The sequence below is a fragment of the Colossoma macropomum genome, unplaced genomic scaffold (assembly GCF_904425465.1).
Source record: "Colossoma macropomum unplaced genomic scaffold, Colossoma_macropomum, whole genome shotgun sequence".
In the NCBI taxonomy this organism is placed as follows: domain Eukaryota; kingdom Metazoa; phylum Chordata; class Actinopteri; order Characiformes; family Serrasalmidae; genus Colossoma; species Colossoma macropomum.
Window position 1 is genome coordinate 21767823 of NW_023494804.1, and position 121896 is coordinate 21889718.

General features: G+C 38.8%; 3 protein-coding genes across 9 annotated transcripts; 2 read left to right on the forward strand and 1 right to left on the reverse strand.

The window, feature by feature from the left end:
• Window positions 1-467: 467 nt before the first annotated feature.
• Window positions 468-98191, reverse strand: ptbp3 (polypyrimidine tract binding protein 3). Of its 7 annotated transcripts, none has more exons than XM_036595072.1 (15): window positions 97988-98191; window positions 63896-63970; window positions 56867-56942; window positions 39181-39350; window positions 33390-33536; window positions 32067-32228; window positions 30209-30319; window positions 25651-25825; window positions 19753-19830; window positions 17665-17804; window positions 14518-14551; window positions 13359-13451; window positions 12626-12842; window positions 11767-11844; window positions 468-8908 (listed from the first exon to the last, which is right to left on the reverse strand). In XM_036595072.1, the coding sequence occupies exons 3-15, from the start codon at window positions 56889-56891 to the stop codon at window positions 8776-8778; spliced, it is 1563 nt and encodes a 520-aa protein (XP_036450965.1). In that variant the 5' UTR covers window positions 56892-56942; window positions 63896-63970; window positions 97988-98191; the 3' UTR covers window positions 468-8775. The 7 variants fall into 7 exon arrangements, with proteins under 7 accessions (XP_036450965.1, XP_036450967.1, XP_036450966.1 ...); XM_036595074.1 differs by lacking the exon at window positions 97988-98191 and adding an exon at window positions 94548-96305; XM_036595073.1 differs by lacking the exon at window positions 97988-98191 and adding an exon at window positions 71761-71913.
• Window positions 98192-100268: 2077 nt separating this feature from the next.
• Window positions 100269-107476, forward strand: LOC118824305 (hydroxysteroid dehydrogenase-like protein 2). The gene is given in 12 exon segments (XM_036594358.1): window positions 100269-100440; window positions 101496-101659; window positions 101768-101853; window positions 101855-101867; window positions 103257-103371; window positions 104009-104112; window positions 104200-104298; window positions 104409-104603; window positions 104801-104872; window positions 105268-105414; window positions 105533-105661; window positions 106736-107476. Coding segments are annotated over 12 exon segments (1257 nt in total). The 5' UTR covers window positions 100269-100423; the 3' UTR covers window positions 106852-107476.
• A 4819-nt stretch (window positions 107477-112295) lies between these two features.
• On the forward strand, window positions 112296-121042 carry LOC118824306 (hydroxysteroid dehydrogenase-like protein 2). Its single transcript, XM_036594359.1, has 11 exons — window positions 112296-112438; window positions 113571-113734; window positions 113843-113941; window positions 115104-115218; window positions 115997-116100; window positions 116190-116288; window positions 116399-116593; window positions 116696-116767; window positions 117782-117928; window positions 118024-118152; window positions 120378-121042. Exons 1-11 carry the CDS (start codon window positions 112422-112424, stop codon window positions 120491-120493), a joined length of 1257 nt encoding a protein of 418 aa, XP_036450252.1. The 5' UTR covers window positions 112296-112421; the 3' UTR covers window positions 120494-121042.
• Window positions 121043-121896: the final 854 nt, after the last annotated feature.

Below are 121896 nucleotides of genomic sequence, written 5' to 3' on the forward strand. Positions count from 1 at the left end.
TTAGCCTCATAGCTCCAGCTCTAAACTAAAGAAATAAACCTCAGACACCAAACATGTCCTGGTTGATTCACTACATTTAGGGTAAGTAAAGAGAAAACTGTAAGGAAGCTATCACTTTAACCTCATCAAAGATGTAACTGTTAGATGGATATGTGCACCAGGTACGATAAAGCAGGGAAAACGCTGACCTGTTGCAGCCCTCCAGGCCTAAGACTGGCCACTGCTGCGAGTTAGAGGCTGTAGCAGTTAGAGAAAAAGCAAGAGAAAGACAGCGTTACAGTTAGAGCCTGGACTCCACTCCAGTACACTGCTCTTTGAACACACTGGATGGATGAAAATGACTCAGCTTAGAGTGCTTTCACTGACCCAGTCAGTTCCAGGACCAGCTGTGCAGTGCTGGACGTGGGTCCAGGCCTACGGCATCTGACACAAACCCAAAGGGAAAGAGACGAAGAGACAGGACTGAGGAAAGTACAGATGTCATGACATTTATTCAAGGCATGCTACAATTAAAGTTTGATTAGGAAAAAAGTCAGCAGAGACTCTGGCTTGGTAATAATAAGAATAATAATAATGATAATAATAGTTGTAACTCTAATAATGATTATGCATAATAGTAATAAGCATAAAAACAAACGCCTCCTACAAAATACGAAACAAAACAAAAAACTTCCAATCAACCATGCACTGCAAAAATTAGAAAATATGTTTCTTTAATAGTTATCTTCTATTTGCATTTTATTACATCAAACTCATAAACTGAATCCGCTCGTCCTTTCTCCCCGTTTCCCCGCAACGTCACATAAACGGCTTTACAAATGAAAGCTGGTACTGGTATGATATCAAAATACAGAAGACAAATTGTGTTTTTTTCTGTTGATGTTCATAAATATAAAAACCAGTTCATTATCTGTGTTTGTAATCTTGTTCCCGGAAAACCTTTTTTTTTCTTTTCTCTTTTTTTTTTGGCCAGGTTAAATAAAAACAAAACAAAGGGAACACATTATTTACAGCACTTGTTTCCTTTTGGTAGTGGAACATTCATACAAGCTATAAATTAGGTATATCAAGGCATGTCAAGCATTCTGAGGTCCATGCAGGCACTTCTGTATGTGTGCTGTGCCTGAGCTCCACCTCAATCGGCTCACTGAGTTTAGTCCCTCCCTTTATGCAAATTCATTCAATTACGTAATTGTAGCCCAGATCGTTTAGACGAGAAAAGGAGAAAATAGAAAAGTCAAGATGGCTGAAATTCTGAAGTTAAGAAACATTACTTTAACGCCAAGGTTTAAAGTATGAGTGCAACGGAAGTTATTTTGCATGTGATTTGTTTAGTTAAATAGTTCAGCCAATGGAATTCCTGGTTCAAGCTGTTACTAAAGTAACTTGATCTAGGTTAGTGTTACGTTAGATATGTTACAAATGTAACTTGATGTAGCTCACCACCACGCTAGCTGTGTTACTAACATAACCTGATCTAGGTTAGAGTTAGGTTAGTTATGTTACTAATGTAACTCGATCTAGCGTAACGCAACACGCGTTACCTTATGTTATTGATGGGACTTACATTATGTTACTAACATAAATTGTAACTAACATAAGTTGTTACTAACGTAACTTGATCTAAGTTAGAATTAGGTTTGTTACACTGCGTAACTTGCGCTATGTTACTAATGTAAGTTGATCTAGGTTAGCATTACATTAGCCAGTCATGTTACTAATGTGACTTGATCTAGGGTTAGTTAGATCAAGTCACACTCGTTGCCTACAGTCCATAAGTCATCTGCTTAGTCAAATAACATATAAAATGCATATTCATTTCTTATGACTGGAAGGCAAATCAAGCATATACTGTGTCTAATCTTTTACTGCCAGTCATCTTTACTAGCCAGTCTGTCACTGAGCGATCTGCATTTGTTTCACTAAAAATCTTATACAGTATTGCAGCAGGTGACTTCACTATTAGCATCCCACCCACAAACTAGGATAAAACTGCAAAGAGCACAAAACAGCCATTGCACCCGTACTTTAATTAAAAGGTTCGACTTCTCTGCTTTAAAGCAATTTTTCAGCTCAACAGTGCCCCACTAGTCTAATTTTCGTCAAATTCCTTTGGTTTTTCATTAATAAATTAATCATTACATCTTGCACATTTGAAATAAAGCTTTCTTAACTGAATTTGTATTAAGATGAGATGATGATCTAATCGGTCATGGTCCTTTTCATTCCGAATTACTAACCTAACCCTAGCAACCAAGGCTATAGGTCGAGTGAGCCGTCAATGAAATACACAGCGTAGCTTTCATGCAGGTTTGTTCAATCAGATCAACAAGGGCAAAAAGGAAAAAAAACATTCAATATCATAATAGTAGCCAGTTAGTGGGGCAGATATGGCTTGACCTTCTGTTTTAGGGGAAACAAACCGATAACATAAGACACATTCGCTTCAGTGGAAACCAGACTTTGTAACAACAATGCAAAAAGAAACAACACGAAAGAAAAAGAAGGTTCTGATATACATCCAGAAAGAAAAAGATACAAATAAGCTAGATGAAAGGCACATAAACTTTGGTCCTGCGTTATTTGTGAGTTTCTCAGTATAAAACCCATAAAAAAAAACCTTGAAAGTAAGATGTTTCAAACCGTTTTTGAGTGACAGGCTGATACCAACAGGAAATTGTCTTACATCATGGCGGGACAATGTTGCCTGAGTCAAGACAGGATCGAGAATGATTTAGTCGAGGAAAACAGTAAAATAAAGTAAAAAGAAAGAAAAATACAGCCTCGAGATGCAGTCTGACGGTATGAACAAACGTTTTCAGAGTGAACTGCTTTAGTGCCGTGTGTTTATGAAGTCTGGCTTTTTCTCCTGTTTGTAAATGAAAAGCTTTAGAGCCAAAGCAGACAATGGTACCCGCACCCAGCCAGCAGAGGAGCGAGAGCGTATCACTCCGCCACTTTAACAGCATTCAACACACACACTGATACACACACTCACCAGCACTGGTGTTTAGTGATCAGAACAAAGCTCTTGCTCTCAGTCTCTCACTCACTCACCCTCTCTCTGTCTCTCGCTCTTTAACGCTGGAGGAGAACAGCTGCCCTTACAGAAAAAACACATTTACTTCACATGTGAATAATCGTATTTGTTTTTTAGACGCCTAGCATGTTATTTTTCACACGTATGTGGAAAAACATGTGATCACTTAGAAAAACGTGATTAAAAATGGAAAAAAAAAACTGATCAAATGTGAAAGATTCATGTGAAAACTGGGTAATCACGTGAAAAAAGTGATTATGTAAAAAAAAGTCTGATCACACGCGGAAGAACGCGATAACGTGAAAAACATGATAACATAAAGGAGAAAAGGTGTTATCACATGCAAAAACGTGTGATCATGAGCTGTTTCAGAACATCACATTTTATCACATTTTATTCACGAAATTACGTGTGTTTACTTGCGGTCACATGGTTTTTAGACGCTTCACATGTAAAATACATACGACTTTTCTGAAAGGGTGACTCTGCCCATGCAGACAGACAGACTGACCACCACCTAGCCAGTTTTCACATCCTTACAAAATAAGAAAAACAAGAACAAAAAATATCACTACAGAGCACAAAACAGGCCAAACCCCCTAAAATGAATTCATTATAAGATACAGTAAATAAGATAAAATTCCAAAAACCACACAGACACACAATCACACATACACACACACACATAGGGGAGGTCTCAGACAGCTATGCTCAAAAACAGCACTACTGAAGGCAAACCTGAAAAGCTGCACTGGATGCTGTGGGTTTCTCTTTTTGAGCGTAGGATGACAACATCTCATCAACCGTTTAGGCTTTTCTGGACAGGGTTCAGGTTGGTCAATTTAGCCTGATCAGTTAGGCCTTAGAAATCAAAGCTAGTGCTGGGGATACCAAAAGCATGCAGTAATTTAATATGAACAGTGGGGGCGATGTTGTGGTAATACTCTCATTTCTTTAAGTTTTGGTTTTAAACAGAGTTAAAATCCCAGAACAGCCAATGAAATATTGTGCAATCACTGTTTTCTCAGTGGGGTCTAGGTATATACAGCAAGATGAGCTCCCATTAGTTAGGACTGAGGGCGTTGCATGTTAGATTAGCTACTAATGTAATTAGGAAGTGACAAAGGAATCAACCAATCAGGTTTTGATTTACAGTAGGTGTGAGAAAAACATCAGTCTAGGTCTAAGTGGTAGATACATCACTGACTCTGAATACCATCAGTATTCTACCAGATTTCAGTCAGAAATCTCCAGGACTCTTTACTAAAAGAGTCACACAAGATAAAATATATGTTAATGTTTGTTGCAAATGTCTATGTTTAACCTACAATGGCCAAAAAAAAGTTAATGTACATGACCATTAGCTTAGTGCTAACATTGTATTAGAAATCCCATAGAGGGGTATTACCAGATATTACCATTACTGTAAAGGTGGGTTTTGATATTCATGGCCCAATCTGATGGCCTGTACTAGTCATGGTTCTCACTTGTAGATGATTGAACAAGTGAAGAAGTTCTGTTGATCCACAGAGGTGTTTGTAAGAACATCAGGATATGTTTTATTATGATTTGAATTTGATGAAAAGTCACTATTATGTGTAAGGTCTTGTTTTAGTGGGAAAAATGAACATTTACATAAATCTTTACAATTTTGTTTTCGTCATCATTTCATCTAAACTGTCAATACACGGTGTGAAGAGAACGTTAACATAAGTCATTACAAAACTAATAAATTATGTTATTACACAATTACACTTAAATAGCACAGTGAGACACTAGTAACAGCTCTGGGCTTTTGAGGGTTAAGCCATATGTTTTATAATTTACATATACAGCACATAATAAACTGATTCATAATGCAGTAGCGCTTGTGCATGACATTCATGTTCAAGCTTTGTAATAATAACAGGCTTTAGAGTATCAGGAACTAATCTCATAGCCAGTCCAATTGGAGCTCATATAAAAGGCAGCCTTATGCGACTGTAATCAAGTGACACGTTAATAATTTCTGCACAAGCAATTATTTCCACATGAACATGCATTTATGATGCAAACCCGTGAGAATAAATCATTACTGAGTCACTTAATGGGCTGCTGCTCATTTGAAAATAATCACCAATATAATCATGCTGATGTGAATCTGAATGCTGGGGAAACATTAAGGCTGCCGTAACTACAGCAGATAAAGGGCCGAATGTTAAAAATTAAGAAAGGTATTTAAAAGTCTGATCAATAAAATAGACAGTTCTCTTTGAAAAGACCGTTTTAGATGCTCGCGGCATTGCTGTGTTCATTTCATGCCATTTCGTCATGTCAAGCCAGCGGTCCACAACGTCCAACACAACCTCCTAAGGCTAGCACTTTGTTCTGGAGACAGAATAAAGGTTTAAAAGCCTCTGAAATTCATCTTAAACTACGCAAGACCCTTCTTTTTCTCAGCATTCACACAAGTGAGGAGACCCACAGCACACAGAGCTTTTCAGATGTAACCTTTCATTTCTCCAACGTGCATTCAAAGCACCAAACGTTAACTTAAGATTCGAATAAAGACCACACAGTAACTGAGTCCCCACAAAAATACACATCTAAAAAAAACCCTACGAGAAAATAAAAGATCAAATAAAATCAACCCTCTCACCAACCCACAAAATAGTACTTAAGATATCTTAGGTAATATTTCTAAAACCTATTTGATTATAAACACATTATAAGGCACATAATAAGAAAAATTAAGTAAATACACAGTAAATATGATTTTTTTTTTTCACCATGATTTTTTTTGAATGATTATAGTGGTACAAAAACCCAATGAGGTTTCAAATTTGTTTTTTTTTCTGTTTCTCTCCATAAAAAAGAACAAATTACCAAAAATAAGTAACTTCTTTTTTTTCCAAAAAATCTTGACAATCCTTAAGATATATAGACCTGAATAGTTTTGCTTTAAGACTGTAAACTTCAAAAAAATTCTTTCAATTTCTTTTGAGAAGTGTTAGCGAAGTGTGGAATCGCTTCAGGTAAAATTAGCAGAAGGAAAAAAAAGAAGGAAAATAAAGACACTGTCCCTTGCCTTGCATTTCTGTATCTTCGTTGTATGTTGAGCTGATCTTGCTTGTGAGATCTTTTCTAATACAGGACTCAAACAGGCACAACATTGAGTCAGGAACAGGAGCAGCGCCCTCTAGTGGGTCTGCAGTGACCCTCCTTGGAATGTTAAGGCTAGACCTTGGCAGCACGACACAGCACCTTGCCTGTTTGCACAAAGTTATGCACTAGAGAGCCGGAGTGGTCAACCTGCTGCTGGACGTCTATCAGCCTGCACTTTAGTCTCAACCTCTTTTGAGCTGGATTAGTTTGACCAGAGGAGGTTCTGTGATTTATGGGATTACTGAGGAGACCTGTGATTTTAATGAAGTATGAATCTACAGTGTGCACAGATTTTACCTGAACCGCAATCGGGTTCAGAATTGTTTTATGCATATACATATATCTGAAAATTTCAGAGCTTCTTTGCCCAATTTTATTCTTTACTTTGGGTTCACATCCATGATTCTGTCCTGTTTTTTATGACCTATCAGCTATAATGTTTCAATCCAACTATATGTGATAATTTTAGGGAACTACACAGATACTTTAGCTCGTATGAATCAGCCAGTCAAATCCCATTCCAGAACCTCCTGTGGTAAAGCCGAACCAGTTCAAATAGTGCTCAATACTCCTGGCCCAGTCCATCTTCAGGAGCAGGTGTAGTAGATCAGGGTTAAGTCTCAAATCTGGAGGCTGTTAGTTCTCTGGCAGCAGGATTTCGCACCCCTGTCCTATGGTCCTGATGTTTTACAGATTTCAGCCACTTGTTTGAACAGCACTATGCGCGCGCACACACACTCACACACACACACACACACACACACACACACACACACACACACACAATGAGAGCTAAGCATCCCTACTGAAGTCGTGTCACAATATAATGCGTTATAACAGCGTTACAGCACATTTCAATGTATTATGAGCACTTCTGTAACGCAGTGGTAGTTTCAGCAGGGACAGCTCCCAGTTCCACAAGGACACACCTTCTCTCTCTCGATCTCTCTCTCTCCCTTGCTAATTTTCTGGGTTTTTTGGTTTCATTCAGATGTGGAGGCATTTAGTGTGGGACAGCAAGGCAAAAGAGAGTGGCTGCTGTACAGTGACAGAATAAGAGCCATTACTGCTGCAGGATCCCTTTAAGAAGAAGACCAGGCCTCACAGCCAAGGAGGGAGAGGAAACCATAGAAACAGAATCAGCAGAACGGAGTCTCCAAACAGGTCTGTTCTACTCAGTCTAGCTCTATGGAAAGAGACCCGGCAAGACTCGCTCCTAGAGATTACTTGCCATCGTGTCACAAGACAGAAAAGAGAGAGAGAAAAAAAAGGAAATGCGTTTGGTTCTGAGAATCGAATTAGGCTAAAAGGGGGGAACCGAATGGAGCATTAATCAATTCCCAACAAGAAAGCATCGTCAGGGGGCTACATCATTCACATTCAAAATTCCACTGAAGAGGAGGGCGGGGCCTCCTGACAGCTGGGCACTGCTGATTGGAGTGTTCCAGTAAGATTGACAACAGCTGGCCATGCTTTCCTGGAATGGTCGTGCATGTTTTTTTTTTCTTCGTTTGCTTGTTTTGTGTTTTTCTTTCTGTTTTGTAAAAACGGTTCTCTCCGGCTCAGCCGCTGACAGTCATGGTCAGCATCCCACGCAGTCAGTCGTGCGTGAATGCATCAAGACAGCCGTCCAGGTGAGGTGGGCCCATAACAGCCTTGTCCGTTTGTGAAAAGAAAACAAACAAACAAACAAAAAACAAACAAAAAATATATCCCCCCAATTCACAGGCGAAATCAAAAGCATTACCACTCACCATTCACCATCTATTCACAGATCCGTACTGTCTGGGCAGTAAACACATACGAAGGTCAAAAACTCTCCTCACGTTGCCTGTCTTCAGTTCAAAGACCGAGCAGGAGGTAAGCTGAACCAGCTGAGTCTTGAAAGGGAGCCTGTCATTTTGTCCATCACACCCATATTTTACTGCTACTCAAAATTTTAGGGTCAGCCCGTTGGTAAGAAATGTCGCTACAGGGCTTCTTATCCAGCAGCACCTTGTGATGACATCAGAGACATTCAAAGAAGCGTGCCTGGATGATGTCGCACCCACTTGGTTGAAACCGCCAACAGTTATGGTAGATAGTGCCAGTGGTCAAATGCAACAAGGCTATTGGGCTACAGGAGTGTCCATCTCCGACTTTCTCAGCGAAAGTCAGTCGGTGCAGCAGAAATCATTTTCAGCACTTTAACTGTTCAGAAAACGTCCTTCCTGTGCAAGTCTGCTGCGACAGGTCACCGTTCAAACGTGTGTGCTGTGATGGCTGTTAAGAACAGAGGAATCAGCTTCCTTGCTACGGAAGCTCCCGCATCTCCAGCCCTGAATTCAGGACAAGTCTTAAAAAATAAAAAGAAAAACACCTTCAGTCTCTACCTGAAGGCTATACAGTAGTCTCTAGCTTCTTTAAACTTTTTTCATCCCTAAAAGTCTCTAAACCTACCCGATTATGTTTATTTTTTTTATTTAATTTTTTTTATTTTGCTTTTTTTTCCTTGTCTTTAGGTTCATAGTTCATTGGTCAGGTGTCACTCATAATTAACCAGTCCGGCCGCCGCTGTAAGTAGGAAGTGAGCAGGGCAGAGAGGAAGGGCGTTAGATGGTGGATTTGGAGAAGGACACTCGTAGGTGGTGGTTCTCGCCCAGGTCGTGGTTGTGGAGTTCGATTAGCGCTTGGATGGCCTCCTCTACCGAACCCAGCTGGATCAAAGCCATCTTACGGTCCTTCCTGTTGTCAGGGAACACAATGAGAGAATTTCTCCAAACTGAACAACAGAGGTAACATCACTTGTCATTAGCTATGCATGAAAACCTCATCTCTGTAACTGTATTCTTAACATTCATTAATGTTACAAACTTAATGTAGAAAACTTAAATATGACACATTTCTACACATTTTAAGCCACAATTTAACATACAATCTAAACACTTTTTGTCTGTAAATTTCACTGTCGTTAAGAATGCAAAACATCCAGATAAATATCTAGTCAAGCCAGAAACAAGTGCTATGATCTGATGAAACTCTTTGGCTAAAATCACCAAAGATATGTTTAGAGAAAAAAAAAGAAGCAGCATTTGATGAAAAGAACACCTTGCCACTTGTTAAGCTTGGTGTGAATCTATTATGCTTCGGGGTTGTGAGGCAGACACACATGCTTTGGGATTGTGTGTCATAGGAAATGTTATGGGAATAGAGGGATTGAGGGAAGAAAAGATTCTACTAAATATCAACAAATCCTGGAAGCTCATGTCTTAGAGTCAGTGAACAACGTGAAGAAGAGGTTGGATATTACAAGATAACTTTACTTTTCATTCGTAAATGTTTACATGCCCAAGCTCCAGTGTATTTGCAGGTTCTTTTCCTCAGATTCATGCAACAGTTTCACTGAGGGCTGGGTCCTCAAACCTGCTGGTAGCTCCACGCTCAAAGTTACACTACATGGGTGACCATGAGTTTAGTGTATTGTGTCCATGATTATGGAATGAGCTTCCTGGATCTTTCTCTCTTTTTAAAATAAATCTTAAAACCTTTCTTTTTAGATGTGTTTTCTGAATTTAGTTTTATTTTGAAGAAGAATCTTAAGATGAATCTTTTTCATCTTTTAGATGTTTTTTTCTGAAATAATTTTTTGTGGGAAGTGCCTTGAGTCGATGCTGTCATGAAAGTGTGCTATATAAATTATATTCATTATTATTATTACAATGCAAGCATGTAAAACGTACATAAAATTAACCTTGATCTTCAAGAAACAAAAGATTAAGGTCTTAAATTCAGACTTGAATATTGCAAAAAACTATGGGTAGATCTGCATGATGGTCTTGCTAGATGACTTTTGAATATTTATGAACTAGAAGCCATCTGCAAGGAAAAGTAGAAAAAAAATCAAATCAAGAAAATCAAGAATAGCAAGGATGTTAGCTGGAAAAAATGTTTGGAGGCTGTGATTTCAGCCAAAGGCGGAATTACTATGTAGTAACAGAAAAGGTGGCCAAATGTTTCCACATTGTTATCCCTCACTATGTTAAATTCAGTAAATAAGTAATAATTGTGTATTAAAATTTGCAGAAATGTGTCATTGTATAATACTGGGTCCATATGCACAGACACAGTAAGAATCGTGGTCCTGAAGCAGTTATTATCAACCCAGTCTAAGAACACCCTGACATTCGCCTAAAATAAGGTTTTCTTTTCCAGTGTAGTCTTATTCAGGTCATGATTCAGGTTAGGTCAGGTCATGAGGGGTAGGGGTTCTTCAAAATCACAACTGAGAAACACTGCCTTACTGCAACTGCTAACTTCAGTCTCTAACAGAGAAACGGTAGCAGTAGGTCTGTAAACAAAGGCTCGAACCTGGAACAGGTGCTACTATATATGCAATATGAGCCTGAATATTAAGCATTAAGAAATGTAATAATTACTGGTAACTATCACTGTTGATCACTCAGCTGCAGTAATCACAGTAAGAGGTGTGCGCCTGGTAGGGTGCTTTTAATGTCAGGCTTAAAGACCCACAGTACTACACAGTTAAGGGTTCAGCTTAATCTAACACACCTGATTCAGGGGGTCGACAATTAGCTGATGTGTTACATTTTGATGTATTTAAACTGGGAAAAAATACTAATCATTCTAGTTTCTGATACATCACCAGGACTAGAAACTACTAGCCGAGCAAAAGTCCTTCATTTGACCAAACATTAAGCAACACGACAGTCTGTATATACAAAGTGTCCCCCCTGTGATCAAAGTCTATTACCGCCATCTAATTGTGCTGTAAGTGTACTACATCTTGACTGGTTTGAACCTTGCTTGGCTTGTCCGTTATACTTAACACATTCATGTTTAACAAGGAAACAATAAGGAAACAATGAGGGAAAACAGCACACAACTTGTTCCGATCGGTCTAAAGTGATTTATAGTTACTACACAGTCGCATGCAAAAGTTTGAACATTAAAATTACATATTAAGTTGACTTTCTAAGTGAAAACAAGTTCTCTACAGAGAAGACACTTAAATATAGCATTTATCTGCAAATTGTAGTGCAACTTGTTTGGTCTGAGTTTAACATATATAAAAAAAAAACAAGAAAATGTGCCATAGCTTTTGATCAGGCAAATCAAAGCAATTTAAGAATAAAGAATATATTTAAGAATACATTTGAATTTTCTCTTGTTTTGATAAAATTCAGGAAAATTCAAGAAATTCAGTGTTTGTACTGATTTGAAAATGCGTGCCAAGGGAAGCTCACAGAACACATGAACAAACTAGAATTTTAAATATCACATATTAACATTCATGGGTTAATCAGAAAGTTGGGTTAATCAGAAATGTGTACACAAAGCTATCACAAAGCTAAGTACTTTGCCTCAGAGGCCATAACAGAATATGCAAAACAGCTATGAGTATATAAACTACTGACTAAATTAAATATATGCACTGCTGATTTTGGCTCCATAAGCAGAGACCCTCAGCAGATCTGGTGCATATACCTCTGTTTATGTAAGTCTGTGTGTTTGTGTGTAAAGCTTCACTGTCTTGTTAAACATGAGTCACCAGTGACAAACAGCTGGTGCTAAAGAGAACTTACTGGAAAAATTTGAATGCTTTGACTTTGTATCCCGCACTCGAGAACAGGTCCTTCAGCATGTCATCCGCAATAGAGGGCCTGAGCATGAGAGCAGAGAGAAAAAGAAAAAGAGAGTTTACAAAACTGTAAACAGTGGAACCACAGCAAAACAACCACTTTAAATAAAAGAAGATTATGACTGTGATAAGTGCTACAAAACACACGAACAAGATTATCATGTATTAGAATAATTAGAATACATTTACTTCAATATTATTTTAACTGCTGCTTTAGCTGCTAATTATTGCATACAACATTTTCTGAATTATAGCCATGATAAATTAAATTAATTTGAGATAATTCAGAAAACTGTTGATGATATACACACACACACACACACACACACACACATATCTATATACACACATTTGTTAATACGACATATGGTTATCTAACATATTACATGTACATTCTTAACTATCAAATTAAGTAAAGGTAACAAGATTTTAATCATTTATTATTTATTAAGTAATTATGGACAGTTTCTATTGATCTATTTATTTTCACATGGCAGCTAGCATTTTAAATTGTTTTAAAATTGTGTTAAAAAAAAATAAAACACTATATATATAGTGTTTTAGTTTTTATATAAAAACACGCCAAATGCCAGCTGTCTCTTATATATAATTTATTATTAATTAATACTCTTAGTTGTGTGTAGATATATATTTATACAACATATGGGACATATGATTGACTAATTGACCCCACATCCCAACAAGGTATAAACATAAACATAAATATAATGTGTGTGTGTGTGTGTGTGTGTGTGTGTGTGTGTGTGTGTGTGTGTGCGTGTGTGAGTGTAAGAAAAACTCACGGGATGTTGGAGAGGTGCAGGGTGGCTGAGGGTGGGAAGATGTTCTGGAAGTTTTTGGAGCCTGGTTTTTTGAAGCGGTGTAATGGGCTGCCACTGAAATCCTTGGTCAAACCCTGATCCTCCTGACCCTCTCGTGGCAGCTGGACTGTCTGGTGCTTGGAGATGGTCACCCGGATCACCCTGCCGTGCAGCCGCTGACCATTCAGATGGCTCATAGCTGATAAAAAATAATAATTTGATCACTCCACTGTTTGAATACAGAGCTGCATAATGTAGAATTCATTCACTGTTTTTGCCATTTGCAATACTGATTCAGAATGTAAATGAGCCCTGTGTGCTGTGAGCATCCTAACCAACCAGAGTTCCAGTTAAGTCTTTCTTTGGGCATCTGGATAAATCAAAAATTTTCATGTGGTCATTATATAAATTTTTATGTATGGCCATCGGCTGATACATAAAAATATCAGATATGGGGATTTACCCACAATTCCCACATCGGTGAATCCCTAAGGCTTATAGCCCTGATGTTAAAAACATAGTAGACCACTGTTTACTTTTAGAAAGCCTTTCGTACACAAAAGCACATGCTGCTGTGCGCAATGTTAACAGACAGTCAGACAGTTGCTTCATTAGGCATGAAAACATACCCCCCTAAAAAAACAGATCGATAGTGGAAGCTGATCAAAAGGACTCAGCAAATGTAGCACATTCAGTTAAAAAGCATCCCACATACCGAGCTGGGCCTGTGTGGCATCCGCCATCTGTACTAAGGCATTCTCTTTCTTGTTGAACAGAATCTTAACTCTTTGGACGTCCCCATAAACTCCTACAGAGAGAGAGAGAGAGAGAGAGAGGGAGGGGCACACAGAGACAGAGAGAGAGAGAGACAAAGGAAAGAGAGGGGCGAGAGAGTGGAAGAAGAAAGAAAGGAAAAAAGAAAGAGAGGAGAGAGGAAGAGAAGAAAGAAAGAAAGAAAAATGAAGAGAGCAAGAGAGACATTGAAAAATACAGAGAGGGTGAATACACAAAAATAAGGAGAAAGCGAAAGAGAAAAATGGAGAAAAAGTAAGAGAGAAAAGAGAGAAAGAAGGAGAAAGAGAAACAAAGGAAGAAAGAAAGAGAAGGGCGAGAGAGTGGAAGAAGAAAGAAAGAAAGAAAGGAAAAAAAGAATGTGAGAGAAAGAGAAGAAAGAAAGAAAGAAAGAAAGAAGAGCAAGACAGACATTGAAAAATACAGAGAGGGTGAATACACAAAAATAGGGAGAAAGCGAAAGAGAAAAATGGAGAAAGAGTAAGAGAGAAAAGAGAGAGAAAGAAGAGGAAAGAGAAAGAAAGAGAAAATAGAGAGAGCAGACAGAGAGCAAACACAAACATGTAATGCTATATTTATAAGGACTTAAACTGACTCCACTTATACTGTAACTAAATAACTGCAAGTTAATCACAATGAGAAAATGAACTTCACAAGTCCTTTTTTTGCATGTTACTATACTTGGGAGGACATCTGGTACACAAACACCAACAAACAAACGCGCTTTGTCTCGTGTGTTTTATTGCGTTCACAGGTTGGCACCAACAGCAAGGAAAATAAAGCCTTTTTCTGTCTATCAGGAACATCATTCAAACTAAGGTCTGGCTAGTTCAGCTACTGACAGTTATTAAATTGTGAGGACAATAACAGCGGCACACAACTGTGGGTGTGTGTGCGAGAGCGAGCGTGTGTTTGTGTACCAGTATGTAACTCTGATATGATGGAAGGTGCCATTCTGTATCTGTAAGTAATCTCCTGACTGTGTTTGTGAGGAAATAGCCCCATCTCTTCTCCCAGCCCTGCACTGCCTTCATAAAAACAACCTTCCACAAATCTAATTTAGGAGAGTAATAAAACCTTACCAAACAGGATGAACAGGCCGTGTGGTGATATACTCTGCATAAAGGAGAGAATTATACTTATTATCTACCACAGAGACAACTGATCAACATTTCGAGAGTAGGGGTGAGGGGTTTGTTAGAATACAGACAGAACAACAGCATGCAGAGTTTTATTGATCTGCTGTGAAATATGCATTCATTCTTACACACACATTGAAAACTACCCAGAACTACAGACGGGTGACAAATAAAAAAAAAAACAGACAATACATAACAGTCCTACCCTGCGCTCACACAGTCAGCGTCGTGGCAAAGCGGCTGGAGGCGACGCAAAGTGGGCGGAGTCGGCAACACGACAAAGTTGAGCAAAGTTTAACTTTATGCAAATAAGAAGCGATGCGACGTGGTGACTGCCAATAAGAATTGAGCATTCAGCCAGAGAACTTGTAGAGAGGAGAATTACCACTCTGTAATGTCTTTCAGGCTTCTCCAACGCTCCCGAGCGAGTCCAAAATGAATGTGTTGGTCATGAGCATTTGAGCAAAATCATAGTTTATAAATGCTTAAACATTTTTAATATAAAAGAATACATTCATTTCCCGAACACTGAACAGCGTAAAACATTTTAACACTGCTGTTATATTTTAACTCGAGTTACAGGAGTTTTTAACAGCGCCTCATGTACGTTCATGACGTCAGTGAGTGCGAACAGCCAATGAGCTGCTCCGGACATCAACCAATCAGCACTCAGTAGTAGTAATGTTAGCGTCCTGTTGCCCAAAACCCGCTTAATGTAGAAAAAAAAAACATACAATTGAGTTTTCTTTGCTTTTCTAGTGAAATACATCCTTCTACTTTCTAGGAAATTCAAGGAAAGTTCTGGGCAAGTGATTAGAAACTATTTTGACTTTTCGTTTTCAGCCGTTGAGCTCCATTTACTCCCATTCATTGATGTCTCACTCGCAGGCGCCCTCTGGCGTTTTGCAGTCATATTTTTGATATAATGGGGGAAACAGGAAGTGGCCAAGCTCCTCAGAAACTGGCCCTGATTCAGCAGCCAGTATGTGCTTTATCTCCACCACTGTGAAACAGTACACTCCGTTTTTGGTTCCTAGATAACTGTTCCTACTAGAGATTGAATAACGGCAGCGGTGCTCTTGCCGCAAATAGACAGCAATTGCAAAGACCAAATACTGTTTTCCTCACATACTGACTACACAGACACAAGATTAAATAAAAATAAGCACACAAGCGATTTCTCACCAGGATTTTAGCGGGAACGCATCTGATTTGTGCTTGGCGTCAGTCAAACCATGCCAACCAACGGTCAGCTGGAGTTCAGAAACGCCCACAGGCGATCATCGATTTAGGTGACAAGAGGCGAAAATTCGCTGCCGGTGTGAACGCAGGGTCAGTAAGGTGTTGGGCCACCACGAGATGCCAGAACAACTTGGTACTGATTCTACTACTCTCTGGAACTGCACTGGAGGGATGGAACACCAATCCTCCAAAAGATATTCCCTCAAACTTTGCAGGGACCCTTCGCTCAAAAAGGACAAGTAGACCCGGGAAAATGCCCCTCAAAGCATAACAGCCACTTGCCCCCTTCACTCTAGGGGTCCAGCAACCAGGCCTGTACTGTTATCTTGGTGTATGCTGCACATGCACTCACCCGCTTGAGGAGAACACTGTGAAGGACATATTACTTGTCTTCCACATCTCTGTAGACCAGTATTGATGGTTTTTACACCACTGAACTCTCACATGATCATTCATTTTTGCATTGAGGAGTTTATGTACTGCAGCCCTACTATACCATCCCTCTCTATGTAGATGTGAAACAGTCTGATCATGTCCTGCTTTGCGTCTCTGTCCCCTGAGGAACAGTTGCTCTTCTGTTTTTTCTTGCATATCACACTAATGCATGAGCATCACATTTACTAAACATGTGCTTTTCAACACAGTTTACTGATGACTTTCCCATCTAAATGCAGATGTCACCTTAGTCACGATCACTACTGAAAAACTAGACAGTTTTAATTGTAACTAAATCACCTGCCTTCCATGCCCCAATAATGAACCCTTTCAAAGTAATCATCTCCTCTTACCAGCTTGAGCCAAAATTGAGGTCAGCTGGGCTTGATTAGCATTTTATACCCACAACACAGACAAATGGCATGATAGGACATTAACATCTTAATTATATCATACAGTGCACCTGTTATGTTTCTCCTCTCAATTATTCAGGTTTTTCTTTAATTTGTCACCCCTCTGTTTGTGTATGTATACGCTACATGGACAAAAGTATTGGGACACCTACATATTACACCTACAGCAGCTTTTATGACATTCCCTTCTAAATCAACAGGCATTAATATGGAGTTGGTCCCACATCTGCAGCTATAACAATTTGAAACTCTTTAGTGAGTGATTTAACAGAGGATAGGCACTGTGTGCTTCAGCACTCTGTGGCCCCGCTCTGTGAGTTTGCGTGGTGTACAGTTTCGTGGCTAAGCTGTTGTTGCTCCTAGACACTTCCATTTCACAATAACAGCACTTACAGCTGACAGGGGCAGATCCAGCAGCACAGAAATTTCACAGCCTTACTTGTGGCAGAGGTGGCATCCTATGCCACATTTAAAGTCACTCATCAGTCCGACCCATTCTACTGTCAGCGTTTGTCTATCGAGACTGCTGGCTATGTGCTTAATTTTATCCACCAGTTAGCAATGAGTGTGGCCAAAACACCTGAACTCAATAATTTGGATGGGTGTCCCAATACTTTTGTCCATATATATATATAGATGACTGATGACTGATAATTAAAGACTGATAATTAAAGGAGTATTTTATTGTTTTTACACAAAAATGCTAATGTGGCTAACATGAGCGATTTGGGAGATTTACAAGGTTAGTCGTATGAATTACTTAAGAATGTATCAGTGAATTTCAAAGAGAGGTTGAATTTTGGCTCATAACTGAACTACTCGTAACTGAACTAGAGAAAACAAGAAGAAACGTCCTGCCAATTAGCTTACCAGAATCATTATTAGCCTCTTTAGCATTAGCAACAATGGCATTTTTGGGATGAAAAATGCCTTTAAAAGGGCAAGATGGGTTCAGTAGGGTGTGTGGTTAGAGAGAGGATTGGGGAGGGGGGGCACTCACGTCAGGATTGAGGTTGGAGACGAGGAGAACAGAGTGGAGGGCAGTGGGGGCCATGCCATGGATGGCCATCCGTCCGGCTACAGCCGAGGTGGGGATAGTGAGGGGTCCCAGAGCGCCGGGCATGGCCTGCATGGAGAGACCTGAGCCCACCAGGAGAGGGGCAACAACATCAGAAAGAGGAAAGAGAACGTAGAAAGAAGTTCCTCCGTTTTCACTAGAGATTTCTCAGCTTTGTAATTATGGTTGGGTGGCATGACGTGCTATTTGGTTTTTCTAAGCCTATAAAAGCTTTGAATACAGTCCTTTGTGAAACTTAAAGGGAAATTCCACTGATTTTCCAAAATTTTCCAGAATTCAGCTGTTGAGATATAAACAAAGTCATTCTATGTGATTTACTGTGAAATGCTGTGGAAATGTACCTTTGCAAAGTGTGTTTACAGTGGTGGTGATAGGAACCAGCGGTTCCAATGTCTACAATTGAAATATAGTCATTTTAAAACTATTTACTATTGATAATTTCTTTGAGTACTGTCTTGCCTTAGAACACCTTACATATACCTCTCTGCTATTTTAAAAAACATCTTAGGCTAAAGCAAAAACGATCAAAAGACTATCACAAAACAATGTCACAGGCATCAGGCAGCTTTTTTCATACTAATTGCATATAATAACTTCATGTGAGGGAGCTTTTAGAGCATTACACTCTCCAGACGTCTGATTCCTATCACCACCACTGTGAACAACTCTGACTCACACCAAACCACTGTGAACGACTTGTATTAATGATGTAATTATGTAAGAATTCCCGTTCAAGGACCTTTACAGGCTCTCAATAACGCTCCAAGATCCATGAAGTTCTTCAGTGATCTATAAGTGCTCACCATACCCATAATACACTCAGAAAAGCATACTGTGACATAATTTATTAACATATTGTCACATTGCTCACCCTGTTTGTGAAACTGCAATGTTAAAAAAAAACGTGCTTCAGTCTTAAATAGTGCCATTTTGCTGATTCAGTATCATGAGTTTCAGCTGCTGCTTTTCAGATGCTGACTGTTGCATTTCAAACCTGTGTAGGTTCGGATACATGAGGGAAATGAGAGAGAGGGAGGGTTGAAAGGCAACACAGCCCGACTCAGTCGCAGTGAAAACGGAGCTTGTTTTGAAGGGAAAGATTACGAGAGGATGAGAAAGAAAAGGAGGAAGGTCTCTGAGGACCAACTGCAGGTTTCCAACATTTTACTGCAGAGAAATGCATCATAGAGAAATCATACCAAACATTTATTACTGTTCTGATTTACAGTGATATATTTTGCTGAAAGACGTGATGCACTGAATTTACTTCATTCAAATGGACATCATTTCCACATGAACAAAATATTACATCAATGCAGTTATTGTCTCACTAAAATAGGTAAACTGTAAGCTATACTGTCTTGATTTAATGTGTTCTATTTATGTGGAAATGATGCACATATCTGAACCAAGTACACTCAATGCTGGGGATCAGAATCAACCAAAACTGAAATGGGCAGATTTGTGCTCCAAACATGCAATCTGTAACTGTCCAGTTTTTTATGTTGATTTTGGCTGTGTTGCAATTTTATGATGTAAATTATGCGAGGCAGGGAAGTGCACACTTTATTCAAAGCATCATTTTTTTCCAGTGTATAAGACACTCAGGAGCACTTCTGGCAGCACTGCAGAGATAAAGAGCAAAACAGCAGAAGAGTGAACACTGATATGTGCAGGCATATTGCTTGGTTACTAATCAATAGCTAATTTTTTTACAGTAATGGATTTATGCCTGTTCTGCTGTTTGTTGTTATGGAAAGCGCACTCAGCTTTGGCCGATATGGACAATCTCATTTTGTTTCATTTGCGGAGCAACACTTAACATGAAGGCATGTCATGCAAGTAGCTCTGGACATTACAGGATAATCTCTCCAATCATTAATCCTAAATAGAGGCATGAGTCATGGGCCATAGTCTTCATTACCATGCTTTGGCTGTTTGTGTGCTTGTGTGTGTGTGAGAGAGAAACAGATATGCCAGTTTTTTTTATATGTGGGTAAGCAATCTTACCTGCAGCCTGAGGGAAACCAACAGCGGGAGCGAAACCAGCCGCTCCAGCGTATGGAGAAGAGATGATTCCAGGAGCGCCTGCACGCAAACACAGACACACCAACGTTGGGATGCCATAGCGTACAAATCATACATGAAACCTGGTGAACGAAGTAGGCCTATAAATATGTTAGCAAAATACTTCAATACAGATAAATGTGATGATAATTAAGAGAAAAATGACGGACTATTAATAACTGTTATGGCAAAATCAACAAATATTCATAGTTCAGTAAAAACACGTTGGAAACAATTTATTTGCAACACAAAGGGTCAGTTAGTGCTTATTTATCCCTGCTGCGTTAATGTAAATGACTTGCATTAACAACCCTTACAATCATGTCATTCTGATATAATCACATTGTACTGAAATTAATAATAGGTAGTGAAGTCAGATGGTGGGCTAAGCACTGCTGGAGACTGTTTTGGTACAGCTCAGTGTGTGCATAGCACCTCTTCACTCAATGAAACACAATACAATGATGGTGTAACATGATTGGTGTGGGATGTCTTTTAGAACGCACATTGTCAAAAAATTTTCTATTAATAATACAAACAATATATTTTTTGACAACCATCCTACGACCCCTCAAAGTTCTTATGTAATTCCGAAAAAAATAGGGGGAACCCCCGTCCCCTCTTGAAATTGCACCAGCCCTTACAAGATATCAACAATGTTTTTAAAAACAAGAAATTTTCATTATTTTGTAATGTATTTATGGTTATTTGCATTTCTTCTAATGATATATTGATATACAGCCTTTAATTATTGCCAAGAGCAGTGGTGTTAAATAATGTGCTTAGGTGCCCAAGACCTGTTTATGTGAAGAAGAGAGACTCAAATAAATTAAACAATACCAAAGACATTACTGCACTTATCTGAGTCACAAAAGCTTGGGTGTGTAGTTGATATATACTCTACAGAGAACACATTTATGCACATTTCAATGTACAATCACTGTTTATTTGCTGAATTTTGAAAAAATACATATTGAAAAAAAAACTGTGCAAAAGTTATGGCAGATTTAATGTTTTATATTTTATTTTTTTCCAATATGTTTAACTGTTCCCTGTAGAGGAAGTGTCTACTTTCATTTTAAAAAATAGACAGAAATTGACCACTGGTGTTCAAACTTTGTATAAGCGTGCAGCAGCATTTCAGCTGTTACTAAACGAACACTATGCTCATAAAGATGGTTTAGAGTATTTTGAGCCTAACTGCCAAAAGACCAAAAGATCCCTCACAGTGACAACCACTCCACTCTACAGGAAATGAAAAAGCCCAGACCTAAGTAAACAAAGCTCTTGTGGCTCTACACTGAACATATCAGGCATACCATAAAGCAGCAGATTTAGGGGAAGTGTAGAGCATCTCACCCCGCCTGATTACACAGCGCACCCACAATTACAGACCAACACTGGCATCCTCTTCTCACGCCCAGCCACCAGCGTCGGTTTCACCAGCCGATTTCAACAGTGATGCTGACTTCCACACTGAGATACACTTCTACACACATGTACATGTTCTGAACAATTCATTCTGTGCACAAAGTCTTGAAACTCATGAGAACATGCAGGTGCACTAGTTAAACGCCGAAAGTTTCTAAGTGAAAGTAAATACACATCCTCTACGGAGAACAAACTAAATTATGGTATTTTCTGCAAATTGCAGTGCACAATATCTATTTATTTTCAACACAGAAAATATAAAATGTGCCGTGACTTTTGCACCACCCACCATATTCCCCACCATATTAAATTCAGCAAATAAACAATAATTGTGCATCAAAATGTGCAGAAGCGTGTTTTCTGTAGAGGATGTATTCACTTATTTTCACTCAGAAAAACATAGAATTTGACCAGCGGTGCCCAAACTTTCTCACTGATCAAATGGCTATTCATACTTATGTAGAATTTAAATTTCATAGTTTGTTTTGACAGGACATTATTATGAATATTTACATTTTTTCCATGTAATAACTTCAATAACTTTATACTATAAATCATGAACAGTTTATGTTTTGACGTCTACAAAAAAAGATGGTGCTTCAAGGGTTCTTCAGTAAAGAAAATGGTTCTATATAGAACTATGAACACTCAAAGAACCCTTTGCATGATTAAAGGGTTCTTTACATCATGAAAGCTTTCTTCAGATTGATGCAGAATGTGCTATAGATGATTCTATAGAGAACCTTCTTGAAAATGGTTCTATACAGCACCCAAAGGGTTTTTCTATTGTTATGGTGCCAAGCTTGCAACAATAGAAAAACCTTTTTCGGTTCTATATAAAACCCTTTTCAAAAAGGTCCTATATAGAACCATCTACAGCACACTCATGCAAATTTTAATTCAATCTAAAGAACCATTCCATGATGCAAAGAACCCTTTAATCATGCAGAGGGTTCATCGAGAGTTCATGGTTTCATACAGAACCATTTTCTTTACTAAAGAACCCTCGAAGAACCTTTTTTAAAACAATGTAGGTAATAACATATCAGTCCTCACTGTAAAAGTTAGTTGTTAATAATTATTATTTATTAATAATTACTAATATTGCAAGCGTTTTTATTTTTTATTTTCCCCCTTTTCTTTTCCTTAATTTTTCCATTACAAGACTCCACACTTTTGAATGGCAGTGTTCTCCAATAAAACCGGATTCTGGTTCTGAACTCAGCTCACGAAGGTCTTGCTAATTAACTGAAAAGTTGAGTCAGGTGTGTATAATGAGGCAGAGAGCAAAACTCTGCAGAGCTGAGGCCTGAAAGGAAGGGAGTCTGCTGGTTTAGAGAGAATCTGAGTGGGAAATGGAGTGGGCTCCACCAGGCTGAGAGAAAATGGCGGCTATAATAAAAAACGCCATCCTTACACCATTTATTGGGTTTGCTGCAGTCAGACGTCACACACAGCCCTGACGCTCCTGACTACACACACGTCAGCCAATTTAGCCCAGATTTACACACTAACACACACACACACACACACACACACACACACACAGCTTATCAGTAGCCACAGCAGCGCTCCCCCTAGACAACAGCCCTGATTTACAGAGCCGAGGACAACAACAGGCCGGCCGAGGTATCTACCATAAAACACAAATACACAGTAAATCCACTCCTCAGATGCCGTCGTCCAGCCCACTTACACATTCATACGATTGTATGTGTGTGAGAGAGATAAAGCCTACTCTCTGCTCTTTTATAGTGTCTATGTGTGTGTAACAAACTGATAACATTAAAATCAAAGACATTCAGACGTGCACGTGTAAAGATTCGTCCAGAAGCCAATAAGAGAGAGAAATTTTCTAACGCTGCTACATGGAGATGCACACAGAAGACTTTATATTACCAGTAATAAAGCGACAACAACTTTTCACAGCAAAACTGAACAAAACTGATCTATATAAACAGTGGGGGACCCTCAGGGCTTCTAGGCCTTCAGATAAGGCCTATGATTTCTGTGAAATCCAAAAAATTTTTAGCTTAACACAGTTTGAACACGTCTGGTCAAATGACGTTTTGTTGTTTTTCTAAATGAAATAAGCAACATAAGTAATGTGGCTTAAATTAAAAGTTTGTGGCTTAAATTAAAAGTTTGACCGATTTGTGAGAAAACAACAATCTTTAAGCCTTCTGGAAGTCCTAGATATGTCACTGACTGCGAATCTAAGAGGTAGCCTCACCGATGTGTTGCAGTCAGATGTGAGAAACGGAAAATAGCGACAGGCAGTCAGTAATCTATCCCTGCTTGTGGGACATTGCTTAATTCCACTGAATACTAATATATGGTCGAGGTGACAATACAGCTCTTTATTATCTTGATTGATATCCTTAGACATTTGTTTCCAAAAGCTGAAAATAGACACACTCACGTGCCACTTGCGCATCATTTTTAAAACAGCCCATATCCCACATTTTTCTGTTACTTCTTGTATTTTTTCTCTTGGATTCCTTTTTTAGTAATTATTTGTTTTTTATGTTTGTGTCAGTCATAATTCATTTCAACCTTTTTGCTCACAGGTGCAAAAGCACATGCAATGTACATTTCCTCTCTCTCTCTACTAAACACACACACACATGCATGCAGGGCAGAATGTGTCTTCCTTGTCAAAACACACAAGTACTGGTTCTCAGTCTTTCATGTTCTTTTGTGCTTTTACAAGTGCTGTAAGCTTCACGCTGCTCCTAAACCAGCATAAAAATGCCTTCCAGCTGGTTTAACAAGTCCAGTTCACCTCCCCACTGAATCAGAGGTAGTCTTACAATCATCATATGATATGCAACAATCATGAGATTCACAATGATTTAATATGGAGTAGTTATAAAGCATCATGCTTACTGCATTTATTTTAAGAGCCCATATCAAGGAATCTTCTTCACTTTCCTGAAATAAGATGCAGTATCATGAGATTTATGAGCCATTTTCCAGCCTTTCTTTATCCCGTAGAATTAAGCAGTTGTTTAAACTTGTTAATGCGTCTGTAAGACACAATAGGAAGCGTCCAGATATATGTGAATGAGCTCTGCTCTGATTGGCCGGCTTGTACTCTGCCTTATTCACAATGCAGTCTGGGCTGAAACACTCTTCATGACTTAAGCATTAATGGGCGGAGCTAAACTTATGCAGGCTGAAAAAGTGGGAAAATGGAAATGAGTGTTTTTGTTGGAATCACAAAAACAACAAATTCAAAACAGGCTGTTTTCGTAGCCCGGTTTCCTTATATGGACTGTGTGGACAGGGGAGTGAACAGCACATTTTAAAAATTTCACGGTATTTACATACTACATCTCATTTCAAAAAAGTGAAGAAAATCTGGGCTCTTAAAATAAACACGAGAAACATGATGCTTTATAACTGCTCCCTATTAAATCACTGTGAATCTCATGATTGTTCTGAATCATATGATTCTGTATTGTAGGACTACCTTTGAGACAGTGGGGAGGTGAACTGGACTTGTTAAATCATCTGGAGGGCATTTTTATGCCGGTTTAGGAGCAGCGTGACCTGTGCAAAAGAACATGAAAGACTCAGTACTTGTGTGTGTCTGACACAGAAGACACATTCTACTCTGCGTGTGTGTGTCTATTAGAGGGAGAGACAGAGAAAATGTACACTGCATGTGTTTAAACACCTGTGAGCAAGGGTGTGAGGGAAAGCAATAGACAATATACAGTACTGTGCACAAGTCAGACACCACACTTAAATTTATTTCATTTCCAGTTAAAATAGCCATTAAGTAGAAGTTATTCATTTTTCAGTATCAAGAAAAAAAACTTTATTACAGCTTCCACTTCCATTATTTTTAGTTTTTCAAAGAAATCTGCGGGGATATTTCTCACCCCTCCAAAGTTCAGTCTTAGAAGTTGTGTTTTGTGCTTCTCACCATTTCATTTTCTCAGTAAGAGCTTCTTGACAGCTACACATCATTTCAGACTCATAGCACTGAGTTGTCTTTTCAAAGTGGAAGGAACGGCAGAAACACCTCTGGATGTTTCCAGATCTGAAGCAGTTTGATTTTCTCCTCTCTCTCAAATATGAAAGCTTTAAGTGCTGCTTGTCTGATGGGGACAGTTTGTTACCAGGCTACCAGGTATTGCAGGTGGTTGTTAGGAGTCCCATTTTCTCTGTACTTTTTTATCATTTTTTGAACTCCAGTTTCTGAAACTCCTTTTTTTCACATTTTGTTTCGTATTGTATTTTGACTTTCTCCTTAATTATGCAAGTGGATCATCTTATTTCTAATCTCAACAGAAATATCTGAAAAATGAATACTTGATCACTGGAATTTAAATAAAAGTGTTCTCTGACTTTTGCACAGTGCTGTACATGAGTGCGAGGTTAAGTGTGTGTGTTTGTTACCGAAGGCACCGGTCATGGCCGGGTCCAGCGTGGGCTGGCCGTCTCCTGAGGGCAGGTCTAGCCGGGTGAAATCTCGGCTTTTGTCGTTGTTGTATTTCACATTCAGGCTGGTCAGTTTAGAGAATTCAATACGCAGTGTACAGCAGGCATTGTAGATGTTCTGACCGTCCAAAGTCTGATTGAGGGGACAGAACACAGGGGTCATTCAAACCTACATCACCAACACCAGAAGTTACAGCACATTAAATACGTTATTAAAAACTATTTCAAGGATCTGGATCAGTTCTGGATCAGTTTCAGTTGGAAACTACATCTACTATAAATCCCTGTGCATTGTTACAGCCCATACTTCAGTGAAATGGCTATGCTGACAAGAATCATTGCTCAAATCACATTTTTCGCTCAGATCTGATCTTTCCTTAAGTTACATGCCACTGCCACTTGAACACAGTGCAGTGGAAATAATATAGAAACTGCAATCTGACCCAACTTCTTGCATGGCCACAAACTGGACATCGGGTAGATTTCAAATGATTAGAGTCAGAAAAAATTAGATCTGTGTCACATTAAGGAAATAGAATAATTAATTAATTAATTAATAAGATTTGTGCCACTTCACCTTGGCGATGTGAACATAGCCTAATGGCACTGGCCATGAGAGTGGACTGCACCAGCTAACTTTCCTTCGGTGACAGAGATACTGAAACATTTAAACTTGTTCTTCTTTTTTCTTTTATTCTTCTCTCTGAAGTCCACTCGTAGCCCGCTTATTTGTGTGGGTTCTATATACAAAACAGTTGACATTCATCTTTACAACACCATTTTCCAACCTCTCTTTATCCCTTATAATTAAACAGGCTATTTTTGTTACTGTGTCTTTTAGATTACATATGAAGAATTTGGCTGAAAAACACATAAGAGAAAACTTTAAAAGATTATTTTAAAAATAAAAGGCTGTTTTGAATCTTGTGATGTCACTGCAATCTATACACATATATCTGCCTATTCAGCCTACAGAAGTTTAGCTTCACCCATTGCCACTGACGTTATGAGGAGTGTTTCAATCTGGACCGCTTAAAAAAAAAATACCAGCCAGTCAATCAGAATATAGCTTATTAACATACATTAGTAGTAAAAACAGCTTGCTTAACTCTGAGGCATAAACAGAGGTTGGAAAATCATCATGTAAAAAAGAAGTATGACTATATTTGACACAGATGTTATGTCATTTATACACTAAAATAGAAATGAATCAAAACCAAAATCACTAAATCAAGTCACATGACCTTTTACGCCAGCTGCATGCAAAAAAAATAACTGTTAAAAAATCTCATGCATTTGTTTTTTATTGTATACAATATCAATGATTTTCTAGGTGAGAAATTTGAATACTATTTGTTGGATTTGTTGAATTTATTTGTTGAAATATTTGTTGAATTTGGATATTATAGCAAATCTCAACCTGACAAAACCTGAGGTTAGATTTTTTTTTTTGATGGAGAATGGCTTCTTATCAGTGGCGCAAATGCACACAAGTACACATTTCCAGCTGCCAGTTGAGCAGCAGAAGTCATTACTGTAGAACAAATGGCTTTCCCTAGTTAGCTTTTCCTCCTAATCCCCATTTAAGTGAGGCCTGTGTTGTGCATGGGAATGAAATATGACCCAATAATTACTGCATACAGTGAACCACTTTGCTGCAAGATGGAAGAAACCAAGGCCCATATTTATCATGACGAATGCTACCTCCTGATCAGACCTGACGTTTTCCCCTGGATGGGTTAATGGTGGAAGTGGGCTACAGATTGGCACAGGCTGTGGGGGGAGAGCATAAATCGCCACAAGGGGCCTGTTCATTAGAATAAGCCCTGATGACAAACTTTCGTCAAACTTAATCTCAGGGGCACAAACTGAGCTCCAAATTCACAGGAGAATAAGAAAAAAGAGGACAAGGAAACAAATCAGGTGGATTTTATGTTTGTTGTCTTAACAGAGGAAGAGTCTTCCTCCCCCTTCTAGCTTTTTTGTTTCCACTAAGACACAGAGAAAATAGCGAGAGAGATTTGTCTTAGATTGTTTTTCTTTTCTCCTGTCTCTCCCCAGCAATTTAGGGAAGGAGGTTTGGGGAAGGGGGGGCACCCAGACCCACCTCCTCCTCCAACACTAACAAATGCTTCCTTTGTGAAGGGAGGCGATGCAACATGGCAGCAGCACAATAGATAACACCCGCAGACCAGGGGAGTAATTACTCGCTGGCTTTTTTTCTCTCACAGCTTCAATGGTGTTCATTAGATATCCTTGACAATGACAAATTAATCACGGGGGGGTGCGTGATTTGTGCAGGCTGGTTTTCAGTCGGAAAAGGGGAAGAAACGGATGTCGCCACTGACAAGTTCTCCACCCCGAAAACAACCGATCGCCCTACGAGCTCGGAGAACGATGACAGGGGGCACGGCAAAATGGGTGCTTCTGATAGGAACGTGACGGGATGTCGAGCGGGGCTGCCATGATTAATCAACAAAGCCGATTAGCTGTCAATGACACTGATTGCAGAAAAAAGGCGTTGCGTCATTTACTCAAAAATGAAAGTTCTTAGGCTCCCAAGTGCCACAACCATCTAATTGTCAGCCCTACCATCAGGAGATCTTGAGATCCTCAGCAACGCCACAACCACCTGTGACCAGGAGTCTAAGACAGCATAACTGTCCTCGCTCTCTCTGAGTGGGTAGGATGCCCCCTCTCCCCTATCACTCATGCGCAGAGCTAGCCAATACAGGTTTGTTAACGGACACAACAGAATTAGCAGTTAGTGTTCTCCTCCAAGTGTGCTGAGCTGTCCTGTGACACTGCATTAGCAACAATTCAATAAGATATACTGGAGCTTAATTTGTCTTGGTAGCCTTTACTTTACCCTCCCAGCTTGGTAGCAACATGTGATGGGGGAGATCTAGTCAGAATTGGCAATGACCCAAAAAAAAAAAAAAAGTTGTCATTCTGACAGATTGCAATAAGCTACAGGAAATGTAGGGGGCGATACAGCTTCTATTGTTCTTTGCACAATAAACGAACCAAAAATCATGTCACACAGAGGATATGTTGGGTTGGTTACATATAAATAAGTAACTCAATCCAATTACATGGGCTGAACTTTTAGGGCCAAATACATAATTGTGATTTTTTTTTTTTTACCAATATTGCAATTGCGATTTAAGCTCAATGCCCGTTTTTTAGGTAAGAAGACCAGAACATATGTTTTTGGCTTAATGCTTTAACACCTAACATAATGTGCCAGAAGGCCAGTTAGCTGTGGTTGTGATGTCAGAGCAGATGGGTGTTCTGATTGGTCTAACTCATTCACCGGCAGTTCACATGCTCCATGATATTAAGTGAAATGTCCCCTTAAAATTAAGGCAAGGTTGTGGGTAACACAGGCTATAATAAAAAAAAACTGCAAATTTAAAAACTTCATTCTTTCAAAATGCTGTTTTGACATAAAAACAATTACTCTTTCAGCTCTATTTCTCTTAAACTGATGGGATTACTTTACTTATTGCTTCATTACTTTACTCAGTTAATTAAGTTAATTTATAAAATCCAAACAAATCTGTTCCGACTGAAAAGTACAAGGGAAAACCCAATATTCCTTTTTCAGTACTTCTTTTATAAAAATATAGCCAATTTATCATTTAATCATTTTAATCATTTAAAAGGCAGGTCGATGCCTCTGCTCTGAACAAGACCGACAGTTATGCCTGAGCTAAATGAATGGCTGAGGCTGTATGAAAACCCAGAAACTAGCCAGTATTCAGTTATTAACAGCTGCCACAAAGTGAAATCTCAGCACAGCATTTCTTTTACCCTAAAGTTTCATATCAGCATGACTAGGCATGACTTTGTCAGACTGCTTGTGTAGTACACAGCAGTGGAAAACTGATTAAAAGTGATTTTTTTAGACCTGTGTGAACACAATAAATTAGATTTGTTTTTTTTTCCAAATCAGACTTCTTTCATTTGTGGTCTGAGATCAAATACGTATCTGTAAAGGTGGCTATTCGACTGTAATGAGAATGGTCAAATCACTGCACTCATCATCCAGTGTGGCCAGCAGGCCATCAGTGGCTTTAACTTGATTATAAAATGTGTGCATGTGGGAGCTTTCAAGGCAGGTGTGTTCACACTAATAACAGGTACGGGTCACTAACAAACCCGAAAGTGAATATTTAAGGCAGGAAGATCAGATCTGAGCAAATAAAACTCTCTATTTTTTGTAACATCTTGTAATGACTGTAGCCATAGAGATGATGGTGCTTTGATCAAAGGCAGGGTCAGGAGAGACAAAAGCAGGGTGTGGGCTGTGAAATGACCACAGCTGAAGCAGCACATCAACCCACAGACAGCCTGCAGCAAATGTCCAGATGCTTCCAGCCTGAGAAAAGCCAACTATCTTCCCATTAGGACTTATCTACAGCATATGGGTTTACCACTATCAGTCAACTGCACAGTGACAAGAAAATAAGAGGAGTATTCTGAGGCTGAGTGCGCTATATTCAGGACTGACCACTTTGGCGTGATGTGCATTCATGGGATCTGCATATTGTAGCAAGGCCTGGAACTGGTTATTCTTGGTGAACGTAATGATCTTCAGGACTGTTCCGAACTTGGAGAAGATCTGGAGTGGGTGACAGACAGGAAAAAAAAATAATAATAATTTTAAAATTGTCATAGAGTCAGAGTCAGAGTTAACATAGAGATACTCACAAAAAAAGCCCACATAATCTGTTTCTAGTTTAGAATATGCTAACAACATGTAACAATATGCACTATATGTCCAGACGTTTGTAGACACCTGCTCATCCAGCACTTGTTCTGAAATCAAGAGTATTTATAGGCAGTTTGTTCTTTCTTTGCTGCAGTAACAGCCTCTATTCTTCTGAGAATGGAGGGCTTTATACCCCTCTTGCCAAAGCTTGGCATTGACATGATGACCATAGGCTCATGTGAGGCTGCTCTAGAGTGTCCCATTCTACTGCCAATGCTTTTCTATGGAGATTATACAAGCTTTATGGGTGCAGCTGAATGCCAGTGTCAGGCATTAATACACCTTAAATCACAAATTATAAGGGGTGTCTGAATACTTTTGGACATACAGTGCATTTCATTTTCCTAAGGGCTCATATTAAAAAGGTTCTTCAGGACTGTACAGCTGAACTAAGGCCTATTTGTGTTAATACTCAAACACACTAGCACGCCAATGTTCTCCAACAAATAAATAATGTTGATGGTGGTAGTGAACAGGTGCACCATGTTTAGTCTACATTCAAATTCATGTGAGGAACACTACCTATGAAGATGAATATATATGAGGGTCATGCAGGCTACAGAAATCAAAAATCAAGATGCAAAAAGAATTTATAATCACATCTTGGCACCTTGAATCAAGGTGAGCTACCTACACTGCAAAATGACATCTTGGCAAGTGAAAACATCCTAAATCTAGTCAATACACAGTACTGTGTAAAGTCTAAAGGCACCTAAGCAAACAGTTTAAAACCTTCTAGCAGGTAAGATTGTTCTAGTTTGTCAAAACACCAAAACAGTTTCAAAATAAATAATGCAGTTTGCGAACAAACATCAACGCAGTAAAACGAAACAAGATTTTTTGTGAACTGGTTAGAAGAGCACAAGTTAGGTTCCAGTTTTCTCCTCAAAACCTCAGACTATTGCAGGAATTCCATCATCAGTACACTTGATATAATGAAGTACTGATTAGCCATAACAGGCATTGGAGGATAACAAGAAATGCTGGGCTGCCTCAATGAGAGGTTTGGAAATGGTTCAATAAAAACACTGACATGCATAAAATCAGTATGTATATTTATTGTGATACATTTAAATACATTTTTCTCAGGTGCCTAAAACCTTTGCACAGTACTGTTACATTAAACATTAAACGCTGATGGTAAAAAGGTGATGGCACCAAAAAGGGCTTCTTCTATTGTAACCATGTCAAACTTGTAACAACAGAAGAACCCTTTTTGGTGCTATATAGAATCCTTTTCAAACACATTCTATATACAACCAGGTACAGCACATTCTCATTCAGTCTGAAGAACCCTGTCACGATGCAGAGAACCTTTTAATCATGCAAAAGGTTCTTTGAGTGTTCATGGTTCTATATAGAACTATTTTCTTTATTAAAGAACCCTTGAAGAACCATCATTTTTACGTATGAAATGTAAGGTTTTCACTTGACAAGGTATATTTTTGCCGTATCAAGTAACTCACTCCTAGTGTGCAATGAGTTTAAAACCATTTTATTATCAGATCCTTTTAGAAATGCATGCCCACATCCTTGTGGAACTGATTCACATTAACAGACACTTCAGAGAAAAGAATTCTGGGAAACCTCATCCTACCTGGTGAAGCACTTCCAGAGAAACAGGATAGAAGAGGTTTTCCACAATAATGCGCAGCACAGGACTCTGCCCGGGCATCATGCTGCTGTCGCTGGCCGACGCCGAATGCGTCATGTTCCCAGAATGCACTGCGTTCACAGCCTGCAGGGCTGCCTGTGTTCTCTGCGGGACATTTCACTACACTGTAATTTTTAGCAGATTTTCCTGAAGCTTCACATTCACTCTCTCTCTTTCTCTCGCACACAAATATTTCACACCAAGTACTTGCCCGGAGGCGCAACTGTTGCTGAGCAGGGTACCAGTTTAAGGCTGTAACATGGAAAAATGATTCCAACAGGGATAAGGAAGGGACAGGTATGAAGTAAAAACAAACAAACAAAATAAACAAGCACTGGCAAAATGAGGTTCTGCTAGGTCAGTCACTGTCACTGGGCCTCATTCACCAACCGCTTCTAAGAAGAAATTTCTTCCTAAAACTCACACAGTTTTCACAAAGATTCTGACCCTCACCAGTGTTTTCTTAATTGTGATTTAAGAACAGAATCTACACACTCAAGAGCACTAAGGTGTGAACAAGGTGTGTGTTGGTTAAAATAAGGGCTTAAGAACAAGTCACTGATCTGATGTAGACTTTTTCTTAGGACCAAAGACAATAACAAATGTAAGAAAAAACTTAGGAGGTTATTGATGAACAAGCCCCACTGTTATTAGTAATCAGTTAATTAGGGACTACACAATAATATCAGAATCATACTGGTATCATCAGCTATTTAAAAATACATCAGCATCACACAGATCAAACCAATATTTGATGATGTATTTATTGCACTCTGAAAGAGCAGATCGTTTAGCTTTAATGTTTGGATAAGTGTCTCTTATTTGCTTACTGTAAGAGATTTTAAAATGTAAAATATGCATTATCACGCACACTAATCACTGGTGACTCATCAGTATCATGTTTTTGTATTTTCTTTTTACTTTTTTTTCTGAGTAATCAAACTGAATTAAGTAATAGTGATGACAACCCTGCCCCCAATCACACTGCCTGAAAATTCTGCCACTATTATGTGGCTTTAACATTCTCAGACTAAAGCAGTCATATTTCAGCAGCTGCAGACAGTGCACTCGATCAATTCAACCCCATTGTTGGTGGGTCACAAATAGATTTATGCAAATGTAGTCAGTATCATGTCAGCACATTGAATCCTCTAATTGCCCAACAGAATGGAATCAAAAGGAGAGGTTCAATGTAACCATAGTTACTAGAAGATCTTGATCTGCAGAGGTTAAAGGTAAAGCTAGCATACGGATAGATGTCCTCACCCCTTGGTTGGGCAGGTTGTCGGTCTTCAGCTCGCGGTGGTTAGAATACTGGATGTAGACGGGCTGGTTGCGAACGTGGGGAGTGGCAGTGGTGTAGTAGTTCACCATGGTGATGGCTGCTTCTTCTGAAGCCATTTCTATAAACGCCTGAAGTGAAGAAAAGAGACAAAAGCAGCCAAAGTCATCACAAATGAACCATCAGTGTGGACACCTATATGAAGCTGAAAACATGCATAATAGATGACGGTCATGTCAAAAAAGTCAAAACCTCAATCTTTCACTTTTTTATTTTTACACCTTTTGAAAACACCAGCTGCTTTTTACATTCTGTGAACAACTCATGATGAATGGACCAATAGAAATGATCCCAAATTACTTACTAATAAAATCTCCTTATATTAATGTACATCTAAGTGCTCATATCATGAAAATATTTCCTTTGCTTTGTTGAAATAAAATAGTTTAATGTGGCATAAAAATGTACTATAAACTGTATAACTCCATCCCATAGGTACATACTGTCTCTATACAGAAAGTCTGTTTTGGAGTCATTGTTTTTCTGATGTTACAAAAAATAGCACATTAACATAATATCCACCTCTTCAGTCTAAGTTATAAGGAGAGTTTCAGTCTGGACTGCTTTCCGAACAATTCATTTACATACATCAATCTTAAAGGCAAATAGAGTTTAAAAAATGGTTCTACAAAATTGCTTATGACTGTTTTTGTTACACAAAAATACACAAATGTAATCAGTGAACCACAGTGAATAAAAAAATGAAACATAAGAAAAATGTAAGTCACAAGCCGTTTCAAATTATACACCTATATACATGTACATCTACATTCACTCACCGAGCGCTTCATTAGGAACACTACTAATACTGGGTAGGGCCTCTCTTTGCTTTCAAAAAAGCCTTCAATTCTTTGTGGCATGGATTTCAAAAGATGTTGGAAACATTTCTTTGAGATTCTGATCCATGCTGACATGACTGCATGCTGCAATTCCTGCAGCTTTTCAGGTGCACTTTCATGTTGTGAATCTTCTGTTATGCCACATCCCAAAGGTGTTCTATTAGATTCAGCCACTGAAGAACACTGAGCTCATTGTCATGTTCATGAAACCACTTTGAGACGACTTCTGCTTTGCGACATGGTGCATTATCATGCTCTTACTACGCATTAGAGAATGGGTAAATTGTGGCCATGAAGGGATGCACATGGTTAGCAATAACAGTCAAACAGGCTGCCCTTAAAGTGATGACTGATTGGTATTAACAGGCCCAAAGTGTGCCGAGAAAACATTCCCCCACGCTATTACACCACCTTCCCCAGCCTGGACTGCTGACACAAGGCAGGTTGGATTCATGGATTCAAAAACACTATGTTCACATTTTACCCCTATTCTGACTGTTGGAAGTGAACATTACATGAACCTGCTGCCCGATATCTGCACAGTGCACTGCATTGCCGGCACATGATTGGCTGATGAGAATAAACAGCTGTACAGGTGTTCCTAATAAAGTGCTTGGTGAGTGTGTATATGTATAAGCACTTTACATATACACAAACACACACACACATATATACACTGAGCACTTCACATATACATACACACATGCACACACATACATATCTATGTCTATCTATGAGCTGTGCATCTCTAACACACACAGGCAGAAATAAATCCGGTTCTGCTCAAAATAAAAGGCCCTAAATTTCATCTCTGCAAATAAAAGACGATCATCTGAGCACAGCGAGGGGGATTTAAATTTGCCTATCACAGAAAAATCTCTCTGTACCCATCTCCACGCCTGCACAAAGGGGAATTATTCCAACTTGCTCAAGCAAGGTGCGAGAGAGTGACGGATGCAGAGGCCGACAATAAACGGGCTCTTTTGAAGCCCAATCAAACCATGGAGCATGACCAAATTTATGCATCAGCAGCGGCAATAAGGGAAAACCTGTCCGTCTTTTCAGGTCTAAATAAGCCCGCCTCCATTTGAATATGAAGGGCCACTCCAGTTCTTGCTAGGCTCCTTATGAGGGTCTCTTTTTTTTAAACAAGCCTTGATGTGTTTCAAAGAATGCACCCTTCACTCCCTCCCTGGCATCACTAATGAAGCGCAAATAGGTGGCCGAAAACCAAGCATCCAAAAATGCAAGCAGTAGACCATACCGTGTGTTTTTTGTGCTGTTTACTGACCAAAAAACATTAGAAATTATTATTAAAATGTTATGAATTATATTTACTTCATAATAGAACTACATCTGAAGTTGAGTAGCAATAGAATACATTAAATGGGAGTACATAATCAGGACACAAAAAATGGTCACAGAAAAAAGGCTGTACTAGTACATTATCATAATAGGGAGATTACTTGCAGGATTACATTAAAATATGTTTTTTTCTTTCATGTGTTCACCTCTACAAGGTAAATGTGCCTGTTCAATGCAGATTTTGTTAAGCTTTTGAGGCTGTGGCAAATAGAGAGATCTCTCGAGTGCATTACTGTGCATCACGGCTGTAAAGTACAATTGCAGGATAACACTGTGAGCGTTGAATTTGAGGGGGGGGGCGCTGTAGCTAATGTAATACTAACCTAACATATATCTTTCTGTTCCTGTAGTCAAAGTGAACTAAAATAATTAATCTCTTCTAACAGGATCCTGTAACAGGTGGCCAATGCAAGTAGACATGAAGCTACTCTTCAAACAACGGTGCAATAAACCTTCATAATAAGCACAAATTAAGGAAAGTGTAAACTACCTACTGCTCAAAGTTACATATTGCTAACTCTAACTGGTATTTTGGCAATCAGAATACCAATCAGAGAGAGCCTATGGCAAATTTAGTCCTAGTCAACTCAAATCGAACTACAGAAAATGGCAGAAAGAAACTAAATTCAACAATTTTTTAACAGAAAAGATCAACATCACTCTCTCTTAGACAGTTCTTTACAAATTCATCGCAACTATAGATAACAGCTGGAAGAAAGTCATAAAAATGAGTAGACAGGGGTTTAAAAACGACATTTTCACGTTGACCTACACCCTTAATGGCTCTTCAGTAAAGAAAACTGTTTAGAACCATGAACATTCAAAAAAAACATTTCCATGATTAAAAGGTTTTCTGCATCGTAAAAGGGTTCTTCTGATTGATAAAGAATGTGCTGTTGATGGTTCTGTATAGAACCTTTTTGAAAAGGGTTGTATATAACACCCAAAAGGGTTCTGCTATGGTTACAATGTCAAGCTTTTAACAACAGAAGAACTCATTCTCCATCAATCTGAAGAACGCTTACACGATGTAAAGAACCCTTTAATCAGGCATGTGATCATCAAGTGTTCATGGTTCCATATAGAACCATTTTCTGTCCTAAAGAACCTTTGAAGAAGAATCTTTTTTTTAAGAGTGTGGCTACAAACAGGAAATCTTAACCAATTTTAACCTTCTATTGCCACGATGTCAGTGGTGCTATAAAGAACGCTTTTCAAAGATGTTCTATATAGAACCATACACAACAAATTCTACATCAATCTTAAAAACACTTTCACAATGCAAACCTTTAATCATGCTAAGGGTTCTTTGAGTGTTCATGGTTCTATACAGAACCATTTTCTTTACTAAAGAACCCTAAAAGAACCATTATTTTTAAGTGTGCACTACAGCTATGTTTATAGTGCAGGAGTGTGACAGATCAGCATGTATGTAATCATGAATACACTCACGCTTTTGATCTGTTCGAATAAAAATTGTGTTGATCTTATAGAGTCTCTCTGATCTTCTTCTCATCCATAAAATCTCTTTAATCTAGAAACACATCTACTTTACTGCTGTGGAAACATGATTGGATTTGCAGGAGAGCACCGACAAATACCAAACAAAGGCAACTACAGAACAGAAAGACATCTGATTGGACACAAAGGATAGAGTTTTATGCATTTCTTTAAATGTGCTTCTTTAAATCTTCTTGGATCTCTTCCTCACATCTTGGCTCCTCCTTCCGAGGAGGATGCGAGGTATAAGGTAAGATGTGAGGGTGAAAACACCACTGCATATGCACATACAGTGAACTCCATAAGTATTTGGACAGTGACATTATTTTTGTAATTTTGCCTCTGTATACCGTCACAACGGATTTGAAATGAAGCAATCAAGATGTGACTGAATTGTAGACTTTCAAATTTAATTTAAAGGGTGTTAATCAAAATATTGTATTATCTGTTCAGTAATTACAGCCATTTTTACAAAGTCCCTCCATTTTCACAGGCTCAAAAGTAACTGAACAAACTAGCAATTATAAATACAAGGATTATTTTTAATATTTGGATGCAAATACTTTGCAGTCAATGACAGTCTGGAACCCATGGACATCACCAAATGCAGAGTTTCCTCCCTTGAGATACTCTAATGCAGCTGCCTTCAGTTGCTGCTTGTTTGTGGGTCTGCCTTCAGTTTTGTCTTCAGTAAGTGGAAAGCATGCTCAATTAGGTTGAGGTCAGGTGACTGACTCAGTCATTTAAGAACATTCTGTTTCTTTGCCTTAAGAAGCTCTTGGGTTGCTTTCACTGAATGTTTTGGGTCATTATCCATCTGTATTTTGAAGCACTGTCCTATTAGTGTAGCGGCTTTTGACTGAATATGAGCAGAAAGTGTAGCTCTATACACTTCAGAATTCATCCAGCTACTTCTATGAGCAGCCACATCAGCAATAAACACCAGTGCCCAGTTCCATTGGCAGGCTTACATGCCAATGCCATAACACTACCTCCATCATGCTCAACAGATGATGTGGCATGCTTCAGATCATGAGCCCCTCCTTTCGTTCACCATACTCTTCTCATCATTTTGGTACAAGTTAATCTTAGTTTCATCTGTCCAAAGAATCTTGCTCCAGAACTGGGCAGGCTTTTTATAGATGTTTTCTAGCAAAGTCTAATCAGGACTTTCTGTTCTTGAGTGTTACCAGTGGTTTGCATCTTGAGTTGAACCCTCTGTATTTACATTCATGATGGCGTTTCCTGATTGTTGACTTTGACAATGATGTGCCAACCTCCTCTAGAATGTCCTCGACATGAGTGGTCCACCAGTGGATTTCTTTAACACAGTGTGGGGGGTTCCCGAAGGCTGTATGACGTACATGTGCAATGCATGCTGGTTACTGTTGTGAGAAAACACTGATAAATGAAAACACAAAAAGGATAAAAATTGTGAATCCTGTCAACTCTGAGGCTGAAGGATACAGTGCTACCTTGCTGGATATTACGTAACAATATATTAAATGGTAGTTTTAGGCTGGAATGTCCACTAAATGTTGATGTTAGAGCCTTCAAAGGATTCTACTTTATCAACTGTCTTTTCACACTGGCAAATTTTACTCTAACACAGCCTCTTAAACAGTTTCTCTGATTTCTTCTTCTCACAGTACCACTCTATACCACTCCAACTGCAGCAGTTATCCAGGGACTATACAAGGTGGAGAATTCACAGGCCTGCGTTGTAAGCAAAAGCAAAAAGACTTCCAGCTAGCACACACCTGTATATCATCATTCTGGAAGCCTCCCCACTCCTCGATTCCTCAAAGTGCATTTAAAGAATTGATACGCCTATAAAGATTTCCGACTTCAATCGATTTCCAGGTCAAGGCTGGAGGATGTAGGAGGAAGAAACTGAGGAAGTATCGATAGACTCTAACAGACTTTTAATTAATGTCTCCTCGCTGAGATATATCAATGGATAACCCCTCAACATGAGAAGAGTGTCTCGCCCCAGTGGCTAAGCACCTACCTGGTTTTTCCCTTTGAGCATCAACAGGTTGGTAACTTTGCCGAAGGGGATTCCTAATGAGATGACCTCGGCCTCAGAGACCTCGATGGGAACCTTGCGCACGTGGAGGACGCGAGAGGGGCCGCACGGAGATCGGTCTCTTTTGTACGTTTTACTCTCGTTGCCATTAGCTGCAAATGAAAAAGTAAAATAAGAACAAAAATTTAGAAGAAGCAGTTCTCCTTTTAAATTCTAGAAGTCACTATTATTGTCTGTAATTAACAAAAGTACGGTCTGATATGATATTAATAATATCTCATCAAAGTGAACTGAAAAACACTGTCGGGATGCAGAAACTGAACTGTCTGTAAGCAGAAGAAGATACTTCATATCATATTTTATTATGATGTGGATTTGCAGACATGCTTCTACTTATGCCATTTCTTTCAGATTTCTTGACAGTGAAACAAATGGAAATTTTAAACAGAATGTATATGTAATTCAATACATAATTATACAATTAAATACGTGATTATGTTATATATAGCGTGACCTGTGCAGAAGTCCTGGTGCATTTTATATTTTATGTTTTTTTCCAGTATGTCAAACTCAAAATAAATACAAATTGAGCAATAAAATTGGCTACATTTAAGTTTGTTCCCTGCTGAGGACGTGTAAACTTTTTTACATAAAATCCACAAAACGTCATTTGACAGGGGGGGTTCAAACTTTTGCACACAACCCTAGCTACTGAATAATAAGCATTAGGCAGTAGACCTTCATGAGGTTTAACTCAAAGTTTGAAACCCTGATGAAAGAAAAAGGTCCTGCTTTCAGTTCCCTCAGAAGCACAGCTCTGACTGTACAGACCAGCTGTCAGTGACATCAAGCCCGTTTCTGCAGCTCTAAACTCGCTGCAGCGGTTAAAAAGCCTCCTACTTCAGCTCATGAGGAGGTTTCATAGCTGTACTAAGCAAATGAGTCATCCAAAGAGAAAATGTCATTCTCAGATAGCAGTGAATATAAACCACAAATTTCCTTGATGAAATCCTCGAATGTGGTTTTAAAGGCAGGACAGTGCAGTCACTAACCACCACTCACACAATAAGACAACCGCACACGGTTCAAGCAAATTCAAAACCTTACAATGCTAATGAAGTCACATCTGCCAAATGCCCTGAACTTAGTTGATTCAAATGTGTATTTAAATATATAACATTAATGCAGTTACTGCTGAAATTCAGCCAAAACTATAGTCATGTGGAAATGATGTACGAATCAAACACATTTATCACTTTTTTCAGTGCACAAAAAGCTTTATGTGGAGAGAGGTAAAATACAGAGAGGGGAAAAACCCCAGCAAATGCCACACCCAGTGGGCAGCATCTCTGATGCCCACCAAAACAATAAGACAAGCTTCTTACAGGATTATCAAGCTTATGTAGTCTGGCAGACTGCAAACGGTGCCCACTGTGGGCAGTCTGGCACAGAACTATCTCCAGGGGCACATCACAGACCAGCGACAGGTTTTCCTCAGACAGACTGGCAGACAGACAGACAGACATGCAGACACCAAAACACTGATACTGGACATCTCATGCGTGGAGTAAGATTTTATAGGCTGATGAGTCTAAATTTATGATTAGGATTATTAGGATCGCCAGCAGCAGAAAATACAACCAACTTCTAAGACTCAACTTGGGAGGTGTGGAAAAATATCCCTGCAGATTTCTTTAAAAAACTCAAACAAGTCTCCTTGCACTGTTTGTTACTGCTTTCTGTTGTTTGGCTTCTGTTAAAAACTCCAAATATTCGAGTACTCTATTACTAATTTACTAATTGCAAGATAGAAGCTGATTTATGCCTGTGTGCCTACTACAATGGGTCTGACATAGTTTGTTCTGTGAAAAAGAGACTGCTTCTGCGCATGCTTTTGATATTGCTCATGCTTTTTTCCCCTCTTTTTATACTCTCTAGGTATTTTACAGCCTTGGGAGTTAACCAACAACTGCAAACACACTGAAGTTTTGCAATAATTAGGTCAAAACAGTGGAAAAAAAAACACAGTTTCTTCTTCCCTGAAAAGTTACTGCCTGGTTATGAAGATTTTCTTACAACAGTAGGAACATTTAATTATTTAGTTGTTTGTTCTATTTACACACAGCAAATATGAAGTATTGGCAAATGAAAGAGTCGTAAATCACCTTAAATGTAGTTAATATATAGCTAATATTTCTTAACAGTATGAATATGATATAAATAAAGATTATTAAACATTACCTCAAAAAATAATGCACTCTCTCCAGGCTTATGGTAATTTATGACTATTATTATTATTGTGATGTTTATGCTTGTTATGTGTTCTGTGGCTCTTAACTAAACACTGTTAATCACATAAAAGATTATTAAACATTTTAACATAAACAGTTTTATTAGTGAAATTAGTCTTATTCCATTGGCAGATAATTGTGCTTGTTGTTATTACTTGTTAAGATAATTTCTTAATTTCACAAGTCTAGAAATAGTTTAAATAATCTTGGAAAAAAACTCATTATGATATATTTGACTATGTTTAAGATGATTTAACAAGGTTTTCTGTAGTGTCTATTGCTCTTCTTCACTTAGGAATAGAAACCTGCACTATGAGTGGCAGATACTACATTAACCAGGTCAGGTTTCTCAGTGTAGGTGTATACTGGGTAACACTCAGTGCCTCAGTCTTGTGTGTCGAGTGCCGTTTTTGAGTAAAAGCAGGTGATATCTCTCTCTCTCTCTCTCACACACACACACAAACACACTCCACAGTTAATCCTGCGAGTCGAAGAGTCGAGGCCAAGAGGAACGACGGCACACAAAAGAAAGTGCTGCGGTCAGCAGGATGCCGTGCCACAGCGCTCCAGAGGGAGTGGACACGCATCACTCAGCACAGTTAACACGCTCTCCTCTCATTCTCCTCCTCTCCTCCCTCTTCTCCTTTTCTCCTGCAGGTCTGCACGCACGGAAACTCCAGACAGGCCCAGCTTCCTCCTTCAGACTCAATACTGCTGGGGGTCAGTCATATGAGGCAGAGGGAGACAGAGAGGGAAGTGCAGCAGCACTGTCTGCTGGACCATGTGCTGAGGCTGAAATAACTAATGCAACAGGACTCATGAGCTACAGCAGGTTTTTATTTTCAGCTCCAAACCTGGGGGGGCTGCAGTCCAGCACATCATGGTGCATTCAGACACTCAAATTCATATTTGCATTTGTTTGCTGTTTGGCTGGTATCGGTGTGTGATGTTAAGCAAAATGGTGGCATCTAAGTGAAGCTATGGACAGAATTATTTCAAACAAAAATTCTGTAAGCTGTCCGTCAACCGGTATTGTTTTAAATGACATACGCCTAAAACACAAAGATGAATCATTAAATCAACCAAACAATCAGGTACATATTACCTCTTATAGCGTCTGCATGCAACAAACCTTCCATGTTTTTGTTCTTTACTCTCAATACTCACGCAAGTTATTTTTCAAGATTCTTCTATAATTAAATCATTAAGATCTAAACAAAATAATTCAGATTGGTCTGATACAAAATGTTCCATTTTAGAAAAACTTACCAAGTCATAACTGTTCACAGTGCTGGTAAAAGGGACCATATTTTTTATAATCCACCCATGGCAAGTAGACACATGCAAGGTGAGGCAAAACAGTCCCCAAATAAAACATATTTCTTCAGATATACCATTATTTTACCATCATCAACATTACATATAAAAACTCAGAAGACACCAGTGAGTTCACTGGTCATTTTAAATAGCAAATAGAAAATAACGTTTGTGTTGTAGACCTCCCTGGCTCCCATCACCACCACTGTAGGGAAATTTGAGCTGGTAAGTTTGTTTACATCTCAGTAATCTAATTATTTATAATCAGGTGAATTTACCTTCAAGGGTCAGATTTAGTCAGTGTATCAGAGCAGGGAAAAATCACCAAACTAGAACTGGAGCTGTAAACTCCTGAACTCATGGGGAGGCCGAGGGACAAAAGATGAGAGCTTCAGAGAGCTGTTTACAACCGGGCACAACATGAAGTGCAATCTGTCAGCCTTGCATATTTTGATGATTTTAAACACTGCTTTAACACACCTGATCCAACTAATCAGTTAAATAGCAGGACAGGAGCGCTCTAGGAGCAGGACTGTGAACCGCTGCTTTAGTGGGACAGTACACTCTCAGAATTAAAGGTACACATGACTAGACAACTTCCTTCTGACTCGGAGACCTTAACGGACTCCATTACCCACAGTACCGTGCGGGATCACATGACTTCGGACGGGCTATCGTGCTCCTATCAGCGCTCACGTTCCCCGGAGTACTAACTGTTTGCACCTGTGTTTGTTGTCATATGATCGAGGCAGCATAGCTTATAAGCCCAGGCTTTAGTGCAGTTCAGTGCGAGGTATTGCTTCTTTACGAACTCACTGAGCGTTATTTCTATTGTTTGCTGTGTATTTGACCATTGCTTTGTTTACTTGACTCTGCCTTTTTTGCATTTTGCTTGTCGTTTTTGATCAGTGTTTTGGACCTTTCTGCCTGTTTTTTTGACTTACCCTTTTGTCTAGCCCCTTGGTGTTTGTTTGCACAGTGATATGATCATCGTTGTGTTTTGCCTTTGTCTTTTGGATTTGATCCATGTCTGTTTTTTGACCAAGCCTTTGCCTAACTCTATTAAAACAACTTTAGCCTTTTTACTCTGCAAGCGTCTGGTTTCTCTTGCTGTGCCACAAAAAGTATAAATATGTACTTTTCAGCTGGAAAAAAATTACTAAAGGTACACAATCAGACCTTAAAACCACTGCTGTACCTTTGAGGTACATTTACATTGTTTGTACCTTGATCAAAAAATGTATCTGCACAGGTCCTTTATTTTAAACAGTGTAGGTGAACATCTGCTCAGCTGGACAAGGAAAATACTGATAAAGAGATGCAAATCCACAGAAACACGAGACTCTGTCTTTCCATGACATCACAACAGTGCGAAAGATGAGGGTGGTGTGTTTTAGAAACACAGAGAGTAAAAGCAGGTGTATTTTACAAGAAAACCACACACACACACACAAGCAATATTATTCAAAGGTCTCACATCACTTGCCATTTTAACAATTCTTGTTATTTAATATACAATAGGTCACTTGTACAGCTTGCATTAAAATATCACAAAGCATTCACCAGAAGAGAATCCTGCATGTTGTGCTGTTTGCTGTGAAGGAAAATGAAAGATTAACCATTAATTACATGCAGAAATAACCGAAATCATGAGTGCAATCCTTCCTATCTTTATCATTTTTTTAACTGTGACCTCCTGTTTTCTGTCCTCCTGCGAACATATGTGTGCTCTGTATGTTTACGCCTGGTTGAAGTTATAGCAAATCTTGTATTTGGATAAATAAAATACAACCCCACAACTCCACTACTGTTTGTTTGTTATTTGATTCCATGATTAGTACAATAATAGAACCAAAAACGGGAACTGTCCCATTTTCCCGTTTTTCAATATTAGTTTTTAAAATGAAAAGCGAATGACCAAAGGTACACGGACCGTGTTCTACTAATTTTCTGAAACTTGTAAAGTTCTACAAGACTAAAATACTAACATAACATGGTTAAAATTTTTTTGACTGACAACCATCCATCACTAGTCTGCAATTAATTGTTAACCAGCATAAATGTCATGACCAAGGCTAGTTTTGGCTCAGCGTACCTCAGCAGTCCTCGAAAGCCGTCGTTGTCCATCACGTCCTTCTGTATAATTCTGCACTTTCATGTGTGATTTCCTTCCACCCTGCACATCACACTTTCTGTCTGAGACCATGCTAGGAACTGTTGTCTGTCTTCAACAAAGTTCATCACTGTAGATGTGCTTTCTTTCGAAAAGTGCTCCCGAACGCAATTATATTAGCTGTGTGCTTCATTTTTCATTAAGCCTGTCTAGCAGAACCAGTTGCTGATTGCACTCTCAAACATACAATTCAAAACGTTCCTCAACTTAAATGAAAAACCAAACTAATCAATCAGGAACTGTAGTTTACTGGAAATAAAATTAAATTACATTATTTATTTTTTTTTGCTGGACCACCCAGCGAGCCAGTCTACGAGCCACGTTAACATGCAGCCTGATAATCCATTAATAACTAATAGCTCAATTGGAATAGAATACGTCCATGTATACACCACAGTCGGAATAGACCAGCCCAGGAGAGGCCATTCGGAATACAATTTCTATCCGATTGAACGAGGTGGGTAATCCTGTAAATAATCCATTAAACTGAAGAATAATACGGCGGTGGGGTGGGCCTCCAGCTTTTGTGTCTCAGAACACGTCTTCTTCTCGCCCTTCTTTAATAAGTGCATGTGAAGTACATTTTCTTTTTGCAATGATTTTAAAGTAATTAAAAACACCAGCACTGCTCACCGCTGCTCGTCTCACTCTGACAGGACTCACGTGATGCTTGTTGTCATGGTAACGTCTACACTAAGTGATACTCATTGCGCATGCGCATAATTTTGGATCAGATTACTTGCATCGTGCTTGTAAATAGAGATTTTCCACCAGATTGCTGAGTAGAGTGAGCATATAAACACCTCAGTCTTCATCTATAATCGAAATGTATTCAATCTGATTGGCAAAAATCTTTGCATGTAAACACAGCCACTGACTGACTGACGCACATGTGCAAGCAGCAGAGTGCAATTACGCGTGTGACACATGAGATAAGCATTAAATGTGGCCCTCAAATGCTACCAATATACAGCTAAAAATATAATGGAAGACAGCAGAACCGCATTCATTGAAACATATCATGGATCTTATGAAAACCTAATGGGTGCAATTACACAGCTGTGAATACTCTCATTTGAGCTCGAGCTCAATTACTGAATGATATTGTTCTTGCTATTAAGCTATGATTATTATATACAGAGCTCTGATGCTGAAGCAAGCTAACGTTACACTGGCGAATAAATACAATAGTGTGACAATGAAAAAAAATACACTCAAATTTTAAGCAAAGAGACGCTCACGTCTCCTTTGAAGGCCAGAAAAACCAATAAAGTCCAGCCTTTTTCTTTACAGCATTCGCCAGCATTGCAGGGGGATGAAGATATTTTGAAAACAATCTATATACATATATATGCACAGTATATGCACCTATGAAGCGTTTTCTGCTCCCAGCACAGGAGAGAGACGATCATTAAAACGGGGAACTAACAAGAACATTCCAGAATAACAAGTAAACGTAGGACGAAGCAGAAGCCTACCCCATGCAGAGAGAAAATAGGCAGAGAAAAGAAACTAGACTTTCCTGCACAAAGAGTGGGAGAGAGAGAGAGAGAGAGAGAGAGAGAATTGTTTAGGACTGAAACGAGATTTTATTGGTTAAATATATAGCTTATGGCCGCTTTTGGTTATTGGTTAGTATAAAATTGATTTTGTTTGCAGGCAGACGCAGACAAAACACTCGCACAGAAATAACCAAACGACATTCAGAAAAAGGAGGCTCAATGACAGGGCTTAAAAAAACACTTAGTAAAAACGGATCCCTAGAGAAATACACACACACACACACACACACACACACACACACTCTATGTGTTATACGAAGTGAGTCATTTTTCGTGACAGTCGGACCCTCGCTGTTCTCGGAGACAGCAGACCTGACACATAGCAGCAGGCGGCACAGGAAAGCGCAGACGATTGGCCCTTTTTTCCCTCCCCTCAATGACCCTGCGTTACCATGACGACCGTACACATGACCTATCGAGGCATCTGGCTCCGGCACGGCAATCCATCTCGTTTGTGCCGTTAACAAATCTTATTGTGTGCTTTAATGCGATTACAGCATCCATCCCTCCTGAACCAAACACGCTACAGGCGTTTTCCAGAGGAGCTTTAAAGAAATATTTCAGTCCCAAAAATATAGATGTTGCTAACTAGGAATGTCTGTGGACAGCCACTAATTATGATTACGCAAATTGCACTCATTTTTTCAGCCATGTTAGCAGTTTGGTTGAACTGTTTCTTTAAATAAGTAAAAGGAAGACGACTCATGGATAAAAATGCTCTAGTATTCTAAAATTGTACACACAGAGAAAAAAAGGTATGAAACTGTCACTGGGGCAGTACCATGAAGGGTACATCTCAGTACCTTTAGTCAGGAAATGTAACTATCATAATCCATTGAAATGATATTTTCTAAGTTGTATTAACTCCACACACCCCGTCTCGTCTCCAGCCTTATTATTTTAATGTTCTGTTTTAAAACATTAGGTTAGGAAAAAGGTACAAATGCATACTTTCACCTGGGGGAAAAAAAAACTATTTAAGGTACATAATTGGACCTTAAAACCACTGTTGTACCTTTGAGGATACATTTACATTGCTTTGCACCTTGATAAACAAAAAAATGTACCTGCACAGAACCTGTATTTCTATGTGTACTGTGCATAGATTAGCCTTCATGCACATAATTTCCAGTTAGAACAGCCATTAAGTGCTCTTTTTTTTCTGGATTTTTACCCAATTATCTCCCCAATTTTGTCGTTTCCAATTCGACAAAATTGGGGAGATAATAATAATCAGCACTTTGAGAGAGAGGAGAAAATCAAGCTGCTTCAGATCTGAAAAATCCACAGGTGCTTCTGTCCATCCTTCTGCTGTGAGAAGACAACTCAGTGCTATGAGTCTGAAAGGATGTGTAGCTGAAAAGCTCTTACTGAGAAAAGGAGACAGATACATCAAAGAAAGAAGCTGCTGGTGTTTTCAGAACAATGAACTGGCCACCTCAGAGTCCAGACCTCAACATCCCTGAGTGTGTTTGGGATTTCTTGGATTGTGAGAAGCAGAAAATGCAACCAACTTCTAAGGCTGAACTTCTGAGGTATGAAAACTATTCCTGCAGATTTCTTTGTAAAACTGAAAGTAAAAAAAATGGAAATGGAAAAATGGAAGCTGTAATGAAGAGTGGACACACAAAAAACTGAAACATCTATATATTTAGTTGTTGAGGCTTCGGTGTAATTATCCGTTTGTCTGCTTTTTTTGTTTCTAAAAAATAAATAACTTGTGCTTAAATGCCGTTTTGACTGGAAATTAAATAAATTAAAAGGTGGTGTCTGACTTCTGCACAGTAGTGTACATTTCTACTAGCTGATCAATTACAAGCATTCCGCCTTGAACAAACACAGAGGCATCTGAACTCGGACTGCACAAACAACAACACAAACTTTTATGGTCACTCTGGGTATAAAATGTGGCCTGGCAAATATCAAGGATAGCTTTTAGTAATAAGCACTGGCAGCACTACAGCAAAAGGAAGCTGTAAGGCTGCCGGATTGCTCAAGCACAAAAATGACCAAAGCCACTTCGGCTGTGATGGGGAAAACAAAGACTGACACTAAGGCTAAATCCACATGACAGGCATTATTGCTCAATTCTGACTGGCGTGATCTGATCTTTCTGGCTTGACGTCTCCGGCTTGCACATCTAAGTGACTCATATCTATCATTAGTGTGAACACACCTCTGCCCTGAAAAGACACACATACACGTATTATATTAAGTTACAACTGCTGCTGAGCCACTGCCCACACCAGATGATGACCAGAGTAAAATGCACATGCCTAGTGAAGCATTATAGGAAAGTCCAATCTGACCGTTTTCTTTACAATCACATGGTCACATATCAGATATTTATTTGATCAGACTTGAAAAGATTTAGATGTCTGTGTGGTCAAATGTCACATTTAGTTAATTTATGTCACATTCAGATTTGGGCAACTTGCACCCTGTGATGTAAATATGACCTACTGTAGCTGGATTAATTTTACCTGTGAGTTCTGTGAAATTAAGCTATTCCCAGCAAAATATGGAATTTTTGTATGAATCTGTAGTGTGTGCAGTTTTTACAGTCTGACAGTGATAATTATGGAGTGTTTTTTTATCCAGTATGAATCTGAAGGTGTGTGTGGTTTTTACAGTCTGATAGTAATAATTATGGAGTGTTTTTATCCAGTATGAATCTGAAGGTGTGTGTGGTTTTTACAGTCTGACAGTAATAATTATGGAGTGTTTTTATCCAGTATGAATCTGAAGGTGTGTGTGGTTTTTACAGTCTGATAGTAACAGCTGTGGAGTGATCGTAATCAAGCATGAATCTACAGTGTGTTTAGTTTTATAGAGTCTGACAGTGATAATTAAGGAGTAAAAGTAATTCAGTATGAATCTGCAGTTTGTGTAGTTTTTACAGTCTAACAGTAATAACTGTTAAGTGATTTTAATCCAGTATGAATCTGCAGTGTGTGCAGTTTTTACAGTCTGACAGTAACAATTATGGAGTGATTTTAATCCAGTATAAATCTGCAGTGTGTGTAGTTTTTAAAGTCACCTCACACTACTGGACTAACAAAACCTGTTAACAGACACTGCAGTTTGTTGTGACTGTTATTGAGTGCGGCCTGCAGCGTAACACTGACATGAACATCTGCCATTTCTGTGAGAATTTGGAGAAACTGTATCCCTTATGAACTGACCAGTCAACGCCAACACATTACATTACAGAACTAACCCAGCTCCAACAGCGCTCCAAAACCCTCAGAGAATCAAACTTTTTTTTTCCTCTAAGCTTCATCTTTAGAGTATCACTGAGTGATGCCTGGCAGTATCTGCAGTCTTGCTGGTGTAAAGCCGTTGCTAGGACACTTGGGAATTCACGGCATGCTGCCTACGTTGCATCAGTTTATTACTAGGCATCAACGATCTTTATACCACTCTTTCTTCAAATACCGGCCTTTCCTGAGAGAATTCCCTCTTCATATCTCCTGCTTTCAGTCCTTGCCACACACACACTCGCCCCGAAGTCAAACATGTTCTATCAGCCTTTAACTTTCTAATACAGCTGGGGTTTGTTTCCCCCTACTCAGGGCGCGGATGAGGGAGGGTTCGCTGTCATCTTCGCTCGAGGGAGCCAAGAGTGTGTCGGGTTTGACAAGGCAGAAAACACCTCTTCTATGGATCTTGAGAAGTGGTCTCTGTAGAGTGAGATGAAATATGAATGTGTGTGTGCTCAACAAGGTGGATCAAGACCTTACAACAATGTGGATCTGTATATGACATACACTCAGATGCAGTGGAAGATGAGACAACCGCTCTTTTGATGGAATATAATGGGTCGACAGGCAGCAAATTTACACCCAAAATCACTGCTGCTGAACATCAGTGGTTCTCAAACCGATCATCAGGGATCCACAATCAACAATATTGCACTATTTCTATGTGTTGGGATTTGGGATTGGGCAAAAATGTGGACCATCTGGGCATCCCTGAAGACCAGTTTGAGAACCACTGCTGTATGCAGTAGAGCCTGACTGATATATCAGCTGGTAGTTATTGACAATCCATGGTTTCATTGCTATTGGTGAAATTACTGTTGACAGACCAACAATTACTAACTGATCTCAATCTCCTGATGATAGAGTGCAAACCTGTTGTGTCACAGTGAGCCTCACCCTTGATAACAGAACAGGATGAAAATAACAAGTTATTACAGGTTATATAAAGGAAACTGATGAAAACAAGAAAAATAAGAGGTAATTAGTAGCTACCAATAGAATTTTGGGTCACCTCGTCCCCAGTGTATTTACATTACTTAATACTGAGTTTCTGTTGTTCTGAGTTCAGTGAGACAATTCAGATCTGACAGTCATATCAGTCAGTGAAGCACTAAACAAAATCTACTGGAACATAAAATCTAAAATAAAAATACAACATTTTATCGACATTATTGGAATTTGTTGCCCTTAAAACAGTATCATAGTGGCCACAAAATGTTCATATTGTTTAGGCCTTAGTATGCAAGACCACTTTCAGTAGCCATCAAGGGTGTAAAATGTATGGATGCTTTATGACCTGAATATGGTGATTAACTGTATCGATTTTGGAATGTTTGCATCAATCACAATTGATGATAACAATATTGGTACTGATATTTGATAATAATATAATAATACTGATTGAATAATTTCAAAATATGACCTTGATTTAATTAGTTTGATTAGTTTGCTTGTATTGAAATATGACATTGACTGAAAAAAACTGTTAAGAACTGTTAAAGTTTGATGTATTGATTTATTGACTATATTTAACTACTGTGCAAAGTTCTTCCAGTCACATTTGTGTATTTTATTCCATGTATCGTGTATTGTATTTGCATATTGTCTTCCATGTATGGACTGATTCATGGCAGTCAGGGGAGCCTGGCACATTTTTTTAACTATTTTAGCTCCTGTCCTAAAGTCTTTCACTCCTGTCATCCACCACGATGTTCCATGCTCAGCACCTGTGTTTCTTTTAAATTATTTTTCCTCACTTAATCTCCCAGTTTAGCAGCAACAAGTGTTGCTTTGCATCTCTGCTTGATATTAGTTCATTAGAACTTTCAGTTGCTCGTATACATGCTGCTCAGTTGAGAAGTACTGAGGCTTGGAAGAGAACCCTCCAATCTGGTGTCTGTACTGTACACTTACTAAACTTTTTTTTAGTTGTGAAATCCACCGCCACATCCTGGGAAGGGTGGGGTGATATGGGGATGAGATGTTCTGTGAACATATCAGCAAATGTCATATAGACAAAAGACAATGAAACAACTGTTCACAAAAAAAAGGCTGTGCTGATATTTGAGATTTCACAATATTTAATATTTCAGATTTCATGATTTTCCTAAACATTTGGTATCAAATGTTGTGATATACAGCCCTAATAGCCACTGACCAAGAACAGTCAAAGACTAAAAGACAGTATGATACAGTACTAGACAAAAGTGCAGACAAAACTATATATATATTTTTAATTTTAATGAAGACAACAAAACTACAAAATAACACATAAAATTATGCAGTGACCGAAAACTGTTAAATAAACCAAAACTCTTCTATTTTAGAACCAGCTACTTTCCATTTTCCTTAATGTAGCTTTACATACTCTTTTCATTCTCTCAAGCAGCTTCATCAGGAGCCACCTGAGATGCTCTTGAAACAGGCTGAAGATCCACACACGCTGAGATCTTGCTGGCTGCTGAGACGTTTCCAAAACTAAGCCTTATAATTTGAAATTTTTGGAAACAAACTCCTACTGGCCTCCAAAACAAATTTCAAGCATTTAGGGATAAGCATTTAAATGAAAAATGTCTTTAAGATTATTAAATGTTTGACTGAGGCTGCTAATGTTGAATGTGTTATACTGCTGGTAAAACTGGCCTGTAAATAGATTCTTGATTGGGGCTTTTAGTGAGTTTTTAGAAAAGCCACCTCAGCTTTAGAGACACGTCAGAGGTCTATTAGCTTCAATAGAGGATCCTATAAAAGTTAACCAAAAGATGCAGTCATGCACTTCCTTTCAGCAACCAGACCCTAAACCGCACCACATAAAAATGTCCCCACATGCCTCGTATCTAACTGAAGCACGTTCAGTGTGTCTAGACAGGCTGGCTGGGTAAAAGGACAGACGCCTGCTATCAAAATTATTATCGCAACTGCTTCCACCTGCCAGAGCGAGCCATCAACCTCATATTTTCATCTCCTTCAGGAAAAAACTGACCTTATGTTTTCGGTGCGAGGGCCTTGTTTTAGCTTTGTCTGCCCTGTATCTCAAGGTCGGCTCTGCTTAGGCCCTTCTCAACCTTTCTGCTTTGTAAATATAGGAAACTATTTTAGCAATATTGCTAAATGGCAGCTATGTCAAGCCATTAAGTTGCTATATGGAGGACAAGGCCATTTCTCTGCCTAACCAAAATAGTGATATACTAGCTAAGGGTGAGAGTCAAGTCTGAGGTTAAAACTCAGAAATAATAAAAAAGAGTTCTGTGGCGATGCTAATAGACGCTACAGTTTGGTGCTTTCCAAATGTTTTCTATTTCAGCAGCACTAAAAACTGTCCTGCAAGTAACAGTAATTCCTGACTATGGTTTTTAGAACTAACTTTGCTTCAGAAACAGGCTTTGAGGCTGACATGTAACGGTCTATTAGCTCCAATATGGCTGTTGCTCCAATTCCAGTTTATTAGCAAATCAAATAAACAACAAGTATCTCCATTTTTTGCAATTAAAATTTTTCATTATATCATTTGAGCTCAGCAGCTGCCCTTTGTATGTAAATTTCCTGATAAACAGACCAATAGAAATGCTTCACGCAATGCCTCGCTCTCGCTGGGTGGGTACGATCCTTCCTCTCCCCCAGTCACTCAGTGTGATGCTAGCCAGTATAGGTGTCTGTTAGCTGAAGGAACAAGCCATCCAATGACGTTGCATTTGCAGCAGTTCAAAAAAATGCGGCGGCTAGTTTCACATGACAATGCAATGATGTGGAAATCCTTTAAACCCCATATTTAATTGTACAAAAACAAAAAATCAAACTGAGACCATTTTGCATTTGATGCCAGCAACATGTTTCAAAAAAGTTGGGACAGGGGCAGGTTTACCACTGTGTTTCATCACCTCTTCTTTTAACAACACTCTGTAAGCATTTGGGAACTGAGGAGACCGACTGCTGTAGTTTTGAAAGTGAAATGTTTTCCCATTCTTGCTTGTTACAGGATTTCAGCTGCTCAACGGTTCGGGGTCTCCTTTGCCGTATTGTTCATTTCAAATGCATCAAGGTTTTCAATAGGTGACAGGTCTGGATTGCAGGCAAGCCAGTTTAGCACTCAGACTCTTTTACTGCGGAGTCATGCTGTTGTAACACATGCAGAATGTGGTTTTACATTGTCTTGCTGAAATAAGCAAGGCCTTCCCTGAAAAAGACGTTGTCTGGATGGCAGCATACGTCGTTCCAAAACCTGTATATATATTGTTCAGCATTAATGGTGTTTTCACAGATGTGCACTGATGCACTCCCATATTATGGATGCCGGCTTTTGACCTTGAAATTCCCAAGTTTGTTGCTATTTTTATGTTGAGAAATGCAATTCTTGAATTGTTGCACTATTTACACGCACAGTCTTTCACAGAGTGGTGAACTTCTCCCCATCTTAACTTCTGAAAGACTCAGCTTCTCTGGATGCTCTTTTTATACTTTATATATCTTTTTATAATTAGTTGTGGGATCTTCCACCAGGTGTTTTTTTAACATTACACAACTTTACTTTGCCTTTGGTTGCCCCCGTCCCAACTTTTTTAAAACATGTTGCTGGCATCAAATTGAAAATAGGCATATATTTTTCAAAAAACAATAAAATTTCTCAGTTTCAACATCTGATATGCAGTCATTGTATTATGTTTCAATTAAATATAGGGTTTAAAAGATCTGAACATCACTCTATTCTGTTTTTATTGACATTTTGTACAGCGTCCCAACTTTTTTTTTTTAACAGGGTTGTACTAAAACACTGGTGAACACATGGTCACATGGTTAAACATTATGCATGCTACATTTGCAAACGTAATTGATCAATACTGCGAAGGCCAATAGCGTGATAAGAATTTCTAAACACTACTGTGCAGCTTATAACGTTTTAATGCTGCTAATGCATTTTAGTTCCACCCTAAGCTGTTCATGAGTAAATCAGACAATTGTGCTTAATCACAATTAACTAAACCAAATAAACTACTGTGACTATTCATGATTGATTATTTTAATAATTTGACAGCCCTAATAAAAATCCTCATTAAACAAATGTGCATATTTGTAAAGTCAGTATACAAAATAACTCCATCTGCTGAAATATTTTGTACAATACAAAAAAAGTAGATTTTTTACATTTTAAACTCTAAATATAGAAACCGTCTGAGTGCTACAAACGGTCATCCACAGAGCTGGAGGCTATGGAAAATAATAGAGACTGTGTTTCTCCTTCAAAAACAGATTACAGCCTGTTGTTTACTGCTGTTACGAGACAGTGAGGCAAATGGGGGGGAGGGGGGGCAGGAGTAGGGGGGAGTAAAAGACAGAAAAGAAGGAGAAAGAGACCTTAGGGCAGGGAGAAAAAGAGTGTAAGAGAAAGAAAGAAAGTGTAAGACAGAGAGAGAGAGAGAAAGAGAGAGTGTGTGTGAGCAAGAGAGAGTGAAAGAGAAAAAAGAAAGACAGAAAGAAAGAACAAGTGAGAAACAGAACGACAAAAAAAAGAGTGGAAGGAAGGAGAGAGAGAGACAGAGAGAGAGAAAGAAAAAAAGAAAGAATGAAAGAGAGAAACAGAGCGATAGAAAGAGAGACTGGGGTAGAGCGAGAGAGAGAGACAGATAAAGAGAGTGAGAACTCATTTCTGACACTTGAGCGCAGGCGTCAGGGTCAGCTCATCTTGCCCTCCGTCTCCGCTTCCCCCGGAGGTCCATTCAGCTCTTCAAATAACCAAACCCACCCAGTCAGGGCAGCTCATCCACATGCAACAACACACTGATTACTGCCAGCCCCCCACCACACCCCTCCCCCCTGCCCAAACACACACACACAGACACAGACACACACACACACACACACACACACACACACACACACACACTCATTCACTCACATTTCAACTGAACCAAACAGGACGAGGAGGGTTTGGAAAATAACGCTCACAGTTCTCTTCATAATTAAACAAACAAGGGCCTCATAATAAACTAAGGAGCAACATCCAGCACAGTGCTCAGTGTTCAGAGCAGCAGTCATCACTGCACAGCCAGTTCAGCGTCTTACAGCTCCGTCAGTTAATTAGGGGTTCAGTAATTGACCTCCCCAAGCTCCGCCCACAAACACATTTTTTCAAAGTCACTGTTGCGAGTTTAGACAAGCTTCACAGAACGTAAAGCTTCACCTTTATTCTCAATGTTATACAGCTTTCGCAGTCATTTCACAATCATCTACAGCTCTGTTTATCATTCTGGACACACCTAACATTTCTAACCTTGTTTTTTTTTTTACAGATTCATATTAAAGTTTTCGCCTGAGGTCCAATTTTGTTTGGTTTTATGTACAAAAAGTATTTTCCATTCCACCATTCCATCGTCCTCTCTTTATCCCCTTAGAATAAAACAGGGTGTTTTTGTTACTGTGCATTTGAGACTGATATATGTAAATGAGCTCTGTTCTGATTGGCTGCCCTGTATGATGCCTTGTATAATAAGCAGTCCAGACCAAAACACTCCTTATAATTTCAGCGTGAATGGCCGGGGCTAAACTGCTGTAGGCTGAATAGGTGGGCATATGTGAATATATGTTCATGTGTTTTTTTGTGATATCACAGAAACCAGTGAATTCAAACTGGGCTGTCTTGGCAGCTTAGTTTCCATATACAGACTCCACGGACTGAGGAGTGAACAGTGTGTTTTGAAACTTTAACAATATTTACATCCTATATAAAGTGAGGAAAACTCAATTAACTATGAAATACAGGGCCCGTTAATTATTAGTAACCTGTGAAGTTTCATAGGACTAACATCATAACAGAATCGTTTTATACATTTATCTACAGTAAAACAGGTTTTATGTTGCTGAACATATCGATTCCAAACTTTTTATACTGATGAAAACATTAATTCCAAATGTACACTGTGACCAGTAGTGTGTTTCAGCTGCTCTTAAATTCCAGACATAATTTGATTTCTTTGCTTTTCATAATAGCCAATAATTCTCACATAGAGTTCTCCCTTAATATGTGACGATCCACAGTGTAAATGTAGGGCGTGACAGGCGTGACCGTACCTGTGGATGGAGTAGAATTGCTCATGGTAGTACGGCCACACGTGAACGCAGAAGCGGGAGGCTCTTCAGACGCCCACTGGAACACAGAAAACAAAGAGAGTGACCGTTATCATCTCAACAGGACAAACCTGATCTCAGCTCAGTCAAATAAACAAAAACACCTCATAATATTGCTAATTTCTGCTGCTGCCACAGTAATACAGTATATTAGCGCTAAGCTAGCACTTGTACAGCATTTTTTTTGGCTGTTTGAGCTTTATCACGGAAAATTAATGCCAAAAAAGCATTTAATTTGGTTCATCTGAAGCTTGTAACAGACATTAACTTATATTTCACCTTGTATGTATTAGTTTTACAGTAACTCATTCAGTAAACACCGCCGCCATAGAGCGGCTGCTGTTTTCCACTCCTAACAACTGACAAACCTGGTTAGACTACAGCTTCTATTCACAGCCAGTGACGTATCTAGAACTTTCAAACACTTCAATTTCTGGTTTCTCCTGTGCAGGTTAAAGAAACATTTCACTAAAAAATGCAAATGCTGACAATGGATGACAGCTATGAGGACCTAGCCACCTACTCAGCACCGATGTCCACAAGGCCCACGCTCATGAGAAAAAGGGACATAAACAGTGAATCGAACAGTGAATTTTATATGTTCAGTATGTTCTACGTGCAGAAATACAGTTTTAGTATTAAACAGGTGTAGGTTTACAATTCGCTACATCAACACCACATAGCGTGCTGTATAGAAAGTTTCTCTAGACCAGGAGTTCTCAAGCCTTTTAACTCGTGGCCCAGACAAACAACCACTAAATTCCTTGGCTGATTTCAGGCTCGGACCATAATGTCAGGCCTAGAATCAAAAATTGCATTATATTTTAGATATTATTCTGATATTTTCTTAAAAGAGATATAAACAATGAATCATCGTTGTAGCCAATTATAATCATCCAACATAATAAACACCAAAAGAATCCTAAAAAATCCTGTTTGCAGCCATGCTCTTTAAAAAATGGTTCTTCAAAGGTTCTTTAGTAAAGACAATTGTTCTATGTAGAACCACGAACACTTAAAGAAACCTTTGCATGATTAAAGGGCTCTTTGCATCGTGAAAGCGTTCTTCAGATTGATGGAGAAAGTGTTTTATAGGGTTCTATATAGAACCTTTTTGACGAGGTATCTATATAGCACCAAAAAGGGTTCTTCTACTGTTACAAGCTTGACATCATAACCATAGGATAACCCCTTTTTGTGCTACATAGAAGCCTTTTCATTATTAGAAAAGGGTTCAACATAGCACCATAAAGCGTTCTTCTATTGTTACAAGCCTGACATCATAACCATAGCAGAACCTTTTTTGCTTTTCAAAAGGTTCTATATAGAACCATCTACAGCATATTCTCCATCAATCTGAAGAACGCTTTCACAATGCAAATAACCATTTAATCACACAAAGCGTTCTTTGAGTTTTCATGGTTCTATGTATAACTATTTTCTTTACTAAAGAACCCTTGAAGAACCATCTTTTTTAAGTGTGTATTTATCCATGAAAGGTGAATTCCACACAATCAAGAAGAGAAATGTCTGACTGACTTGCACTGAAAATATAACATTTTTGAATATCTTCTAAAGCTATTTTTGCGAGACCACCATGACCATTTTCACATAATGCTAACTACCCATCAGTGCTAGTCATTCCTAAACAGCAATATAATGGCCAACATGGCTTCCATCCCAAGCATAAGCTCATGACTGCCATGTTCTTACAGCTACCTGAAATGCTTACTGTAGCTTTAATATTTGTTGGTGTAAACTGTGGTCATCTACAATCTGTTTGTACTGTCTAATCAGTTCACATGAAGAGGCAATGTAAAAGTAATTTAGCATGAAATGCAATCCTTCCTTTAGCGTTTGAAATAATGAATAATTCTACGCTTAAAATCAGCTTAACAGAAAAGTCCATGGACCATCAGAGAGAAGGCGGGCAAAACCGATAAAACGTGATATATCTCATTAAAGAACTGTTTCAAGCATTTTAGCAGAGCATTAATTCCTCGAAGAGAGCGGCTTACGGGCATGCACATGCAGCCATTAGCAGCAAATCATTCAGAAGGTGTGCGCTACAAGATGGCTGGCACATGATGGCCGCACTAAGCAAAACCCAGAGGAGAAGGTTACACATCCATGTTTCTAGAGGGAATATTTTATTAACAGACTTCCTTCCACGGTTTCTAATTTTAGAAAGGGCTTTTTTCCCCCCACAGAGAAAGTTGAAAGAGGGACATTAATGGTAAAGAGAAATGGATGACCTCACCGGTAAACATTTGTTGTATTCAGATAATGAGTACAAGCTGAGAGGCTCTTCAATGCATTTGATGTGGAGCAGACAGCAAACATTAAAGGAATACTTGCACGTTTTTAAATCTAATATCTATCTGCCACATCTGTTGCATACCATTTATTATCATAGACAAAATTTTCAGTACTTACAAACGAGAAAAAAAAAAAACACTCGAAATGCACTTACAACAGAAGCCAATGGGCAGATGCTTCGGCCACTGGGAAGATTTTTCACATTATTTGTAAAACAGACAGACATTTTTCTGCATTTACAGAGCAGTAAGACCATTCCCTCAAAACACGACTACAATAGAAGCCAATGGGCAGATGTTACAGCACCTGCCCACTGACTTCTACCATAAAAAGAGTTTTATTTATCAGTTTTTAGTACTACACACATAGAAATGTGATGAAATTACCGTCTGCGGTAGTCAACCATTAGCTAAAGCCAGAAAAAAGCCAGACTCTTCCTTTAACATCAAGGCCTATGAAGCCATCTAATTCTACAGACAAAAGCCAATAATCGAATATTCAATGCATTTAAGATGTAGAACGAATTACAGTAGCAGCATTTGCACATCTAAAAGCCATCGTCTCTTTGAGCTATTGTTAAGAAACCTGAAGGCATAAACAATGCAGCCTATTTAAATATTTAAAGCCAAGCTATACTGAACAAAGCTTTTCAGTCCAATGAAAGACATTTCAGTAGGGAAAAAACTACATGTAAATTATTCTCTGTGATAACGACACGAGCAGCGAGCTCGACCAAAACAAAGAGGATCGATATCAGAAAAGGGGAAAAAACAAGCAAACAAATCAACAACGCCACAAACTAATAATGTGAAGTGTAAACAGAGCGGATAGGCTGCAGCGGTGCAGAATCAGGTCTCCGTTTGGATTTCTGAAGGTTCAGCACGAGGCACAGAGAGCGCTTCTGAATCACGAAACCAGACAGCTGGTGCTCCTTATTAATGTCAGGCCTGAAACAGCAGCGTTATTACTATGCATGGTGGCGCTTGACAACAGGCACATGCGATAGGTGAGGCGGCCAGGGCAGGGGATAGGGGGCAGGGGCCAAGCCTTCTGTCTCATAACTATGGACTTGGCTTCATGTATGAAAGGAGATCATTCCACACTTTTTCTTGTACATTATACTTCATTAAAATCTTTTACTCAAAAAACAAGTGAGAACAATTCAGTTTTTCATGATATGGGCCACTGAAAGAAACAGTCTGGCAAAAAAATCAAATTTCAGTGTTCTCTTTAATCCAAATGTAGTCAATTAGGTATGATTGCTTCCTTAGTTTTGCGCCGGAACTATGAGGTTTGTCTAACAAGTAATGGAAGCTTATGTACACTAATTAGTATGTGCAATGCACACTCTCCTCAAAAACATGTCAAGTCTTTTCAAATAGACTTGCTTATATGATTTTCTGACTTGTTCTAAGTGAAAGTAAGTTAAAACATCTTGTACATGAACAAAGCTAATCACAGCATTTCACTAATTCGGACCATGCCTGCGACATCTAGTTGGAAAGTAAGAAGAGACTTTACGGCTGAGAGAGGAAGGAGAACTAAGAACTTGTGGTGCAGTTCTGGGCGGCTTCTATTTAACACTAGAAGGCCGCTTGATGAACAGAGGCGGGAGGGATGAACAGGGTGGAGACAGGGTGCGAAAACACAGAAAAGCAGAGATGGAAATGTTTAGGACGTTTGACTGGAAGGAGGAGGAGTTTCAGGCATGATTCTCCTCTCAAACTTTTGTTATTCTAACAACTCTATTTTTTAATTATCATTTATTTGCTGCACTTAACATATTGGGAAAAAAACATAAAATATGACACGCACCCAAACATAATGTATTTTACATCTAAAATGAATTGAATGTTTGATTATATTGGTCTGTATTGGTCCGTCTGTAAAATAGATGGCTTATAGGCATTGAGCTTAGGTTAAATTCAACATGAATAGCAGTTGTGCACTAAAATTAGCAGAAGTTTGTTCCCTGTAAAGGACGCATTAACCTACACTCTAAAAACTGATTGTTTTTTGTAACCAAATGTTGAGTTTCGCCCGCTGGGTCACTGAGTTGGGTTATTTCCAAAGTGCTGGGTAGTTTTTGGGTGATTTGGCTACTGGGTTAGGGTCTTTTGCTGAATTACTTACACTGTGCTGGGTAGTTTTGGGTAGTTTTAGCCATTGGGGTAGTGTCTGGATAACTAACATCCCAGCTAACTGGCAATTTTCCCCACTCAGTACAAAAAGATGCAGATTACAATAGAAACTAGAAAGGCACATACCATGGAAAATCTATTTTGTCTTGTTTTTTTTTTTAAATGAAGGAGTTTCTAGCTTATAACGCAATATGTAAAACTTGGGGGGGGCGGGGTATAACATACAAGAAATGTGAGATATTAGCCCTTTAAACAGAGTTTAAAGTCAGGCAAAAGCAGAGTCAGGGCTGACAAATCTTAATGTAAGTAAAAAAGTACAAAGTTTTAAGTATAGCAGGCAAAGACATGTTCTAGATAAGTAAAATCTGTAGTAGTAACCTAATTTAATCTATAATAGTAACCTAATTAATCCTGTTTTTCATGTCTGGCATTTGTGACAGGATTAGCATTAGCTTGCTAATGTAAGCTAACAGTTTTTAGAATGTATTTTCCCTCAGAAAACCAACAAAACATGTAAACTTATGAATCCTTTGTGTAAGACTGTACTGTTCTATAAAAATGTGGACAAAATTCAGGCTCCATTGTGTTGCTTTTAGTGTTTTTAGCTATGCTGCATAGTTTTGTCCATTTTATAGGCAACAGAAATGACATAAGCAAGTCTGTCTGAGATTACTGAACACCTTGAAGTGGTCTAAAGCAAGTGAACGATGATTTAGTTTGAATAATGCCATCTGGTGAGGTATAAGCTTCCATTACTTGTTAGTTACATTAGCACACAGCTAAAGAAGCAAACTTTCGACACCCAGCGTCTTACCTGATCACACATCACACTTACACTTTAATGTGATGCTGAACCCGCACCACCCCCCCACCCATTCTGCTCCTTCGTCACCAAGCAAGAGCAGAGGGCTTATCTCCTGCTTTTTTTAGAAGATATTCAAATCAGCCCGGGTGGCATATGAATATGCAAAAAGAAAGAAAAAAAAATGCCCGGCGCAGATCGGATCTCTTTACCCTTTCCAGCTAAGCCCTTTTCTGATGCCATTGACATTTCCTGTGGCGAGTGAAAAACACATAGAGCACAGGGATCCTGCGCTGACCCGCACCGCTCTGAGGGTAATGAAAACGCACACACGCACGCGCTGTCCGCATGGTAACCAGCGTATCTCTAAACATCCTCCCAGAGGGACAGAGAGGGTCGCACGTTTGAGGCTACAGCAAATGCCCCCTCTTACAGTGGCATTAACGCTAACGACGGTGGCGAGGCCGGCCATGCCCTTCTCTCTCCCCTCAATCATCATCATCATTATCATTAAGTGGCTTTAATTAGTGAGAGAGAGAGAGAGAGAAAGAGAAAGAGAAAGAGAGAGAGAGAGAGGCCAAATTGCAATTACACGTGCAGTTCTTTCATCAGCCTGGATTTCTGTAAGGAAACTGGATCGTTACTTATTAGAGGAGCAGCCAGGTCCCGCAGATTTTTCAAGATATCAGTATAATTTAACTACTGTAATGTAAACAGAGTCATTCAGAGTGGTTTGATGTGAAATGCTTCACTGTAGAGAAACTTATTGAGGGGGTCACAATGTCTACAACACAAATATAGTCATTTTATTTACTATCCAAAATTGCCAGTGAATGAACCTGCACAAGTTTATTTGTTCTCTGTGGGAACTACTTAGCCTAGCAATTCCCTGTATATACACCTTCACCATGAACGTATTAAAAAAAAAAAAACACTTTAGGCCAAAACTTTATCTCAAAACTATAGTACAATAATATCTCGGGCATCAGACAATGGGTTTGTAACCATTTCACATATTTAATAACTTTTTGTGAGGTGGCTTCTAGAGGTATGAAATGCTTCAGACGTCTGGTTCCTATCACCACCACTGTGGACAAATCTGACTGGGTAAGTTTCTCTAGAACAATGCACCTAACATTAAACCACTTTAAATGACCTCGTTTGTATCTTGAAGATTCATTCATGAAGAAATTTTCACAATTCTTTGGAAATCCCCTTTTAGGTCTTTTTACTAGCCGACTATGTCATAAAACTGGATTTCTCAGTTAAAGAATTACTCCAGCAATCTAATCTCTTCCATTGGCTCTTTAGTGTTTAGTGCATTTCAAGTGAACAGTGATGCACAAATAATCAACCGACCAATCAGCAGATAGAGATTAGGTTTAGTATTAGGATTAGTATTCCTTAAAGCACATAACTTAAGCCCAAAGTCAAGTTATTCCCCAAGCAAAGCAAAGCAAAGCATGCATGCATCATACACAAGCAGAGCCAGTTTTCCAAGAAAATACACTGGAGGACGAGTTATCACTGATTGATTACTAGCAGCTAATGCTAACTGGCTGCACTGTCACTGAGAGAGAATGATGGAGGCGAGGGTGTCACTCAGTCGCCAAGCAACGCAACAGGGTGACAGATAATCCAATAGCAGAGTGATAGTGTACGCTTCCCATCACTCCCATAAAGGCGAGGCATTCAGCCGTGCTGTATGACCTGTAGTTGGAGAAGATGAGGTGGTGGCCTTTACACAGCAATCAGGAACATCCTTCACCTCAGACTGGCTGGACACTAAGGGTGCAAAAATGCATCGATGCATCATAATGTGTCAATGGAATTGATTATACTCTATAATAAAATATATTTGTAATATTATGAAAATATCTGGCTATTTTCAAAGACAAAAATCACAAAACGCTGATGTACTGTGTTTTTTAGCTATGCACCACTACTGTGTGAACACCTGCCCTTCCAATCACATCTGTGTAGTTTTAAAAAAATATCCTGAATCAGACCAAAATAATCAAATAAATCAAATCATGGTAAAATTTTAGATTATAATGCACTGAATAACTGAAGAATCACAACAGAACAGAATCACTTTCCACTACAATTGGACACTGCTGTACCATCACAAAAAAGTAACGAGGAGATAACTAAACCCAAAAAATCGGAATAAAGTTAAAGTATTATGACCTGTGTTATTTTTAAAGGGGATTTCGACCAATTTTTCAACATTTCAGAATAATTTAATCATTGAGATGTAAACAGAGACATTCAGAGTGGTTTAATGTGAAATTATGCATGTGTGCATTATGGAGAAACTTACCAACCAGTGGTGATAGGAACCAATGATGTCTACAACACAAAGTCATTTTATTTTATTTTATTTACTACCCAACGAGTCATCTGAGTTTTAATGTGTCATGTTGATGATGGTAAAATGGTGCTAAACCTGAAAAAATACATTTTCTGTGAAGACTATTTTGCCTGAACACCCCCCCACGCATACATCTCCACCATGAACAGATGTTTAAAAATGACCTTTTAGACCAAAATCTCATCTCTAAACTATCATAAAACAAAGTCTCAGACATCAGACAAAGTGTACGTAACCTGTTATAACTTTTTGCCAGTTTTAGGGACATTAAACGCTACAGCTGTCTGGCTTCTATCACCACCGCTGTCAACATTTCTGACTCAGAAAGTTTTTCTTCAACTGAGCTTTTCTGATTAAATCACTCTGAATGACACCTTAATGACTGAATCAAGCAGAATTTTTGAAAAATCGGTGGAATTCCCCTTTAAGGATCCTTCCAAGATGAGATAGTAGTCTCTTCTGAGGTGCTAAGAGATTGTGTTGAAAATATAATAAAAATACAGAGCGAGAGAGGGAAAGAGAGGGGGGAGGTAGAAGTAGTTCACAGAACAATTGAGTCTTATGTCAATTATGTTATTATGTTATGTTGAGTCAAATTATGCCTAAAGAAATAAAACAGACAAGCTGCTCCCACCTGTTGTTCTCTCTCTTTTTGTGCATAATTCTGCCCTCGTCTCTGATAAGTCTATGTTAGGAGGCCTTTATGAGAAAATTACATTACACAATAGAGCGCAGAAGAAAAATGAACAAGGCTTTAAATTCAGTTAATAACAATAATATCATTTCATACTTTGGCTGGAGGATGTTCTTTAATTAACACCAGCCGAGAAAATGAAATCAGGTTGTCAGAGATGCCAAAGCTAATAACATCAATCTGCAATTTTCACTGTTCATTAATCTCAAGGCCATATTGCCTGAGGTGCTTAAACAGCTTTTTAAGGTGTGATGGAGCTTAGCAGTAACGGCAAAGCGCACACAGTATGATGCAACACAGCCACAGGAAACAAACTACACCAGGACATTATTCTATTTTTGCATACTCTATTTTTTCCCTCTTATGTTTTGTCTAATTATAAACATTAGTGTGATTTAACCAACCAAAAACAGTCCATTTTGACATGGATTTTTTCCAACCTCTTTTTTAAACAGGCTCTTTTTGTTACTGTCCCCATTAGCCTTAAATAAATGTTCATATTGGTTGACTTCTTCACAAAAAGATGCATTCTTTGACTTGGGAAGGCCTACAGCCTTGAGTATGCTTGACATCTCTTTATGAAATGAACTTTAAGTTTATCAATAAGGCTTATCTTACACCAGTTCGCCTCCATAAGATCTCTTCAGATTTCTCAAATCTTTGCTTTAAATGTAAACAGGAAAGAGGTGCATGTATGCACTGTTTTAGTCATGTGACAAGATACAATTTTTCTGGAAGGGGATCCACTGTGAAATATGGAGGTCTCGCCTAGTCTTTTCTCCTGCTTTGTTCCTATTAAACTTTGATATGGAACCAAACTCCTGCATGGTTGTGAGCAAATGTGCTCATGGCTATGACATCACAACCATGATGAAATCAAACCAGGCTGTTTTTGCAGCCTCAATATATGGTCTTTATGCAACATGGAGTGTACAGTTATAAATCTTTAACAAAGTTTACATACTACATCAAACCCCCATTTCATACAGACGCAAGGAAAAAGCACTTTTCCATTATAAGGGCCCTTTAAGGACCATGAGGAACGCAACCAAGAAGCTGTTAAGCCACTGCTGGAGGCTACTGCATATCATCTACAAGCCTGACTGCACGAGGGCTTAATCCTATAGACAGTGTGGTGTTGATTTAATGAAGTAAAAGAAAATATCCATGGAAACATATCACAGGACGCCATGTTGTTTCTAAATAGGGTACTAGCTGGATTCTAGTGGATACTGCGACAGTGACACAAGTAACCTCCTGGTGATATATTTCCCCAAGTGCTGCAAACATACCAGAGGTCTAATGACACACTCAGCCCAAGATTTGATTCACAATACACTGGTTTTATGATTCGATATTCTCACAACATTTTTGAACAAAACTGGAATGAAGACAAATGATGACTGTAGCCACGTTGCTGCACAACCTGCTAATAACACTTAAGCAGGGAAAGTGGGGTGGAGTAGTGTGGAGTATGGCATGAATGTGCTGGACTGGTTTAATGACTGTCAGAGGTTGCAAAGTGGTAAACTAGGGCTTGACTGTTATAAAAACTGTTTGATACAAAGTTCTAATTAAAAAAAATCCAACTTTGGCTGATATAGTTATATATTTTAATTATTTTCTCCAATAGATTTAGTGAAGCAATGCTTTGACCAACTGATATTATTGACATTAAATATCACGATGGCATACTTTAAATATGGCATTTTTCTGCATATTTCAATGAACAATTTCTACTGGCCAAGTTTAGCGTATTGGAAACAATAAAACATGCTATAGCTTTTGCACAGGTCACATTTTACTTATTTTTTCCAACATGTTAAATTCAGCCAATAAACAGTAACTGTGCATTGAACTGTGCAGAAACACGTTCAAAACTTATTTTCACATGAAAAACAACAAAAAGGTAATTTGTCCATGGGTGCCCAAACTTTTGCATACAACTGTAATCACTGAGAGATAAATCATGCCAAAGAGTATAGTGACTTTTCGTAGTCATTTAAATGTAATGTTATCCCACCAGTAAATGCCTTCAGCTTAGTCTGTCTTAATTGCGATAAGGAACATCACTAGTAGTATGCTGATGTCTGATATATGGGGACCACCTGTACATCGCTAAATATGACTGTCGGTTCTCAAATGTCATATTTCTCAGTCTTAAATATCACAAACACTGTAGCACTGGAGGGGTGGGCTTTTTTTTTGCTTTCCATTAGTTCACTTCATAATTTTTTTTTTTGTGTGTAATATTTCTATATTATCCTCCTTGTAGGTGAGGGTTTGGTGCATTTTACATGTTTTGTCATGTTTTATGTTTACATTCACCAGTTTAGCCAGTATATGCTGCCTGATAGTTAAACAAGGGTTCCTCATAGTTTCACAAAGTTTCACCATTTCATCAGGAAATCACAAGTTCAAATCCCAACGCTGTAACCATAAAAGTTATTCTTTATTGGTGCATTATCAGCAATATTCTTGTCTTATTATCATATATAAATGAATGACAATAAAGACCACTTGACCACAAGATAATTGGAACAAGTTGTCATGATAACTAAGAGAACGCATGTCCACCATGATGCAATGGCCACGATGCACCCTGTTACACCCTCCCAGAATGTCAGGACAGCCGTGACCAGCCCAACATAACATATCCAATGCAAAAAGTAAGCAAGCCCACTCGGCACAAACCAAAAAAGACCACGAAGCTAAACTGCATATTGTACATCTGAAATTCCAAATCCATTGATTACAAGATTTGAACAGACTATTTTGATAAATCCATTAACCTTAATGGGCTCAGTTTCCATTTCTGGGCCCAAACATGATTCTTCACTGTCATATCTATCTAAGTTACATATCACTTTCATGGTAGTTACGATTAATAAGCCTCGAGACTAACAACTGAATAATAATGCTAGGATTCAAGAGTTCAAAGAAACAACAAAACTCATTAGTCTTTCTGAGCTCAGCCTAACCTGCCCATGGAGAGCGATGTCTGAGAGTGGGACTACATGACCAACTAAAGCCATGTGCAAGCTTGCAGCTCATAAAAGCTACAAATACCTATATGAGCTGACCAGCGCAAGAAAAAAAAAAAACTACCTCCTGCCTGGAAAGACACAAATATTGTCAAACTGACAGCTAAAAAAATCAATACAAGGAGCCTGAAGCCATTCAGCTCCCCGGTTATTACTACTGCGTGTTGCTGGGTCGAATTGCCTGGTTACCGCGGCATTGTCAGACCATAAGGTTTTTTCCATCAAGCGAAATTGAAAAGTGAATTTGTGTGGCAGCATGTGCTCTTCGTCGGTGCGGAAGCAAAGCAGGGTCTGGATGCTTGCCAGGCAGAAGAGATCTTTTAGCCTTATCAGCCTCCTCGTGGGTCTCCTCATCTGAGAGAATAAAAACAAAGCCGGGCCAAGAGACGTTATTGCCTGGCCGCCCCAGGGTCAAAGGTTAAGGCTGGAGACGAAGGCCGCTCCTGCAGAGAGATCAACAGCCCAACAAACCAAAAATCTCCCTCCCCGTCTAGCTGTTATGCAACATGCAAAACAATGCCTGGGCCATCCAATGTTTTCTAATGCCTTGTTTTCGTTTGCCCTCGTCGCTCATACCAAAGTTATTGGATCCAAATATCAGGCAGCGTGCTGGGGCAGGTTTAGAAAGCACCTCTTCTCACATCTGACTGAGCAAAGACACCACGGGGTGTTCACAACGTCGAAGCCAAATATCTGGATGATTAGGTCCTAACAGATTGCGCAGTATAATTTACAAGAAAAGACGTCATGGAAGTCTTATAGTACTGTTGACAGCTTCAACCACAGAGCCCATCATGTGTTTTGCACCCTGAGATGAAGATGCCTTTTCAAGCTGATCCAGGACCAGCTGCATCTACCCAATTCTGAACATGACCATAATACAAACGTTTACAACTGGTCTCAGATCAGCGGAAATGTGCACTTTCCCATGGCGTATGACACATACCTTTGATTCTGCGCATCATAACTACAAAACATACCTAATAGGTGCTGAATAACCCGATAGCAGTTACTGAAAAATTCATAGTGAACCAAAACAAGTAACCAAATCATAGCAGCTATCAAATACTTTGTAGCACTTACCAAAGTAAATTATAGTAGCTATCTACTAAATTATAGTCAGTTATTGAATAATTCAAAGTAGTAGTCCAATAATTTATAGTAATCAATCACTTTCATAACTACAAAACATACCTAATAGATGCTGAACAACTGAAAAATTCATAATAGTTGGTTAATAACGTATAGCAGTAAAGGAACAATTCATAGATACCTCCTATCAGTTACTGAATAAATTGTAGGAGTTACTGAAGAATATATATATATATATATATATATTGAATATTGAATAGTTCACAGCGGTTGCACAATAATTTGTAGTAGTAATTCAGTAATGTTTAGCAGTTACAAAATACTTTTGTAGCAGTTATGGAATAATTCATAGTAAGTACTGCATAAGTCCTTGTATTTGCAGCATAATCCATAGCAGTCACTGTATACCGAATGATAGTCTTATTTAGTTTACTTACTTACTTAAATTGATAGCAGTAACTGAATAATTAACACAGAATACCTCATAGAAGTTACCCAAAAAACTGCTGTCAATATTTAGCTTACTATGTTTCTAATTCATAGTAGTTACTGAAAAATTCCTAGAAGTAATAACTCGTTTACCAAATTAATTATAGTCACCAAAAAATCTATAGTAGTTACTAAAAAATTCATATTGTTAAGTGACCGATCAGCATTTACAGACTAATTTACAACAGTTTCAGATTAATAACTAAATAATAAGGCTGCAGTTTAAGGGGCTGATAAATGTTTAAGTATCAAATACTGTAAGAAATGTTAAAAGAGGGTAAAATAAAGCCCTAAACAAGTTCATAATAAAAACAGTATTTGCCACAACAGAATTATTCTTTACTTCATCTTAAGCATAAAATCTAGTAATCAGTTAATTTCCACATCTGTCCTTCGTCTCTGATCAAACGGTCTCTGTTGTTGTTATTGTTGTGTGAACATGTGTTTATCCCGCCATAAAGTTCCTCTTTACTCTCATCTCTTGCTTGTTTTCTTCAGCTTGCCTGTAACATGGCTGGCATTATTTTTCTCTTAATTCGCCCTGGAATGTATCCACACAATGATAATAAAGAGCAATAAACCGGCTTTGCAGATGAGGTCATTTGGGTCTGTTTTTACGATTTGAAGGAGAAAATTAAAAGGAAGATTCACGCCATTCCCAGGGCTACAGCCGGGTCCCATCTGACTTGCAAATAGATGTTTTGGCTCCAAGGCTAATAAAAAAAGGCTGGTTTAAAAAAGGAAAAATCAATAGATAGTTATGGTTTGGACCAGGCAGATATTCTTCATTAATCAAGTAAGCAGCCACGTCCCATACAGCCACCTGTTAGATTGGGTCCAGCATACGCTTGGGTTACTCCTGCTTTGCACCGCGCTGTTGTTAAGCAAAGAGATACTGGACTGTCACATATTCAAACCAGACTGGAGATGAGCCAGTGTGCAGAGGGACTTCCTTTCACTAACAGATGGAGTCAACAGAGCAACAAAGCACATAAAGAGCTCCGCAAGGCTGAAGCAATCTATGGTTCAATTACAGCAGTAAATTCAGACTTGCACACATGGATTAGCTGCAGCGTCCATAATACACTGGGAACAAAAGGGATGCATTCAATTTAATTGATTCAAATGTGTACACCACTTCCATGTAAATAAAATATGACATCAATACTTTTTTTTTACACTTAAGCCCAAAATTGTGTGAGGTATTATATCTCATTTATGAAGACAATACACATAATTGCAAATCAGCCTATCACTATGAATGTTACAAGGTCTGAAGCCAGGTAATTCTTTGTAATTTTCTATGCTCATGTATTTTGTGCCTATTAAACAAACATACAATAACATTTAATGCATTACGCTTCACAGTGTAAATTCTAAATGATGCCTGACCGAATGTAAGACTAACCATCAGTATCAAGATGACAACAAATAGCAAAAATTCTCTAACTTTTAACACCGGAGCTACTAAAAAAATAACAGTGGGCGACGATGTCAAACAAAAAACATCACAATACTACAAAGATATGGATGCACCGATATGGGAATCCTGGACCGATGCCGATACCTGATGTTTTTCTACATATCTTCCGATATCTAACATCACTGTATCGCCCGACTGCCCATCCCTACGGCAAAAAAACAAAGATAAACAGACAGAAATAAACATGCTGGCATACTGCTCTGAAAGCACCTTCTCAACCCTTCAACCCTCGCTTTCAGTGGTTAAAATGAAACAGTGAAACTGCAGAAACTACCAACGCCAGCTGTTCCACCTGTTACACGTCACAAACTATGAAAACAAGAGCGAGCAAAACAAAGCCAGACTGAGCAAATATGAAAAACAGCACTCAATTCAAAACTACACACGAACTCACTGTACCTGCAGCACATCGGCAGCATGTCAGATGAACTGTCAGGATAAAAACGATGGACAGAACGGAACGGACAGAGGAGAGAGGGAGAGAGACAAAGGGAGCAGGGAAAGAGGTAGGAAGAGGATGAGAGTGAGAGAGAGACAGACAGAGTGAAAGAGAGGAAGAAAAAGAGAGAGAGAAAAACGTGTTTAGGACCGAGAGAACAGTGAGAGAGAGAGAGAGAGAGAGAGAGAAGTGAGAGGAGACAAGCAGACAGCAACGAGGGAGGGAGGAGAGTGAGGAGAGAGAGAGGGTGGGAGGAGAGAGAGAGGGTGGGAGGGTGGGAGGAGAGTGAGAGAGAGAGGGAGGGAAGAGAGGGGGGAGAGAAAGGGGGAGGAAAGAGAGAGGGAGGAGGAGAAAGAGGGAGGAGGAAGAGAGAGAGAGCGTGTGCACATATAAACGCTGGTCTCAGAGTGATTGTAAAGCTGAACGCAGCGTGTTGAAGGTAGAAATGAAGAGAGAAAAAGGATGAAAAGAGCCGGTGGGCAAGAACAAATTAACTCAAAACAAACAAGGTAAAAAAGGTAACCCCACACTGCTGAGAGAGAGAGAGGGAGAGAGAGAGAAAGACAGAGAAATCGGGAGGGATAGAGAGCAAGAGGAGAGAGAAATAGAGTAAGAGGCAGAGAGAGAAGGGAAGACCAAGTGGGAGGGAGTGATTGGATGGATGGAGAGAGAGAGAGAGAGAGAGAGAGAGAGAAATAGAGAGAGAGAGAGAGAGAGAGAGAGAGAGAGAAGGAAAGGGAAAGAGAGAGGGGGAGAGATGAAAGACAGAGGGAAAAAGATAAGAGAGAGGGAGAGAGAAAGAACAAGAGAGGGGCAGGGGAGCGATGGAAGAGAATGATGGAAAAAGAAAGGGCGGAAGCGAGAAAGAGAGATGAGAGGGAGAGAGTGAAAAGGAAAAGGATACAGAGAGGTAGGAGAGAGAGAAAAAGAGAGACAGGGAGGAATGGGGGAGGGAGATGGGGGAGAGATGGAGAAAGAAAGTGAGAGATGAGAGAGAGGGAGGGAGGGAGGGAGAGGGAGAGAGAGTGAGAAAGAGAGAGAGAGAGACAGAGAGGGGGAAAGAGAAGGAGAGACAGAAAGAGAGAGAGAGAAAAAGAGATGGAGGAAGAGATAAAGGGAGAGGGAGGGGGAACAGAGGGGGCAAGAGAGAACGCAACAGGTTGATAAGTAATCTCCCTAGAAACAGAGCAGTGTGGTACACAGGGGAAACAGCTGTTCAATAAGCGTGCGCCTGCACACTGACTGTGTGTGTGTGCGTGTGTGTGTGTGTGTGTGTGTGTGTGTGTGTGTGTGTGTGTGCACCACTCTATTGTCTGTGATATCTATTATTGAGGCTGTCCCCCTTCATCAGTAACCGGATACGACTGGACAAACTCAGCCAGCAGCTCACTCGCTCCAATTAAAGCAGCACTGCTGACAGTAGGCTAACGCTAACATTAACAGAAGCTAACGCAAGGATAAGTAAATTAGCACTACACATCACTGTAGATGAACATACACTGTTCTATAATTTGGAATCAACTGTTAAGTTAATCACATTTTAAATATTTATATAGAATTATTAGAAAAACATTCTAAAAAACAAATTTGTATGCAAGAAATATAAAAAAAATACTGAAATACAAAGAAAATCTGGACTCATCATGCTTAAAATCTCTTAATAAAAGCAAAAAAAAAGTAACTGCTGTTTATGCTGTTTATTGCAAGAACGAGTGCTGCTTATAGATTTGTGTATTAAAAATTAGATATGAGGCTTTTAATGTTTTACTCAATATAAGCATTTACGAACAACACATTAAAAGAAATAAAACGACATCATGTACTGTATAGATAATATAGCTTTATTACATAATTACCATAATTTTGGGCAAATTATCAGCCTTAAGATTTTATTCACTTTATAATAATTTCATTTTTAATGCTTATACCGCTTCCTCATTCACCCACAGCTCTGTTCATCATCTACAATCCTTATTATTATTCTATAATAACTATCTAAAACCTGTGAAGTTGCACAGGATTAGAACTTTAGACTCCTCTGTCTCATTCTTATTTTTTCTCACTATGTTAACGAACTATTACAGAGCATAGAACACTGACTCCAAACTCTAGAACGGTACTATAAGAACAGCTCTGTAACTGTAGCACACCCTCAACAAACAACCCAAAAAACCAGCAGCAGCCTCACGGTGACAGTCTTCACCAGCCTGACTGTGCCTTACATTCACGACTAAAAAAGAAAAGGAAACTTCACACAATACAAAAACACACAAAGACACGTTTCAGTGCGTCAATCTGTCCTGCGCAGCACATCAGGCTCATCAAGCCGAGTGTTCAGCCCACACCCCACCCCCCAAAAAGCCCACAGCAATTAGATTAGACCTGCACTTTCCCTAGTGTAGAATTTCCCCTTCCCTTTCTCTCTCTCTCTGTCTGTCTGTCTGTCTTTCTCCTTTTCTCTCCTACTTAGTCGCTTCCTCCTTTTCTCAACTCATCTTAAAGAAGTCTCATTTCCATTAGCATATAAAGTTAGTATTACCAAAGCATTTACAGTTATCATATTGTGTAATCATCTGCAGTACGTATCAATCGATTTTAGAACGTCAGAATCAATTTCAGTGGATTTAAGCAATACTGAAGAACGTATGTTCTCAATTTTGGTCCAAAATACAATTCTCAAACCACTGTCAAACATAAAGTTCCCTAAAAATCCTGTTGTTTTTATTTTTTTCATGTACACTTCTAAGGCCAGGGGTCAGGACTGGTTTGCACTAATGGGATTCCCAGTGGCTGTGTGATATATGTGTGTAACGCATGCTGGGTATTGTAGTGAGAGAACATTGATGAACGTAAACATAAAAATGAAAGAAATTTGTGAATTCTGTTAAACCCAGAGGGCAGAGGGATACAACGCTGTGGTACAGTGTACTGCGCAAACATACCAACATATTAAAATTGTTTCAGTCATGCTTTGGCAATGCAATATCTAAATATGGCCATGGCAAGAAAACTTATAATGCGGCCTGCTGCACTCGTCTCTCCACAGCCTGGGAAATCGTGTCACCCTCAGACAGCCTCTGCCATGTTCCCTCCGTTCCTAGGTGCAGGTGGAGGAGTGTCATGCTGGCTGAGCGTGCCAGGCGGGCAAACACACACACACACACACACACACTACCATTTCTGCTGCCTATGAGGAGGAGTGGGCTGACATCCTACATTTACCCTTCATCATCACTCTTAACACACCAAACCTGACTGCTACACAGACCAAGGAAGCTTCCATTGTTTTAAGCTGGGAAAGAAAGTTACAGCGCACTTCGTGCTGATAAGGTTTCCTCATGTAGAATAGAGAGTTTGTGGACAGTTTTCTGGTCCACATCACACCTCAGATGTTGACGGAACACCACGACCCACAAGTGCGAAGGCAGTCCTGCCGTTCAGACAAAATCTGGCAAGAACAGAAAATGCATGGCAGGCAGCATTTCGTCAGGCCAAAACAAACGTCACTGTCAACTCAGTCAGAACGCAAATTCTTCTGACCACTATCCGATCAGCGATAAATCGTTAATCGAAAATCATTGACCCAACCCATGAAAACAAAAAGCACTTGAATAAATGTGAATGTGAATAAAGCTTTAGGTTTTCTTGAATGATAAAAATGCAGCATAATGTAACTGATGTTACAGTAACATGATGCAGTCTACAAACATTTACCACATACTATTAATATATATGCCATGAGCGGGGCTAGATTACAGCTTATATGCATAGTTTTATCAACAACCTACATAAAGTCGGTAGCTTGCAGCTTTTTTTGATGAGACAAACTAGACAAACTAACCATTAGCTAACAAACACATTTACAGACTACAGCTTAAGGCTACACTAAGAAAAAAAAAGGAAAAGAACGTCAGTCCCTTAAAAGAGTCTACTTTGGCATCTTAGTGTCATTTGGCCAAATATCCTAACTGCGATAGTGCTGTAAAGTGCATTTAGGATGGTTTCATTTTTCCTATAACCCTTTATCAACAGCTCTTGGAGTCTCGGAGTCACAATCAGAGTAAACTCTAAATAACCTGAAGTTTGCGCTTCTGTGCACAATTCAAAAATGGTCCAGGAGTTGAATGTAAAACTCACCTATTCAAATATCAATTGTTTATGGGAAATGAACTTTCTAATCGAAAGCATTGTTCAAACATTTATGTATGTGTCAGTTAATTAATCGGTTAATCATTAACCTCCCTAGTCAGGATTTAGTTATTGCATTTCCTGAAGTGACTGCAGAGTAATTGCACAGCTTATGCTTGCTAAGATGTTGCTAGGTGGTGCTATGGCATCCCAAGTGGTTGCCAGGGTGTTGCAATGCGGTTGCCATGGTATCTCAGGTGATTGCTAGGGTGTTGCTAGGTGGTTGCTATGGTATCCCAGATGGTTGTGATGTACTACATACATAGTGCGCTATTACTTATTCCATAGTTATATAATTTATACAAGAGACATTATAAAGGAGGAGGGGGTCACTGGTTGAAATATGAATAGTAAAGCTTGCAATCCTCATCATGGCATCAGTTAACACTGCAAGTCCCGCCCTTCAATAAAAACAGCCAAACATCTTACCGTTCAAGCTGCAAACAGGAAAAGCTCCCTGTCATTTTGGAGATCCGCACCACCTAAAAAGTCTTGTGTGTTTTTGCGTGTTATCTGAGCCAAACACTACAAACTATTCATGCTGTGTTTGCCAGATTTTATCAGTGATTTTAAATTAGCTTTTGAAGTGTTAATGTGGCTTTAGTTTTGGTTTTACAGGTTTCTCAATATTCAAAAGACATAGGAGCCTGGTCTTGTATGACTGGAAATAACTGCCCGCCGGTGTTGCCAAGATGGTCTTCAAGTGGACAGACTAAAATTTTATGACTGTAAATATTCAGCTTTCCGCAGTGCAATAAGTCCATCATCAAATTTTGGTTTGAAACACTAAATCTAACCCTCTGTTCAATGCTGATATTAAAACAATATCCTGTCGTAACCGATATGAATCCAATATCACTGCACATCCCTACTTTATGTATGTTTCATTGTCCAGTGATTACCTGTGTCTCACTACAAGCATTTTAAGGCATGAATGTCCTGACCTGCTGTGCATGTGACAAATAAACTTGAAACCTTAACTTAACTGCATGCACAACAGTATCTTTTGTTTAAATTCAAACCATAATAAACACCTCTGCTACTCTTCCCCACTTGTTTCAATAAGCAACAAGTGAGAAATTAAGTATTGTCAAATTACAGCGTGCTGTTCTTACCCCTAGTGACGCGTGTGGGTTACAGCAGCCTAGCAAAGCTAACTATGCTATATAAATCACAAACACAAAACTAATCCACCCACGCAGTAGTGCTGTGGTTCTACATTCACCTCCGGCCTCCCCGAACAGTACAGAAATGTAAATATTAATGAAAGACACAACACGGGATGCAGCGCTTCTGACCTGCTGGAAGCCCCAGTGAGTAGCCGCCCGACAGAGAAGGAACAGGAACTGCTCACTCATGTTACTCCGCTCCGCCTGAGAGCAGCCACAGCCTGGTGTCTGTTTCCCTTTTAATATTGTAAGAGGGTAATGAAGCCTGGGGAACTGAAACCCAGCTGACAGCCAGGCCAGGTAGGAAAGGCCACTCGATCCACCACCAGCAGCCAGGCCTTTTACCCACGCTGCATTGTGCCGTAAGGGGGGGAGAAAACGGAGAAGGCCACACGTTCATGGAGGCGCTTCACAAAGCTGTCAGTCACCCAGGGCCGTAAACGCAAGAGCTGCGTCAAGAATCAAGGGCTACATGACATGTGATACGCTTATTCTCAGTGCTAGTACATACTGGGGCCTGACCGATATGAAAAATCTGTCACTAATACTGATACTGATTCTAAAGAGATAAATTTGTGGTAACTGATTATAGCGGATGTAGAAATGGAACAGAATTCAATAGTTTTAGTTTCGGTAGTACCTGGGTGACTGTGATCATCAAAATGTGACTGCCAGTTCTCAGCTGTCAAATGTCAAACTCACAATATCTTAAAGGGGAATTCCACCAATTTTTCTAAATTTCTTCACAATTCAGTCATTGATATTTACACAAAAAGATTCCAAATAGTTTGATGTGTAAAATGTGTGTGTGTAATGAAAAAAAAATAAAAAAGAGAAATAACCTAACAACACCCTGCATATACAGCTGCATGTAAAAGCTTGAACACCCCAAGTTAAATAACATGTCCTGTTGATTTTCTAAATGAAAATATTTTAACATCCTCTACAGAGAACAGACTTCACTATGGCTTTTTAACTACAAATTTTAGTGCACAATTTCTATTTACTTTGGAAAATATACACAACGTTATAATAAAATAATAAAATGTGCCATAACATTTACATAAGCCACATTTTACGCTTAAATTTTTTCCCCAGCATGTTGAATTTAGAAAATAAACAAAAACTGTGCATGAAAATGTGCAGAAATGTGTTCTCAGTCAAAGATTTGTAAACCCAATTTTAATTAGAAAATCAACACAATATATAAATTGAACAGGGCACTCAAACGACTGTCTCTCTCCAACAAGAACGGGTTTTAAAAATAGTTAAAGCCAAAAGCGTATCACTGAGCCAACATGAAATGATCTCTCAGACATGGGGCAACATATTTGAACTATTTTATGTAAACACTTTCTGTTAGGGAGCTCTTAGAGGCATATAACATGTTGGACATCTGGTTTACCACCACTGTGAACAATTGTGACTGAGATGTTTCTCTAGAAAGCAGCACTTCATATCAGCCCACTTTAAATGATCTTTCATGACTACATTATGCAGAGATGGTGAAAAACTGGTAAAATTACCCTTTCAATTATATGAACCTTGTAGAGCTTGGGGCTTGACAGTTTCAACAGGCCACGTTCTTTGGAGGTCAAGATTTAGGCTCCAGTTTTTTGGCCTAACACTCACAGACCTACTGCTTAGCCACAGAGCAAGTATGACTACAATCTTTAAAAAACACAATGGTGAATCTCCCTTTTATCTGGCTCATTGGTCACATGGCTGCCCACATGACTACAGAACAGGAAGCTACTGACATGTTTGACTTGACTGATGAAAAGAAAGACATTTCCTCACTTCTCTGGCCTTTGTGGTAGTCCACGCCTACTTAAATAACTCTTTACTAGGATCCACTTATTATTCATGTAAAGTCATTTTTATCCAATTGTTATATAATTATTGACGCATTTGCCTTTAGGGATCTATTCAGGGCAGCCAATCAGAGCAATGCTTATTTGCATATATCAATCTTAAAAGACACAGTAACAAAAGCAGCCGGTTTCATTAATAAAGAAGGCTGGAAATAGTCATGTAAAACCAGTTATGGCTGGTTTTGGTAGATAAACCCACATAAACCTCAGCGGAGAAAAGCAAACATAAAAAAAAATAGGACACGATCCCTTTAAGTTATAGAAGTGTGTAATAGAAAGCTTTTTGATTCAGTGCCAGTCCTTGGTCCCCGTGGACAGCACAGTTCAGTGTTTTCCCTGCTATTACACACTTATGTCAACTCTTCTGCTAATTACCAAGTCCTTCAGTGGTTGAATGAGGTGCCTAAGAATAGCAAATTTCTCGTTTTCCCATTGCAGGAAGGCCCGGCACTAATGTAAGGGCAAATAAAGTTCATCAAGTACTTTATTAGTCTGTAACAACCTCATTAAAGTGTTCACATAATCCAAAAGAAAGACACCATCCAAGAAAAAGACCAATGAAGAAGCATCTAATACAATGATCTCCAAAAAACAGGGGCTTATTTAGCCTTTCAATGATGCAATAAACGTTAAAGCAAGTTTCCTAATTGTAGTGAACTACTACAGGAAAATCTGCAGACATAATGCTGCAGTAATCCCACTATTAGAAAAGAGTCCACTTTGCCCATGTTTGTGTGATTTTATGTTCCAAAAACAGTCATAATTCATTTTAACATGACCATTTTCCAACCTCTCCTTATCCCTTAGAATCAAACAGGCTGTTTTTGTTGCTGTGCCTTTAAGACTGATATATGTAAATGAGATCTATTCTGATTGGCTATACTGATAAATGTACTGTGTTGTCTAATTTAACACGCAGTCTGAGCTGAAACACCCTTTAGAACTATGGTGTGAGTCGACAGGGCTAAACTGCTGTAAGCAGAATAAGTGGATATTTGTAAACAAGCTGGCTGTCGTGACATCCCAGGAACAATTATTTCAAAAAGGGAAACGGTTTTTGCAACATAAGTTTCCATATATGGATTGTTTGGACTGGGGAGCAAATGGTGCATTTTGAAACTTGTTTACATACTATTTCAAACTTTTATTAAAAAAAGTAAAGAAATTCAGTTTTCCATGATTTAAAATGCACTGGTGAATCAAGAATGTGACACGATTAAAGACTGGCCTTTTTAAAGCAAAATAACTTACTTTTGTTAGATTAATTGCTGTGATTGGGCCAAATGCTCACGGTACAAAGTAAAAGTAATTGTGATTGGTCAGAGGGCTCATTTGCACATTTAAACGTTCTGCAGTATCAGTACTGCAATGGTGTCAGTAGTGGGAATTCCACTCAAATGTTCAGCACATTTTAAAAGAATTTTTGAGAAGTTGGTAAAAGAAAATGCAAATTAACGAGTGTCTCCATCAGAAAGACATGAGTCTCAATGTGGAGTTTCGACTCTCTCTGGTTAGAGCAGTTTTGATGGCGCTCTGCAAACCGAACAACATTGCAGCAAACAGTTCAGATAGGACACAGTGCCAAGCACGAGTTTTGTTTTTGTATGTTGATATTTCTTTGAAAAATCTATTGCGATCACCATTTTCCACATTTCTCCCTTACCGATAAACCATTTTTCTCAGCTCAAGTATATTTTTTTGCAATATTTAGGCTCCGCCCCCCCATCCATTTTTTGCACATTTCCAAAATTTGCAAACAAAGAGAGATGGATGGAAAACCCACCAACATCAGGTGAAAGTTAAAGAAATGATACAATATGCAGCAATAACAAAAAATTGGGCGTTGCCAAGTCCACCTAAAATAACCCTGCAATTCATGACATGCTTTGAGTCCTCCCAGGCAGGCTTTGCTTGTTGCTATACATGTGCACTCAATCAAATTCAAACTCTGAAGTGGTTTCTGTCCATCAGACTGGAAGCGGAGTTCGGGGGGGCGGGTGGCGAGACAAAAAGGGGGCGCAGCGGTGAGGGAGCCAGGTCCATCCGGGCCACCACATTGTTCTCATTCCTCACAGATGAGAAGTGAGGAGATGGGCGGGGAGTTTCTTTGGGCCTAAACGCGGTAGTACAGTAGAACAATGGCCCTCACAGCCAGGCTCCTATCCCTGCTAGCCAAAACAAGGCCAGCCAGCAAAGGCCCCAGTGCAAGCAGAGAGCTAACAACACTCTGCAGTCAAAACAAGAGCGGAGAACATTGCAGTAAGACACAATCAAATTAAAATAAAAAGATACTGATAGGCCTGGACTTTGTACAGTTCGGCCTTGGCATCGGACGTCAGTGGAAGAAGCAGCTCAGGCTTTGTTGCGAGTTCTTCATCAGGAGTTGAAAGCTTTAAGGTCAATATGTACCCAAACACTAGAGGAGGAGGCACAGTTGGCAGTGGAGTTAAGTCATTTAAACAAAGAGTGTAATGGAAGGAAACACTAACAAAACTGCAGCAGAATGAAAGAGTAACAAACCACTGGTCCAACCAATTGGTCAGCCTACTGAATACTGACCACTATGCACTAATGCTGGCTGATATACTGTCTTTACCAGTACAGGTGCAGCACAATAATGATTTTATTTACTTTAGTTTAATTTAGTTAAAGGGGAACTAATTCAATCGTTGAGATGCGAACAAAGTCATCCAGATCGATTTGATGCAAAACGGTTCACTGTAAAAAAATTACACTTTGTATAGAGACTTTTTTAAATACAGTGGTCATGACCGGAACCAGGGGTTACGATCAGGAAACATACATTTTTTTCTACTACACAAAACAATCAATAAACCTACACGTCTTCTGAGTTTTTATATGTAATGCGGATGATGTGAAAAAAGTGGTAAATCTGAAAAATGTAAGCTTTCTTGGCCTATTTTGCCTCACAATGTACCACCCCAACCTGAAAGGATTTCAAATTACATTTCAGAAACCAAAACCTTGTCTCCAAACTATCATAAAACAGTGTCTCAGGCATTATGCAGCATATTAATAAGCATTTCATGTACTAACTTTCAGTGAGGGAGCTTTTAAAAGCGTGGAACTCTTCAGACGTCTGGTTCCCATCACCACCACTGTGAACAATTCTGGCTCAGTACGTTTCTCTAGAACAGAGCATTTTACATCAACCCTCTCTAAATTACTTAGTTTACATCTTAACCATTTAATTATGCAGAAATTTTTAAAAGTTGGTGGAATTCCCCTTTAATTGCAATGGTTACAGTTAGTTTTCTTCTTGGAAATGTGGTTTCGCCTTGATCAATGTTTATAATAGTATGTGTGGTTCCATTTAGTTTAAGAGATGAAAACTAAACAAATCAAACCAAGTCATGTCGGGTTTGTAAGACATTCTTTAAAACGTTTATCGGAAAATGATGCATTTTCCTTTCGTACCATGAGTGAAACTCATCATTAGGGAGGGGAGCTGAGCTAGCTGAGCGTTTTCTCTTGATGTGTATTATTGGTTAGTATTTTTCTCCTGCTGATGCACGATGATGTAATCAAAACTCAGAGGACATTTTAGAGGCAGGGTGAAAGTCAAAAGATTAACAAGTATCTTGTCTTTTAAAGGGTATGATGAATCACGCTTAATATGACAAGATAAAAAGGTCCATTACAAGGTGACGGAGTTGAGTTGGTTAACTTTACAAATGCAAACATAATGATCACCAATGCTGTAATATATTTGGCAAATATTAGGAACGCGCTGATATTGGGATTGTTGGCCAGTGCCGATATCTATTGTTCTTCAGTTACATGAAATTATATCACGTTTATCGTCACATCACATTTAAACAGGTGTGAAGGTGAGTGAAAAGCCTCCCGTAGTACTTACGCACAAAAATATATTAAAAGTATATCAAAAAATACATACACATTGGACTCTAAATATACAATATACAAATAAAGTCAGTCTATATGATATGATCTATATGATATAATTGCATATCTGCCAATACTAATCCATAAACTTGCATAAAACGTAGAAACTGGGACTAAACCTATGTGGATTACAATTAGAGAAACATTATATTTATTTCTATAGAGTTACAAATGCAGTAAAATGAATAAAATGCAGATATTTTACTGCAGAAACCCAGTGTCACCTAAACATTCTGCTCTTCAGGAGTACAACAAATATATCATCAAATATCGGTTTGAAATATCACTCAAATCTAAACATCTGGTCAATAATTACATATTTTAATTGATAACTGTTTTTTGCCAAATAAAAGACAATTCCAGTACATGTGACTTTTGAATTTCATCCATACTGTACAGCCTTACAAACTGTGTCTGCAGGTGGTGACTACACATGAAACTAATATAGAAACTGCAGTCATAAAATAAGTGCTTGTGTCTTTACTACATTTGTAGCTGAGCCTAAAAACTGTGGGAACTTGGCAACGATGGCCTATGAAGGGTAAAAGCAATAACAGGATTTGGTAGTCATATGATTGTGGCATTCTTCACAGAATTAAGGCAATGCAAAAGCAAACGGTCACAAGGAAAAGGACCAGAGAGAGAAGAAAGTTCCTTTAAAATGTCATGATAGAAGCAGCAGAAGAAGAAACACACAGAGTTTAGCCTGTGGACCCTTCAGGAGCTTTCCAGCGTAAAAGTGGCTTTTCCTCTTAATCAGATACACTGCACTGGCGCGTCACTGTCCAGGCCACATCATCTGAGTCAATCTGTTTGTGTCAGGACAGTGATGACTAGGTCGAGGTTTAAAGTGCTCAGGAGTGACAGCATCAACTGTCTCACTTAAGGCCATGTTTTTTTAGCAAACACTCAGGAATGCTGTCATAAAAGGAGAAAAAAAAACTATATTACAAAAGAGAAGAACTAAGCTCTACGTTTCATCCAGCACTCTTCAAAACCTGCACTTTTTATGGGAGTTCTTAAATCATTGACTGGTTCTCTGACCAAAACAGTAGAACCTAATCCACAGGTGTCCAATTCCAGTCCTTTGGCACCAGTGCAGTTTGGTAGGGATGTCCCAATCCAATTTTTATGCTCCTGATCAGATTCATTTAATACTGCGCATGTGCCAATACCAAATCTGATACAAGTTTTCGTACACAACTACATTTAATACTTACAGTATTACAGTAGCCAAAAACATTATAGGCATCACTTCTGAAAATGTACCTACAAGTTGTGGGTATTGTCTACTTATGTCGTTTCTATGAAAGTGGTGTAGACGGTGCATAAGAAAGAGAAAGGACCAAACTGTATTGGGCTTAATATTGCCGATACATGATCCATTGTCTAAGCCTGGGTGGGCCTCAAGGTTGGATATCATAAAAACTGTGTTCATAACGATGCCAGTGCCGATACCTTGACTTCAATACTGATTCCTGAAAAGTACTTTTTTGTAGGCATGAACAAATATAGGAGACATGCACCAATGCCAATATACAAAATGCACATATTTTTATATTTATGCACATATCTGCTGATAGAGGTACATAAACATTAATCAAAGGTAGAAGTTGAGAATAAATACAAATGGATTAGCATTGCAGAGAGTGCGAATTACAACATTTACTTCTGAAGGGTTACAGATGCAATGAATGCACACATTTTAGCATCCCTTGCCTAAACATTCTGCTCTTCTGTAGTACAATACATACATCATCAAATATCAGTTTGAAATATTGGTGATATATTCACATCTGTCCAATGCTGACAGATCATTAAAAGCAAATATCTACTGATACTGACATGATTCCCATATTATTCCTTTTCCGATACCTTCTTTTACATTACAAACTGGAAGTGGGTGTAGCCTAAATCAGAAATGAGTGTGGTGCTGAAACAACCTTGTTTTGGAACAAAGATGCCTACTGACTCACGATACTAAAGACTGATTAAGCACTGAAATTTGGTACTGAATTTTGATACACTGGTGGTACTAAATCGATCAGTACCACAAAAGGTACTGAATTCTGACACCCAGCCCAGGTCAGTTCAGACTTAGACATCTCTACAGTGTGGTGGTTACTCTGCTCATACACATTTCACTGAACCATAACTACGTTTGGGGGAAACCACCACAGTGTATTGGACTAAAGACCTACAGAACCAGAGTTGCCTAATCCTACCCCAAAACAATCTTCAGAGGAGAATTACCCCTGACAAGTCCATTTTGACCAAGACTATAGCTCCTAAACTGTCTTGGGAAAGCCTGCCCTGGTCAAGACCAGGCAGGGACACATGACATCATTTTTTTATTCCACAATCTGACATGAGGGCTGAAAGCTGGGCGTAACAGGAGAACCCTTTTGAGTGAGCGCCCATGATGTGAACGGCTATAAAGTGGCATCTGTTTGGGCTGTTTGGGCTGAGCAAGGCAGGGCGTGTGGGGGTGTATGTGCCTGGTTTGGTCTCAAAACCCAACCCCTGTAATTTCCACTAAAGCAAACCAATGTATTCACCACATACGTGAACTCCGCTGCATGCAAGCCCCAGTTCAGTAAGGCCCTGGGCCTTCTCCCCTGCTGCCACCCAAAAACATTTGGGTGGGGCGTCGTTCTGATTGCGTTTTTCATCACGAGGGGGGAAAAACCAGGCTATTCATTGTATAACGTGGAACAGATGGGAGCGCAAGCAGCTATTTCTGAGTGCTGGCTCAGGAGCGGCAGTTAACTGCCCTGACTGTTACAGCAAACATACTTCCAGGGGGGTCTCTGCCCATTCAGCTTCGAGCACTCTTAAAGAGCCCAAATCCTACATCTAACTGTACTTTTTTTGTGCACCAAATTATTATTTTTTATGCACCAAAAATGGTCATAATTTAATATTTACATGATGTTTTTCCAAGGTCTCTTTATCCCTCAGAATTAGGGGGTTTAATTGGAGAGTTTGGGAGTCTCTTTGCTCTCTGAGATATAGAGGAAGGGGAAGAAGTCCCTTGAAAGATGGTTTGGGTGGGCGATATGAATTCAAAATTATGTCATAGTATTTCCTACAATAAAGATGATCAAGATTTCACAATAATAATAAAAGTGAATACATTTATGATAGTAACAATAATAGCAAAACAACACTATAATAATAATAATAATAATTCGTATAATTGTTATTAAGTTTTATTATTACTGTTGTTGTTTTTATTATTACTTTTTGTGCTTCTTTGTTATGCTCAACAATTAAATCTGTTTTGTCCAACACAAGCAGCGTAAACACCAAAGAGTAAAAACGGAAACCCTCACAAAGTAAAAATTCGTGCCAACACCGCATGATGCAGCTGGCAAAACAGAAATGTCTTTGTGATACTTTATGCACTTTTGCTTTGTGCCCAGCCGGTGTCTTGTGTGGCCGTATAAACACTATACTGATTAATCTAGGAACGACAGCAAATGGCACTCAGTGGTGCAGTTTGGTCTAAAACACCCTTAAAAGGTGACATACGAAAAGTGTCGACATCCCCTTCATTGCCTGGAACAGTACATTTCTGTCTGCCTTTTCCATTGCTGTTGCTCTGTTGTCGATGTTTCCTCCTGGGCTAGAATGTGGGCTCTTGTATGTAAATTTTGTGGGTGTAAATATTAATAAGGTAAGACTGTTGAGTAACAGTTTAGGATTTCGAAATAGTCCTGTTCCACCACCCTCTTTCACAAATGCAGGATTTGCTTTTAAAGGCGGAGACAATAGTGTTTGAGGTTCACGAGGTGTCGGTTCCATGTACGGAACTCACCTTATTTAACTATGACAATGTAAATACAGTTTTTCATTCTACAGCATCTTTAAGTTTATAATTGTTAGGGCTCACCATGGTATCCACAGTATGGCAAAATTCACATCATTAGAGAATTTGATAGGGGTATTCACTTTCCCTTATACCTCCCACCTCTGGAATGTGGCCTTAGGATTTGAAAGACAGCATAGAAGAAAAAGCATAGTGACTGTGAATGTGATGGAGCTGTGGAGCACAAAGATTCCACTCCAAAAGCTTAGCTTTTTGTGTTTATTTACCCTCCTATTGAACCTTATCTCAACTCCCAGGCTGTCCAGATACAAAGCCAGTGTTTGGGTTCACCAGGGATCTCAAAGTCAGAAGTCTGGACCCCTTCAACATACACCCAAACACTGTAAACTTAAACACTTCTCTTCCACACCGAGTAACTGCAAAATGCTAAATCTCCCTATACAATTTGCTTTGTGCTGGTGGGTAGCTGGTAGCACTATACCCTTACAGAGCACCTCACCTGGACTCTGCAGAGTGAATCAGGAGAAGCATGTATGATGCTTATTATATGCACCTGTCCACCTACAACGAGGACCAGAAACTCTTCTCCTGAGCTTTTTTAGTACCCAGTCCAGTAAACAGCGCTGCTTCTGCGGCACAGAGGAGAGCTTTCCGAGAACCAGTGGGAGAAAAGTCTCACAAAAGAATAAACAACATGCTCACCAAAAAGAAAGGCAGAACGCAAACCTCTCCTACAGCCTGTACCGAATTTAATCTCCCTTCAGCGAAACCCTGCACAAGCAAAGCGATGAAAAAACATTGAGCTCTGAAAAACTAAAGCATAAGAAGCATTGGCTTCAAGGAAATCAAGGAAACGGTTGATAATCTTAGTATATTATTAACGAATAAAAGGAAGGTCTTAGCAAAAAGAGAAAATGTAAATGTAAACTGAACTGAATTCAACTTCAAATCCTTGTGAACAAAAAAACAAACAATACAGTTCATCTTGTGCCATGCTGCTGGACATCAGAAGAATGGCAATGAGTTATGCAAACAGTTGAAAGAGATTTTCAGGAAAGTGGAAAGAATGAGTCACTTGCTCTGAGAGACAAATTCCAGATTCTCTCTCTTACCCTGCGCTCACCAGGAAGTGAAATGGCGGAAAACAAGGAAATGGTCAACCCTGTTTTCTCAGTGGACAGTGGACAGCTAGGCTGAGCTGCCGATGCTCACCAGCTCCAAAAGCACAAAACAAAAGCTTCTGCAGGGTCGTTCCCAAAACTCTAGAGCACTTGATGATAATTCCATAACTTTTCACCAAAATTCAGCACTTGGGTACATCAAGCACATTTAAAGGGGAATTCCACCGATTTTTCAAAATCTCTGTGTAACTATGTGAATGCAAATTAAGTCATTCACAGTTTTGATACAAAATGCTCCATTCTGGAGAAAATTAAGTAGTCAGAACTGTTTACAGTGGTGGTAAAAGGAACCAGATGTCTGAAGAGTTTAATGCATCCAAAACCTGGCAACTTATTACAGGAAATGTTTACAGATATGTATTTAGATGTCCACTTGATAAGCTTTTGGCCTGAAATAAATAAATAAATAAATGAATACACACACACACACACACACACACACATAAATATATATACACATATTCATGGTGGACAGACATATGCATGGAGTCTACAAATAAAACATTACATTTTATCATTATCGACGTATAAAAACTTGCTCCAGCAAAGCTGAAAGCACTTGTCAAAACGGCACGTCAACCTTTAATCACTTTAAAAACTTCTTCATAATTACATTATTTAATTGTAAACAAAGTCATTCAGAGTGGTTTGATATGAAAAGTTCCATTCTAGAGACAGTAGAGTTAGAAATGTTCCCCGTGGTGTTCATAGGAACCAGACATCTGAAGAGTTTAATGACTCTAAAAGCTCCCTCTTAGAAAGTTACTAAACAAAATAATTATTAATACATTAGTTTTAACCTAAAACATTTTAATACACATTAATAATGAAAAGGCACATGTATGGCATTCTAAGGCAAAAAAGTTCCCAAAGAAAACTTACATTTTTCAAATTTACCACTATTTTTCCATTATGAACATCACATATACAAACTCCTAAGGCATGGGTAGGTTCACTGGTCATTTTGGATGGTAAATAAAATAGTTATATTTTTGTTGTAGACATAGCAACGTCTCTGGTTTCTATCACCACCACTGAAACAAAATCTTTTTGAGTTTCTTGAAAGGACATTTCAAATCAAAATACATTTCAAATCAAAATTGACTTAAATTTTGTCTTTTTTGGCAAAATTGTTTAAAATCTATGGAATTTCTCTTTAACTCTTCAATTAGATGTTATTTATAAAATAAATATCACATCAGGTGGGCAGGCTGAGTTACAGATGCTCACCAGCATCAAAAGCACAGAAAAGCCCTCACCCTTCACAGGGTCATTCCTGAGAACTTGGTGGTTCCACGGTTGTGTCCAAACTCTGTATTCCTTATCTAACATTCCTTTCCATTTGGGAGGAAACCCACCAAAATTCCAAGGAACAAAGCTGTGGATAGTTTGCCAGGATGTCAGCATGTCTTTTTGAGCCATCTCCTCTTTATTTCGCTATCTTTGACCACATAGAGCCGCGGCGGGAACATGAAAGGAATTCTACGGCCTTCTTAGAAACACAAACGCTGACCGGCTCAAAGGCATGTGATCAAGCGGTGACAATTAGCGGAACGGCAGCGGCAGAAAGGCGACGGCTGCAGCACAAACATACAAGTGTTCAGACGTGGTGGAGTTTATAAGGGAAATGAAGAGTGCATGTTTGGGGAAGGTGTCCATGTGGTCCACATATGAGGGGCCAAAAACAAGCTGCTTCCTTAGGAGACTCGCTCACAGCCTTAAAAATGTCCCGAAGACTGACGTTACGCCATCAGCGTGCCAGGGTATGAGAGTTATGTAGAAAAGCACTTCGATTTTATGACATCTTTGTGTGTCCTAAAATTCCCGAGAGGGAAATTCCACATTTCTCTAAGACCTTTTTGCAGGACTTCCTAAATTCATGACCAACTGAGGGCTTCGAAAAAGATAAACACAACCCCAAGACCAGCAGTTACTGTCAAAGTTTGTTTGATCAGGTTTTAACATGCAGAGAAAAGACATAAAAAAAACAAAAGAGCTGGCAAATAAAACTGCAGGGAAGGGGGAAACAGCAACTGGTGGACACAGCTTCAAAGGAGCAAGCAACAATCAGCAGAGCAGCAGTGACTGTGGGACGTGAAAACACCTTCCAGCAGAGCTGAAAGAAGTCAACCTAAAGACCTGCAAACAAAGACAACAGACGAACCTAAAGATCCACTGCATCTTTACACCAGCTCTGCTCAGCCTTATACATACACAACTGTTTAACAACAAAACTATTCCCACCTGTTTAACGGTAAAATACCTTTAATCTTTATTTGCTTTACAATTAAATTATTAAATTGTAAACAAAGTCATTATGTGTGATGTAATGTGAAATACCGTTTCTAGTGAAACAGATTCACAATTGTTCACAGTGGTGGTGATAGGAACCAGACGTCTGAAGAGTTTAATGCCTCTAAAAGCTCCATCACAGTATGTTATGGTACAAAATGATTACGAACACATTAGTTTAGGCACAAGACAAATTTTATAATAGATTAATGGCAAAAAAAATGCATATAGGGTGTTCTAAGGCAAAATTAAGGTACTATTTTGCCATTACCAGCATTATAGATTTCACACCAAACCACTCTAAGGTGTAAACAAAGGCAATCATCTTAATTATGCACACATTTTGAAAAATGCAGAAATTCCTACAAAGCCAATGATCACGTACTGTAAAATAAAATCATATTTGCATCGTATGTGTGTTTTTTATTGTTTTTTGCAATGTATCATGGTTTTGCCACCACCCCTTTGCTCTTGGGGAAAACTGTTTCTAGCAATATCCTGCCCAAATCCTGAAAAAGGGCCTCTTTCTGTATTTTATCAGTAAATAAAAATTATCCAATAATCTATTATATGAAGTACACTTCTCCAGCCTCTACAAGATAAACTGCATTTCATGTTGACCCGGCCGTGCAGGACAGCAGAATCATGTGAACCCACTCTCTTATAGCCCAGGGCCTTAATAAACTAAGGCTCGCAAAGAGAAAAGTGCATTTCCTGTCTGTCTCGCGACCCAATGTAGAGCACTTGTGCTCAACTTACCCCACTGGACTTCAGCTTTTCACTGTGTTTTTCACAGAGTGTACTGTACAATCTTGATTTCCTCACACAGTGTATCACCAATCTCGATTATTTTTGCATATTTGCAATTTAATATACAGAAGCTGATTTAAATCAGTTCTGAACCTAAACACGCTGCCTTCCTAGTACATATCCTGTCTAGATTTGATGCTAATGAAGGCTTACAATAGATACGACCGAACTGAAAAACCATCTTCTGCTCCTATCAGCTGGGATATGATAAAAATAAAGATAAAATCTCTAAATTTGGAGATATCGTAAATGTCAATATTTTGCAAAGCTTAACACTTTTGTAAGTCAAGCACATTTAACACAACACTCACACTACAAGGGCCCATGCTACACTTAAAATTATTAAAAGCTCAAATGAAACACCCAGAACCTCCTGAAACTTAAGAAAACATGGCGGCTCTATGTGGACATTATCATTCAGAGAGGTTTGGCGTGAAATGTTTCCATACATAATGTTGAAAATGGTGAAATAATGGGAAAGTTTTCTTTGGGTACTGTTTTGCCTTTGTGCAACCTACATGCACTTGTGCATAAATTTTGCATACTTATCAAACATTCCATCCATCTGGGATGAAAGACATCGAACTTTGTGGGAAGCAAGGTATGGCTTGGCAGGATTTTAGAAGGTCACTACCTTTGGCCACACAGGGCTGCAGCTGTGGTGGAATAGTAGGAACAAAATTCTGCCCAATTCTGCCCAAAAAGCTTACATTAATTTTGATGGTAACCATTGCTTCCATAAAACAGCAATAAAATGCCATTACTGCATGTTTTAGAGGCTCCTCAGCTGAACTATTTTCCTCAGTAATGCTGATGAAATATATTTCAGTGGAAATGTGTATGCAAGTCATTTGCACAACCAAGCAAGTTTATAAGTTATTTTATGTGCTATTTTTTTTTATTATTGCAGCTGTACATTGCTCATTGCTCTCTAGCAGCTCAACACAGTCACAACATTTCACATATAGTGTCCTAGTTAATTTGATGACAGAGTTATGAGTCATGAAAATCCTTTTATTTGAATAGATTAAATAAAAACATCCAAGTCATTCATGGTGTACTTAACCCCTTAATTGGCCAGGCCCACTGGTGGGCCCAAAATTTGATTACTTACGTCTATAACCTAAGAATAGCTCTACCAGTTTGCACTGAAGTCCCTGTAGTTACTGAATAATAAGCCTTAGTAAGTAATAAGCTTGAGATTTTAAGGGATTAACACGAAAAGGCCACTTTCATCCTGACACTACTGTCAAAATGCTATAGTGCTAAATGTACCTTATTTAACTTCATATAACAACAGGTGTATGGCTATATTGCTAAAACCAGAACAGATCTCCTGAATCTGCTCTAATAGTGGGCTAACTTCACTGTACATGTGCCAAAACACTGCTAACAAAAAGTACTGCTGCTGCCAAGTCATACTAACCAGCATTTAAGTGTGATTTCTGTAATTATGTGGTCTGGGTTATTTCCTTTACACCATGCCCCAAAATCTGCCCTGCTTCAGCCTTCAAAACATAAAGCACAATGGGCAAAATGCATGTTGTCTTAAAATGACTCAATTTTTTTGGAACCTCATCTGTGTTGACATTTTTTTCAACAGATGCGTATCAAGGAAGCCCATGCAGCATTTATAGTACAGTGAGTAAACCAAAGAACAGGTCATGCGCCAAGATTAGTAAGGCAACTGAGAAGGTGCATTCTTTGCTGCTGAAGCATGAATCTTTGTGTTTAGGCCATTTTCAAAACAGGTTACTCCATCTGTTCAATGTACAACACAGATCAATCAGCACTGTGTGTTTTCCAACATGTCCGCACATGGAAGCAAGATCCCCAACCAAAACAAGACTTCAGAAGTGCCATAATCTGCTTTACAGGTCTGCTTTGTACAGTAGCTGTCTTGCATCTCATGCATAATATTGCGAATACAAGTGTTTCAGCTTTCTGCTGAAAGGCTACATTTCCGCCTTTGGCTTGGCAGGAAGTGCAGCTATAAAACTCAATGATGTAATTTGCTGCGAGTGAGCTGAACTGTCGCTTATCCACAGAGAAACTTCCTGATGTCTACAAGCCAGTCAGCTTTAGGACACCCTACACTTCCTTTTTGTCAATATTCCCACCTCACCCACCCCCCCAAACTTTCAGATACCCACGTATATCACTTGATCTCTTGTCAAAGCAACAAAAAACACACAATAGACAAGCACATGGTGTTTTTCCTCCCTCAAAGCATCACAGTATAAATGGATAACAGCGAGAACACAGCCCACCACGTGAGAAGCACAAGCTTGACTTCGCCATGGTGGTTATTGGGTTACAGCACTAGATAATGCCATGTGTGGGCAGTCATTGCTAATTCATGCTACTAAGCCAGGCTGGGGCTGAATGCTTCTGGAACATCTTTTATAGGGTCCATATTAGTGCTGCATGAAAGTTCAATAATGGTAAACAATTGAATACTCTAACTTTCAACGCTATTAATTTCAAAAAGAGACTGACAGCGTTGAAAATTAGAGAATTTTAACAATGTAGACACTGTTAAAGTACTGTTTACTCCCCAATCTATACAGTCCATGTACACAAACAAAGCTACAAAAACAGCCTGTTTTGAATTTGCTTTTGTGATGTCACAAAAACCAACTGCCTTTACAGCAGTTTTGCCCAGCCTTTTCAAGCTAAAGTTATAAGGAGCATTTCAGCCTGCACTGTTTTTTAAATGAGGCAATCAGAACAGAGCTAATTTACATATGTCTTAAAGGCACAGTTTGGTTCATTCTGAGAGATAAAGAGAGGCTAGAAAATTTTATCTGGAAAATTCTCACTGTTTTTTGTACATAAAACTACACATATGTCACAAGCAAAAAAATGCACCATATCTGTCTTCAAATAAGCTAACGTTACTTTGACATTGTATTCTGTACTCTGTTAAGCTGTAACAATCCGAGCACTTTTTTGTGTTCAGTCTAATAAACAATCATTGTTTACCGGTTTTAAGTTTAGCCACAGCATCATTTCGGTATCAAGCACTGTGATACTACTACTGTTTGGTATAGTGTAGTGGGTAACACCTCTGTCTTCTATGCTGTAGACTGGGGTTGAATCCCCTTCCTGGGTAGGCACCCTACACTATACCAATGAGAGTCCTTGGGCAAGACTCCTAACACCACCTTAGCTTACCTGTGTAAAGTGAGCCAATTGTAAGTCGCTCTGGATCAGAGCATCTGCCAAATGTAATGTACTACATGTAACAAAGTCAAAATTATGCTACTGTGACAACTCTAGTCTATTTCAAAAAGCTGGGCTAGTACAAATGTGGCTAACAGTCAATTGAGGCCTGATGCAAAGTCAGTTAGGAATGTATACAACTAAAATTTGTTAAACACTGAATGTTCCGTTACAACGAGCACTGAGGTTGAGATCTGTTCTTCACATATCCGACTCACACAGACAACAATATTGAAGTTATGCAGTCACCTTGTTTGTGAGCTAAGGGCATGGGACCTGCTGAGGACAGGTTAGTCCAGTTTGAAGCCTCTCTCAGGTGCACCTCTGCCACACTTTCCACATAACCTAGCAGTGGCATGTCACACCAGTAAGCCTCTACTAGTGCTATTAATAGTGTAGTATCTTGGTTAATTTTTAATTTAGACAGCTTCGCAAGGAAAAGCTAAAAAAGTATGTATTTGATCCATTATACCAGATCATATTGAACATTCAACAAACAGCATTTTCACTTCTTGCTAAAGTCACAAGTTACTGGCTTACTGTGGATCACATAAGCGACGATATGGCTTATGACCAAATTAAGACCTTTTCTGCCTTTTTATCTCCTGAAAGACAATACAAGCACCAAAATAAATATGACCCTTTATTCACTTCAATCACGACACTCTCTAGCCTCATATGTTACTAACTTCATTCCTCTGAAAATTCATTTGTATAGAAAAAGTGATGGGGCTAATTAATGTACATTTTACTTTGCTTTGCAAGGTAAAACCATTATGCTAAAACATGACTGGATCCTGTCTTTTACGCCAACTAATCACAGGGTTCTCAACTCTTTCCAACTATTTGACATAAACTAGGCCTTACTGGTGCAAACAAAGTCATTCAATGTGGTCTAATTTGAAATATCATGTCAAAATTGTTGACAGTGGTGGTGGGAACCAGACGTCCAAGGCTTTTTACGGCTCTAAAAGCTCACATCACAGCATACGATTACATGAAGTGGTTACAAATACTCTGTCTGATGCCGGAGACATTTTGTTTTTTGGCCTAAAATGTAGATTTTTTTGATACATTAATGGGGAAGGCAGTACATACAGAGTATTGTAAAGCAAAAAAATAGACTCCTAAGTTTTTTTTAGGTTTTTGTGTTCGTTTCAGATTTACCACTGTTGTGTCATTTTTAACATTACATCTAAATACACTGGTCATTTTGGATAGTCAATAAAATGGCTATATTTGTGTTGTAGACATCAAGACCCTTGGTTCCCATCACCACCACTGTAGAGAATTCAGCACTTTAAGTTTCTTTACAATGCACCACGTAACACCAAACCCTAATCAATAACTTTGTTTACATCTCAACAATTATATTACGCACGCATTTTGAAAACATGGTGGAAATACTTGAAATACTCAGGTGCCAGAACAACAATCACTGCCAACCTCAAACAAACCCAACCTCACTAAGCATTATTTAGGCCAAGCTCATGTATAATCATTTTAACTATATTGACTATATATAGCTAATGTCCATGTAAACATGGCCGTTTTTGTGTTTAAACTCACTTTGTGCATTCTTACACAGCTTAATGCTTGTTAATGCCGACTGGTGTGGGAGGTTTTTTTTGGCCTTGGAATTCCCCAGAGAGTGAGAGAAAAGCACAATAATCTGGTGCTTTCAATTGTTAGACTGCGGTGTTACGTAGCCAGTTGGACTACCAACAACTGCTATAAAAAGCTCTGGAAAAGAAACGTCTTCTTGATGGGCTACATGCTCAAACATACAGAGAAAAAGGTCTGCTGTGCACACTGGGGAAAACTGGCCCTGCCTTTTGTTCTGTGGAAGCCACGGGACACACCTCCAAGTTTTTATGAGCTTTAAAGGGCCCATATCCTGCATTTTGAGCGGATTTTATTACTTTCCCTCAAGGCTCACATTTGACGTTTGCGAGGGTTTAAGTGCCAAAAACAGTCATAATTCATTTTTACATAACCATTTTCCAACCTCTCCTTCTCCTTGAGGATTACACAGGCTGTTTTTGTTATTGTGCCTTTAAAACTGATATATGTAAATGAGCTATGTGCCTATTGGCTGTCCTGTATTGTGCCTCATTCAAAAAGAAGTGTAAGCGAAACACCCAGTAGAACTTCAACTTGAATGGGCAGGGCTAAACTGCTGTAGGCTGAATAAGCAGACGCGTTGTTTTTTGTGACATCACAAAACAGAACAGAATTCAAAACAATATTAACTGGGGGACTGAACAGTCTGAGACTTGTATTATATAATGTGTTATGCTACATTATCACTCTTATTTTATATAAAGAAGCAGTTTTTAAGATATGTGTTCCTTAAGAGTCATGGCGCCTCCAATGTCTGACGTTTATATATACATATCTACACCCAAAACTTTGTCTGAATCTCAAATGGCTCTCTACACCCTAACTAGTGTACTTTGTAGGTCTTAAAATAATAACTCCTGCACCCAAAACAGTAAATAATAAGTCTAACAAAGCCATCTGGGATTCAGCCACGTGTGCACACTTCCCTGCTAGGATACGTTGTGCGTTTGGGCGAGGAAGGAAAATTTCATGAGTGCACTATATCTATATAGCTAGTGAGTACGGAGCCATTTGGGATACAGCCTTAAACAGGCCACATCTCTTATAGAGAGACTTGATCAAATCAGTCAAGCTAGGTCATTTTCTTTGGAGACGTTAGCATCTAAAAAGGGGAAATGTGGTCGACCAAAGAAAGTAACTGTACCAGGGAAACATCCAAGTTGTTCTCTAGACTAACTAATAAGACCTGTTAACGTGCTAAAAGCCAAAGAAATGGTAAATAAAACTGAGCCCCCCGCCCACACCGCCCTGCTCCTCTTCCCACGCACACGGGCTGTAAACAATCAGCTCTAAAAATATGGAAACATGAACACGGAGGTTAGCATTATGTCTCACCAGCATATTCACACTCCTAACGAAGAGCATACAGGGGTTGTTGAATTCGAGTCAATTTTCTCCACACGCTCGTTTTCCCCCCACAGAAACGCCCCTTAATGGCTTTAAAATGGCAGACGTCCTATTACTAACGTTATTACCTCAGTGTTACCACTCAGCATGGGAAAATACTGCGCGTTCAGTAAAAAAAAAACAACATTCACATGCTGGATTATACGTTGGGTTTGAGGGTAAATACTGCTTTATTATGAGAGCTCATATTTATGACCAGTCTACTTCCTTATAAACCTTATATTATTTGCTCCTATACGTTTTCGAGCATCGTCAGATAATACAAAAGCCCATTCTGAGAATTCAAAGTTGGTTGCCTATTCGAATTTCCCGTTCCACCTTAAATGGTGCAGCAGTTACAGTCTGGCGCCCGAGGCGCCTGTATGTAACTGCTGCACCATTTAAGGTGGAACGGGAAATTCGAAATAAGAAGCAGCTTCGTCATTTTGAGCTGACAAAATTGGGGGGAAAAGTACAGTCTAATACCATACCACCCCCTGCAAGTCCAAAAACACAGATTTACACGTTTACCTCCACGCAAACCCCTGTCGTCCCATCATTATTTGTGCATATATCTACGTATCCACAGTGTGCAAAGTGGAAACACCTCCTAAACAGAAAGCAAGCACTTGGTCCGAGTCGCATGCATGAAGAAAGGGGAGATCAAAACACACACATACCCATCCATTGCACAGAAGAAACAGTGGCGAGGTAAAACGACAGGGTGAGCACAGACAGCGTGGAAATAATAATAATTAAAAAAAACACGCAGAATGTGGGTGCTGTTCAGCACAGCTTCGACTCCCAGCACAGTTTCACTCAGCTCAGCAACAAAGGCGCACACACACTCGCATACACACTTCCTGCTACTGACGTGAGCACAGAAAACACACACACACACACATACACAGGCATGCACAGGCGCCTCTTTACAAAATGGCCTCCCTTTCGTAAACTGACACACCTTTTTTAAGAAGTACAAAACGCATTGTAAGTGCTGAGGTGCTTGTTTCTGGTCGGACCACATGCTCTCCAAACATGGCTGAGAGCAAAACAAGGAGCACAACTGGGCTCTTTGCCATCTCTGATGTTCCTCAGCACCGGGATGAGCACATGGCTGACTTAGGTGGGAACTATAGGGGAGCATTTTGTGCCTGGCAGTGTGTTAAGTGACTTTAAAACGCACAATGCGATGTTAACAACGCTTTGAAGGGCAACCCCACCGAATTTTCACAAAAATTCTACTTGATATAAGGGTTGTGATGTAAACAAATCCATGCGGAGTGGTTTTGTGTGAAATGCTCCGTTTTAGAGAAACTTATAGTCAGAACTGTCCACAGTGGTGGTGATAGGAACCAGACGTTCACCTCTAAAGGCTCCCTCACAGAACGGTATTAAAGATTTTGTATCAAAGATTTTGATACATGCAGGGTGTTGTGAGGCAAAGAATTTTTTTTTCTCAGATTTCCCACCGTTTTACCATCATCAACCTTACATATAAAAGCTCAGAAGACACGTGTAGGCTCAGGTTTTAGTAAATAAAATGGCTACATTTGTGTTGTAAACATGGCGACCCCTGGTTCCTATCACCACCACTGTAAAGAAATCTGAGTCGGTAAGTTTCTCTAAAATAACATCAAACCACGCTGAAAGACTGAGGACTGAATTATTCTGAAATTTTTAAAGATTGGTGGAATTCTCCTTCGTAACAACGTAATATAAAAGCGAGTACAATGGGTTTAACTTCATAAACACTAAATAATAATAATGTAAACAGCAATGTCAGTAATAGCTGATTTTATATTTTTTAGACTCTGCACATATGTACACATTTAAATATTGATCTTTTACACTAAATCTTTAATATATTGTTATTAAAGTGTATTTACTTTTTCCTAGTTAGTTTTCTTAATTTTTTTGTATAGTTGTGAATAGTCTTTGTACTTGTCTGATCTGTTGGTGAAATAAAGTGATTCTGGTTGATAACAATGATTGTCAAGTTCCAGGATCCCGCAGTGGTCCAGATTTCTAACTATGTTCATGCACAGCTGTTTTTAGCAGATATAATAAGGGGTTGATGATATTCTCGCCCTGTCAGAGGATACGACTGAGGAGATGTTATCTTCTCAGGTTCTGGAAACATGTGGAAACTTGTTGCACCAGTTGGACTAGATTTACTGCAGTCTTGTATGCACAAGCAGTTGTGTGTCCATCCTTAGTCATGTGCATATTTCCAGTGCAAAGGTTAGAAAATGCTTTTTGGTGATGCATATTTCTATTGCTACCACAAATATGATCTGAACATGTTAGATTTTAAAGTATCTATCAATATAAAGGTGCTATTTGGTAGCTTCTGAGACAGCTTTCGTAGACTGTGTATCATGTGTATTATATATTTACACCTTCAGAAGCACCAAAAGGCATTTTGTTTGTGTGTCTGCAAAAATGTGTTTTAAATTTTTAATATCCAAGTTATTTTCACGTTACAAGTTATTTGTGTGTGTGTGTGTGTGTATATATATGTGTGTATGTATATGTATATATATATATACACACACACACACACACACACACATATATATATATATATATATATATAATATATATAAGCATATATAGTATGTAATTAAACATAATATTAATTTATTTATTTATTTAAAATTTTATTATTTTATTGTATTCGTCTTCTCTGTCCAGATGGAAAAGACATATAAGAGAACATACCGTAACACGCCCCCCTACACAGCAGAGGGCGCTGAAGATGCATCACCCATAATAATCTTACAGATACTAAGTCATTTTTGTGGCGTTACTAATACTTTAAATAATCTCTGTGGATGGTTCCTATTGGAATTTATAAAGCAATGTAATTTCAAAGTAAATAAATGAATATGGCTTTAGTTCAGCCATGCTACAACTAATTTTAAATCTCACTAAATTTTAAAGTGCCAAAAATGGCGCACAGGAAGTGCGCACGAGTGTGGGTTCTAGCTAGTAAATATCTCGGACTGGGCTAAAGGGCAAATCAGCCCTGCTGATGTTACAAACTGGGCTGTAATTCAGCGCTTTTCTAATCTGTCTTCTCACTGAAACCTGGTGAATTCCTTCACTACGCAATGCTGCAGAATTCGGGGTGAGTGTGTTACTGTAGTTACAGCCGCTCTTCATTTCCTGTTTAGTGAAGTTGATGCTGCAAACTTACCAGCCAGCTTGCTAACATTGAGGCTTTGTGCGTGATTGAAGTCTGTAATATTTAACGTTAGCTGGCTGGTTGCAGTCGCTTTAAATGACTCTGATATTTTGCATACATAGTTGAATGTGAATCTCATCAGGTTTGTGCAAAACTGAAGTGGCACAGTTTGCAGGTCATTATGTATAATGGAGCTGAATGGTGATCTTTGGAAAGAAAGATCCTTTATAAACCAGCAAGAAGCTTTCTACACTAACTTAGTTGTGTGTAATCATAGTAAATGGAATTATCTTCTACATGTGCCAACTAGTACTTTCACTATACCTGATGACTGTATTTGGGGCAAAAGTCTGTGCCAGTGATAATGGCCTCTTCTCCCAAGCTGTGAATAGGTTTAAAGGGCCCATGTTATATATTTTTTTTTGCATTTGTACTTTTTTGTTTTGTTCTGTTTTGTTTTATTTTTATTTGACCAAAAATGGTAAAAGTGACATGTAAATAATTCTACATGACTATTTATATGTCCTAATTCATTTCTACCTGACCATTTCCACTCTTAGAATTAAACAGGCTGTGCCTTTAAGACTGAGCTATGTGCAAGATCTCTGTTCTGATTGGCTGCCCTCTATTGTGCGTTGCTCAAAAAGCAGTCCAGGCGAAACTCTCCTTATAACTTCAGTGCAATTTGGCGGAGCTAAATTGCTGTAGGCTGAATAGACAGGTATATGTAAATAATTATGTAAATAAAATAAAGTCACAAAAGCAGTGAATTCAAATCGGGCTATTTCAGCAGCTGAGTTTCAATACATGGACTACATTGTGAACGGTGCATCTCAAAACTTTGCATACTACATCTTATTCTAGAAAAAGTTTGGTTTTCCATGATGTGGTCCTTAAAGACTGCATGTAAAAAACATTGCTTTGCATGTGTTGCTTGGTGCTTTTAGCAACATGCTGTTGTAGGTCTAACTTGGACAATGACCTGTGCATTGATACAGAAGGCTGTCCGGATACACCCTGTTTATCACGGGTGCGAGTCGAGGCATTGGTAAGGCCATCGCTCTCAAAGCTGCCAAGGACGGTGCCAATGTGGTCATAGCAGCCAAAACTGCCGAAGCCCACCCCAAGCTGCCTGGCACTATCTACACAGCTGCTGAAGAAAGTAGGCCATCAGAACAATGTTGTAAAGCCAAACAGTACAATTACTGGGTTTTGAGATTGTGTCTGGTGTAATAACTGCTTAATAGGATCTGTTTTGACTGTCGGGCAGTTGAAGCAGCAGGCGGGAAGGCTTTGCCGTGTATCGTGGATGTCCGCGATGAGAAGCAGATCAGTGATGCAGTGGAGAATGCAGTGAAAGAAATTTGGAGGTGAGTCACAGACACAACAGATCAAGTCTAGCTAGGATATTGCTACTCTAGCATGAAGCTTGGCCACGCTACTGGCCACCCCAGTTATGAAAATCAATCAGCTATCTTCAACAAAGCATCAATAACACTTCATGGTAAAAATCTGCCATGAGTGTACCAATCAGTTATAAGAGAATTATGCTGCATTTAATAGCGTATCTTGCTGTGATTGGCTAATCTGCTGAGCAGACAGGTGAATGAATGTGCACTGCGTCCTTCAGCTGTGCTGCTCTGTGAGATGAGACTATTTAATGGTGAAATGAGTTAACTATCAAAAATTAGACATAAATAATTGTTTCACACTAACTAATCACCTAATGAGTAACTTCTATTGTCTGTCTATATGAAATGTTTTTTTAATGTTAACACTGTACACTAAAAAAGTGATGCATTTAATTTACATGATTCAAATACATAATTTCCTCGTGAAAGACAGAAACAGGTTACATCAATACAATCTAGTCTTGTGCTTTACTTTTGGTAGTAGTTGTATGGATCTATTTTTTTTCATGTGAAAATGATGGATTGATTTAAATAGGTGTAGAAAAAAAAACAATACGCCACTTTTTATGTCATTTTAAGAGAGTAATTCTATTTTCTTTAGTTTTATTTAGTATTTAGATCAGTCCTAATAAAATCTCCTCTGGATCCTTTGATTTACGTTTGATTTTGATTTAAGTCATTAAGGAGCCAAAACACTGCTAACACTGCAGCATATTAAATTGACATTGCAAAACTGGCAACAGGTTCTTTGAGTGTTCATGGTTCAATATAGAATCATGAACACTCAAAAAAACCCTTTGCAAGAATAAACATTTAAATTAAAGGGTTCTTTGCATCATGAAAGGTTCTTCAGATTCATTTCTGTCACAGAGAAACCCAGCGTAGACCCAGTGTAATGAAAATAGTTGACAATGTTAAAAGCTGATGAATTTCTCAGAGCATCAGCCTCTCACATGTAAAAGTGTAAATGGTAAAATTTGACGCTAAAAAAATTTGACAGGGTTTGCTACACCAGAGTCCCTAGTATGGACATGACGCCGACTGCAGTCTATTAAGACGAAGCTCAAAGTATGGGGTGATTCACTCGTCAGTATTGTTTGACCGACAACAAGTCAGTCATTAGCACATAGACGTAATGGAAGTAATGTAATGTAAGCATGACTAAAAACTTCCCCATAACACCCCAATGTGTGTCGTGCGGAGTATTACATGCAGTAAAAATAAAAATAAAAATAAACATTACCTCTTGCAAAGAAAAACAGTTCCAAATTTTGTCATGCAGACCTATTAGTTGGGAAGAAAGGTTCTATTGTTCTAATGTTAGTCTTCTGCTCATTATAACTACAGGAATTGACATCTTGGTGAACAATGCCAGCGCAATCAGCCTAACTGGGACTCTGGATACTCCCATGAAGAAAGTGGACCTTATGTTGGGCATCAATCTCAGAGGAACATATCTGACGTGAGCAGAAACATAGTTAGACTGTAAATGTCTATGTTGCATATATATATGACTGATCAAGTGCCTCCAGACTTAAAGGGTCCACAATTTTCCGTCCTGTCTTTATCCCACAGATACAATTAAACAGGCTGTTTTTGTTACTGTGCTCATGTATGTAAAAGACCTCTGTTCCTATTGGCTATATTGTATCTCATTCAAAAAGTAGTGTAGGTTGGAACAACACTCCTTATAACTTCAGTGTGAATGGGCGGAGCTAAACTGCTCTGGGCTGAATAGGTGGAAATATGTAAATGTGTTGTTTTCGTGACATCACAGAAACAAAGTTATTTCTGTAGCTTAATTTCCATGTATGGACAGTATGGATGGTGTTTATTTCATACAAGTTTGAAAGTACAAAATTGACAATATGGGCAAAACAGTCTGCTTAATTCCAAGGGTTTAAGAGAGTTTGGATGAATGATCATGTAATAGCCTGTTTTTGGTACCTATGTTATAAGAGGCCTTCAGGGGAAAATACAGAAAATGCAAGAAAAGCATAAGATTATATTTTATAGATAATAATGTTTTGTATTGCTGTATGTTTCTCTAACCTCTGATTTTTGTCAAGCAATTATCTTTCCATCTTCTTGTGAATTAGGTCTAAACTGTGCATCCCACATCTCTTGAAGAGCAAGAACCCTCACATTCTCAACCTCAGTCCCCCGCTGAACCTTAACCCTGTATGGTTTAAAAACCACACAGGTGAGCATCGAGAGGCCTCAGACCATTTCAGGGGGTCTACTGTTATGATATGGGCTTTTCTTTTACATATTCTAACTCTCTATGCAGCATACACCATGGCAAAATATGGCATGTCCATGTGTGTCCTTGGAATGGCTGAAGAATTCAGGGGCTCCATTGCTGTGAATGCCTTGTGGCCTAGAACAGGTAAATTCTATTTGACACCATCACCAGTGTTTACGGCTATATTCAGATGGTAATTGCAATGTAACTACTATGATCATTCATTGTTTGTTTTCTTCTATTTATGTTCAAAGGCATTCAGACGGCTGCAATGGACATGCTGGGTGGATCTGGAATAGCAAAACAGTGCAGGAAAGTTGAAATTATGGCTGACGCTGCTTACGCCATCCTCTGCAAACCTGTCAGCTATACAGGACAGTTCATCATTGATGAGGACATCCTCAAGAAGGAGGGCATTAAAGACTTTGATGTATACGCAGTCGAACCAGGTAAGCTGTTTTTAACTTTTCTTCAGATACCTCAATTTATTTTCGCCAAATTTGTTAAAATCATTTCCCTTTGAAATATGGCAGTGTCTAAAAACATTTAGACAAAGTACATCTTAATTCAAAATATATTCCCTGCGTTACCTATGAACAAATAAGGCTGTAAGTACGATAAGCCTACTGATGTTTATTTCACTCAGGCCACCCACTGCTTCCTGACTTCTTCCTGGATGATGAGCCAGAGAAGCTTGAGAAGATGATGGAGCAATCTGGTGAATGCTGTTAATTAATTGATAGTAAATGCTAATGCTTATTATACAGTGGCCCCAAATGTATTTGAACACTTTTCTGGGCCAATGATGAAACCTCATAATTAATAATCAATAATTATTGGTAATTAAAGTGGCCAGTATTTACCATTTTACATTTTGCACTTTAAAACAAGTTTACACTGTAATCCATGTATGAAGTGCTGTGAGAATAAGAATCTTGACACGACAATCAGACATGCCTGTTATTAGAAACATGCACATTATATAATGGCCACCTTTAGTGACTGTACATGTGTCAATGCATTTTTTATAGATAATTGTTATATGGGACTGGCAATATATATTGTGCATCCCTAGTTAGATGAATTTCCCTTTGCTGTGAATTTTTTTCTCAGGTGCCAGTCCTGCTTTCAAGGGTGGAAAAGTCAGTGCTGAAGCAGCTCTCAGTGGACCCATTGGTGGAACTTTTAACGTGATCAAGGGAATTCTCAGTCCAGAGCTGGTCAAAACCACGCAGGGAGTTTACAAATTCGACCTGTCAGGTGTGTCCTGACCATCGTTGCTGTGTCTAAACTAGCCACATTAGGTCTCTAAGTGTCTTGCTGTACATGTATTGACAAAAGCAGCAAAAAGAGTGTTTGTTTTATGTTTGTTTTCCAGGGAAGCATCGTGGAGTTTGGTACATTGACCTGAAGAATGACGCAGGCAGTGTGGGCAGTGGGGAGCCACCAGTCAAAGCTGATGTCGTGATGAGCTTGGACAGTGACGACTTTATCAAGATGTTCTCAGGTAAGAAAACTTGCTTTACTATATTCGTCCACTGCTCATATAAAATGCAAAATAACTGATGTACACTGACTGTCCAGAAAAAAAATGAATTAGCCACTTAAAGGGCCCATATCATGGAAACGCAAACTTCCTTTTATTTTTATTTTTAAATAAAGATATCTGAAGAAGTATGTAGATGCTGTTAAAGTTTCAAAACTTACCCAGTATATACATACGTAATATACGTAAAATCTGTGCTCCAAAAACAGTCCGTGTTGAATTAATAGTCCCTGTGATATCACAAGAACCAACTCTTGAACATATATCCACCTATTCACCTTACAGCAGTGTAGCTCTGCCCAGTCATATTGAAGTTATTATAAGGAGTGTTTCAGCTTGGAGTGTTTTGGAATGTGGCACAATACAGAGCAGCCAGTCAGAACAGAGGTCATTCATCTTGTCATCTTGTATCGGTCTTAATATAAAGAGAGGCTGGAAAATGGACACGAATTTTGAACATTTTTACAGTATCCGTTTCACTCATGCATTAAAGCATCATGTGAAAGTAAATTCATATATATCAATAAAGCCATCACTGTATTGATGCATGTATCATGTGTCACTGATTTGGAATAACAGGTCCTCTGACACCTTGGCCACACCCTCTCCACAAACTGTAAACCAGACCCATAATGACAGAATGTGCCAGGTGAAGTCATTTTCTGGCTCTGCATTGGCATGTATGACGTGAAAATAGCAAAAAATTTCCAAAAACTACATTGTGTTGTCAGACGAAATTTCAAGCCTTTTAGCGTTGTGAGACGACGCTATAAGCCAGTTTTGCAGCTGTTAGTGCTAACTAGCCTCACAGTGGAGTGGGCGTGGTAGGGGATCAGGGGTCCCCTCTGATATTTTGCTTGTCTGTCTTTTCATCTTATTTAAAACTTCTGACACAGAATGAACTCTATAGATTCCTTTAAGGGTTAATGAATATCAGGGTCACATAATGTAACAAAAGAAGTAATTACAGTTTATTACTTAGTAATAAGCCACTTGAAGCAGTGGAATGAGAGCTAATATTAACTCTGTCTACAGGGAAGTTAAAGCCAACCATGGCGTTCATGTCCGGCAAGTTGAAGATCGAGGGGGACATGACCCTAGCCATCAAAATGGAGAAGATGATGAGCTTGATGAACAAGTCCAAGCTGTAGGATCAACCTTTCTTCTGCCTTAATTAGTGCCCACCTTTTCTCAGGTGTTTAAGAGCAGCTGGTTAATTAATTGTACTGAAAGTCATGTGGGCTGTGGAACTAAATTGACAAGGAGGTTTTTAACCCTTAGTTTTTTGGACCATTTTTAATGTAGTTTATTTCTATTTAAGTCTGTTGTGATGCAGCAGGCTGAATGTACATGCATTTGAATTAGTCCAGTTATGTTGAGCTGTGAGATGCTTCTCACATGTCCATGACTAAACAGCTGTGGAACTGAACCCATTGAACCGAAGACGTTTAATCTCCAGTCATATTTAACCAGCACTATAAAACAAACAAATAACTGCTGGTGTGCATAAAGGGCATGTTTTCAACTGTACTTTCACACAGCGCCAATGGACTTCATCCAGATCTATCAGATAAAGTCGAAGCAGGAAAGGGATTGCCAAAAAACACTAATGCTTGGTGTCTTGATATGTTAAATAGACACACAACAGTTAAACTGCTGAATATTATTTGCTGTTAAATTCTAAGACAGTTCTCTACAGTTCCTGTTTCTGCTCGTTCATGTTGATGTATTTGCTTAATTTTGCCTTAAAATTGTAATAAACAAATCAAATTCAAACTGGACTGTGCTCGTTTCCAAATTACACATTTTGTTGATTTTTTTTTTTTTTTAATGCAAAAAAGTTCACATCCTCTACAGCAGGGGTCTTTTTTATATATAATTTTTTTTTTTAATTGGATATTTAACCCAATTATCTCCCCAATTTAGTCGTCGCCAATTCCACCCGCTAGTTAGGACTCCCCCAATCACACAATACTATCAACGCTAGGAGGGCGAAGGCTAACACAGGCTTCCTCCGAGATCTGTGAAACCAGCCACCACTTCTTTTACAACTGCCGCTCACGCAACGTCATTGGACAGCCGAACACGCTCAGAGGAAAGCGCCAACCGCCAGATCTGTTACATCAGCTAACAGACGCCTGCGCTGACTGGCATCGCGTTGGGTGATGGGGGGAGGGGGGACGGGGGGGCCCATCCTGCCCACCCAGGTAGAGTGAGGCCAATTGTGCTCTCTTGGACTCCCGGCTACGGATGGCTGTAGCATCACCAGGGATCAAACTTGCGATCTCCTGATGATACGGCCAACGCTTAGACGCCACTCGGGAGCCCCCATAGCGGGGTTTTTTAATTAAAATTCAATAAGGTCCAGTTAGAGAACATTTCCTCATCAAAGGTCTGGAACATCATAATGCCTAGCTTGCATTATGATTCAGTGCCATATACTGTTAACTGAAGTAGCCTAGTAGGTATATCAACATCTTATGTAGTCAACGACTGAATGTCAAATTAAATAAAGTACAATTCTGTCATATTTCAACAAGATTTATTGTCAGTTTTCTCTTTTTAGAGCACGCCATGCTCACTTTCTTCTCCGACTGCTGTGTCGCGCCTCATCCCGCCTCTGTGTGTGCGTCACTCACTCAAGTCTCAGTAGTCATCGTAATGCACAGATCTGATTGGCTGAGTAGCGTCACGTGTGATATTTACAATGCATGCGATTGGTCTGTGAGTTTGCCGGGCTGCTAAACCAGTATCGTAATGACAAGAAATGATACACCGATTAAAATAGGAGCACCCCATCGAAATTAAATAATTATCCATAGTTTTTGGTTATAGGTTCAGGTCTGCATAGGACAGCATCTGGATCCGGACTCGGACCGCGGTCCGCCTATTAGTGACCTCTGCTCTACAGAGAACACACCTAAATATGACATTCGTCTGCAGATTTTAGTGCATAATTTCTATTTATTCAATAATTATAATAAAATATAAAATGTACCAAAACTTTTGCATATGCCACATTTTATGTTTTATTTTTTCCGATATATTAAAATCGGCAAAGAAAAAAATAATGGTGCATTAAAGTGTGTAAAAGTATGTTCTCAGAAGAGGATATGTCAAATTGACCGGGATGCCCAGAGTTTTGTGTAGAGCTGTATAATGTCCGCAATTCACATGTATATTTTTGAACGTGTTCAATAGTGACTACTAATAGGTACGATTTTATAGCCTGTATTAAATAAACGTCAATCTCAGGCTAATTCCCAAATGTGAATTTTTCAGTCCTCTTCAAGAGCTAATGAGCTGAATAACATCTGGAAGTGCTGCATTTGCCTACATTGCAGATGTTTTAGGATTTATCACAACAAATGTGAGATACGTTAAAAAACATCAATCAGTTCTCTGAATTCTTTATATCTATCCAAGGACAGTCTGATTCCTATATGAGGTTCTGACATAATTTCAGAAACTTAATAATCTCTGTTTTTTTTCCCAGACTGAGAAAGAGCACATAAACACGCTGTTCTCTGCTTTCTGGAAACTATGAATCTCACTAATCAATGGAAGACTCAAAATATATTTGATAATGTACAACCCCAATTCCAAAAAAGTAGCGATGCTGTGTAAAATGTAAATAAATGTAAATAAAAACAATGCAAATAGACCCATATTTTATCATTTTACCATTTCATGAAAAATATGAACTCATTTAGAACTTGACGGTAGCAACGCATCTCAAAAAAGTTGGGACGGGCAACAACAGACTGGAAAAGTAAGTGGTACTAATAAAATACAGCTCGAGGAGCAATTTGCCACTAACTTACATGACTGGGTATAACAAGAGCATTTTAGAGAGGCAGAAGTTCACAGATCTGCAAAAAACTGCATCTAAAAATTGTGGAGCAATTTCAGAAAAATGTTACTCAACGTAAAATTGCGAAGACTTTCCATATCCCACCACGTACAGCACATAATATCAAAACATTCAGAGAATCTGGAGAAATCCCTGTACGCAAGGGACAACGCCAATGGTCAATATTGGATGCTCGTGATCTTCAGGTCCTCAGGTGGCACTGAATTAAAAACAGGCATGATTCTGTACTGAACATCACTGCATGAACACTTCCAGAAAATCATTGTCTGGGAACACAGTTCGCCATGCAATCCACAAATGCAAGTTAAAGCTGTTGCAAAGAAGCCATATGTCAACACGATCCAGAAACGCCGCCGTCTTCTCTGGGCCAAAGCTCAGTTTAAATGGACTGAGGCAAAATGGAAAACTGTTCAGATAAATTCAAATTTATAATTCTTTTTGGAAACCACAGACGCCGTGTCCTGTGGACTCCAGCTTGTTATCAGTGCACAGTTCAAAAGCCTGCATCTCTGATGGTATGGGGTTGCATTAGTGCCTATGCCATGGAAGGCACTATCAATACTGCATCCATCACAACAGCAGAGCTTCACAGAAGAAGAGTCCAGGTGCTGAACTGGCCTGCCTGCAATCCAGGCCTTTCACCAATAGAAAACATTTGCCCCATCATGAAGCGAAAAATCCTGCAAAGAAGACAAAATCCTACATCAGACAAGAATGGGGCAACATTCCTCTCCCAAACTCCAGCAATTGTCTCCTCACTTCCCAGACACTTAGAAGAGGGGATGCTACACAAGATAGACATGGCCCTGTCCCAACTTTTTTAAGATGTGTTGCTGCCATCAAGTTCTAAATAAGTTAATATTTTTCATGAAATGTCCCACTTTCGACATCTGATATGTGTTCTATGTTTTATTGTAAATAAAATATGGGTCTATGAAATTTGCAAATCATTGCATTCTGTTTTTATTTACATTTTACACAGCGTCCCAACTTTTTTGGAATTGTGGCTGTAGTTGGATAATGGAATATTTACTCTGAAACTCATAGTATCTCGTATTAATTGCTTATTTTCTCAAAATACTGACTTTTGTCGAAATAATTAAGTATCTTGTAATAATGACTTATTAGAGCAAATTATATACTTGCTTGAAATGTAATGTTATTATTCCAAGATACTATTTCAAAATAATTATGAGATATTCAATATTTAAAAAAAGTAGTCATTATCTTATGACATTAAATCAATATGTCAAGAAAATAAGTTGAAAGACCCTAGAACCTGTTCTCTTCCTTTTCACTTGTGTTTATTTTACTTTTCTGTCCTCTGACCATTCTAAGGACAAGTGCAAACACTAGAATGTTCTTGTTTGTGCACTTTGGTCTTTTACATTTTAACTGTTTTGTAAAAGTCAGAACTTTGAAACCTGACAAAAAAACTATAAACTGTCCTTTCAGATCTTTTGAAGAAATCAGGTTTGAACACAACTCATCACAACTCCCAGAGCCCTTCGTTAGATGATACATAGAGGCTGTGGACACCTGGCATCAACATGCATCATTTTCTGTGATCAGATCACGTTTGGATTTCTCTTTGACCGCATGAGAATCCAAATTGTACCAGAGGTGTATATACACTCTTTAAAATGATGGTTCTTTAGGGGTCTTCAGTAAAGAAATTCAGTAAAGAACCATGAACACTCAAAGAACCCTTTGCATGATTAAAGGGCTCTTTGCATCATCAAAAGTTTTTTTTCAGATTGATGGAGAATGTGCTGTACATGGTTCTGTATAGAACCTTTTTGAAAAGGGTACATATATATATATATATATTTATATATATATATATATACACACATATATTTATATATATAGATTCAGATCACAGATAATATGATCTGCACCCTGCAAGAGGCTTTCCCTCCAACTCAGTACCGTAACATGGTACCATAACCACTCTGAAATAAAGGATTACTGTGTAGAAGATGAAAAATGGACGGTGCGCGTTATAATGACCAATCGAAATAATAAAAAAGGTGAGTGTATTTTGGACAGTTTCTATTTGTAGCATAAGAAAATCTCACCATGTTTTTGTAATGCATATAATCAATAAAAATACATCCAGATCATTTGGTTTGCATGAAAGACACATTTAAATAAATGCAGCAAATTTCCAGTGCATTTTGTGGATAAAATATCATATCCATATCAATATATATCTATATCTATATATCTATATCTATCTATATTTATCTATACATATACAGAATATGTGCAATGACATTTCCACAGACCACATTTCATGCTGTATTTTTTTTACCCAATTTGTTAAATGACAATTAATTAATTACAATTAATTGTGTATTAAAATGTGCAGAAGTGTGTACTCTGTAAAAGATGTGTCAACACAACATTTTGCGCGACTGTGCACTTTGCATGCAGATACCGTAACACGTCCCCCTGCACAGCAGAGGGCGCTGAAGATGCTTCATCCATAATAATCTTATAGATAATAAATAATTTTGTGGCGTTACTAAAACTTTAATTAATCTCTGTGGATGGCTCTTATTGCTGGAATTTATAAAGCAATGAATTTTTAAACGTAAATAAATGAATATGGCTTCAGTTCAGCGACGTTACAACTAATTTTCAATCTCACTAATTTTGAAGCGCCAAAAATGGCGCCCAGGAAGTGCGGACGAGTGTGGGTTCTAGCTAGTAAATATCTTGAACTGGGCTAAAGGGCAAATCAGCCCTGCTGATGTTATAAACTGTGCCTTACTGGGCTGTAATTCAGAGCTACTCTAATCTGTCCTCTCACTGAAACCTGGTGAATTCCTTCACTACGCAATGCTGCAGAATTCGGGGTGAGTGTGTTACTGTAGTTACAGCCGCTCTTCATTTCCTGTTTAGTGAAGTTGATGCTGCAAACTTACCAGCCAGCTTGCTAACATTGAGGCTTTGTGCGTGATTGAAGTCTGTAATATTCAACGTTAGCTGGCTGGTTGCAGTCGCTTTAAATGACTCTGATATTTTGCATACATAGTTGAATGTGAATCTCATCAGGTTTGTGCAAAACTGAAGTGGCACAGTTTGCAGGTCATTATGTATAATGGAGCTGAATGGTGATCTTTGGAAAGAAAGACCCTTTATAAACCAGCAAGAAACTTATACATTAACTTACTTGTGTGTGTGTGTGTGTGTATATATATATATATATATATATATATATATATATATATATATATATATACTCTTATTAATCCTAATAAATGGGAAGGAATTATCTTCTACATGTGTGAAGGTAGTAACTTACTTTCGTTATCCCTGATGACCTTTCCCCTATATTTGGGGCATAAGTCTTTGTGACAGTGATACTGGCTTCTTCTCCCGTTAGGTTTAAAGGGCCCATGTCATATATTTTTCTTGCAATTTTTAAGTCCACTTATGGCACTTTTTGTTTTATTTTTGTTTTACCAAAAATTGTAAAAGTGAAATGTAAATAATTCTACATGACTATTTCTTTTTTTTTTATTGCTTTTTAAACGTCGTACAACACAAATTCAAAGGAAAAACATATACAGACCAAATAGATGACTATTTCTATGTCCTAATTCATTTCTACCTGACCATTTCCACTCTATCTCTTAGAATTAAACAGACTGTGCCTTTAAGACTAATCTGTGTACAAGATCCTATTCTGAAACACTCCTAAACTGCTGTAGGCTGAGTAGATATGTAAATAATTTTGTGACCTCACAAAAGCAGTGAATTTAAAGCAGGCTGTTTCTGCAGCTGAGTTTGCATATTTGGACTAGGTTGTGAATGATGCATCTTAAACTTTGCATACTACATTTTATTCTAGAAAAAGTTTGGTTTTCCATGATGTGGTCCTTAAAGACTGCATGTAAAAAACATTGCTTTGCGTGTGTTGCTTGGTGCTTTTAGCAACATGCTGTTGTAGGTCTAACTTGGACAATGACTTGTGCATTGATACAGAAGGCTGTCCGGATACACCCTGTTTATCACGGGTGCGAGTCGAGGCATTGGTAAGGCCATCGCTCTCAAAGCTGCCAAGGACGGTGCCAATGTTGTCATAGCAGCCAAAACCGCCGAAGCCCACCCCAAGCTGCCTGGCACTATCTACACAGCTGCTGAAGAAAGTAGGCCATCAGAACAATGTTGTAAAACTAAACAGTGCAATTACTGGATTTTGAGATTGTGTCTGGTGTAATAACCGCTTAATAGGATCTGTTTTGACTGTCGGGCAGTTGAAGCAGCAGGCGGGAAGGCTTTGCCATGTATCGTGGATGTCCGCGATGAGAAGCAGATCAGTAATGCAGTGGAGAATGCAGTGAAAAAATTTGGAGGTGAGTCACAGATGCAGAACAAATCAAGCTAGGATATTGTTGAATGTCATATACTGGGCGGGGGTGGGCAGGGATGGGCAGTGCCAGTCTAGCATGAAGCATGGCCATCCTTCTGCCCCCCCATGGATGGAAAGTGAGACAATCATCCATCATCAGTCAACTGCCAGCAATAAAGCATCAATAACAAATTAAAGGGTTCTTTGCATCGTGAAGGGGTTCTTCAGATTGATGAAGAATGTTTTTGCAAAGGTTTCTGTATAGCCCCCAAAAGCATTCTGAAGAGCATTTGGTAAATAATAGTGCTCAAGTTTAATAGTAGACTTACCTACATGCTACATCACTTCAGTTCACAGCAGTGTTAGCTGGCTTATAGCATGTTATTCGTTAAACAACCATGTAAATCAGAGGATCCAGTGATAATCGGGGCGAAAATATTGGTAGGACAAAACCTATTGGCTCTGGGGTGTTTGCGTTTACCACAGCATGCAACAGGTGCGATTTTCGAGAATGCTGTTTATTTCTGTCATAAAGAAAACCAGCTTAGACCCAGGTGTAACAAAAATAGTTGACAATGTAAAAAGTTGACGTTTCTCAGAGCATCAGCCTCTCACATATAAAAGTGTAAATGTTAAAAGTTGACACAGACGTTTATTCCACAGTATTCCACTATGGATGCTTCTCAGTGTTTAGCAGCTCCAGTTTAGTAGCTCCACTGGCCAGTGAGAGGTCTCCATATTACTTTACTTTGCTAACATCACTACAAAACGAGTGCCTAAATGTGGCACAGACATGACCGTCTGAAGGAGTGTGGCTAGGCTAACCATGATATCTGAAGTTAGAAAATATATTTCTTTGTTCTAAATTTTACCTCAACAAGCCAACATCCACATCATCCACTACGCCAAAAAAAAAACAGTTTATTGAGTGTAGAAGATGACGACCGATCTAATGTCTGATCTGCCGCTAAACTGACTGGGTTGTGATTGACCCACAGTGGCTAAAAGATTTCCCTTCAGTTTTAGATGATGAGACAGTTTGCTTAGACTAAAAATAAATCTCAGTGGCCCAATTCAGAATGTAGGCAGTACCTAAAGACGCTAAAAATAAACATTACCCCTTGCAAAGTATTGTTTGTAAATGTTCGTCTTCTGCTGAACAACAGGAATTGACATTTTGGTGAACAATGCTGGTGCAATCAGCCTTACAGGGACTCTTGATACTCCCATGAAGAAAGTGGACCTTATGTTAGGCATCAGTCTCAGAGGAACATATCTGACGTGAGTAGAAACACAGTTAGACTGTAAATGTCTGCGTTGTGTATGTATGTTACTGATCAAGCGCGTCCAGACTTAAAGCATCCACACCTTACATTTTTTGCAATTTATCTTTTCCCCCTGAGGTCCACTTACAACATTTGTGTGGTTTTACATACTGAAAACAGTCATCTTTTATTTTTATGTGAGCACGGCATTTTGCATCCTGTCTTTATCCCGTAGACACAATTAAACAGGCTGTTTTTGTTCCTGTGCCCATGTATGTAAATGACCTCTGTTCTGATGGGCTATTCTATATTGTACCTCGTTCAGTAGTGTGAGTCTACACACTCCTTATAACTTCAGTGTGAATGGGCGGAGCTAAACTGCTCTGGGCTGAATAGGTGGAAATATGTAAATGTGTTGTTTTCGTGACATCACAGAAACAGTGACTTTAAAAGAAGTTATTTCTGTAGCTTAATTTGTATGGACTGTCCGGATGGTGTTTGGGTACTGTGAGTAAAATTGACAATATGGGCCAAACAGTCTGTTTAATTCCAAGGGATAAAGAAAGTATGGAGAATGATAATGTGATAGCCTGTTTTCGATACCTAAAACCACACAAATGTTACAAGACATCTTGTGGGGAAAATACAGAAAATGCAAGAAAAGCATAGAATTCTATATTATAGATAATAATGTTTTTTTTATTGCAGTATGTTTCTCATTTTTTCAAACTTCTGATTTTTGTAAACAAGCTCTTCTTTGTCAAGTAATTATCTTATCTCTTCTCGTGAATTAGGTCTAAACTGTGCATCCCACATCTCTTGAAGAGCAAGAACCCTCACATTCTCAACCTCAGTCCCCCGCTGAACCTTAACCCTGTATGGTTTAAAAACCACACAGGTGAGCATCGAGAGGCCTCAGGCCTCATTTCAGGGGGTCTACTGTTATGATATGGGCTTTTCTTTTACATATTCTAACTCTCTATGCAGCATACACCATGGCAAAATATGGCATGTCCATGTGTGTCCTTGGAATGGCTGAAGAATTCAAGGGCTCCATTGCTGTGAATGCCTTGTGGCCTAGAACATGTGAGTTCTGCACACTGCTATATTCTCTACAAATCACAGATGGCAATTTAACTGCTACGAACATTCATTGTTTGTTTGTTTGTTTGTTTTCCTTCCCTTTATGTTTAAAGCTATTCAAACAGCTTTGATGAACATAATGGGTGGATCTGAAATAGGAAAACAGTGCAGAAAAGTTGAAATTGTGGCTGATGCCGCCTACGCCATCCTCGGCAAACCTGTCAGCTATACAGGACAGTTCGTCATTGACGAGGACATCCTCAAGAAGGAGGGTATTAAAGACTTTGATGTATACGCAGTCACACCAGGTAAGTTGTTTTTAACTTTTTGTCCAGATACCTCAATTTATTTGGTTAAATATAAAACACTTCTTAATTCTAACTATAGGATCTGATGTTTATTTCACTCAGGCCTACCACTGCTTCCTGACTTCTTCCTGGATGAGGAGGCAGGGACGCTTGAGAAGATGATAGAGGATTATAGTGAGTGTTGTCTATTAATTGATAGTTAAAGCTAATGCTTATTATACAGTGACCTTAAATGTATTTGGACACTTTAACCATTGTGCACTTATCATTCTTCAGGTCAGCGATTCCTTAACTAGGACCTGTAGGGGGACAGGAAGGTATTAAAAGTTAATAAAATTTAAAAAATGCCAATTACAATTCACAGCTATAGTGCAGCACCTTAACAAGTTTTCTGTATAGTAAAGGGCCATTTCTTTTGTATGTCCTGGTCAGTGATCTCTGCATAGAAAGCTAGCAAAATGTGCAAGGTTCTGCTAAGATACAGTCCTTGTTTGTTATTTTGTTGTTTGTTGTTGTAATATTTGTTTCAGAAAAAAAACAGGAGAAGATTTCCAACCAGACTGCACTAAGAGTGCTGTAAAGCACAGAGGTGGAAACATTGAAGTCTGGCCCTGTTTTTCTTTCAGTGCTGTCAGTGAGCTTGTGTTCATTGATGGGATCATGAAGAGTTCATAGGCATTTTGGATGCAAACACGCAGAAGTTTCAGAAAAGTTTTTACAGAAGTTTTTAGTTTTGTGGTTGGATTTATAGTTGCACTATTAAGGGTTTTCTGGGCCAATGATGAAACCTCATAATTAATAATAAATAGTTATTGGTCATTAAAGTGGCCGATAATTATCATTTTACATTTTGCACTTTAAAACAAGTTTACTCTGTAATCCATATATGAAGTGCTGTGAGAATAAAAATCTTGACATGACAATCAGACATGCCTGTTATTAGAAACATTCACATTATATAATGGCCACTTTTAGTGACTGTACATGTGTTGGTGCATTCAAAAGTAAAAATAGACCAGCGGGATTTCAGTTGTGATTTCAGCTGCAGTTTCCTTATCAGACTTGTTATAATGATGATTATGACATTTTCCAATTTATAGATTAATGTTATATGGGCTGGCAATATATATCGTGCATCTGTATCAACCATTAGTTAGATTAACTTGCTGTAAAATTTTGTTTTCTCAGGTGCCAGTTCTGCTTCCAAGGGTGGAGAAGCCAGTGCTGAAGCAGCTCTCAGTGGACCCACTGGTGAAACGTTTAACGTGATCAAGGGAATTCTCAGTCCAGAGCTGGTCAAAACCACGCAGGGAGTTTACAAATTCAACCTGTCTGGTGCGTCCTGACCATCCTTGCTGTGTCTAAACTAGCCCGACTGTAAGTTTTGACAAAAACAGTAAAATAAATTTTGTTTAATGTTTGTTTTCCAGGGGAGCATCCTGGAGTTTGGTACATTGACCTGAAGAATGACGCAGGCAGTGTGGGCAGTGGGGAGCCACCAGTCAAAGCTGATGTCGTGATGAGCTTGGACAGTAATGACTTTATCAAAATGTTTGCAGGTAAGAGAATCTGCTTTACTATATTCGTCCACTGCCCATATAAAATGCATAATAACTGATATACACTGACTGTCCAGAAAAAAATGGACTAGCCACTTAAAGGCCCCATATTATGGAAACGCAAATTTCCCTTTTTCTTTTTTAAATAAGACGTTTGAGGTAGTATATAGATACTGTTAAAGTTTCAAAACATACCATTCATTACCCAGTATATACAGTCCTGTGAAAAATATTTACCTCTTCCCAATTTCTTCTTTTTTTGCGTAAATTTGTCACTTTTGAATGTTTTAGATAATCAAACTACTTTTAATAGTAGACATAATACAACCCAAGTAAACACACAATGAATATGATTTCATTTATTGAAGCAAAAATACTGTTCAGCCCTACCTGGCCTTATGTGAACAATAATTGCCCCCTTAGCTACTAAATCAAGCAGTTAACCAAGTTCAAGTGACTATTGGGTTCAAATTCACACCCACACCCAGGCATGATTACTGCCAGACCTGTTGAATCTGAACATCACTTAAATAGAACCTGTTTGGCAATGTGAAGCAGACTAGAAGGTCTCAAAAAGCATCAAAGAGTGCATCACCGACTCATCCAGGAGGTCACCAAAGAACCCACACAAACATCCAAAGAACTGCAGGCCTCGCTTGCCTTAGTTGAGGTGAATGTACACTTGTCCACAATAAGAAAGACACTGGGCAAAAATGGCATCAATGGGTGAGTTGCAAGGCATGAAGATACTGCTGACCAAACCAACACAAAGGCTTATCTTGCATTAACCAAAAACTTTTGGGATAATAATCTGTGGACTGACGAGTCAAGGGTGGACTTTTTGGAAGACATGGTCCCGTTACATGTAGTGTAAAGCTAACACCGCATTCCACCATAAGGACATCATACCAACAGTCAAACATGGTGGTGGTAATGTGATGGTCTGGGGCTGCTTTGCTTCTGCAGGATAACTTATCAAAGCCGATGCAAACATTAATTTTGCTCTCTATCAGAAAATCCTGAAGGAGAATGTCCATCCATCAGTTTTGTGACCTAAAGCTCAAGCGCAGTTGGGTTATGCAGCAGGACAATGATCCGAAGCACACAAGCAAGTCCACCTCTGAATGGCTCAAAAGAAACAAAACTAAGATTTTGGAGTAGCCCAATCAAAGTCCTGACTTAAATCCCATTGGGATGCTGTGACAAGACCTTAAACGGGCAGTTCATGCACGAAAACCGCTCAGTGTAGCTGCCATAAAACAATGGTGCAAAGAAGAGTGGGCCAAAATTCCTTCACAGCAATGTAAAAGACTTGACGTGTAATTGCAGTTATTACAGCACAACCAGTTATTCGATTTACAGAGCAATTACTTTTTCATCTGGGTGATACAGGTTTTGAATAAATCTTTATCTTCAATAAATGGAATGATAATTTAAAAGCTGCATTTTATGTGTAATCATGTTGTCTATCTTATATTTAAATTAGTTGGATGACTTAAAACATTTTCATGTGACAAATTAGCAAAAATAGAAGAAATCAGGTGAGGGACAAATTTATAATAAACTGATTTGGAATCACAGGTCCTCTGACACCTTGGCCACACCCACTCTGTGAACTGTAAACCAGACCCATAATGGCAGAATGTGTCATGCCAGGTGAAGTCATTTTCTGGCGCTGCATTGGCATGTATGTATGCCAGTGTTGCAGCTACTAGTACTAAGTCGCCTCAGAGTTTGTGGAGTGGGTGTAGTGGGGGATCAGTGGACCTGTCACTCCAAATCAGTCAACCAATAGATGTTTAAGGTCAACTCCGCCATCTGAGACCCAGCTCCTTAAAAATGTGCCAAAAATCAGAAGCAAAAGAGGTGATTCCAAATCCAAAAAAAAACAGCAAAACCCTCAGATAGAAAAAAAAAGGAAAGCAAAGTCTGGGAAAATGAAAGCGTTGTAAAGTTTCTGCTCAATATTGTAAGAAGGAATTTTGAATTATTTTTCATTACTTGTATTTGGAGCTTTTTTATTTTTTTAAAACTTAATATTTTCCTTGTCTATCTTATTATTTTATTTAAAACTTTTGGCACAGAATGAACTCTATAGATTCCTTTAAAGGGTTAATGAATATCAGGGTCACATAATTTAACAAGAGAAGTGATTACAGTTTAATTACTTACTAATAAGCTACTTGAAGCAGTGGAATGAGAGCTAATATCAACTCTGTCTACAGGGAAGTTAAAGCCAACCATTGCCTTCATGTCGGGCAAGCTGAAGATTGAGGGGGACATGACCCTAGCCATCAAAATGGAGAAGATGATGAACTTGATCAACAAGTCCAAGGTGTAACTAGGATCAACGTGCCTTCTGCCTTAATTAGCGCCCACCTTTTCTCAGGTGTTTGAGCGTGTCATTTTTATTAAGCCATCAACTTAACAGAATGCCGATACAGTTTTCTTCTTTTTCATGTTCATCCCTATAACGAAGACACTTCTGTTCTTTCTTGCAATAACATAATAACACTGGCAGCTGGTAAATTAATTGTACCAAAAGCCATGTGGGCTGTGGAACTGAAGTTTTGTTTTTTTAGACCGTTTTTGATGTAGTTATTTCTGTTCAAGTCTTTTGAATGAGTCTAGTTATGTTGAGCTGTGTGCTGCTTCCCACACGTCCATGACGAAACAGCTGTGGAGCTGAACCCATTGAACCGAAGACATTTAACCTCCAGTCATATTTAACCAGATTTGGTAAATGAAAGCACGACTGCAGTTAAACTGCTGAATATTGTTTGCAGTTAAATTTTAGGACTGTTCTCTCTACGGTTCCTGTTTCTGTTCTTTCTTTTTGCTGTATTTGCTTGATCTTGCACTAAACTGTAATAAAAAAATCAAATTCAAATTGGACTGTATTTATTTCCAAATGTCTAATAATGTCTTAAAGTGCTGCATTTGCCCACATTGCAAATATTTCAGGATTTATCACAAGAAATGTGAGATGCATTTAAAAAACAGCAATAAATTCTCAGAATTCTGTGTGTGTTTGTGCATGTGTGTATATATCACCTTGACCCCTGAAAAAGGGGTCAATAACCCCCTCAATAGCCTCTGTTATCACCTGTATTCTAGTGTCTATTACAGTTTTTGACCCAGACTGAGAAAGAGCATATAAACACACTGTTCTCTGCTTTCTGGAAATCATTGCTCTCACTCATCAATGGAAAACACCAATGATATATTTCATGATGTAGTTGGATAACAGAATAGTTACTCTCTCTACTCTCGTATTAATGACTTATTTTCTCCAAATGCTGACTGTCGAAATACAAAATAACGAATACGAAATGACGTATCTTGTAATAATGACTTATTATAGCAAATTATTTTTTTCTTGAAATATTAATTATTCCAACATAGCATCTCAAAATATAAATAGTAATCATTATCTGAAGATATTATCTATAGAAACAGAAGTCATTATTATGAGGAAGTAAGTTGTAATAATGAGATGCTAGATCAAAAATATGAAACGCTAAGTCATAATTATGAGAAAGTAAGTCATAATTATGAAAAGGTAAGCCATAATTGAGATGGTAAGTCATTATTATGAGGATGTAGGTCATACTTATGGGATGCTAGGTCATTATTATGCAATGCTAATTGATAATTATGAGAAAGTCATAATTAAGAGAAAGTCAGCCATAATTATGAGATGCTACATCTTAATTACGAAATGCTAAGTCATATTTAAGATAT

Excerpts from the sequence above, each read along its gene's own strand:
- ptbp3 (XM_036595069.1), bottom strand. The coding sequence starts at position 97,286 with ATGCTCTTCGTTAGGAGTGTGAATATGCTG. Across the intron at positions 56,943-97,256 it reads TTAGGAGTGTGAATATGCTG|TGGGCGTCTGAAGAGCCTCC; the intron begins GTGAGACATAAT and ends TCTGTGTTCCAG. Across the intron at positions 19,831-25,650 it reads GGCCATGACCGGTGCCTTCG|GCGCTCCTGGAATCATCTCT; the intron begins GTAACAAACACA and ends GTTTGCGTGCAG.
- LOC118824306 (XM_036594359.1), top strand. Across the intron at positions 115,219-115,996 it reads CTCAGAGGAACATATCTGAC|GTCTAAACTGTGCATCCCAC; the intron begins GTGAGTAGAAAC and ends CTCGTGAATTAG. Across the intron at positions 116,768-117,781 it reads GAAGATGATAGAGGATTATA|GTGCCAGTTCTGCTTCCAAG; the intron begins GTGAGTGTTGTC and ends TTGTTTTCTCAG.